The 144,179-nt window shown below is 39.9% G+C and overlaps 1 protein-coding gene across 1 annotated transcript; it reads left to right on the top strand.

The window, feature by feature from the left end:
• The first annotated feature begins 27,176 nt into the window (after nucleotides 1-27,176).
• Nucleotides 27,177-135,717, top strand: VDR (vitamin D receptor). The gene is given in 10 exon segments (XM_075199269.1): nucleotides 27,177-27,310; nucleotides 81,488-81,638; nucleotides 101,781-101,911; nucleotides 113,854-113,886; nucleotides 113,889-114,037; nucleotides 116,788-116,887; nucleotides 123,566-123,725; nucleotides 125,985-126,136; nucleotides 127,918-128,034; nucleotides 128,165-135,717. Coding segments are annotated over 9 exon segments (1,251 nt in total). The 5' UTR covers nucleotides 27,177-27,310; nucleotides 81,488-81,489; the 3' UTR covers nucleotides 128,425-135,717.
• Nucleotides 135,718-144,179: the final 8,462 nt, after the last annotated feature.

Below are 144,179 nucleotides of genomic sequence, written 5' to 3'. Positions count from 1 at the left end.
TTATTTAGACATAGCTGTTTGGAGAAACAGTGTGTGTGAGCTGACTGCAGTTTTGGACTAGGGGACTAGCTTCCATTCAGCTGCAGAGAACCAGACTTCCAGGACCGGCACCTGTGACTTTGATATCGCATGTGCTTGCTAAAACTAGGAGACGCGGGTCTAGTCACCACTTTGCTGTGGTAAGGCATCCGAGAATATAGCATTGGAGGAAATTTCTACATCCATAATTCCTGAAAATTCCTGAAACTCAGATCTGCAACAGAAACTCGAACCAGGTCTCTAGTTATGGTAAGGGACCCTCCCTGTTATAATACTGGAAATGCTCAGAAAATTTGGGGTGCGTTGAAAAAAATCTGCTCTTTATTATGTGATGTAGATAAATGTCAAATGACTAGATGCATTGTATATCCCATTAATAAAATAGTATTTGCTTTCTGGTATAACTGTCTAGTGAATCTGAATAGTGCAACAGGATGGTACTAATAGGGGTGCTTGCACATTTTGATTGCAATCCTGTAATGTGGAAGCCTTGCACTTGAGGTGACCTGGGGACACTCCAGGGCCCTCCGAGCTTGTGCATATATGACGAGACACCCCTGAGTGGTGACAACATGTAATGTTTTTGTATCTAAAAGAACAAGTTGTCAGCTCACATTGCACATGAAACTGCAGTTCATTCCACTTATCTTGCAAATACTGCTGCTTCTGCCTCAAAAATTTGGATCACAGTGATGTTGAGTCAACACAGCACACACATTTCAATATCCTTTATGACACCTGGTCAGGCTTAAAATAGATATTCAAATATCTTGCTGCCACTGCAATATCTCAAACTCTGTGGCTCATTTCATATTATATAAATGTAATGATAATAAAGAAATTAATATTAGAGACAGTTCTTTTTGCATGCTGGCAGGAATACTCTCAATGGACCCGTTTATACAAACTGGCTATGGGTACCGAAACTGCTCAGCCTCCAGTGTGTATTCTGGATGATTGTTTACAGCTTGATCCACTCCAATCTGGCATTTGCCCCCTCCACTCCACAGAAACTGCATTGACCAAAGTTACCAATGAACTTGTCTCAGCCAAATCCCGGGGCCATTTCTTCCTGCTTATCCTCCTGGACTTTTCTGTGGCCTTTGACACCGTCAATCACCCTCTCCTAATCCACACCATTCACACCACTGTCCTTTTGTGGTTCACCTTTTGCCTCACCAACCGCTCCTTCTCTATTTCTAGCTCTAGTTCTTCCCCATCCCCATTGATCCTTCCCGTAAGAGCCCACAGGGTTCTATCCTTGGCCCTCTGCTCTTTTCTTTTTACATGTTATTTTAAAGAGGGTGTGTTTGAGCAGGGCCTGATCAACCATTAGGCTGATCAGGCTGCAGCCTGGGGTGCTGGGTCCCTGGGGGGTTCAGCGCTGGCACAATTAACAAGCTTTTTTTTAAAAAAAAAATAAAAAAATGCCTACCTAAAATGTCCAGCACTGCCCCCTCAGTAATTGAGCCGCCCCTGGTCTCAAGGGGGCGGTCCCGACTGTCAGCTGCCTACATCAGTTTAACTGGATACGCTAACAGCAAATCCGATGCTGTTAGCTGCCCTGTCAGCGCAGCTGCAATGCTAAGCTTAGTGTGGTCATGTGAGATGATCACATGACCACACTAGTCACAGAGCCTGCAATGCACTGACAGGGCAGCTAACAGCATGGGATGTGCTGTTAGCTGCCCGTCAAGAAGATAGAAGTGCCGGAGAAAAGGGGAGCAGAAGACTTCAAGGTAAGTTCTATTTGTTAAATATAGGGGGGGTGACTGGGGGAAGGGGGAGTGATTAACTGGAAACTGCTTGATGGTTGGGGGGAGGGGGTTAAAGAAGTGGCTAGGGGGTGTTAATAAATTGACTGGGGAGTAATGAAGTGACTGAGGGGGAGTTAATGAAGTGACTGGACGGGTTAATGATTTGACTGTGAGGGGTTAATGAAGTGACTGGAAGGGGTTAATGAAGTGACTGGAATGGGTTAATGAAGTGACTGAGGAGGGGTTAATGAAGTGACTGAGGAGGGGTTAATGAAGTGACTGGGAGGGGTTAATGAAGTGACGGGAATTAATTATTTGACTGGGAGGGGTTAATGAACTGACTGCAAGGGGAGGGTTAATGAAGTCGGTGGTAGTCAGTTTCACGGTACCAATAATGTAATATATCAGGTTCTGAGCGCTAGAAGATATGACATGTGTGGCAGAGTAAGTGGTTAATGTAATTTAATACAACATAATGTGCACAGAAGGATTTCCGGCCAGAAACAGAATAAACTGTCATGTGCACTGAATATACAGTATATAAAACAAACAAAAAAACAGCTAAAAACCAATGATGAAATTGAACCTTATGAGTTCATACACATCAATTGTCCACTGGGTTATGTAGCCCGTGTTGTGGATTGTCCGATATGGCAATATGAACAAATGCCCTTTCAACTTCGTTGGCTAGTAGCAAATCAAATTGAATCGGATGTCCCATATGAGTACTGACACATTAATAGGTGCACTAAGTGGACCTAAAAGCCACGTACGATGTGGCAATGGTAAAGTATTGTCCAATATAGAAAGAATGTCCCAAATAGTCTGTGAAAAATCTGAAAGTGACTTACTTGGCAGCGCTTGATAGTAAATGTCCGTAGAGCGGGGATCCCTCCTACAGTGTGGCGGCGTCTCTTGCCCCTTGTTTATATGATGGTACAGGAAGCAGACACACAGCCTGTGTGTGGCGGAGGTAGCGTATGCACGCTCTTAGTATCCCTCGCGGTCAGCGATTGCGTACTCAGTAGGCCGAAGGTGGCAGTCTAGCATGCTAGAAAGGAGGTGTAAGATGTTTGACAGTGCTAAATCAGTTTGGTGGTAGTGTTATCATCGAACACGTTTCGCTCGTGGCCAGAAAGGCAATGAGCTTCCTCAGGGATTGTTATGATGGAACTGGTCTTCCTTCCAGTTTATATAAAGTCCGGATATTTTCAATTAGGCGGAAACAATTTCACTTTATTGGCCGGAGGCTCAGCTGGTAACAATGAAGTGTGAACATCTGGTAATTGGATTGTGTACGGACAATGAATAGCTGTCTGTTGTTTACAAGAATAAAGTACACCGCAGATTAAGGGTTGTCTGATATTAACATTATATCTGGTGCCATGCATGCAATTGCCTTTGATGGTAAATATTACAGATATGTTCATAAACCACTTACAGCCACTAAACCAATATAAATATGAATTTCTGGGTAGTTCTAAATGATATCAGAAGTAAGCAATGTGGTGTACATGAAAATTGCATACTGATTCATGCTGGGGATACAGTATGGATATACTCATAAACAGATTATATGCTGATCTTGGGACAATGAGCCCTAGATGGTTGCTGTACAAACCCGGTGATGGGAGTGGGTGGAAAAATGGGATAAACGAGAGGTGGGGAAAAAAAAAGGGAGTCTTATGATTTCAAAAAATACCCCAAATCAAAATCTATATTAAGTCCCTTTGGAGTCAGGGTTTTTAGATAAAAAATCCACCAGGCTTCTTCCTTCGAAATGAGTGATACATAGTCTCCACCTCTCCAAGGTTTTGTGACTTTGCAGATCCCTGTGTATTTAAGAACGGTATGGTCATGGTTATGGTATTTAAGAAAGTGGGCAGATACGGTGTGGTTCTCTGACTTGTTTTTAATATTCCGTATGTGCTCAGAGATGCGGACATGTAATTTCCAAATGGTGCGTCCAACATACTAGAGGCCGCAAGGGCACTCCAGTAGGTAGACCACACCTATGGTATCACATGTTATCTTGGTTTTGATTTGAAACGACTCCCCTGTAGTGTGGGATCTAAAGGTGGTAATGGGTTTCATTCCCCTCTGATTGGTCATAGTGCAAGCCTGACACCTGTAGCAGAAATAGAAACCCCCGCTATTCTCTTTGAGCCAGCTTTGTTTTTGTTCTCCTTTTGTGGTGGGGATACAGCATTTCACTAGCTTTGTATTAAGGGAGTCAGATTTCCTATAAATGATCTTTGGGTGTTCTGGAAGGATGCCCTTCAGATGGTCATCCATCTGCAATATGTGCCAATGTCTCCGTACAATCTTTTCAAGTTCCCTATGATTGGAACTGTACTTGGTAATGAGTGCTGGTGGTAATGAGTCATCTACATCTGTGGTGGACGTTTTGGATAGAAGGAGGATCTCCCTATCTAACCCTTTGACTTCCTCAAATGCCACGTTAATGGTGTCCCTGTCATAGTTTCGTTCAAGGAATCTCTCTTTTAGAATTTTAGATTGATCCTCATATGATGCTAGGTTAGAACAATTCTGTCTAATGCGGGTGAACTGGCCTTTCGGTATGTTGGTAAGCCATCTTTTCAGGTGGCCACTCGTTGCTGGAATGTAAGAATTACAGTCCACCGGTTTCAGGAAAGTCTTGGTCTGGATATGGTTGTCTAAGATGGCTATGTCTAGATATAAGAACTTTCACGGTACCTACTACGCCGAAACAGAAGACAACGACATGAAGATTCCGAATGAATAGTACACCGACCTGAAAAGAAACCTACTTACCGGAATGCAGATTACGACTCCCTATGTTGCCGGCTGGAGAAAAATTACATCATCGGCAACCGCCACTTGCCTTAAAGTGGCGATGGACGGACCCGCCTGTCATTTATGTCATGTAAGTACTGTTTTAGGGGTTAGGGGTGTTAGGGATATTAGGGTTAGGAGTTAGGGTTAACATTAATCCTAGCCATAACCCTAACCTCAACCCCTACACGAATGGAAAGCAATGGCGTGCAGGAATCAAGATACTGATAGGAAATCAATTATTTGGTAACCATGAGTTGCAAGTTCCGAATCTTTATAGCAGTACCTGTGTTGCTGAAGACATCACTCATTCTAATGATTACAAATATGGCGACCATGCCTCAAAGTTGAAAAGTTAGGGGATCTATACTTTGCAGATACAGACTTGGGCAGGGCCCTCTTAACAACTTCTTGGGCCCCCGGGCACAGCAGTGCACCGGGGCCCCTATATACACATATATATATATATATATTAAAAAAAAAATTATTATATATAATACCGGGGCCTGTCGGAGGCAGCAAAAAAAAAAGACAATACTTACCTTGCGGTCAGCTGGCGATCCGGCTCCCTCAATGGTCTCCTCCTCCGTCACGCTCCACAATAGATGTCGGGCAGGCGTGATGATGTAACGCCCGACATGCACTGCGAGCGCGACGGAGGAGGAGACCATGGAGGGTGCCGGGTTGCCAGCTGACCGCAAGGTAAGTATTGTCTTTTTTTTTTCCCAGGTTTTTTTTTTTTTGCTGCCTCCGATGGGCCCCCCTGGGTTGCAGGGCCCCCGGGCACCTGCCCATTGTGCCCAATGGGAAAGACGGCCCTGGACTTGGGGCATATTTACTAAACTGCGGGTTTGAAAGACTGGAGATGTTGCCTATAGCAACCAATCAGATTCCAGTTATTATTTTGTAGAATGTACTAAATAATTGATAGCTAAAATCTGATTGGTTGCTAAAGCCAACATCTCTACTCTTTCAAACCCACAGTTTAGTAAATATACCCCTTGCTCTGAGAGTATAGGATGCTTTGATCTGTCCAAGGCTTCTCAGTGCTATAGTTTGTGACACTTATTGCTATTGGTAGTGAGCTAGAAATGTTTTTTCATTTTGCGGGGTCCCAAACAAACCAAGCACTACAGCCATATAACTAACATTACTGGGCTGAAGTGCCTGGTTTGTTACACCATGCATGTACTGTTAAATTAACAACTAAAGGGTGGATGGGAGGACCCATTAGCCAAAATTCTCGCTGCGCACGCACTATTACCGTCATTACGGTAATAGTGCGTGTAAATACCGGTATTACGGTACTTTTCTTGCTAGATGTCAGCTCGCGGCTCAGGGAGCTGCGAGCTGAAATCCAGCTTACTATTACCGTAATAACGATAATAGTTTTAACGCCGCAGGGAATTCAAACAATTGAATATGCCCCTAAGAATAAAACATGCTGATGGTTTTGGAGAAACTTGGGGTGGAGAATTCATCTATGAACTTAACAAAAAGACAAAACATATAAGGTAGTTGTTGCAATAAATATATCGAAATTATCGTCTGCTTGCATCAATGCTTGATTGTTACCAGTAACCACATCCTCAACCTGATACTTCATTTGCATGACCTTCCCACTACGGTATATACATTTTCTGTTAGGACATGTGCATAGGCCTTGCTTTCAAATATGCTAATATGCCACAGCTTAGAATTCTTCTCTGTTCCAGTGTTCCACATGAAGTTTTCCCTGTAGCATTACTGGGAAAACAATTTTGAAGTTAACAACATGTCATAGTTGCTTCATCACTATATGCCAATAACATATTTACGTGAAAGAACATACATTATCTACTTTTACAAAGAGTACTTTTTTTCTCTGTATTGTACCTTTATGTTCAGGTATAGTTCTGTGACCTGGAACAAATCTTGGTTTTTTTCAAGATGCCTTGTGTCCTGCCACTTGTGTATTCATTCCAAATATCCTGCCAAACCTCTTACTTATTTAAGCAAGCTATTCTTCAAGTTTTCTCCGGTACTTCATCCTTGCTCTGAAAAAAGTAGACTATTGTGTAGTTTGAATGATCATTGATGAATAAAGTGCAGAGGATGCTCAGCTCAATATTTCCTTTTCATTTTCCCATGCATTTCATCATCTGGGTGCAATTAGCAATCTTGATATCGTAAGTGAATTGCTATTTAGCTAGATTCCTTATTGCTTTAGTGTTCCTATGTCTAAAACATATGTTATACAGTCATGGTCAGAAGTTTTGAGAATGACACAAATATTATTTTTCACAAAGTCTGCTGCATCATTTTTTATGATGGCAATTTGCATATACTCCAGAATGTCACAAAGAGTGATCAGATGAATTGCAATTAATTTCAAAGTCCCTCTTTGCCATAAATATATGAACTTTATCCCAAAAACAACATTTCCACTGCATTTCAGCCCTGCCACAAAAGGACTAGCTGACATCAGGTCAGTGACTCTCGTTAACACAGGTGAGAGTGTTGACGAGGACAAGGGTGGAGATCACTCTGTCATGCTGATTGAGTTAGAGTAACAAACTCAAAGCTTTAAAAGTAGGGGGGGTGCTTGAAATCATTGTTCTTCCTCTGTTAACAATGGTTACCTGCAAGGAAATACGTGCAGTCATCATTGCTTTGCACAAAAAGGACTTCACAGGCAAGGATACTGCTGCTAGTAAGATTGCAACTAAATCAACCATTTATCGGATCATCAAGAACCTCAAGGAGAGAGGTTCAATATTTGTGAAGAAGGCTTCAGGGCACCCAAGAGCATCCAGCAAGCACCAGGACCGTCACCTAAAGTTGATTCAGGTGCAGGATCAGGGCACCACCAGTGCAGAGCTTGCTCAGGAATGGCAGCAGGCAGGTGTGAGTGCATCTGTATGCACAGTGAGGCAAAGACTTTTGGGGGATGGCCTGGTGTCAAGAAGGCCAGCAATTAAGCCACTTCTCTCCAGGAAAAACATCAGGGACAGACTGATATTCTGCAAAAGGTACAGGGATTGGACTGCTGTGGACTTGGGTAAAGTAATTTTCTCAGATGAATCCCCTTTCAGATTGTATGGGGGATCTGGAAAAACGCTTATCAGGAGAAGGAAAGGTAAGTGCTACCATCAGTTCTGTGTCATGCCAACAGTAAAGCATCCTGAGACCATTCATGTGTGGGGTTGCTTCTCAGCCAAGGGAGTGGACTCGCTCACAATTTTGCCTAAGAACACAGCCATGAATAAAGAATGGTACCAAAACATCCTCCAAGAGCAAATTCTCCCAACCATACAATAACAGTTTTATGACAAACAATGCAATTTCCAGCATGATGGAGCACCTTGCCATAAGACAAAAGTGATAACCAAGTGGCTCGGCGATCAAACCATCAAAATTTTGGGTCCATGGCCAGGGAACTCCCCAGACCTTAACCCCATTGAGAACTTGTGGTCAATCCTCAAGAGGGGAGTGGACAAACAAAACCCACAAATTCTGACAAACTTCAAGCATTGGTTAGACAATAATGGGCGGCCATCAGTCAGTATGTGGCCCAGAAGTTGATTGACAACATGCCAGGGTGAATTGTAGAGGTCTTAATAAAGAAGGGGCAACACTGCAAATATTGCCTCTTTGCGTAAACTTAATATAATTGTCAATAAAAGCATTTGACACTTATGAAATGCTTGCAATTTTACTTCAGTATACCATAGCAACATCTGACAAAAGTCTAAAAACACTGAAGCAGCAAACTTTGTAAAAACCAATACTTAGTTCATTCTCAAAATTTTTGATCATGACTGTACACACCTGGCACCACTCATCTCATCAAATAACATTATGGTAGATAGACACCATTTTGTCATGTTGATTAAAAATAGAGAGCTAAATAAAAGACACTGCTGACTGTTTACTGAAAAGAGGTAGGTGAAATTGGGGCTCCATGGGTGCAAGATGTCAAGGTTCCTGGCCAGGAGGAAGATGACATCGATCCTAGTCCTCCAGATTCACAAGATTATTCACCCTTCAAGACAAATGGGATTTCATCTTACTTCACATGTAAGTACCTTGGTTTAAATGTAATGCTTACAGTAAATGGACAAATAACTAAGGAAACAGGTGTTTTTTTGTTTTGTTTTTAAAAAAGATTATCTATTAAGTGAAACAAACAAGCAAAAATAGTAACACACAAAACCACACATGAGAAGAAAGAAAACTATTTTGACTTGCCCAACATTCACTATGCTGCTGGATCTCAGCTTGCTATGGGTCACCCGGGCAGTACATTCCACCGGTAAGGAGGTAATTGCAATAGTCGATGCGGGAGATAAGAGCATGAATTAAGGTTTTTGCAATGTGTGTATTCTGGAAATGTTTTTAGATGTAACATTATTTAGATATAGAGTCGATGTGGGGAACAAAGGATGGTTGTTAGTCAAGGATTACAACTAGGCAGCAAGCTTGCGGGGTGGGATTTATGGTCATGTTATCAACAGAAATAGCAATGCCAGACAGGAGGTTTCTATTTTTGGGTGGGAATATTATTAATTCAGTTTTTGAAAGACTGAGTTTGAGTTGGCGAGAAGACATCCAAGATGAAATGACAGAAAGACAGTCGGTAATACGAGATAGCACAGATGATGAGAGATCAGGAGAGGATAGACATATTTGTGTATTATCCACATAGAGATGATACTGAAATCCAAAGGTGCTTATTAGTTTTCCAAGAGAAGCGGTGTAGATAGAGAATAGCAGAGGACCTAGGACTGAGCCTTGTGGTACTCCAACTGATAAAGGAAGTAGAACAAAGAAAGATCCAGAGAAATTAACACTGAAAGAGCGATTAGATAGGTAGGATGAGAACCAAGATAGGACACTGCCTTCAAGACCAAGGGATTGTAACGCTTGTATAAGGAGTGAGTGGTCAACAATATCAAATGCAGCAGAGAGATCCAGGAGAATTCGAAGAGAGTAATAGCCTTCAGGTTTTGTGATCAAATCATTGACAACCTTGGTCAGTGCAGACTCTGTGGAGTGTTGAGAGTGAAAGCCTAACTTAAGAGAATCCAGTAGGTTGTTTGCTGTAAGAAAGTGTGTAGGCATTTTCTCTAGAAGCTTGGAGGTGCATGGGAGCTGAGAGACAGGGAGGTAATTTGATAGAGTTTGGGGCAGAATTTAGTTTTTTCAAAATAGGAGTAATCACTGCATACTTGAATAGTGATGGAAAAATACCAATAGAGAGAGAGAGACTACAGAGTTTAGTTAGAGGTGGAATACGCAATGGAGACAGGGACCTACCAATTTGTGAGGGTATGGGATGAAGAGGACAGGAGGTAGAGTAGGAAGATAAGAAGATAGCAGAAACTTCCTCTTCATTTGTGGGATCAAATGAAGAGAGAGTGTCAGAGGGTGCTACAAAGGAATTGAGCTGATTGCTTGTCGAGGGAGATGATACCATTTCATGTCTGATCGTATCAATTTTGTCCTTGAAATAGGAAGCAAGATCCTGGGCACTGATGGTAGTCAGAGGGTTTGGGGTGGTGGTGGTGGGGGTTTTAGAAGAGATTTAAATATTTTTAAAAGACATTTGGGGTTAATAGCCTGAGCATAGATGAGAGGTTGGAAGTATGTTTGTTTTGCAGGGTCCAAAGCATTTCAATAGGAGTGGTAGAGAGCAGTATATGTGATGAAATCATTAGAGGTACAATATTTACGCCAGTGACGTTCTGCTTTACAAGAAAGTTTTTGGAGAGTTCATGTTACTTCAGTGTGCCACGGTTGCCAACGAAGTCTACGTAGAGTGTGAAAAGTCGCTGGAGCCACTTGATCAAGGGCAGTTGCCAGGGTTTGGTGAAAATTAGGTACTGCCCTACTTTTCTCCCCAATGTAGAAATTGGGGAGTGAAGGTGTTGAAGAGAGGTGGAAAACTGTTTAAAATCAATAGCGTTAATATCCATGCGGGTTTGAGGAGGCTTGGAGGTGTTTGACAGCGGGGGGGGGGGGTAAAGAACTGGGAGTGAGCGAGTAGCTAATAAGGTGATGATCCGAGAGGGGGAAAGAAGTGTTAAGGAAATGAGAAACTGAGCATAGTCTAGAGAAAACAAGATCAACACAGTGGCCATCCTGATGGGTAGCGGATTCAATCCACTGGGAGAGGTCAAGTGAGGATGTTAGAGAGAGTAATTTGGAAGCAGCATTGGAACATGGATTAGCAATAGGGATGTTGAAATCACCCATGATGATGGTGGGGATGTCAAAGGATAAGAAGTGAGGGAGCTATGCAGAGAAGTGTTCAAGAAATTATTGGTGTGGTCCAAGGGCGGGCAATAGATGACAGCAACACGCATAGAGAATGAGTTAAAAATCCTAACAGCATGTACATCAAAAGATGTGAACGTGAGTGATGGGACATTTGGTAGAACTGTGAACGTGCACTGTGGGGAGAGAAGTAGTCTAACCCCACCTCATTGTCTGCCTTCAGGTCTGGTGGTGTGCGTGAACAGGAGACCACCATGTGAAAGGACTACAGGTGAGGCAGTATCTGATTGATTGAGCCATGTTTCTGTTATTGCCAGAAGGTTGAGGTTGTTTGATGTATAAATAAATGTTGATGATGATGATTGATAGGAAGAGATTGTGTACAGAGGTAAGTTTGTTACAAACAGAGAGTGCATTCCAAAGGGCACATTTAAAGGACTTTGGAAGAGAGGGGAGACAGGTGATGTATTTGAGGTTTGACAGAATTCTGTAGCGTTCAGCTATATTTGTGTGCGAGGGTTGAGGGGGACCTGGATTAGGTGATATATCACCAGCTAATAGAAACAGGAAGGAAGAAAGGTAGGAAAAATTATTGTAACATGTGTGCCCTTTTAGTTTCTGGCGACAGGGTGAGGCTGTTAAAGTTATTGAATTGAAAAAGGAAAAGAGTTCATGAGTGTTAACTAGAGGTGAGTGAAGTAATGAAGGTGCAATGTGGACAGAGGTGTGTGTTGCAGGACGGGTGAAGGATGGTTTAGTCCTAAAGATAATGCCATGAAAGGAGATGAGGAAAAACAATATGGCAAACATTGGGATTTATGAGTAAAATAGCAAAAAATTAAATTAGGGAATTAAAAGAATTACCTTGTTGCAATGTCCTGTGTAATCAGAGAAGTAATGCAGTGCGAGGCTGCAGTAGATGTAGTTATTCCTGGATGTCTGAATAGCATGGAGTAATGATGCGGGAGCCATGTGGGGGAGTGGGTGGAAATTTTGTATGGAGAGTAATAAGGCACAGGTGGTGAAGTAACTGAGTTATTGTAGAGTCATGAGAGAGAGGAGAGTGGTTCAAACTCAGTTTCATTTCTGCATACTTGTGATGGCAGACAACTCTTTGAGTAGAATTGAAAAATATCCATCTTTGTTTGCTGCCCACTACCCCCTGCTTCTTCATCTTGAAGCTGCTGCTCATCAACTCTGTCATGGGTGTCGTCACCTGTGGCTTCCTCCTCCAGCTCACTCTCAGCATCTCCAGTTAACAAAGTTGAAGAAAAGAATAACATCATAAACATGTATGTTTGTGACCATAACATCCACGTTTTTGCATCATATCAGTACATTTCATTACACACATTAGCCTGTTCTCATGTGAAATGTATTTTTTCCATGTGTGTATATGTGGGGTCATGCAAAAAAAAAATATCACACCAAATGATTGGACATTAGGCATAAAGTGAAAACTGTTTATCTTTGGCTTGACAATTATAACTGTGCATCCTTTTAACTTTATCTTCAAGGAATCATCACAAAAAAAACAGTAATCTTGAAGACACGACCAGATTATTCAATAGGCTGTCTAGGTGCAGTCTGGGGCTCTAGGATTTGGCGAGTTTTTTTATTATGACAAATTGTTGTGGGGGGGGGTGCTCTTCCGGTGTCAATACGCCCCATGCCCTTCACCAGTTGATCATCGATGCAGGCCAATGCCATGCACTCCAGAGGACTGATGTCCAAGGAAGCCATGGGACCACAGACTGTCCCTCTAGCATGGCTGCGGTGGTCTCTCAGTTTGTGTCTGAGGTGACGCCATCTGTGGGAAATGTTGAAGTGCTGGGTTAATATTACAATTATGTCATGAAACATGAGTATTTATAAGTAATAAGGTGAATGAAGGAGATGGCAGAACTGCACGCCTGTGTGTTCTGCTTTAATTAGGAAAGATACATGGAGTCCAAATGGGTAGATCTGCTCATGAGTTATATGGCAGAGCAAATAAATGCAATGCTATGTGCGGCAGGTTTTACATCACGTAAGGGAGTTACTCCTGTGGTCATCAAGGAATATATTAACTGCATATGCTCGACATTGAATACGGACGTGCGTATGCACGATGTATGTGCATTTTTAAAAAAACGAACACTATGCTAGTTTTGTGTTCCTAAATGAATCAGGGCCACAATGCGTTTTTATAGTCTATCTCACTTGCATACACATGTTATGTGCTAGTTAGTGGCACGCATATGTGTAGTTTCTAAACCAAAGACTATGCCTTGTAAGTCATTTCTATACGTTGGCACTTACACCTGCCCTGTAGCTGATGAAAATGATAGGGTGGAAACCATGTGCACTTACGATAAAACTAGGACTTGAACTGACGCTTCAGCATGCCCTTACTGTACATTGCCTACCGTAGTGTGTCTGTAGTGAACAGAGGGGACTTACCCTGGATATGGATTAACCAATAACATAATTGTAGAGAATAAGACGAATCATAACTGCAGTGTAAATATTGCATATCAAATGAATCCATTGATAATTTGAACAACTAATGTGTAAAATTTTAAGTCAGAGGTTCTGGTGTGTGTTTACTTGGTGGTTCTGTCCACCTCTGTTTTAGAAGATAACAGTGTCACATTTAGGAGAAGCTTAGCAGCTTCAAAGACCTCCTGGGGTGAGTTACATCCTGATATAGGAGAGACATGAACTGCAATATTGTATATAGACAAATATAATTCAGTTTTCAAAAATGCCACTTAAAATCAATATAATCAGTGAACAACCACATATTCATAAATAACATGATGAAGGGCAGCCCATGGGGGGAACTCAATTGCCAGCGAGACATTTTTTAACGCCGCATTAATCCATTTTAACGCTGTTTTTTTGTCATTTTTGAGTGGGTTAACTTTACCCGCAATTCAATTACCTTTTTTAATGCAGCGGGTTTTTTTCATGAAACTGTCCTCTTGCGTTCCAGGGTCTATTGAAAGTATAGGGTGTTTAAGAACCCGCCGCATTAAAAGCTATTCAATTCTTTTTTTAACGTGGCGGGTTAAATAGGCCCATATGCTATTTTATCTCGCACCTCTTTGGGGTGTGCTAAAAATTAAAAATTGGTTTAAAGTACATAAAAACAGGTAAATAAATCTAAAAAAATGGTACACAGTTATTTAATTACATTTCAAAATAAAAAAAGGATGAAATATATTTTAAAAAAGCATGTAAAAAAAATATTTAAAGTTTACTTATTTCCCCTTTAAAAAATAAGCTAGTGGTGCAGTCCTTTATTTTAAATTCAACTGACACACTTTTTTTTTTTTCAAAATCACTTGAGTGGACAGTGATGAAGGACAGCTTTGTGGAGAAAGAACTGTTGGCTGAGTGATTTTTTTTTGTGCACACAACCTTCTCCTGCATTTTACTGAAGTGTTTTCTCCTGGATTTCCAAGGACATGTATCGTATTGTTTGTTTGGTGTTATTTGTCCTAAAAAGTAGCTAAATTTACATATAAATTTATCACTTCAACCAAAGCAATATCCTTGTAAACTAGTGCTTCTCACAGGCCCATTCTTCCCCTGCACAAACAAGCCTGACTCCCTACATTTATTGTTAAAAAGAGTTAATAGTTTAGTTTAAAATGATCCTTTTTAATAATAGTTTAGTGTCTCTTTTTCAATGGAGCCATTCCTGGACACAGTGTGGATGTACATATATGCTGCAGGTATGGAGGAGACTGCTTTGGATGCAATGCAAGGCGATGCAAATGTGGGAGTAGATGGAGAGAATGTTGGTGCATGTGGTGTGAATGTGAGTATGGAAGAGGGAGAGCCTGAGGGTATAAATATCCTCCACATAATGTAGGGTTTCTGCTATTTAAAGAAGAACTATACTGTCTTCTTAAAAACAGCCCCACCTATTAGCATAACTAATACAATATATTCAACTGTCAGTTCTCCAGGGCAAACAAGCAAAAAACAAATCAAAACTAAAAAAGATCTTAAAATCAAATCTTCCTATCGGTTATAAATAGATTTCCATCTGAAATCTAAAATATAAATAAACAATTTGCATATCACAGCAAGAACTGAAAAATATAATAGTGATAAAATGCAGGCAAGATTAAATAAATTCACAGAAACCAGAGTTTGGCAAATAAGAGTTCGGTTTTATTAATCTTAGAAAAACATATGCTGAAAGAGAATGCATAAGCAGGTTAGTTAGAACCAATTCCAATCATATGACAGTGAGCTTCAATTGCAACAATTGTTTTATTTTTAAGGTGGATACAAAGTTTAGGTTGTTTAGGAGTTAAGTTAACCAAAGTCTGGATAGGCCCATCTTTTCTTGCTAAGCTTAATGCATGTTGGGCAGAATTATCTGCTTTCAGAAAACTTCAGTTGGCAAACCTTCAAACCTAACTGGCTTAAAACTGACCTATGTTTTTCCCATCTTGAAGGTGCCACGTTGACAGCAACGTCCATTATTCTTTGTATGTCTCAAGTTCTGGTTCTTTCTGCCTGATGGACAGGATTTTTAAGATACACAAATCTCTACAAAATATAAGTTAAAGAACGTTTTCTAAATTTAATTTAAAGAGAATCAGCTACCAAAAATAGATGACAAATATACTTCTATATGTAGCATTCTGATGGTTTTGTTAACAATCATATCAAATATAAAACATTGTTCTTACTAAATATTTTGGTCCAGGTTCATCATACTGAAACAATGTGCAAGTTTTAAAACGCACGAAATTCTGGCATACGCATGCCCGAATTTAACAAAGCACTATCAAAATGAAGATAGCTGTTGGTGTCAACTGGTTTAATGTAGTTCTTAGTTCTAACCACATCGGCTTTTCCCATTAATACCAAATCCAACAATTATATTTCGACAGGATCATGTTTTGCCGTGAACTTCAAAATAAAATCATTGGGGGGTATTCAATTGTTTATTTTAACGCGCTAAAACAAAAAAAAACGAGCGCTCTAAAAATATTACCGTTAATACGGTAATTACTCGCTAAATTTCATATCGCAGCTCTCTGAGCAGCGAGCTGAAATTCAGCCCGCTGGCAGCGAGTAAGTACCGTATTAACTGTTTACGCGCGCAAAATTACCGTATAATATGAAGTTTTTTTCGAGCGCTCGGTTTTTTTTGTTTTAGCGCGTTAAAAGAAACAATTGAATACCCCCCCATTAACTTCAATATACTTTAAGGGGCATATTCAATTGTTGTTTTTCCACAGTTAATACGGTAATTTGTAGCTCAGGGAGCTGCGAGCTGAATTCCAGCGAGTAAATTACCGTATTAACTGTTTTTCCGCGCACGATTACCGTAATAACGGTAATCGTGCGCGGACCGCGAGATTTTCTGCGTTTCCGCCGAGAATTGAATATGCCCCTTAGGGGCGTATTCAATTGTTCCTCCGGCCGCCGGAAAAACGAGCGCTCTAAAACTATTACCGTTAATACGGTAATTACCCGCCGAATTTCATCTCGCAGCTCCATGAGCTTCAGCGAGTAAACTACCGTATTAACGGTTTTTACACGCAATATTACCGTATAAACGGTAATAGTTTTAACGCGCTAGTTTTTCCGGCGGCCGGAGGAACAATTGAATACGCCCATAAGAATCCTTTAAAAGTTTCCACATCACCCTTCCAGACCATGATGATATCATCAATGTATCTTTTATCTATCACCTACATCTTGCAAATAATTTAATTTGCAAGATAGAATACCTTATAACAGCCTCATGTATTTGCACACCCTCTAATTGTAGGATCTGGTTCACACTGCTTGATAACCTTCATGCAGGCATGCATGAAAAAAGTAGCAAATTTACAGCTATAATAAACAATACATTTGCAAAGGTAAACTTCCCCAGGGATAAAAAAAATATTTTATAGCTTTATATAAATATGTAACAAACTTCTAATTGCTGTTATTATTGTATTTACTGGAAGAGTTCAGACTATACCCTTATGTACAGCAAAACATTTTTACAGTAATATAAAACAATTATACTAGAATGGTTTGTGGTGGAAGTGGGGGTGTATACATTGGTATGTCATACTACTACTTCTACTGCCTTCATTGTGAAACTTTCAATTTCCATTCACTTAAATTCCCATTACATTTTCATACCGTCACTTCTATATTACTATTTCAACCACTGAGTACAGCTGAATCATCTAAAAATAGCTGTTTGCTGGTGCTGCACACACCCTTTCCTACAATCCTTGACACTAACGCACAACACAGCGAGTGGTTTAACCTCACTCCTACATAGTCTGCATAAAAACCCAATAACTTAAGCAAGATATTTGGCAATTATGCATAAAATGTGATATCCAAGATGTTTTGTTTTAAAATAAATCCCTTTTGTTTGAGCAATTCTGTATGCAAGGAAGTAATTGATTTTTGGCATTGACTGTGCTTCTAAAGCAAATACAACATCAATTGTAACCTCTTATATTCCCTATGTGTTGTAAATGCCATATGCAGTCCTGATTCCTTTTCACACTGTAGGCCTGATTCACTAAGTAAAGTAAATGCTGATACGAGCTGCATATGCCCAGAAATGGACTATACGTACACCAGTGAATGGTAGAGCACCCAAATTCATCTTTGAACACAAAGGATACTTCCTACAGCTTATGATTTCATGGGTGGAATGGGGTGGGGAAGGGGCGTTTGCACGTAATCCCTACATAGTAAGGGCATGACAAAGTCCAGCGCTCGCAGCTGATTCAATCTTTGGCCATATCTAAGGTACGTATTTTTCAGGCGTATCATTTGCACCATCTACAGGTCAGGTGTAAGTGCCGAGTGACAGTGTTGAAGGTCGCGTATGCATGCTAGAACATGTGTTTGCATTTTATGTATATTAAAAACCTGCTGATAAATGTATTTCATTGGGGGGGAAAAAGAGACTTTTTTTTATTTTTTATATTTTTCCATTAATGACTATTATATTAACAGGAGACGTTTTTCTGTGAGTTCTGCTGGCAATTTATATTCCACATATGTATTGTACATATCCTGCAATGTATTGTGTCTGTCTCAATACGACAAGTGCCATATACTGTATGTACCTAGACCCATACTCAACAAGACATCTCTTCAGAATCACTTCTAGTTTAAATACAGACGTTTATATGCCCGAATCACGTGAGTTTTTAAAAAAGTTCACAATATGATTATATTGTGTGCCTTAATGAATCAGGGCCTGTGACATTTCCCCTTTAATAGTTCATAGTGGTATTTTTTTCATTCAAGTGGATTGGAGACAATCTGCGTTTAAAACCGGTAACGTGAGTGGATGGCAGCAGTTTTCTGGCTCTCTGTTGTACTGCCTCCAAATCCTAATTACACTAGGTCACCCCTACCCTACCCAGCTGCAGAGGGTACGCAGGTTGCGGTTCTCCAAGACAGTCAACGGTGTAGCGACAGTAGTAGACAGACGTATTCAGGCAGTCCAGGTCAAGCCAATTGATTGATATGGTACACGGGAAGGATCCAGAGAGTAGTCAGGTCAAGCCAAATAGTCAAACCAGCCGAGCAGCGAAGTACAAAACGTAACACAGGAGAATAGTAACAGGAAGCCCAGTCAGAACCGAAGAACACAGGATCAGAATTTCCGGAAGCGCTGGAGTAGGAGTGAACAAATACTCTGGCACCTGACAGGTGTCAGAGGGCGCTATATAAACCATAAGGTGAACCCTGATTGGGTGATGGAGATTCGGTGGTCAGACACGCTGACTGCCGCCAGGTGTGTGGAGAAAGCATCCTGTTGCCTAGCAATGGGACACAACTGAAGGGGGCATGCGCACGCACAGTGTGCAGGAGAACCAGGAAACATCCCGTTGCTAGGTATCTTGACACAGCTGCAGAGAGAGTGCAGGCGTCCATCTCCTGCACCAAATGTCAGTGTGGAGACAGCGCCTGACACAGGGACTGTAATGATATTGTATTCAAATATATATATACTTTCATATGGAGTTGGTCCCCCTTTTGCATTGATAACAGCTTCCACTCTCGTTGGAAGGCTTTCCAGAAGATGTTGGAGTGTTTCTGTGGGAATTTGCCCCCATTCATTCTGTAGAGCATTTATGTTCTTCCACACTGAACTCATCAAACCATGTCTTTGCAGTCCTTACTTTGTGCACTGAGGCACAGTCATGTTGGAATAGAAATGGGCCTTCCCCAAACTGTTGCCACAACATTGGAAGCATAGCATTGTCCAGAATGACTTGGTATGCTGAAGCATTAGGATTGCCCATCACTGGTGATAAGGGGTCTAGCTGAAACCTTGAAAAACAACCCCATATTATTCTCTCCTCCAACAAACTTCACAGTTTTCATAATGCAGTCAGGCAGGTAATGTTCTCCCTGCATCCGCCAAACCCAGACTCGCCCATCTTATTGCCAAACAGAGAAGCTTCATTTATCACTCCACAGAACACGTTTCCACTGCTCCACAGTTCAGTGTCTGTGTACTTTACGCCACTTCATCCGATGCATGGCATTGGCCTTGGTGATGTGAGGCTTGTATGCAACTGTTTGACCATGGGAACCCATTTCATTCAGCTCCTGTCACACAGTGTTTGTGCTTACATTAATGCCAGTGGAAGTTTGGAACTCTTCAACTATGGAATCAGCAGAGCGTTAGCGACTTTTGCGCACCTTGCGTTGCTATTGTTCCTAAACTCTTTCACTTTAATATCACTTACAGTTGACCGTGGAATATCCAGCAGGGATGTCGATTCACGCGCCGTCTTATTGCAAAGTTGGCATCCTATCACAATGCTATGCTTGAAGTCACTGAGATCTTGAAAATGACCATTTTGTATCACAAATGTTTGCAAATAGAGACTGCATGGCTAGGTGCTTGATTTTAAACACCTCTGGCAATGGGACTGATTGAAACACCTCAATTCAATAATTAACAGATGTGACCAAATACTTTTGTCCATATAGTGTATTTTTATGAAATCGGATCTGTTTCATACCAATAGATATGTACTTTGCTTATTAGGGTAGCTGTTTTTCGTTAAAGCTATTTATCCAGCAATCTACAACTCAATTTACGTGTTAATTTTTTACTAATTATTTCATTACATTTCAGCGAAAAACAGTGTTTCTATGTATACAAATTGATTTCTCATTTTATTGAATGGTGTTTTACCTAATAAATATTATAGCAGTTTAATTTGGAGATTGTGGGCCGGAGTCCTTAAGTAGAGAAAAGAAAAAAAAATTAGTAAGTTTTATCCTAGACAAACCATGTTACAATGCACGGGGTGCAAATTAGTTTATTATTGTGCACATAAGGAAAATACTGGCTGTTTTTTATCTAGTACACAAATTCTTAATAGTTTTATTTTTACACTTTACAGTTGATCTAGGACATTTTTTGTCTGTGTAATGCTAATACACCAGTTTAAACTAGTTCTTGGCGGGAAGATTAGTATACATCTTCTGGATAGCTGACCCCCACCCTTGGAAAGCTAACCCCCACCCTTGGAGAGTGTCGTTTGAACTGACCTATGAATTGCATTACACTGGACCTTCCTGAAGCCTGAACCTATGGAAACTTGCCAAGTCATCTGTATTGTATTTACTGTAACACCAAATGTATATATATCGCTCCCTGGAACCAGCTTGCAGCCACTCTGACCACAGTCTTCAGGACTGAAGGACTGTATATCTGAAACCAGCAGAGCGCAGCACCGTGCAGCGTATGTATTGGCTGTACTTATTTATTGAACTGTTATTCTTTTTGATTTTGCTAAATAAGTTGCTTGTGCTTTGGAACCACACAAATCGCATAGACAATGGTTATTGGAAAACAATGAAATTACTTTAATAGTCCCCTATCCACACCATTTAGTATTAAAACCTGTGCTAGGCAGGGATGTCCTCTTTCCCATTGATTTTCATCCTCTGTATGGAAGCTCTTTCATTGACAAGTAGTAGCAATATAAACTTGCTCTTTTTGCAGATGATACAAAGAAAATCGCTAAAGCGGTGATCCCCACTCATTGGATATTCTTTTCTCCTCCAAATATATCACATTGGTTCTCCAAAATTGATTTTTTATGGATATGGACAATAACAATTCTGCGGCAGGCGACAGTTATGAGGATTTTCCTGATATCTGGTTTCAACAGTTAGATTCTCCACTCTACAGTTCATACCTTTCTCCTCCCACCAAGTGAACTGCATATACCTCATTGATGGATTGGGATGTGAGATATGATACTAGTTAACCCTACAGCTGATAGCGAGCAATGTACACCCCTCTTCTCAGCTCTCTTCCCGGGGTTAAATAGATTAAAACCTGTGCGGCTCGTACGTCATATAGCCAATTGAAAAAACAATAAAGAAAGTTTACACACAAAAAAAGGTAAACAGAAAACACATTAATTCTACATTAACAGTAAATAAAAGGCTGTTTTTTTTAATTCAGTATTAATTAAACATCTACATTTATATAATAAATGAAGACAATAGAATTTGCATAGTATATAACGATCCTAAATCATTGTACTTAGAAAATAAAAACTCATAAATAAGCAAAAACTTCAGTTAGAGGATATTCCAAGGATATCTTACCTTTGAGTCTTCAATCTGGATCAGATCAGAAGGCAGTAAACCCACTGTTATGCTTACCTTGCATTGGACATCAGTTCTTTGTGAATTTAAATTCTTTGGATCAGTACTAATCTGTTACTCCAGACAATCATTGTATCTACATCCCACTGTGTATCAGTCCCAGAGGCGTAGCATCAATTCATGACGCCCAGAGCAAGCACATGAAGTGCACTAGAGGAGTGGGCAGCACCAGCAAATGGGGGCAAATGATAAAACCCCAAGCAGAAGCTGTTTTGGACTGGAGCTGGAAAGATCCAATGGAGGAATGCAAAGTAGGGGCCCATAAAATAGTGTGTGTGCCGCGCCGCAGTGAAGCAGTGGTGGCCATAAAGTGTAATTGATTGAAGGCTCACTTACCATGCAGCATGCATTCTGGCCTGTCTGCTTCCCCCCGTTAGCTTCTCCGGAGCAATGCAGGGGAGCAGAACCACGTGGGAAGCTTGCTTTGCCATTCACAGTAATTATACTATGCAATTGCAAGTCTGATGTTTAAAGGAATTTCAGAATACTTAATGTGACATGTCTATACTATAGACATGGCACATTTAAAAAATAATATTTTGAGAGATTTTTTTTTTAAAAAAAAATGTAAATAGATAACAAATTAAAAAAATTCTAAATATTTAAAAACATTTATATGGAACAAAAATACTTTATTCAAGAAATAACCATTTTTCAAAACATTAAATGATTTTAATTGGTTGTTTGTTAACAGAATAGATTTTTCGCGGGTACAAGTACCACCATAATACTAGTGCAGATTGCATGGCGAAGTCTTCGCTGGTGAAAGCCGTCACTTCCCATCAGCAGCAAGCAGGACTCCATTAACTTCAGTAGAAGAGGAGATGGAAGATAAGGCGTGAAGAGGGCAGAAGTGGGTCAAGTAGGGGGTGGTGGGAGAAGGTGCAGAGAAAAAGGAAAGTGGGTTGTGAGAAGCACAGGGGAATGTAGAGTGATGGGACAAATGGCAGAAGAGTAAAAAAGGCACAGACAAAACAGGTACACATATAAAGGGGGGCAGAGGCGCACAGTCAAAATTGGAGACATAGAGGCAGATTCATTTCCCCATGTTGTCCTTTAGAACAACATGGGCTGCACATTATTACCGTTACAACGGTAATTTCTATGTGTATTTTTGCTCGCGGCTCAGAGAGTTGTAAGGAAAAATTAGCGGATAAATTGCTATAGTAACGGTAATAATAGGGCCTGATTTATTAGGGCACTCATTTTAAAAGCAACCCACACTCTTTATTATACGCATGTATTTAGGCATTGCGTACGCCCTAATTTAGCAAGGCATGGATTCAAGGATCCGTGTCCTGTTGAATTTGACAGCAGGGCTGCTCTACTACACAGGATGCTGCAGCGCCTGCAGAGTCAATTGACCCGCTGGCTCTAATACAGTGTAAAAAAAGAAAGATTTAAAAAAAATAATAAAATAAATGTGAGGGGATCCTCCCTCCTAATGCTATTAACCCTAGTGCTGCCAGCCTAGTGCTGGTTGCCACGAAATCAGGGGAAAATGCGTGGGGTCCTATCAATTTCACAAAAACCAGCACTAGGCAAACTAGTCGGGGATGGTGGCACTGTAGCAAGGGGACACGCAGCAGGGGAATCCCCTGCCATAACGACAAACAGGTTGTTCATCACAGGGCTGAATTTCCTAGGGAATGGGGACCGTCAAAAACCTGTGTGGCCCACCCTTCTAGGAAGCACTAGGACTCTTCCTACATCCCTGGGGCAGTGGATGAAGGATAATAAAGTGAAAAAGAATAAAAAACACTATTTTACTTTGTGGAACTACAAGCCCCAGCCAGCCCGGACTGCCATTAACAGTCTTGGCATGTTGGTGCTTGTAGAACTACAAGCACCAGCAGACCCTGACACCCAGGACCAATCTCAGAGTTTCCCTGCTCACTCTACAGGAAGTTCCCACCCTGGTGTATGTCAGCAGCACCAGAAACGTAGATATGTACAGTGGGCTGGGGGTGTCATAAAGTGCCTGAGGGGATGGCGTGATGTGGCTGGGAGGGCATGATAAATGTAATGTTTTATTATAATATATGTATCAATGCCCCATGTTGGCCACACCCACAACACAATGTGGTCACGCCGTTTTCGGCGGTACATGGTTTCTTTCCTGCTGGAACTGAGGTGGGCCTGTGTACTTCAGATGCCAGGGCTGATTTTTAGTCCCAGTCCGGCCCTGATATGCACAGTCAAACTAAAGTACAATGTGACAATATCACTAACACTATCCAAACAACATCACTTAAGCAAACATTCTAATCTTCAAAGTCACTATCCAGCACTTACAAACAATGTACTTATAGTGTAACAATAGCTCTTAAACAAACATTCTAATCTTCCAAGTCAGAAACTATCTACAATGCCTAATAATAAACTTTATCACTAAACACTGAAAATATTAAACAAATGTAACCATTATATAATATATCTTAAACAAACATTACCACAGCCAAGATTGGCTTATGAAATAGTCCTCTTGTTCTGTGCATGGTGTCCAGACAGTGAAAAGAATGTATATTTTACTGCAAAGGTGTCCCACTAAAGGCTATTTAATTCCCGAGGGGAGGGAAATATGTATATTTTAATTGTGTAAGTACATTTATCCACTGAATTGAATTAAATGAATGTATTGTTGAATAAGAGGCAATAAGGCAAATTTATGTATGATCCTAAACTGATAATACTTAAGAATTATTTCGTTTTTATAAGTTAGCTATATAATATATAGAAACAGGATTTAATAGTCATTTAAGATTTATTGTAGGTAGATAGAAGTACTATTAATTGACATAGGTAATAATCCATATTGTGTATTCAGAGGGAGTCATTGAGGTTTAGGGTTCAGCAGTGACGCATTATAGAATTAGCAGTTTAACTGATCTATGGTTAGAGGTTAATTAATGATAGATTAATTAATTAATTAATGATTAGTGGGATTAAGGAATTGACCTAAAGAAACTAGAATATAAATCTATTATACTATTTCTGAGAATATAATCATTTTGTGGTGTTGGGTTAAGGTATAAGAGAACTGGAGAATTTGTGAATAGAAATTTGCCAATCAATTGGCAAGATAAAAATAAACAATTATATTGTCATCCAACTGCCTCTATTGCTAATACAACGTGTACTGTTGGGGACAACCCTTCTCTCTCCACTTTGGTGAGTTGAATACTGAACTTAGAGCATAGTTATAGGACTAAGAACTGAGTGTTACAGCATCACTTATAGTAGAGGAGAACAAAAATAAAAAAATAAGGAGAATTCCGTGCACCACCCCAAACAAACTTCTTTTTTTCTCCTCTAATATTACTGAATCTAGTTTAGTGCTTGCAAAGCATATCCAAAATAGGAATATAGAGTGGATTAACTCTCAACAATTGGTTCCACAGAAACACCTCCTTTTTTCTTTTGTTACAGCACCACTGTCAGGTAATACATATCCCTTCCAGCAGTGGCTGAACTAACATTGGTGCAGAAGGTGCGGTGCACCGAGGCCCATAGAGATAATGGGGCCCACTGCACATGGAACTAGGGAGCTGTGGGCCCCATTTCCCTACTTCCCGCTTCCCTGCACCAGGACCTGCTCGCTTGTTCCGCCTCTGCATTCTGTATTCCGGTCCTCTGCATCCACTGGTACCACACATGACATCACAAATCATTTGTAAGATGAAAGAGACTCATTGAGAGAGACTCATTGCAGTAAGAAGCTGCTTGGTGCTATCAAAATAATCACTGTTCCACTAAATGTCTGCAGATGTGGATGCAAACACAGACTAAGGGTTATATTTACTAAACTGCGGGTTTGAAAAAGTGGAGATGTTGCCTATAGCAACCAATCAGAGTCTAGCTATCATTTATTTAGTGCATTCTACAAAATGACAGCTAGAATCTGATTGGTTGCTATAGGCAACATCTGCAGTTTTTCAAACTTGCAGTTTAGTAAATATATCCCTAACCATTCTAACTTGTCACCTTAGCGCTGTCCTTTTTATTTTTTTTTTAGCTAAAGACTGATGATCGCACAAAAGCCCAGCCTGTCATAGCATGGTATTGGCTGTGGCTTTTGTGGAGGACCCCTGCGCTGAGTGTCCTTCTGCATTAGTGGCAACAACGGTGCTTAAATCACTTTTGTTGGAAGGGGACCATGCTGTATTATACAATTGTTTATTTAATTCTTCTATTTTACACTACAAAGGTCCATGCTGATTATCATCATCATCAGCATGTATCTTTGCACCAGGGGTTGAGCACCCACAACAGATATGCCTGCTGACGGGATATAGATACAAAGGGGTAAAATGGACCAATAGAAACGAAAGTCCACATTATCATAACACCCACAAAAGCTACTGCATCACTTCACAAATGAGAATAATTATATACATATTGGTCCAATTTACCCCTTGATGTTGTATATAGTCTATTTTATTTTGGACAAAGTGATTTGGGATTTATTTTTGTTGAAATTTTGAATTAAAAAAACTCAACCCTTGAAAAACTACAGCTACTTATTGAAAATAATGAAAATGCTATCTGTGCCCACTTTGCCACCTGATTTCATGCCCAAAACAGTGTTGGGCCAGGCAATATACAAGTATTTTACATGTAATTGACCATTCTGTGTTGTTGCCCACTATCAAATTGGTGGCCCCACGGCATTTAACCCTTGCAAAACTACAGCTACTTATTCAAAATGATAAAATATGGTGATTTTGCCCGATTTGCCCCCTGATTTCATGCCCAAAACCTTGTTGTCAGGGGCGGGCTGGACCGGGGGGCAGCGGGCTCCCGGGCCGCTCAGTCTAGCGGCTGTTCGGGCCGGCCACCTCTCCCCGTCCCCCGCCGTGGATGTAATAATTGTTCTAAACGTTACCAGCGGCCGCATCCGATGCGGCCGCGTCAGCGCACAGGCGGCCGCATCGCGTGTCATGTGATGCGGCCGCCTGTGCGCCCCCCGGTCTGATACCTCCCAGCCTGCGCCTGCTTGTTGGGCCAGGCTAAATACTATAGCAGTTTTTTTTTAAAGGACACCTCTTAGTGTTAATCTGATGTGAAATTAGTGATCCAACTTGATTTAATCCTTTAATAATAAGTTTTTCTGAACAAGAAGCTGGAACATGAATAAAAAGTGAATAAGAAGCTGACTGAATAAGAAGCTAACTTCACCATCGTATAAACTGAAGGGTATTTGAGGGAGATGATATAGTCAGCGACAACACAGGTGACCAAAAACCCTTACTCACTGGTTCCCCTAGCGGTCATAAGGTGTACTGGTGAGTTCTGTGTGACGAGCGGCCAGAACACCGGCACATTCTACTACTAGTCACTACTATGTGACTACTATGCAGCCCTTGTGATATAACGAGTTCTCTATTTACCTCGTGCTAAGAAAGTTAACACCACTCAAACCTGTCAGTATTCACAAACACCACTTTGAGAGGTGGGACATATGGCGTTAACTCCTTCCTTGCTGCCGGTGAGCATGCTACTGAAAGGGTTAATGCACCCAGTCTCCACCTCCCCTCTGGTCTGGATGACAGTATAGCCGGTAAATGGGACACTGACACAGGAAGGGCGTACTCAGCTCGTCAGCCGCCCTCTCTCCTCCCAGTGCCGGGGCATTCCCTCCCCCCGGGGAAACTTGTCACGTTCTTAGCTGTGTGTTTTTCCCCGTGTTCCTGTGACTGGAAGCTACTTCTAGAGACCAGAGCTACAGACGTGGTGTCAGGGGACCGATCCACAAGGTAATGTGACAGTGACAGCCTGGGACACACAGCAGGCAGGGGCTGCCTCCCATGTCATGTCACACACTTATATCACAGTACTTCTGGCTGAATACATCTCACTTTATAATTGTTTTAGCTTTTAATTAATTGTATCCCTTACCACTGCCTTTGACTGAAGGTTAAGCTGCTTGGCAGTATGTGTACAGCAGTGCTTTATATCGCAATGCTTTTTATTGTGACTGACTTTTCAATTGGATTTGGGGATTGTAACTTTGAAGGCTGGAATATTGTGTTTGTTGTGTGTACAAATAGCATCATTAACATTCATGTTCCCTGACTTGCATGTTAAAGTCAGCTCGTTTTACCCTTATATACATATGAATATTTGTTCTGCTGTTTTATTTAAATATTCATATACACACATTCTCATATTTTTGGGATTAGGTAAAAGCCACAACTGCCAGAATGCCGGATCACCGGAATGAGTCAACTTACTACAACCTCCACTGCTGCTTGGTGTCTTGAGTTTGTGTTTTCTCTGCCTGTATAGTGCATTGTGCTCTGCTACACAGATATGTTCCCTGTAATATGTGGAACAACTGTTACACATATTATATTGCATATATATTGTATGTATGTATATGTATGTGTATATATATATATATATATATATATATATATATATATATATATCATAGCTATATATTCTAGTTATCCGTTCTACCTGCCTGAATGTATGTTGGAATGGAGCACTGAGTGCATTACCCATCCATTCCGGGTGCTGTAATGGAGCTACGAGGACTTTATTCATCCATTACGGGTGCCCGGAATTGAGCTTTGAGCACCTTAGCCATCCATTCCGTGTGCCGGAATGGGTCTGCCAGTACAATAGCCATCCATTCCGAGTGCCGGAATGGGTCTGCCAGTACCATAGCTATCCATTCTGGGTCCTAAAATGGGGTTCTAAGTATCTTACCCATCCATTCTGGCTGCCAGACTGTTTCTGCCAGAACATTACCCATCCATTCTGGCTGCCGGAATGGAGGTCTGAGTACATTAAGCATCCATTCCGGCAAAATTCTGGCTGCCGGAATGGATAGTTAATGTACTCAGGCCTCCATTCCGGCCGCTGGAATGGATGCTTAAGGTCCTCGGAGCTCCATTCCGGCAGCTGGAATGGATGGGTAAGGTCCTCGGAGCTCCATTCCGGCAGCTGGAATGGATGGGTAAGGTCCTCGGAGCTCCATTCCGTCAGCTTGAATGGATGGGTAATGCACTCAGTGCTCCATTCCGACATACATTCAGGCAGGTAGAACGGATAACTAGAAAATATAGATATGATACACAGAAAAAAAAAAAGTGTGTGTGTGTGTATATATATATATATATATATATATATATATGCACACACATACAATATATATGCAATATAATATGTGTAACAGTTGTTCCACGCAGAGAGCATATCTGTGTCAGTGGCGCACGAAGGGGGGCTTCTGAGTCTCTAGAAACCCCCCCTGCGCTAACTAAGTGGCCACTGTCCTATACAGCAGCCGCGGCGCTGTCAAAGAAGCGTCTGCGGCGGTGCTGTATTGTATACAGCACCGCCGCAGACGCTTCTTTGACAGCGCCGCGGCTGCTGTATAGGACAGTGTTGGCGAAACGGAGCTCTCTCTCGGGGTTTTTTTTTTTTTTTTGGGTCGGCGGGGGGAAACCCCCCCCCCCCCCCCCCCCCGACAATCCTCCGTGCGCCGCTGTGTGTAGCAGAACAGAATTCACTATACATGCAGAGAAAACACACAACAAGCTTCACTCAAGACACCGAGCAGCAGAGGGCGCTGCGGGGAGTCAAATCATTCCGCTGTTTCGGCATTCTGGCAATTCCGATTTTCATCCACACCAGGTTCCAGTTTTTACATTATCTTTATTTGTTGTGTATTTACAATTCAATTACATGTTTATCCATTGATGACCATGAATCAACACTGTGTATAATGATAATAGTATTTTGATTTCATTATTGATCTGCCTGGTTTTATAACTTTCAGAGTTTGCATAACATTTGTGTTTCATACATATTATGCAGATAAAACTATATACTGTGCTCCTAATGTATAAAACATTGTTGTTTTTGTTTGATTGTTTGTTTTTTTGTGCAACATTTGTCTTTCCAATTTCAAACTCAGTATGTAAGTAAAAGCAAAACTGAGTAAGTTGGTAACTATATATGTGATCTCATATATATTTTGATCCACTTATGTTACAGCTTACATAGCCCTTTGATGGCAGTCATTCATTATGCCATAACCATAGATTTTAATTGCCGACTCAGTGCTTCAGGATGCTGGCATGACCAAAACCAGCTAGGGCTGTGCTTACATTATACTACTATATAAATGTATATATTCCTGTATTATCTATATAATAGATTTAATCCATTTCACAATAGAAGGGCCGGTGTATATTTAAAAAAAAACAATGACCTTCTTTCAATACTGTGCTCTAGAAACGTCTGATTAAAATAGTTGCTCTATCGTAACACACCACTTATTTATATTTATATAACTTTAATCACCAAAGTAGCATAATGGGCCATTTCTGGGACCACCATCGTTCCTGATGTTCTTATTCCAGCCCCTGTCAGTAGTGGTGAATTACCCAGGGCTTGACACCCTGAAGAACTTTCAATGACTACAGTGATCAGTGCACATGTATCTCTAACACTGATTAGAGAGACTGCCAACCAATCACAATGTATAAGAAGTAAGAGCGACGGATGGTTAATCTGATATGAGTACTCTGAACTCTCTCATATTTGTGTGTGGATTAGATTATCAGTTTTGGAAAATAGAGATCAATGAATGCTCAGGTCAAATATTATACTTTATCAAACCCGCAGCTTGATAAATGTACTCCTTAGATTTTTTATTTTTAGACTTTTTACAAATCTTTTAACTATAGAAAACGGCTAACTAAATAATACTTAACATCTGTAAATTATGCAATGTGTTTATAAAAAACAGAAAGTGTAGTTACAATTGTTCAGCTGTGATTGCCTCATTGGTTAATGCTTGTAGTATATGCAGTTTAAAGGAAAAAAAATTAGTTGAACATAGCATATTTTTAACTTATTTTAGGTTGGCCAGTACATTAACTCCAATGTTAGGGAAATAAAAAAAAAGACATTGTAACAGAGCAGGGGAAAGATCCATCTCTCCCATGATTCCTATTTATGTGGTGCTAACATTTATGCAGCACAGTATTATAGGGTTTGAGTGGGCACTGCTGATAAAAACTATGTACTTTGTAGTAAAGAAGTTCATACATTGCTTGGCCTGGAGTGGGGCCAGTCTAAAGCTGGGTACACACTACAGGTTTTTTACCTGATTATCGTGTCCATCACACGATAAACGTCTGTTAGGTCCAATATCGCATTAGTGTGTACACACGCACGATCATGTTTTATCTACCAAAGCACATCGGAACGTTTGATTTTATAAACTGACTAAAAATCACTAGAATGATGGAACGATGTCGGGCAAATTCTGCAGTGTGTATACACCCACGAACTCCATAGAGTTTACAGAGTCACAGTCTTTTCAGGAGATGGTTAAGGTAGGGCCCTGCTCGCCAGCTTACAATCTGTGGGACAGTGGTTTGATACACAAGGGTAAGTGCTACATCATATTGAATATTTGTCCAGCTAGAATGCAAAGGTTACAAAGTATTTAGTGGGCTGTATGCTCAGTCACACAGCTATGTTGGTGAGGGGGTTGTTGTCTTGTGCTAGCTGTGTAGTGGTCCCTTAGGTTTTCTTGTGCACCTTTTCTTTTCTTAGAGCATCCACATCCATTATATTAACATTTATATTTATATATAACTTTTATAGTAGGTTCCAACCTGTAAGCTTGTATTTATAACATATATGCAGCTTATTTCAATTTTAGACAGCACTACCAGTGTCCAAATGAATGTTGAAAAACATTTGCTTAAAACTGTGTTTGTTACTTCATTATTTCAGCTCGGTCATTGTCTTCTGCATATCATGCTCTGTCAGTACTATGTTCTTGTACTTCCATAACATCAGTTACCTGCACTTGAAGAGCGAATAGTAAGAGCTACTGTCAATTCTAGTGGATTTTTGTAGCCTAAGGACTACTAATGCACTTTGCTATTTGTGTCATTTTTATTTCCACTTTGCTGGGAATCTTTTTTTTTTTTTTTTATGCTTTTTTACGTAAAACAATGTTAAAGATTTCTGCTATTGTGACTTCCAGCGTTGCGCATTATTAGTTGTTTTCAGTAGTGTTTACACAGTGTTTTCCAGAACTTGTAGGGATCAATAGATAAATATTACACATCTCCAATACAGGTTTATTGAAAGTAAGAGAATTAAAAAGATAAACAAATTGAAAGAACCATTTTTACAGCAGACATACTGTCAATACTCCTACTCACACTTTACACAAACTGTAAACAGACATTACCTGGCATTAGAGGCATTTACCCAGTGAAGGTGCTGTCCCAAATTATTGCTGACATTTGGAGAATGATGTCACTTACATGTAAATGAAACTTTGTAGAAATGTTTCACTGTTTCCGATGTGTACAAAGATTTTGGTGTTCCTGGTCAATTGGTATGTTTCAGTGACTCTAAATGTACAGGTCCTCCTCACAGCACAAAATAGTTTCTGCAAGTCTTCTTATAGAACTACTACTTGCTGATTTTAACAGATGTAAAATAATAAATTGTCTATGGAAGGGGAAGAGATGTACGACATAATTTCAATAGATTAATTTCTACTTTCGTCAGCCATAAATAAACCTCGATAAGAATTAGTTTTACATTTCCGTTAAGTCATTATTTTGTATCTATATATCCTTTCGCCAAAATAAAGAGTGGGAGATGAAAATGGACACACAGAATAAAAACTTCATTATCCTGTATTTGGCATCATGTGTCTTTGCTTGGTTTAATTAATTCGTAATGGAATATGAAACCAATTACAGAGTAGAGTTTTGGTAGTTGAAGAGGTGTGTGGTTTCCTATCTGCTCTCCTTCTATAAAAACTAGTTTTAGAATCTGGTTGGTTGCTATGGGAACACCAGTTTTCTCAAATGCCCCTTATAGTCGGTTTTATTCTATTGTCCCAGCCCCGATGTTCCCCACCAGAATACATTGGTTGTTTTTTTTTATACATCCTTCCCTCTCTATACTGAGCTGTTCATAAACAAGGTCCTTCAGTTATAAAGAGCACTTCTAATACTGAATAATGATGCATCAAATGAAAAGACAAGTAAGCAATTAAAAGGTGAATGTTCTCGTCAATCCATTAGAGCTGAGATGCTTTTGATTTGGGTGCCACAACATGATATTGATCAAGTCTTACTTAGAACTGTAGCACATGTAGAGTTAGTAAAATGTATTAAACATTTGGTAAACTTTTTGTTAACCCCTTCCAAGTTAATTGAAACACTTGCTGGTGGCTTGTGGCAAATGGAATAGTAACCCACTAAGCTGGTTTGGTTTTCTGGAACAGCAAAACACAGGTTGTTAAGGGGATATATTTTGATATTTATCTTCTTTATATGACAGTCCCAGTAAATAAACCCTTCTTTAGGGATCACAAGAGTAGGTTCAGAATTGGAACAGGAGGTAAAGAGTTAAATCTAAAAAAAAAATACTGTAGCAAATCTCTGTAAAAATGCACAAACCAGACCAAGATACTTGCAAAACACTCACACAGGACTTTAGTATCCAAATAGAAAGCCTCTGAACACAAGGGAGAACACATGAGCATTACTTACATTGAAAGGATGCTTAAAAGACTAATAAATATGGCATTAATAATTTTTTATTCCCCTTTGCCCCTCTCCTCTTGTTATACAGAGCTTCAGTGTGAAGCAGTACTGGGGTAACATTGTAACCCCTTAGCAACAGAAACCCCAAATTTGGCTTGTGAGTTAAGCTTGCAAGTGCACGCTTGGCTTGGAGGTTGAAATATCTGCATCTTTGTAGGTTTTTAAACCAGTAGGTGGGTTACAGGTAGCACGGAACTTCTCTAATGGGATCCTGCAGTAGTATAGTGACAACCACAAGCCACACTTTTAAGTACACTATTGAGACCCTACACAATGGGGGGAGGGGGGGGGGGGGTAATATTGATGGTTCCCTAAATATGGACAGCTGGGAAGTAACTGAAATAGTTGTTGTAAAACAGCACAAAATTCAACATGGGAACTGAAGTCCAGTACAATTAAAGGAGAAATGGAGTTTTGCATTAGTAATTTTGCATGGATAAATTACCCAAGATAATACTTAATACTCACATTTTGTTTACTTGTTACAAAATTTTGGAACAAATATACATCTTTTCCAAAAGTTAATCCTCAAAAGTTAGCCACGAGCATTCATTTTAAGTCACCTGGCCTACATGATTCCTACAGACCTGAGTTAAAGTTAAATTTATCCCAATTTGTTTTACTTTTCTATTTTATATATCTATTGTATTGGCAAAGATAAACATTTGTGCGCACACACCTTTTCTATATATTCTGCTATTGTTATTTAAAACCCCACCATTGTTCTTGGTGTCTTTTCAGATAAGACCTAATGGTTACAACTGTGTACTCACAAGCTGAATTCTATAAAAACCTCAACATTTGCCTTTGATTCCATACCCTCCCAAATTTTCCGCCTCCCCCTAATGCTTTCCTGCACCAACCATCAACCATTTCTTGTCCACTGGCACTTGTCTTCAAACATGTTATTATTTTTCCTATCCTCAAGAAGCCATCTGCAAACCCTACCTCTCTCTTCAGATGCTACAATATTTCTCTTCTCCACTTTCTTTCCAAACTGCTCAAGCGCCTTTTGTATAACCACTTAACCTGTTTTCTGTCCACTTAATGCATCCTCAACCACTTGTAGTCTGGCTTCTCACATCTACAATCCACTGAGACTGTCCTCACTAAAGTGGCCAACAATCTACTCTCAACTAATCGGAACAGTCATTTCTCCTTACTCATTCTGGACCCTCTTTACCCTCTGTCTCGTGTCTTCACCACCTTCATTATCCTCATTTGTTCATGTTCTGTTTTTATGTATGATTTCTGTTTTGTATGTTTGTTATATCAATTATCCGCTGCTGCTGACTTTCGTGGCATCTTACAAATTAATTATAATTAATTATAATCATTTCTTAGAACAGGGTATATAGAGCTTTCAAGGAAGCTGTGGGCTACAAAATCCCCCACATCTGGTACTGTGGTGGAAACATTAAACATATACATCCTATTACCATATTGGGACCACTGCATTTCCTTTGTTCTCTTTAAATATTGCTTAGTTTAGCTTTTTCTTGTGATTTTTTTTTTAATAAGAGTAAGGGGATATTGGACTTTATTACATGTGGCACTTTTTTGAGTGTTTGTGGATATTTATTACATTGGTTTGTTAATACCCAGTGTTTTATTACTGTAGTAGTTCATAAGTATAGCACAGAGATTGAGGTCTGCCACCTCTTGCCAGCCAGAGAATTCTAGTTCTTTTACGGACTTGAAACCTCTGGCTGTGGCACACCTACCGAAATCTAATCAAAATCTCATTTTCTCACTGTAGTGCCAATATATTCCAAAATTTGTAGTGATTACTATGCACATTTTGAGAACTCTTGTTGATGATTGTCTTTTCATTACATTATAAAATACCCTTGTAAACTCACTAATGGCATATTGAGCATTCATTATTCACATAAACTGTTATGATCAAGTTTGTTCACTGAAGATTTGTATTCCAAGATAAGAAAACCTTTTTCATAATGCTAATTTGTTATTGCATCTTGCTTGATGTAAACCTTTTAGCCTGTATTTTAGAGAAGCTTTCAGAACAAAAAAACAAGTGCATTTTGACATTTTTGATAACTGTTTTAATGTCATTTATGCCCAGTTGTTTACTTCTTATAACATATGCGTTAAAAACTCTGTAGCAGTGCTTTAACATCTTGTAAGGCATACGTTATTTCTTATACAACAGTAACTGGATCTTGGCTTGCCATAGCTCAGTGCTTTATATACAGCTATTTTGAATGCGTACCTTGTGTTATTTACTGGAATTTTAGCAACCAATCAGACACTAGCTTTCACTGTCTAATTTGCTCTAGTCAGGGAAAAAAAAGCTAATTGCTGATTGGTTACTTCAGCTCCACCCCGTTTGGTTGTTGAGATTTACACAGTTTACTTTCTGCTTTGGGGCCGTTCGGTCTACTGTAGCTTTGTATACCTGTTTTTCAGTAAAGTAATTATTTTTGTTTCAGATATGGTGGTAGATATAACTCTTTTATATGCTTTTCTGGTTTTGTGACTGAAAACATTTAAACAATTTAAACCACAGTGGTGTCAGCTATTTTGTAGGGTGAACCAATATTCATCCGATAAATTCAGTAAGAGGTTGCGTTCTCGTTTAGGTGCATTTGTAGGTAATGAGTCCACTTGAATGAGCGGAGTGTGCTGGAAACAATTAGTAATAAATTGTCATTATCTGTCATTCAAAACAAATGTCCTGAAATTATACGAAAGGGCTATCTCTTTGCTGTCCAAAAAAGCACGTCTTTCAATTGCAGAACCTTGTGTTGTACCTAAGCCCTTAAAGGGGTTAAACAATGTGCCCTTTGCAATCACAAGTGTCACATAACTCTGATCATGTGATTTTGCATGTAGGTATTCTCTGGTAAATAGGCCATGTGTGTGTCTGTCTATAGATTTGGATGTTATATTTAGCATGTTGCTGTATACTTTGTAGACTCGTCTATGCTAGTTTGGAATGTGAAGCAGCAATGTATATATTGAGTCCTGCAAAGCTTTGTCTTGAAACTAAAGTCATGTTATTTAACTTTTACAATAAGCCTATACCATGTTTCTTCCAGGACAGAATCACTTGAGTGAAAATGTCCAACAATAAATATTCTGATTGCTGTTTATTACAACAAAATAGATTGCAAGTATCTACTTATAACTAATAGGGCATTATCATTTAATCATTGTTCACTATGTGATTACCTACACGTTTTTAAACCTATGACTGTATATACAACCGTTATAGTTCTGGTATTTGGTCCAAAATAGAAAATAATACTACAGTACATCTGAGCGGAAATACTTTGTGATTCTTTAGTTGTCCCTCATCCGCTTTCTTAATTAGAGATAACGTATCTTCTTATTTGTGCTGTTGTCAACAAACACCAGAAAGGGAGAATAAGAGGCATTGTATTATTGCTGGGAAAAACAATCCCATATAATATAGGTTCTACCACGGGACACACACAGCAGGAGAAATTTACCTCTGGTGTACTTGGCAGAACACATTCATAGATATGTTGGCAAAAGAGACCGGTTGTTGCCAAGTATCAATAAACTTCAAGTTGTTTTGAATATTTTGCAATGTTGGGATGTGGATGCATGTAAGTGTTACAAGTGGTATCATTGGGCAGATTTTTTGTATGTGTGTGTACACGAACATATCCTCTTTTCCTCCATCTTTTGGGCTGAAAATATCACTTTCCAAACTGTACCTTTTTTGTGAAATTGGGGGGGAGAATGGGTGTTTCAATTGACGGCGATGTGGTGCGCAGACATCGTGCTGGGCGCGTTGCTGGCAGTTATGGTAGAAATCTTCACTCATTTTTCCTCACACCTCTATGGGGTGCTAGGAACAATGAGCAGAGATTTCTGTCAAATCTCCGGAACGTCCGTGAGACACTTCGCGGCTAATTGAATTCCCCCCTTGGACTGCATGAGTAAGTTGTACAGAAAATGTGATGTGTTTTCACCCACACACTTCTGCAGTGTAATACACTGTGCGATCAGAGGCAGAGATCTTCATCAAAGTAATTAACAACACCCAGTTGGAGGCAGAGTTTATTGTGACAGGTATTGAATCATTCAATACTTGTCATTATAATCTCTGACTCCCACAGGGTACTGTTAATTAGTTTCTATTGGCCAATGTTCTTAATACACTGCAAAAACCTCTCCGTGAGATGCTTCCACCTATGTTTGTTAAACAGGTCTGTCGAGATTTTGTGAATACAACAAATGTGTTTTTATGTTTTTATTTAGTTATTTACAAATCTTGTCTCCATGTTTATCCTTTTGAATGTTGCCTGGTATGTGGTACAAAATGAGATTCTATATTGTTTTTGTATTTATGTGCAGTCTGTGTACAGTAAGGTTGTATTTGTGGAAGTGTAGCATGCCCAGGGCCGGATTAAGCCAATGTGGGCCTCTGGGCTAAGAGGCCCCCAGTAATTTGTAAAGGCCTCCGTCAGCCCCAGTGTATTGCCTCCGCACCCTCCATACATAGCAATTTACCTGGTACTCTAAGCCGCAGCCTTCAGGCTCCAGACGGCACCTCTTCGTTCTTCTTGCCCTGCTGTCAGTGTGGACGAGGTGCGCAGCGCGCTGGTCAGTGATGAAGTCTCGTGAAACAATGTCATAGCCTCACGAGACCTCTTCGCTAAGCAACGCGCTACACACAGCGTCCGCACTGGCAGCAAAGCAGCTAACAGCATCAGAGTTGCTGTTAGCTGCGCCTGCCTAACTTGAATGAATGGGACCCGATTGCCAGCATTAACTTAAAATTTTTGTTAGTGCACCCCGGCTGCCAGAGGCCCCTGAGCTATAGAAAGAACAATATGTTAATCCGTCTCTGAGCATGCCCTCTGAAGATGCAGCGTAGATTTGCATGTTTGTATTTTTATGCATATATTCTTAGCGCTCAGTGCGTTAAATTCTAATGGTAGTCCTATGTATTTTGATTTGCCTCTTTCTTCCTTAATTTCTTGCACATTTTCAAAGTGTTCTTCGTAAAATCCAAACCAGAATCAGTACTGCAAAAACATGACTAAACATAAAGTGTGACTTGATTACCCGTTTGTTAATTCATGTGGTGAGATGCATGATTATAACATAGTGACCTAAGTGTTTGGCACACAATGCTATATTGTTTTCTATAAAATGTGTCTATATTAGACGAGGGCTACACAGGCAGTTTACAGCGATTATATGTGATTAAATACTTGTGATTAGTTACTTAGGAAACTGTGCTGCGTTATGCTACATTTCATGTTTAAAAATCAGAGATTACTCTCTGAAATCTCATTATACAGGTCCAAGTAGCATTTCAAGCCCTGAATTTCTTAAAAAAAAACAAAACTTGCCTGAATAGGTGATTAATCGCTCAGTAAAAGCAATTTGTTTTCTCTAGCATGGTACATTTATCTACAATAGCATAAGCACTTGTATAGCTGAGATCACTTGTGCATTCACTACTGCCTGCATCCTGGGTTGTCACACTCATGCTGGGGGAAGTGGGGTGATGCAGACAGAAGCAGGAGGTGGTATCCAGGGAGTTAGAGAGGATGGAGGCTCATACCATCTGAGTACCTGCAATCTATAGGAGTTCCACCACTAGCAAATACAGTTCTGTGCTTTCTCTGTAGCAAGTGTTAAAACATCATTTAATGTAAATCTATTTATTGCATAGCTCATGCATTACACAAGCATTTGATAACCTAAAAACTCTTTAATATTTTGCAATACCATGACAGGCCATGTGGTGGACACTAATTGTACAATATATTGCAAAATTACATAGCAGGTAGATTTATCACTTTACTCTGCCCATCCCCTGATCCAGATACTTAAAATGGATGGACATGCGTTGCAGCTTTTCCAGCAAACTATTCATCCTATTTGTCTGTTCATGCATTGGTGTTCACACTAATTAGCATTGCAGTATATAATAGAGTGTAAGCTTTGTTGTGCAATTTGTTCATACAGTAAGTTTCAAACCTTACATTGTTCTATACCTTGTCCACATCAGTTAGATACAGAAAAACATTTGCACTCTTTCCTAGTTTTACTAATTTGTTCAACTTTTCCCCCTTCGCTTCTATTGTCAACTATATCGTAATTTTGAGTAAGATAACATTATCTTTGAATGTGAAACAGTCACAGTATTTAATAATCACACATAATTACAGTAAATGTCAAAATAATGAATGCATGCTATCAGCTTTTATTGATAAAATAATTCTTGGAAGGACTGTTGACAACAATGAAAACTTTTTTTCTATTTTTAAACATTTTATTAAAAACTATTTAAAGAAGTGTTCACGCCCCCCCATGTTTCATCACCCCACATGTGTCATGTGTAAGTTGTATAATGTACAGTATCGGCACAATGTAGCAGTTCATCAACATAGGAATCCTAAAATACTGTAGGGGAAACTAAATGTATTGAATACATGCACTGCTTTACTGAACAACTAAATTATGGGCTTGATTCATTAACAAACGCAAAACGAATGTAATGTGAAAAACACACTACGTCGGGTGTATGTGCGTCTGTCTTCAACATGAGGCGGATATGTCTGTTGATGAATACAGGTCTAGGTCCGCTCTACTCTTAACAGACAAGACATGCAGGATACGTACAATACATATGTGGAATATTAAGTAACAAAAGAACGCACAGAAATACAAAAAAAAAAAAAAGCTTATTGTCACCTGATGATGATGATGATGCACTTGAGCTTGTCACACCCTTACTGTACATTCATAAGCCCAGTCCTCTCCCTGTTCTGCCAATGAAATCTTAAGTGTCCTTTGCACTCGAAGATGGAACGGAAGCTGCTGCGTTCTGTGACCTATAGTCTGGTTCTGGGCACGCGCAGACTAATTGTGTGCATTATACGCAACGTTTCGCTATTTACGCTCCTTGATGAATCAGGTCCTGTATATTTATCTAACTAAATGAACACTTTTTTTTTTCCTTAATTTGAACAAACATTTTCCTTAATTTCCTAAATAAAAGTATAAATTCTGCTCATAAAGTGCGACTCATATACTTTTTAAAAAAGATACGGTACAGGATAATATATTGACCAGATTTAAAAAAATAAAATAAAAAAAAATGAACTTTCAATATTGCATTAATATTGTATACATTATTCACCAAGGAAACAAATGAACAAACAAGAATGTAATTAACTGTGTGGCATGCTGTGCAATTCTTTCATACCCAACGAGAGCCTCCGCATCCTGCGCATTCCGTTTGATGACCTTAATCTTTTTGGTCAACAAAGGTATAAACTGCTTGCTTATTGTTCACTGGCAGTGGCCACACATCAAATGAGGGCAATTTAGTGCGCTTCCTTATGAGTGCTGTATTATTGGAAAAATAAACAACAACGATGTTTCCATTATTAAACATGTGAAGTGGGCTGTCAGTGAGTGAGTCCTCAGTAGCAATGGCTTGGTTCTGGCTTCTGTTCCTATGTTATCTGTGCAGCTCAGTCAGTGCTGCTGTTGGTTCCTGGAACATAAGTGTGCTACAAATGTAGTTGGTAGCTGCTGCATTGTGGATCGTATATGTAGTGGATACCTATCTTTCCAATAACATTGATGCTTCACATCTGCATGTGTCACGGCAGAGTTACTTTGGGCACTGCCCACAGGGCCTATATCCACTTTCCAGCTCCAGCAGTTTGTGCGACAGATATTTAAAGACTGTGCACATCATTGCGTTCTCAACTCTCTGGCGCCAGTATTTGTTCCTAATAATCTGGTTTTGATCCTGGTATTTACATAGAAGTTAGTGCCAACAATCTAAGTTTTGTTTCTTACATCTTCTACACTGTGTCCACAAGTTCTGGGTGCTCCTCAGATCCACTCAAATGTATCAGCCTGTGGAGTATGCTTGCCCTACATAATTGTTGATGATAATTCTCCAGCTGGTTGTCATTTAATTTGCACTGACTTTGTTTCATGTGCTTTTCCAACACAGCATTTTGGAAGCTTTGCTGCAAGTTCTGTTTCTTGTTCCTGAATACTTTATATTCTCCAGCTGTTTGACTCTATAGTAACTTTTACTTCAGTGCTCCTTTACAGCCCAGTATTGAGGAAGAGTTGTTATAAGGTTTTATTTCTATTACCTGTAGAACTTCAATGGTTATTCTGCCAAGTGGTTCTTTTGCCTCCGCCTGATGCCTCTTAATTTATTTATATCCCTACTACTAATCTCCTTAGCATAACCTTAACAACGTGCACTAAAAGGGAGTGCTGGTCTCATAGTAGGAGGTTATGTGAAGTCTGGGAGACAGGTACTGGCAAAGAGAGTAGACCACACATTTTCCCCAGACAAAAGCAAATCCTCCCACATTGTCCCCTAAAATGTCGGACCGCACACACGCTACTAAATCTCTGCTATCCCTCAGCAGATTTCCTGTGTCCATTCCTGGAACATTAGCGGTAACAGGTTACTGCTTTATCAGATGATGCAGCCATTGCAATGTTTTTGGTTTGACATTATAAAGGTCACTAAAATTAGACTTCTGCAACTTCTCTGTTGTCTTGCTGGAGATTTTGGCGTATTTGGAGTATTTGTATTAATATGTAGTAGATATTAACTTCATATTTATTAACATTTATTCTTCCTGCATACTCTATGGCACTTTACAATTGGGATATACAATAGCTCAATATCAGGAAAGTCAGACTGCCTCTAGGTCTAATTCACGACACAGCAAAAGGACAGAGGATATGTTTGCAATGACAAATGAGGACCATCAATGACCAGGTATCATGGCAACAATTTGAGGTCCTAGTTTATGAAAAACCACTCTAAGTACAGCAGAAGCAGCAATGATATCTGCAAGAGCTTCAGCTTATTTATTGGTATTTCTTCTGGATAAACATTGCCTTTATTGGTGATTAGTATTGTACAGTGTCTTATACTGTACAATAAATTGCTGTGACTGTATGTGGGACAATGTTCACTATAGGGAAAATACTGTATGAACACACTGCACAAATATATCACATTTTAGTGGGTGAAAGGGCAGACACACTGTGGGACATACAAAGTGGTGTTTAAGCAGATTAAGGCGCGTTCATGGACCCTCAGAGAAACCGTACAGTCTGCTGCTCTCATGTTGTATCCATTGCAAGTTGGTGTCTGTATGGGGTCCTATTGAAAAAGCATAAAATAACTTCCTCTGCCAGGAAAAGGCGCACAAAGTAATAAGGATATTACTTACAGTTCAGTCATATTCTTACAGTTCATACATCAATGATACTAGATTAAAAGTAGTCTTTATCTTTGAGTGCTGCAAGCTCTTGATCTGAATAAATACATTGACATTTGCTATGAGCTATCTTAAATTAATATTTCCCATCTAATTATTTTAAAGTTTGAATTAGTCAGAAAAATTCATCACTTACTCTTTTTTCTTTGAGATATGTCATTCCATCAATGGCTGGAAATCCTTTCCCATCCTCGATACCTCACTGATTGGTTACTCAGAAATTCTCTTTATTGGACCTAAATAAGAATGATGAGGCTTGGTTACAGCAACAATATTAGAATGAAATGAATGAATCAATCAAGGTTTCCTTGTATTGTTCAAAGCTAAATCAATGTCATTTTATTTTACAGGGGTCATGGTTTCTATTAGGGATAATGGCACAAGGCTTGATTGGTCCTTTCCTTCAAAGTAGACAAAACCCTCACACACTCTCAATGGCCTATAAGATATTTCCACTTAAGGATATGTCCTCATAAAACCTCTTTCTACTCCACCCCATGCCTATTAAAATCATGGCACTTGTCCATTTTATCCCCTTTCTTACCTCTTTTAGACCCCCGATGTCTGGTCCTTTATATGGCTGAAAGACCATAAAATGACTTGGTCCCAGCTACCCTGCTGTGTGTCAGCCCCATCTGCCAGAGTACAGTGGGGCAGTGGAGGAACTTGTTTTTACCAAACAGGCCTCGGCCCTACAGCTTGACTCTTAAATTATGGTCAAGTCAGCATGTAGCATTACATAAGCAATAATGTGTGCTTTTGTGTTATGGTAATAATCCAGTAATACAGCTATTTAAAAATGTTAACTTGGTATTAGTCATAACAACTTTCCGGTAACTTGTTATTTCAATTTATATTGTGATTGCAACAACTCTAGTTACGTCATTCATTAACCTTCCTGTTAGCCCTCTGTAGGCTGTATTCATTGTACACTTCTCATATTTACTGAACACAATATTCCAAACATTCCATTGTTATTATGTATCACGCAAAATTATTTAGTCACATTTGATTGCAATCTGTTATCCAACATATGCTTTTATTACCATCACAAGTGCAATAAATAGTTTTGTAATCCATTTAAAGCAGCATTCCCAGTTAATTGGGCAATTTTCAGTGATTGCAGTTTCTTATTTGTCCACGCAGCCACACCTCCCTCTGCACCCTCACATGGACTCTGCATTAGGAGTAATGGATTTGGTGATAACCTCTCACCTTACCTGAGAGTGCATCTTTTAAGTTTCAGGAACATGTTGGTATTAAACGTTTGTGGAAAGCCTATCTTTTATTACACTCATTTACATTAGACTACAAAGAAGAAAATCATGTTGAAATTGTAACAAATGACATCACTATTAGTCACTTTGTTTCATATGTAAGACACTTTTATTACATTAACTAGCACAAATAACTATAAAATACTATTGAACAAACACAGGTCAACTTCAGCCTTGCATCTTTCATACATTTTAATGTGTTGACCCATGTGAAGACACTTCTCCAAGGTAAGCATATCTCATTTTTGAAACCTATCTTTTTAACTTAAGCCTCCCATTCCCGTTTATTGAAGAACTAAACCTAAAACATTACATTTAGTTTTGTGTGGAATACAAAAAGTTAAAATACACGCAAACATTTAATGAACTGCTACACACTGTTTGCTGGTGCCACACCAGTTTTCCCCAACGGATCGAACAGTCCCGTTGTGCACTGCACTCTTCTCTTACCGATGGGCCTGTTTGAAACAAGTTGAGTGGGTGACGATTACCCTTCACTGTGAATTACCCATTTATGTGCTTAGAAAGTCTACTGGGTCATCAATACCACACCAGCTTGTTTCAAACAGTAGGGAGATGTGAGTGGAGCTGCCAGGTCCAGGCAGATGGGCACATAGCAGGTGAGTAACTTAAATAGAAGAAAATTATTCTTATTGGGTGGAGTTATCCTTTTAAAAATGTTGCCCACCTCTGAATTTAGCCATGTTTTCTTTTTGTCCTTGTAGTGAGGTGCCCAAAAAAGTACCTTTTATATACAATGCAGTGTAACTAGTGACTTATAAAATGGTAGAAATGTGCATTTATCACAATGATCTTACTACCAGGGACAGGCTGGGCAGAGGGACAGGGGGGCATCTGCCCCCCCGGGCTGGTCCCATAATGGGCTACCTTGTGCTGGGTCACTTGGCAACCTCCTTTTAAAATGTTCCTAATAGGCTGCTGAGTCGAGTCTTGCCCCCGGGCTAAAATTTGCCAGCCCTCCCCTGCTTATTACCCTGTGCACAGCTGCTTGGTGTGTGGGCTGCTAATCCACTTTCTGTTAACAAGTTTTCCAGACCCTTTTTCCCATTTACCCAATTGTATCCTCTTTTATTGTGTAAGTAGTATAGATGTTAAATGTTTTTACATATTATAGACATATGTCAGTAATAGTGAATTTGGTATTTAACAATGATTGCTATTAATATGTTTACCTTGGTTCATTTAAATAAGTGCACTATGCCGTTCTTTTGTCACACTGGGTGCACAGATCAGTAAACGTGTAGAGAATCTCCTGATTAAGAGACCTATGTGGCATGTCTTTGCTAACATCTCCAGTTACCCTCACAATGTTGTGTGTGCTGGTGCAAATATAGGCACAGACCAGTGCAAAGGGGTAAGGAAAAGCATGTGCCCAACAGAGAGAAAATAGCTTGCACAAAGCCATTGTAAGTGGCTTCAACTGCAAATGACTCCTTGTATGCATAGAATTTACCAGACTGGAAAATATTGTATCTAGCTTGTTGGAGATTTTTGAAAGATATGAGAAGGTTAATTTTCACTATTGTCGGTCACAATTTCCTCAGTTAAGCTTTTTAACAAGGCTGTTGAGTTTTGTTGTGCTGCATAGTGGCTCATGCATTATATAGCTAGAAAAAAAGAAGGTCGTCCTCTGGAAACGGTTCACCCAGGAGAGATTATTTTCGGTTTACAACAGAGTAGGGATGAGCGAACCATCGCATGCAATACTTTTTTGTTTTTGTTTTCCATGCTTGTGTTCTGGTGTTTGGAAATTTAGTCTGATGTAATGTTTTTAGGTTTTGGATTTAACCCCCCAAAAATATATTTGTTCGAAAAAGTTTTTTTTTTGTCCCTTCCTCACAATTGGCAAAATTGGCCAAAAGTTGCAGCTCGCTGAGCGGCTATAAATGCTTATTATATACAGGGGAGTATTCAATTGTTGCCGTTAACGCTCTCAAACGAGCGCTCTAAAAATATTGGCGTTAATACGGTAATTACTCGCTAAATTTCGCTGCGAGATGAAATTCAGCGAGTAAACTACCGTGTTAACGGTATTTACGCGCATATTACCGTATAAACTGTAATATTTTTTGAGCGCTCGTTTTTTTTTTGTTTTAGCGCGTTAAAAGCAACAATTGAATACCCCCCACAGTATTAAATAGATTTATAACGAGTTGATGGAAAAAGAAGCCTGCTCTCTCTATCACCACACATTGACCTGATATTTTATCTTTTCCTCTTGCTTATTTAACAGACCAAGTATGTAGACTTGAGGCAGTCTAGCAGGAGATAGAATTGGCCACAAAATGGGCAGGAAGAGCAGCCTCAGTTAGTACAGTAGGTTTTGAGTTTCAGAAAAGCACAGCATCTCGCTCATCATCTTCTTCCTGGTTAGCGTCAGCACTAATGACAAGTTCATCACCCAATAAAACTGGAATCAACAATTACAGATTATTTTTGCTGCCAACTGTATTTATCAAACAAGTCGTAGTAAAATTTGGTAAATACGAGTTTTCAACATTTTTAGTAGCCTCCTGCAACAATTACTTACAGTGTTACCCGTTGTACTAAAGGCTCTTTCAGAGCCCTCACTAGAGGGTGGGCAGCGTATCCGAACAATAGGCAATGTGTACAAGGTGCTCCAAAGAAACTTCGTTTCTTCTCATTATTTAATGGGACTGTCTGTGAGGTGGCAAAATATTTGGCCATTTTTTTAAGCCTCATCAGATGTAATAATCTTTAAATAGATGTGGTTTATTATTATTATTACTCATGTTTTTTCAGGGAGAAGTAGGAGCAGTGTCTGAAGAAGCTAAAAGATTGGCCATTTTGTGTCACAGTAGCTGACGCATGTTTTACATTGTTTTTTTTTTTTTTACATCTGTGTGTGTTGGAAAAAAAGACATAAACATTTGCCTTAAACTTTGGTCCCGGTGAAGCGAATAAATAACTTTTTCAACAATCCTAAGACACTTGGCAGTTTCATATAGTACTTTAGTTTCTATAGCTGCATTTCACCTAGTTTAATGACTGGTATGACTTGCATGGCACTGGTCTCGCTTCCCTTGTTACTATTTCAAAGGATTTTGAATAGGTTGCATAAAGCCAAAAGAATTGGTGTACTAGAGAAAGGTAACACGTCCCTTCTCTTCCTATCGCTCTTGATGACTTGTTGCAGTTCCACAAGTCTGTGAATCATATATAGGGTTGAATTCCTCCACGTTCCCACATCATCCTTCAGGTGATGACATGGCAGATTATATTTGTTTTGCAGCTGTTGCAGTCGTCTTCATGCAGTTGCCTACAGACGAAAATATGTATGTGTGTGCATGTATGTGTGCGTATCTATGTGTGTATGTATGTGTGTATGTATGTATGTGTGCGTGTGTATATATATGTGTGTGTGTGTATGTATGTATGTGTGTATGTATGTGTGCGTATCTATGTGTGTGTGTATGTATGTATGTATGTATGTGTGCGTGTGTATATATGTGTGTGTATGTATATATGTATATGTGTGTATATATATATATATATATATATATATATATATATATTCTTTTTGTAAAGGACACTTTGTCTGTACCCTCCCTGTACAGCTGAGGAATTGCTATTTGAGAGAAATAGAGTAATTATGGAATTTGATGGCATGGGCACATGACCTCAACTAATCTACACAAATATGAAAAATTGATGGCACATATTGGGTATAGATGAACACTAATATAGCAGCTATATCCCTCTAGTAATCTACTGTGCAGTCAAATCTACTGTGCAGTCAAATGCTGGCTGTCATGCTTGGCTCATCTTCTAAAGAATTTGTTAATTGTTTGTAGGTTGCAAATGACCCCTTGTAGACAATGCTTAATCTCAAATGTCCCTCTCTGTAATGGAGCATTAGATTCAGCAACATCAGCCAAAGTGCCCATGGATTCTTCTTATGAAAACATAGTTGCATTAAGGAAGTCTGTTTGCAATCACAGCTTTGCATACTTGATAATGATGAGGATGGTTGTGTTGCTGGTGGGTTTCTAGCAATGCTGTCTCTCACTAATGCTGGATGCGCTATTGTCAGATGTACACCTCAAGACTGTAGAAGGTGATGCATGATCTTGGTGGTATTTTTTCTTTTTCAATAGGCATTCTTGTACGAGCAGTAACAGGACCAGTACTAGTAAAAAGTGGCCATGGTTTGAGCCTTTCCTAGGTATTATATAGGGCATAGGGGAATTGGTTATCTTCTTTTTTTTCATGGCAAGGAGCAATCATTGTGTTTTCCCTTATTGCATGAAATTGCAGTTGAAAGTTCTATTTCCAGCACTAATTCTGGGATGATTCTGTTCAACACGCTGATTCGTGATAACAATAATGCACTCTAGTGTCAGCACAAATGACAATATAATTTTTTTTAAGTTGCCAGCCCACAAGGTGAACGTAAAATAAAGTCTATTGATGACAAATGGGCATGAGTAATTGGATATACTAGCTGAATTTTGTTCAAGACTTGGTGACTAGCTGGCATGGTGTAATTTGCTTTCGCAAGCTATTGGTATGAAGAAGTTTCACAACTCAGCTGTGTGCTACTTATGTAATGCCCCAGCACCTTGACTTGCTTTGCTCCAGCTGAAGATGTGGTGTCTCCAAGTCATTGATAGACTGGGAGTAGACCCCAAGGTTATCCCTACGTGTCACGTGGTCAGTCCAGCTCTCCCATCGGCCGGAGGAGGATTAGACAGCGTATTGTGTAGTGTAGCTAGGGTAAGTGAAGAGGAGAGGCATCTTTCCTAGGGGTAGCTGGTAAAGGCTTGATGGCAGGAGTGACCCTTTGAGACTTAACCATTGCAGTGCCCTAACCGCCTGTGATTACTTCATATGAAGCGTTGGAGCTTCATAGATAGGGCAAGAGAGTCCCACGATCCAACAGTCATAAAAGTTCCCCTCTTTTGCCAGTTACAGATTTATGCATCATTCCTCCTTGAATGCAACCGGCAACATTTTCTACATTATAGCCCTTTCTATTTTAATACACACAGAGTTGTGAGCTAACTAGCTGTCATCAGCTACCCCTGGCAAATGCAGCACTGTGTAGCAGCAGAAGGCCAGATACCGGAATCCTGTGCCCAAGAGACTGACAAACTAACATAGCCTGGCACTAGCATACCAGCTCATTACAAGGTACTAAAAAACTATATTGCTCCCTCATTCCACAGACATGATTACAATTAAGAGTTATCAGATCTTCATTTTAGATAAGAGATCTTCCAGTTTTACTCTTGTCGAGAGAGGCGAAGGGAGGAGGATAAGACAGTGTGGCTCTTCCAAGCCTGTGTGGTTAAGGTAACAGAAGAAGGAGGGGGAGATGAAGAGAGTACAGATGGTATCACTGTTCCTAGAGATACCCAGTGGCCCAGAGAGTTAAATCAAAAACAATTGCTAAACTGTGTTACTATGAAGTAATATGATGGTGAATCATATGAATAAATGATATGAATAAAGTATGATGATAAATCAAGGTAAAATAAATGCTTTTGGGGAAAATGTTGACTGTATCTGTATTTAACCGTAATGTGCCTTTGTCTCCACTTGAGAATGGATTCCTGTACGATGGGTACGTACATGCCATTGAGCCATGCCACTAAGCCATGCCACGCACAGATGGGATGTGGCCACTCCCCATGTAGTGTAACCACGACCCCTTGTGCACTATTTCTGTCCCATACAAAAATGTTGGGAGTTATGCATATGTCAAGGGAAGGTGGTGGAAAGCCAACTGATTTGTTAAAATGTTATATACCATATTTCAGTAGCCAAAGCTTGCTAGATTTATATGTTGTGAGGAAATTACAGTTTGTCAGAGTAGAGGGGCAGGTCTGAGTCAACCAAACCTTAAAGTATAAAACTTGTACGTGTCAGGTTTACCAGCATCTGAGTCTCTACTAAGAATTATACAAGGCACTATGCAGTAAGCAGAAAAATAACGCCGTAGGACATACTGAAAGGTCCGCTTTTGAATATCAACTACTGAAAAACAGATGCAGCTTTGTACCTTGAACTTGGCCAATTGGTTAGTCATCAGAGGTCGACTTTCTGAAAGATAACAGCAAAAAATGATAAGCATGAAACCAACTAAAAGACTACAGAGTATATAGTGCAAAGCATCAGTCCTGTACATTGTCCTAATGTATATTTCCTTAACATAATGATGGAATGATAACACGTTGCAGTTAATTTTATTTTTCTTGTTTAAGCTTACTATAGGATATCTCTACTCTTAAAAGTAAATCAGACCCCCTCTTCCCAAGTATTTTATATTTAATTAAATCGGTTCTGCAGAAACAAACACTTGATAGCTTATTTGTACACTGAAATTTAAAGTTGATATTTGTGTGCTACATGAAAAAACAGTCAGTATTAAGCTTATGTGCAAAACAGAATACTAATTTGCACCCCTTGCATTGTAACATGGTTTTGTCCAGGAGACTTAAATAAGAAGTTTCTTAAGTTAAGATCCTTAATGAATCAGGCCCAATGTCTCTAAAAGTTTTTAGTTGTGTTGGTTTTTCATCTAGATAAGTATTTATATTACTGAACTGAGAAGTACCGGTTTGTACTGACCATAATGAACACTACATAGAAATGGAAATGCTTTACTCTGATTTTTATTTTTATTTTTCAAGTTTAAAAACATACCTACATTCCAACAAAGTCTAAGGATGTAGGATGACTCGCAGATATAACTCAGCGCTCAGCATCATTTAGTGAGCATATTCTGATTAATTTTACTGCCCTCCATTACAGGATAGCAAAACATTTTTAAGAGTTTGGTTCCACTTTTAATAAATAAGTCTTTTTTTTCAATAGACTAATTTAACAGACTGTGGTAAATAAAACAGACCACACAATGTTCTGAAATCTGGAGAATAGGAAAAACGCTTCTCAGGGCTGAAATAAAATCTAAAAGACAATTTATTTGAAACAGATTTTAGCAGCATCAGAGTTAACCCACTGTTGTTAGGAAAACGCCAGTGACCCCCAAGGTTGACTGCTATGATTATACCCGTTTACATGCTTTTACTCGTGTTAAACGCTAGTAGAGTTATGGTTTTTAACGCCAGTGGGTAAGAGGTCGTTGGGTGCCATGATTAAATATTTTGCATAAAGCGATTACTCAGCAAATGTACATCTATTGTCCAATATCTTAAGTTGCTTCAGGGCATAGTAACTTATATGTATACTAGATGCAGTATATACAAGTCTTCCTCCTCACTGATTAGTGTTTGGCTAAGGAGTTGGTGAGCATCAGCATGGTACAGTGTCGGACTGGGGCATGAAGGGCCCACCGGGGGACTGCAGTGCTAGGTGCCCACCAGAGGGGGTGTGGCCAGCCATCATAGAGGCGAGACCAGACACTAAAGGGAGAGTGGTCAGCCCACGAAGGACAGCTAGCACCATAGTGTAGTATATAAAGAATGTAGTGTGATCATCCTTCTCTTTTAAAATGACAGGCTGACTGCGCACTTAGTTACTAACCTGCTCATGCTCCTCTGGGCGGTTGGATATCCGGAACTCCTACTCTCATCTGCCCTGCTCAAAGTGAAAAACACACTACCGCAGAGGTTCAGAGAGCCCAGACGCGACTCTCTGCACCTGTGTGGTAGTGTGTTTAACGGGAGTATTTGGCAAAAACGGGAAGGGGGGGGGGAGTTGCGCTCTACTCCTACTGTTGAAAGAGCAGCATTAACACAGGTTATCCCTCTCTACGAACTAATAATATACTGAAATTTAATCGCTCATTGACATATGTATTATTCCAAGTGTAATGCTAATAATAAAATTTGTATTCTTTTATCTTGAATACAATTCGTATTTTTCTATATCTTGTATTAGGCTGTGAGCAAGAGGCTCGGTTCAATTAGTGGGATAACATTTAATGTTAGTTTTATCACAATTTATTGAATCCTGGTTAAAATACATAAAAATACATTAATATAGACAAATAAAATACTCCCATTAAACCACAGTATCTTTATTATGAGGCATTGATTTCTATATACATACATATGGTATGGCATCAATTGAACATACATAAAAAATCAGACAACCCTAGGTATATAGACCTGGACTAGTCTAGCTACTGGGAGGCAAATGGCAGTGGGTATAAATGCTGCATTGATCCAGATATAACACAGTAACTGATATCTCAATAAAATAATGTTCATAGCATACAAGTCCAGTAGATGGGAATTGGTATTTCTTTTAGTCTCTGCTAGTGCAATATAAATATTCAGATCACTGTCCACATATATCACATGGTTATTGCTGCGATGCTTTCAAATTTAACTTTGTTTACTTGCAGTTTCGATGTATATAGAGATGGTGGCCGGGTACCCAGTGTGCTGAAATCAGAGGATGTTTCTCGTGGTCCGTGCTTGTTACTGTTGGAGAGGAAGGCGCCTGCGTTCCACTGTGGAACGCATCTGTTCCTTCCTGTTCTCGCGTATGTCCAAAAGATGAATTCGGGAGTCAGCTGTTTTCTTAGCTCCTCCCTAACAACGGAGGGGGCGTGGCTATAATGTGGCGGGGCCTAACGGTGGATAGTCCTGCTGCCCTGCAGGCCAGTCCGAACCTGGCATGGTACTTGTGTTTGATGTAAGATGCTGGCACTTTGAAATACATTAGTGATGATAGGATAAAGTGTAAGCTTTGTTTCTAGGTAATGTATGACTGCGTTATTCACTCCATTGCATTACCTCTCTCAAGCCCTCTGTAGTCCTTATTGCTTCATATTGGCAAATATGTAGTTACAAGAATGCCAAGTTGTACGAAGTTATATGCTAGTTTTGAAACTGTTAATATTGTACTTTTAAGGATTAGATGATTTGAGGATACCGGTCTATCAAAACTTTCTTTTTTATATGCTTAAACTCTTTTTATTATTTTGGAACTTTAAAAATATGCACCTGTGTTCTGTTATTTTGTGGCACCTGTGTTCTGTTATTTTGTGGCACCTGTGTTCTGTTATTTTGTGAACCAGAAGGTAAGGTGTTCATATTTTCTTTTTACATAAAAAAATGTTTATGGCTTATTTTGCACTGACCTAAACTTTGTACATTGACTTGTTTTTTTTCTTATATGGAATGTTTATCTGGAGCCTTTGCATGCTTGAAACATCTGTAGGTGTGACACTGCAATCATTTCATAAAAATAGCTATTGAGGTTGATGTTCTATAGACTATAAATCCTAATGCTCCCTGTCTCTTTTCTTTAATTTTTTTGTTGAATGTGAACTAAGAATTGATGATTAGTCCTTCTGCAAAATGTGGTTGTGTAGTTGGTATGCTTCAGCCCTGGTTTTTAAAGGTGTAGTAAATGGGTTGTATGGAAAGCACAATATTTTCACATTGCAGATAAAGTGATAGTAAATAAAGGCTGAAGCAAATCCATTGCATAGGGGGTCATTTTTGTAAAGCTACCACAAAAACTATGTCTTATAATGAGGACTAAAGTCTCTGGAGCTCACTATGAATCATACTGGAGGCCAAGTGTATTTCACAAACACACCAGAGCCACAGATCTCTCAAGATAAACTTACTGTAATGCCACAACTGATAGTTCTGTCCTCCTGAGTAATCACGCTGCGTCAGGCTGCTAGCACAATTATCTTTTAAAAGTCCCAGCACAATAACGAATTATACTGGGTTGTCAGTGGTGTGAATTGGCTTTATAACACTGCAGAAGATAGGATGGGGGACTACTTTTTATAAAATGAAAGAAGTGGTGTGACAGGATGGACCTCCTATTCCACCCTGTCCGTGTTGCTAGGGACTAGCTGGGCTTGTCTTGCCAATGTCCCCTTTCTTTAACCCAAATGCTCCCCTCTACCCGCAGTAGGACAGGCCTGATGTCACCACTAGGCTCTTTTGCCGGCACCTAGGACCGGTTACTTCTGGGTAACTCTCGCTTCTAGTGTACCCCCTTGCTGCGAATCTGGGCTGGTACACCTGACCACTTCCTTTAACTCAGGATTGCTCTAGATGGTTCCTCCTGGCCTAGCACACTGTCCATAGCTGCAGGGTAGCGGGCAGAGCGTTGGTACTAGATGCTTGGTCCCAATCTCAGAACAGCTGGATAATGGATTTGAATGGTCTAATCTGTAGGTCACAGGAATTTACAGCAGGTAATTGGGTGTCAAAGCAGGATCTTGAAGCAGTGATGTTCTATTAGCTCTAGTAGTCCTAATAAGGACAGTTACATGCCAGTTTATGGAACTAGCAATCCTTTCAGTTACAGATGGAATGATACATTACATAGTCAAACAGTGCTCCTTTTATACAGATTCTGATATTCATGTTGGCAGGGGGTAACCCAGCCCTTGACCCAGCTGGCACCGCAATGCCTGATATATCACATTCAATATTTTCCATTACCCCCTCCTGAGGTTTCCGGCTATAGGTTGTGTTGGGCACTTGCATATCAAAAGGCCCAATTAGCATGGGGGACTTTCTTTAGATAAGTTACAAAAACAAGCTTCCTCCAACAAATTGCTATTGCATCAGAAACCAATACATGAATATGAAAACAAATACATTTACATTCCCAGTGCATGGACTTGGCCCTTTCTGGCGCTGTGCGCGGGTTACTAACTGGCACCACAGCACCCATACATTAAATATTTACATTTAAATAAATAAATATACCCTTTAATGCACCTTTAATCCCTAAGTGCTGTGGTTTAACCCTTTCGGCACAGCAACATCAGGTATTAACCCATTCGATGCTGCAGCAGTCATCTTGGTCAGGTGGGACGTGAGGGGGACCCAGCCACAGGTGGAGTTACCTAGTGCTGGTAAAATGACTCCATCCTAAAAAAAAAAAAAGAATGACCAGGTGATCTCAGTCTGTGCTATGTGTACTTGGATATGTTGGTGTACATACGCCTTTAAAATGTAACTCATGTTATTAACAGTTCACATTAATAAGGAATACAGTAAACAAACATATACATTCACAGGTGTAGACACGTTCAAGGGGTGGTATAAGGTGCCTCGAATCCCACTCCGGGCTATTTATAACACTGCACTCACTTCTATTTCCATGGCAGTGCAATATATACATTATATTTAAGTGAGTAACAACAATGGACTACCCCAAGAAGAATTATACTTCAGCCCTGTGAGGGTGTATGTGTTGAACATTTACATACATGAGGTATTATTTGCTATACTTTTACAGCTAACAGGGGCTGTGTACCAAAATATTATATCCAGTTACAAACAATTGACACACAAAGCAGCACTTCATGGTATGGAGGTTTTGAAACTCTAGAGTAGATGGAGCAGTTTGTTCTTTTGTGCTGTCCAATCATATGGTTTACATACTGCTCTTTTAGAAGCTCTTAAACCTACATTTAAGCTCTAGAACAAGAACAGAATATGAGGTGTAACTAGCAAAGACAGGGCCCCATAGCAGCAATTTTGAGGCACCAACTCATTTCTTCTGAGCATGTGCAGGGGCTGTTGAACGTGTAGTGGGGCCATTTGGGTTTTCACTTCCACTGTCACAATTCATATCTTAGTAGAAACCAAATGGGGATCCACTGTGTATGCGCCACAGCAGTAAGTAATTAACATGTCAGTAGCTATGTCTCCGACGTAAATCCAACATTTGATACTAGCTTCATATTGCTAATTTTATACAAACTCTAAAATGAATATTTTTAAATTAAAACAATTCTTCTTTTGAGTTCTGCCAAATCATGACATAGGTTACACAAATGTTAGTATACTTTGTTATGTAGCATGAATATGCTTAATCTAGGATTTGATTCAGGATCTGCCAAATCCAAAGGTTTTGTTGTTTTTGTCTCTCTTGTTTTTTGTTTTTTTATAGCAAGGTTCCACTCCATACAAAATATAGATTTAGTACATCTTTTGTGAATAGAGGGACACATTTATGAAAGCTGTTCCTTTTTTTTCTTTTTTTATGAATATTGACGGAATAGGACAACCATTTTAACCTCATTGGTTTTATAGATTGAATGTATTTCTTTAGTCTGTTAGGTAAGTAGCATAGCATTTCCATTAATGTCTGTTGTGGCTGTTGGATGTTTGGGAGAAAAGCACAACATTAGTTGCCATGTGAACATCCCCTGGCAGAATCTTTATACTTCATTTTATATTTGAAATAAAAACATTCCGATTATTCAGGTCATAGTGCACTTTTCTAAACAGAAAACATTTAAGAAGTTCTCCTGATATTGTTCAATAAATACATTGCTTGCATTAGTCATCAGCTTAGGGAGTGGTTCATATTTAGCAATTTGTTAAAAATAAAGACATGATAAGTTTTGTACTTGCAGTTCTTCTTTTGTGTATTTGATTACGTCAGTGGGTTTGCTTTGTTGTCCCAATCTTGTTGGTGCACATATTTCAATTCTACATAATTAAAGTTGGCCTTGGCACAGTCATCCAGATACTCATCCTGAGCACCACGTGACTTGGTCTTTCTTCAGTTTATTTATATGGGTGACCAAATTGGATAGACCCACTCGTGCTCAGTTAACATAATCTGCTGATGACTACACACTTGCTGATCTGGATTGGATTTGCTGCAATCCCATTGGTCATCAGATTGATGTCAATCAGTTATTGATTTGAATTACTTTAGACCAGTGATGGCTGACCTGTGACACTCCAGGTGTTGTGAAACTACAAGCCCCAGCATGCTTTGCCAGTAGATAACTAGCTGATAGCTGGCAAAGCATGCTGGGGCTTGTAGTTTAACAACACCTGGAGTGTCACAGGTTAGCCATCACTGCTTTAGACTCATGCAAGTAGTGATAACTAGGTCTGAATTTATGAAACTGAACATCAAAATCACTGCATGTGTGAGCCACTAAAGTAAGGAGGTCTGCAGTGCACATCTCAATATAGAGTGATGTATGCTCCATGCAAGTGCATGTACAATTAAAAGGTTTTTTTTGTACATTTAGCAGAATCTATGAAAGTGCTGAATCTTGTCCTTGTATGGTTCGTGGACACCCTGGTTAAAATGATATGGAATACACCAGTGGTTCCCAAACTTTTGCAGTTTGCGGCACCCTTAGAGTCTCCAAATTTTTTCACGGCACCCCTCCAAAATGATTTAGGTCAGGACAGAAATACTTATTTAGTTGTATGCAAATCATCCAGACACTCTGCCCTCAGGCACTCTGCCCCCTCTACATCCAGACACACTGCCCCCTCTGCATCCAGACACACTGCCCCCTCTCACACTGCCCCCTCTGCCCTCTGTCACGCTGTCCCCCCTCCTCTACCCTCTGTCACGCTGTCCCCCCTCCTCTGCTCGCTGTCACGCTGTCCCCCCTCCTCTTTCCTCTCACGATGTCCCCCCTCCTCTGCCCTCTTTCACGATGTCCCCCCTCCTCTGCCCTCTTTCACGATGTCCCCCCTCCTCTGCCCCCTCTCACGATGTCCCCCCTTCTCTGCCCCCTCTCACGATGTCCCCCCTCCTCTGCCCCCTCTCACGATGTCCCCCCTCCTCTGCCCCCTCTCACGATGTGCCCCCTCCTCTGCCCCCTCTCACGATGTGCCCCCTTCCTCTGCCCCCTCTCAAGATGTCCCCCCTCCTCTGCCCCCTCTCAAGATGTCCCCCCTCCTCTGCCCCCTCTCACGATGCCCCCTCTCACGATGTCCCCCCTCTCATGATGTCCCCCCTCCTCTGCCCCCTCTCACGATGTCCCCCCTCCTCTGCCCCCTCTCACGATGTCCCCCCTCCTCCTCTGCCCCCTCTCACGATGTCCCGCCTCCTCTGCCCCCTCTCACGATGTCCCCCCTCCTCTGCCCCCTCTCACGATGTCCCCCCTCCTCTGCCCCCTCTCACGATGTCCCCCCTCCTCTGCCCCCTCTCACGATGTCCCCCCTCCTCTGCCCCCTCTCACGATGTCCCCCCTCCTCTGCCCTCTCTCACGATGTCCCCCCTCCTCTGCCCTCTCTCACACGATGTCCCCCCTCCTCTGCCCTCTCTCACACGCTGTCCCCCTCCTCTGCCCTCTCTCACACGCTGTCCCCCTCCTCTGCCCTCTCTCACACGCTGTCCCCCTCCTCTGCCCTCTCTCACGCTGTGTCTCCCTCCACTGCCCCTCTCACGCTGTGTCTCCCTCCACTGCCCCCCTCCACTGCCCCGCTGTCACTCTCCTCTGCCCCGCTGTCACTCTCCTCTGCCCCGCTGTCACTCTCCTCTGCCCTCTCTCACGCTGTGTCCCCCTCCTCTGCCCCTCTCACGCTGTGTCCCCCTCCTCTGCCCCTCTCACGCTGTGTCCCCCTCCTCTGCCCCTCTCACGCTGTGTCCCCCTCCTCTGCCCCTCTCACGCTGTGTCCCCCTCCTCTGCCCCTCTCACGCTGTGTCCCCCTCCTCTGCCCCTCTCACGCTGTGTCCCCCTCCTCTGCCCCTCTCACGCTGTGTCCCCCTCCACTGCCCCTCTCACGCTGTGTCCCCCTCCACTGCCCCTCTCACGCTGTGTCCCCCTCCACTGCCCCTCTCACGCTGTGTCCCCCTCCACTGCCCCTCTCACGCTGTGTCCCCCTCCACTGCCCCTCTCACGCTGTGTCCGCCTCCACTGCCCCTCTCACGCGCTGTCCCTCTCACTCTGCCCCGCTGTCACCCTCACTCCTCTCCCGCGCCCCAGACATAGAAAAAAAAAAAAAGAACACAAACTTACCAATCCGCCGGGCGCCGGGACCCAGCAGCCTCCTCTCTCCCGCAGCAGCTTGTCACTGACGTCGATATTCAGTGACAGCTGCGGGAAAGAGGAGTCTGCTGGGTCCTGGCGCCCGGCGGATTGGTAAGTTTATGTGTTCTTTTTTTTTTTTTTTCTATGCCTGGCCCGCGGCAACCCAGTGATAGCGCCACGGCACCCCTGGGAGCCGCGGCGCACACTTTGGGAACCGCTGGAATACACAATTGAATGACTCACAAAGCAAATGTTTCATAAGGACTTTGCAGCAGAAGTATAGTGCAGAAAACTGTTATATAATTAGGATTTTTGCTCTGTGTCGGTTCTACAATTTCTCACATGATATCTATATATTTTTCAGGCACCCAACATTGTGTTTGACTACTGCATATTACAGCCTGTGCCTTGTGTGCAATGCTGTACATTTATTTTCCTCTGGCCTTGTACCAAATTCCGTACTGATAATGTCTGTGCCGTAACCTGGAAGTCACTGGCAGTGCAGATCTATGCTGCTTTAAAGAAACACATAGAAATTAAATGTACACATTCATTCATTCATGACAGGGCTATTGATAAATATTTTTTGTTTTACTCCAACAGTGTTAGACTACAAGTTATCTGTAACGGTGACTGGGATGAATAGTGGGCTTTGCTGTTAGGTACATTCAAGGTGGATTGGCTTTTAACGCACATTTGTTTGGCACTTGTCCTATTATGTCACGTTTTACATTATAGTGGTGGCCATTATACATAACATGAAGGAAAAATAAATATATTTACATATTTTCAACTTTAGGCCCTGTGAAGATACGTGGTTCCCAAATCACTCAGACATGGTATTAGAGGAAATATAGAAGGATGATTTATTCTGCAGAATAGAATTAAACACAGCATGGCCCCTTAGCGATAGCAGGTCCAACAAGTGAGGAAATCACTTCAAATAAATCCAGTGAGATAGGTTCCACAGCATATCTCTGGCAGAGCATCAACTCTTGGCCAGAGTCAGTTACATACATGTCCAGCACCCAGGGTGCCTCTTTTCTCACTTCATAATCCCACCTTGGGAATTGCCTTCCCAGGTGACTTGCAAAAGGTCTCAATTGGTGGCAGAGCTGGATTAAGGTTCTGGGGGGCCCGGGGCACTTAAGACAGGGGGGCCCCATATTGTCGAATATGATATTCATTTTAAACAAATAAACAGGCAATGCTATGTGCACTACTGTTAGATGCACACAACTCTGCCTTCACAAGAATAACAGTGTGAAGTAGGACATACCTCCCAACTGTCCTTGTAGTAAGACCAAATCCTAACTAAGTGAGACAGTCACCCAAATTCTGGACAGTCCCACCATATTGAGAACAGTTGGTAGACTGTCCTGCTCTCTCCTACCTGCTGTTGTCACTTTCACCACCTGTGGCTGCTGGTGTCTTAAGCTCAGTTGCTGCTTGTGTAGATTCTGGGATGTCGCCGGGGCCCTATTTTGAAACAAAAACAGGTACATAAAGTTTAGGAGTCCCCAAAGAGTCCTGTTAATAAATCAATAGCACCACCTTTAATAATTAGGCCTCCCTCCCTGCAACCAGCCCCAAATTTGGAATTAAATTACATTTATACTATTCACTTTTAATAATAGAACTATTTTCCCCAAGCAGCCCCGACATTAAATTAATAGCGTACACATTTAATAAACTTATTTCCCTCCCCACCAAACAGCCTGGTATAAATGAATAGCATTTACATGTAATAAATAAACCTATTTTTCAAAACCATTGCCAACATTTTATAATTCATATTCACATTTAATAAATAGCACTCCTTCTCCCCAAACTCAGACACACATTAAATACCTCACCATCACTCCACAAATAATTAACAAAATAACCTTACTATATATAAGTATATATTGGTTATCCCTAACGGCCTAGTCCAGCTAAGCACTAGCAGGCCTGATTTGTTGCAAGGCAACAGAGCTAGCATGGAGGAATATTACATTTTGTACATTATACGTTTCCATATAAAGTAAGTGTATGTCCACTTTAGGAGAGCTAACAGAATGAGTGGCCATAGTGTTGTAATTTTTCCCATAATGCCCACTTTTAGAAATGCTACTTCCCTGGGGCATGGAGAGAGGGTCCACAATAAATAGACAATCTAGGTCTGAGCACATCGTACTTCTCTGTTCTCCATTTATATCCCCAACATCCCACTCCTCAATCCTCTTCTTCATCTTAATCCTCTATCTTCCCTCTCACTCCTCATTTCTCACCTACTTAGCATCTTCAACCCCCTTCTCATCAGCGTTGGTTTCCCTTCCTGGGTTGTCACTCTGCAACCCCCTCTATTTGTATAATCACATCCTCCTTGTCCATAATATCCCCCTCTCCTTTTCCATAATCACCCCCTCTCCTTGTCCATAAATCACCCCTCTCCTTGTCCATAAATCACACCCTCTCCTTGTCCATAAATCACCCCCTCTCCTTGTCCATAAATCACCCCCTCTCCTTGTCCACAATTATCCCCTTCATTTTCATAATTACCTCCTCCTCTGGCTGAAACACACACAGAAAGTCTCAAACACACACAGACACAGACACAGACACACACACACACAGTCACACAAACACACAGTCACACACACACACACACACACACACACACACACAGAAAGTCTCACACACACACACACACACACACAAAGTCACACACACAGCAGATCTTAACTTACCTTATCCCCCACAGACAGGGCAGCTCTTCTCTGCTCCTCCTCACACTGTCATCTGCACGCAGCTAAGGAAGCCCAGAACTCTCAAAAAAAAAAAAAAGCAAAAGCTTACCTGTGCTTATAGTGCCGGCAGAGCACTTAAAAACGGAACCCTGTGCTGCCCCCTGTAGACTGACATTTGGGGGCAGCAAAAAGAGCCACAGCTGGTCCGGGGGGCCCCCTAAGAGAGGGGGGCCCGGGGCACATGCCCCCTGTGCCCCCCCCCTTAATCCGGCCCTGATTGGTGGGCTTCTCACACTATCCAGGCCCCTCCCTACCTCCCCAGGTGTCCTCCCTCAGGTGACCCCTGCTGGGTTCGGCTCCTGGCTGTCTGTAGAGCTCACTAGTGGACAATAGGGAGCAAACAGAAATAATAATGGTAGCTTAATTCCCTCAACTCCTGAGTGTTCCCTGTGGAGGTGGAATTTAACCCCTGGAGTACTTTTCCAAAGAGATCTAAGCCACACCTCATAACAATGGACATTTGAGACAAATGGTAATTACCTTAGGTAATACAAGCAAAATTACTTCTGCTGTCCTGTTATTTTACACAATATGGCAATATTCTTTATATTTCCAATACATACAATATTGCAGATAATGGCAACGCCAAAATGTACCTAATAACACCAAATAATACACATAATACACCGATGCTCTGGTGTATACACTTAGACTGGGTCAAGGATTAAAAAGTACATTAAACTGTAGGAAACGGGTGATGAATTAAAAGTCCTCAGTCCAGTAGCACCATGTTTCTTGACAGGCCCTTTAATACAGGGTTTTGTTTTCATTTTTTTTTTAACTTAAAGTGGGCTTAATAGAAGTCAACATAGGTAGGCTGCTTTTATTTGCAAAATTTACTTTGTGTTTTTATTTCTGGACCTGAAGGCTTGTCCCTTTAGTGGGAACGTGATTGCAGAGAACTGTGTACATATACTCAGCCCCATCTCATGCACCATCTGTCTGACTTTTCTTGCTGTGGATTTCTAAACTTCCGTTAGAAAAAAAATATTTCAGCAATTAACATACAATGCAATATGCTTGAAGGTATATTGTATCTTTGCAATAAGAAACATACTTGTATTTGCAAAAAAATTGTTCTTTTAAAGGTCTATCAAATGCAAACTGTGTGGTTACGCCATACGTTTCTATTTGCTCACATATGCCTAACAAAGAGCATTGCAACACTCTTTCATTCCAGTTTTGTGAATAGCCTGTAAAAAAAATATTCTGCACAATCTTTTGTTGGTTTGGTCTTTCACTTGCTTTTCAGAATATTTGGAAATGGAACCCCTTTCTTCATTGTTGTATGAAAAACAATGACTATACATTTTTCTTTAAGTTTTGCAAGTTTTATAATACCAATCAGGCCTGGCCCCCTATGTTAAGTTACATCGTCTAATTCTGCAAAGCTGCAGCTACTGCTTTGTAAGACTTGTAAAAAGGACTGTTGTGTTCTACAAGAAGGGCAACATTAGTCTGTGTTCTGTAGCTTTCTCCTTTATGCAATCCTTTAAATTAAGCAGAGTAACAACATAGGATTCTTCAGTGACTGTATGTTTTATGTATTCCAACCTCAAATCACAATCGCAGAATAAAGAGGACTTTATTTGACATGCATGGTTTGCTTTTGTGCTAGCACCCTTGTGCACTTGTACCCTTGTACCCAGTGCACTTTTCTTTGTGTCAAGGAGGAAGACTCTGAAGGGCGCAGAAGTATAAATGTCTCATCTTGCCTCCTTCGACCCACCTCTGACATTGAATTAAACCTTTTTTCAGGTTTTATTCAGTTTGTTGCAATGATCCTATAGATGTGCATTCCTGAGAGCTGTAACAGATGTTTTATCGATGTATATGCTGAGGCCTAATCACCTCCAAGAACATGTGAAAGATCAATTACTTTTGTAGGGTGAAATTTTTTTTTTCCTCTCATTTTAATCATACTTGCCTATGTTTTTTAAACTTCCTACCTTGCTTTTTGGAGATCTGGAGACTAGGTAAAACAAAAACATGAGCTGTGTAGATATTGGTGCAGTTTGTGTGAAGCAATCTTTGATAAAGAAATTGCCCCACTTTTTACTACAGAGTTTAGGTGCTGGTTGTTGATGTGAACCACCTTGTGGCAGCTATGTGCCCACGGGAGAATTGCCTACTGTCTTGGGACTGCAGGAGAGTGGGCAACATTTTTCCCCTTCCTGGTCTCTTGAGAAAAAACTAAGCATGGCTTTGTAATGGAATAAATGTTACTGGACAACTACTGTTTATATCTTAGCACAACATTTGAAAGCTTGTTTGATTTATAGTTTTGCTTTTTTGGTGAATCGGAATATTGAGCATCACTGCGAACCCAAAAATTGTTGCAGGATTCAGGGAGGTGGTGTTAATTGGGTATAATAAAGTACATATGTACTTTATCTTTATAGTGAATAGCATACACAATCATAAAGGCACAATATATGTCTTCACTCCCTTCTGGTCTTTCCATGCCCTCTTCAGGGATTCCCTTATCTCTCGAGAGGTTTTTTTTGTATTAATCTATACTTTTTTTGTAGAAAAGTAAACTAATATTTTGATTAGGAATGGAAAGTTTGAATTGCTGTAATCTACACAATAAGCCAATAAATAGGATTTTTTATTGTGTATCTAGTCTACTACTATTAGAAGCACTGAATTGTAACTGGAGTTTGTTCCCCTGGAAGGTGTTGACTATCTCAATCACCCTGGACATATCTCTGTCATAAGAAACTGGTCCTCCTCGTCTGACACAAACAACCGTGTAAATCCGCAAAGAAAAACACTTCATATTCAGGATTTTCTTGAAGGCAGGAATTAAGTGCTAGCCAATTCTCTGCCTACCGTGAAGGTCCATTGTTTTACATTTTGATTTTGCTAATATATATGAAGTATATAATAATACTTATGCAGTGTTTATATAGTCCTAATTGGTCTATTACCCCAGTGTGCTTAATCTCCATTATTATAGACTTCTTTCCATTGATGAATTTTAGATCTACATCTCTTCTTGTGAATTACTTACTGAAGAAGAAAGCCATGCAGAATATTTGCTCCTGACTCTTGGCTTCTGGCCTAAGTGTCTTCTCCAGTGAGTGGCTTAAAGCAGAAAACTGATATAAACACTACTCTGAACTGGAGCTCTGAACTGTTTATTCTTGACTGTGTTTAAGAATTGCAAGAGAGCAACAGATGTTGTGACAGGTTCACTTTAAGCAAACTGCACTTAAAAGTTGTTTGCCAATTTAATACAAATTGGCATTGAGAACTTGAAATGAAGCCGATAACCTCATAAAAGAAAAAGCAATAATACAGCTAATTACTATGTGCAATACCACATTGTGTATTTATAGGCTTCAAGCAGATGTGAACCAAAGTTTTTTTCAACAATATTAAACTATATGATTAATACAATATATACATTATTTAAATCCTTCATTAAAGATCCATAAATTAGTCTACAGACTTAAAAGTAGTGCAAGTTAAATTACTACCTTAAGGTTGTTTGTTTGCTTTTCTTTCTAAGCTGGGGTAATGCAGGAATTTCTAAATGAACAAGATATTTAAATTTAATGATATTTTTCAGATGAAGTATCTTAGTGGTTAGCACTTCTGCCTCACAGAACTGGGGTCATGAGTTTGATTCCCGACCATGGCCTTATCTGTGTGGAGTTTGTATGTTCTTCCCGTGTTTGCGTGGGTTTCCTACGGGTGCTCCGGTTTCCTCCCACACTCCAAAAGACATACTGGTAGGTTAATTGGCTGCTATCAAAATTGACCCTAGTCTGTCTGTATCTGTATGTTAGGGAATTTAGACTGTAAGCTCCAATGGGGCAGGGAATGATGTGAATGAGTTCTCTGTACAGCGCTGCGGAATCGGTGGCGCTATATAAATAAATGGTGATGATGATGAAATGTAATATACAATGGCACCTCAGCAGCCTATTGTTACATAATACCTGAGAGTAGCATAACCCCAAACCGTTTTATAGAACGATTCTGATTTTTGGCAGCTAATCCTGATGTGGCCGCCCCCCTGCAAATAAGAAACATACAGGTTGTTATGGAGGAGCATGAAGCCTGCCAAAGAGGGATCAGAAGATTCCGCTCCTTAGTTTCTCTCCCCATGAGATAGAACGGCTAACACCCTCTTCAGATGATGTTTCAGAGCTCGATAAATAGGGTATCTTCACAGTCCCAATAGATGCATTTGCCATTGAAGAGGCTGAGCCTGCAACAGATATCTCCAATAATAATAAATAGCATTTTAGGGGATTTAAACATCTTCAGAGGCTTATAAATAGCTCCCATATAACTTTTGTAGTCCTAGAAATTCTTTATAGTATTGCAGTTTGTGCCTGAGGCTATTTACTGTTTTAATTGAATTTATCTATTGACTCTGGCTTCAGTTTAATTATCTCTCAGGGAAGAGCTTGTCCAAGATCATTTCACACTCTGTACGTACTGAGATCAATTGAATCTATTAGAATAGTTTTACTATGAGTGAGAGCATTCACGTAAGTTTGAGGAACGTCATGCAGGCATATGTTTATATTCTTCGCTTGCTTCTGGTAAAACCCAAAACAAGCAATTCCAGAACAGTAACATTCTTTCACTACGTTCTCATGTACTTCCTCTCTTAGAGAAAAAAAAAAGTTAAAGAATCGATGTGTATTTTTTTATTCAGTCCACAGAAAGTAATGTGGTTCTCAGTGCATACATATTTGGAATTTAAATGAGAAGTTTGTAAATATTTAATAGACAAGTAAAATGAATATATATATTAATTTGCCGTCTGATTTATTAAGTTGCCATATCCAGATTACACTTCTCCAGAAATGGAACTGAAAAGTAGTTTAATGTTAGAACTATACATACATGACGGTTATAATGTATTTTCTAAACTGAAGGCCAAGTTAATGATTACATGCATGAAAGTTTTACTGCTGACCTCCAGTGTCATGCGCACCTTTGCAAAGGCAAAAAAGCTGTAGTTAAAGGGTAGTACACTGATCTTGCTTTGGATGTGGTACCAGCACTAAGTGTGTAAACCAGCAATTGGACCGGTGCCAGACACTCTTCTCAGCCAACTTGTGCTTTGGAGGGCTGAACAACAATAGTGCAAACAGCTGGCAAAACATCAAGAGCTGTTTGAACACTTTGGAGTTGCTGTATTGAACACCTTTGTGCTGGCAGCACTGTCTGGTATATTTGAATTAAGACATAAACACAACTAAGATCAGTGTATAACTGTACAAGTCATTTGTGTATAACTGTACAAGTCATTTGTATTCTGTCTATTTCTATTGAGAAAGTTGTAAGATGTAAGAATACCTAAAAACCCACCAGATTTATAATTCAATATGTACAAAGATGCTGTCAACCCTGGCAGTGAATACGTAAAGCACTCTATTGTGCTGCTGTTAATGAGAAATTGATTTAGTTTAGTTTTACACTAAACATTGTATCAGAACACGCTATTGCCACTTACATTTTTTTTAGCAGTTCTATTTATTAAAATCTATAACATAAATATTATATAGTGTATATTGGATTAATTTTCCTTCGCTCATACAGGCACAGAATTGGGATTGTTCAATTGAACACACTGCAGGAGTTCATTGGAGCCCGTGGACCAGATACATAATACTTTACATTAATGTTGATGTAGTGATAGAGTAAACCTATATCGACTATGAAGAATATTCGTCCTGAACCCCTTGCTCCCTGCTTTAGTATCATCTGTAAAATGGGCACTTTCTAACTTTTGCATCCAGACCTGCTGTAATGTACTAGAAGCTGATTACAGATGTCCATTTTCCACCCAGCTATTAAGGAGACACTAAAGTTGGAAAAATTTTACCCTTGTCAGGTATATCGAATGTAGGGATATTTCTTAGACTAGAAATTATTGAAGCGACCCCTTTATTTCATTATGTCAATGATGTGGGTTGTGTCTGGCATTTTGTAGCTGGTGTTGACATGCCCACAATTGTACTGCAATATCGCCTTCTTTATCACCTGACTGGTACTTACTTCCATTGCGAATACCTTTGGCTTAAGCCAGCCACACATGGCCTGATACTGCAGCCAGGTCACTTCCAGCATCCTTGGTGTCTGCTAGTGATGTCAGACTGCATGCATGAAGATGCCCAATGATGATCCTTTTGAGTGCCGTATGGTCATTGTTGGGCTTGGGGCCATACACGTTGCAATTTTGTGCCCTGTTTATAAACTGTGATGGAGAGTGGTTGGGGTAGTATCCCAGGGCCTGCTTACCATTCTCCTATGGTGCAGGTATGTACTTGCAGAAAGCTTGTCCCTTAAGAAATCTACCGAGGTGCCTGGTGTGTGTGTGTGTGGTTCAACCATAATTTGATCTGCCTGATTATCTTTGTTACAGTGTGTGGTTTATGATTGTATAATTCAGAAGTATATTCTACCCATGCTAATTTCTGTCTGTTACCATGTGATCTAGATAGTTTCTAAGTTGACATATATAAAATCTAGCTGGATGAAGGATTTGCAGGGCTGACCAGCATGCTGTATATGAGCTGGAAGTGCACAGACATTGAAGGCTAATCTCCTTGCATGGACTTTGTCAGCTCCCTGAATGCTTAACTGACTTGTTGGTTGATTGAAGGGTGGGGCGATTGCTGACGTTATACAATTGCTATAAAGAGCACAGTTCATATATAAAGATAAACATAACAAGGCTTTTGTGACTAAGTGGAAAGTGTTTTTGTGATTTACATTTTTTCACAACACTGGTACAAAATTACACAACATTGTTACATTGTATCCTGATCTGTATTTTATTTCCGCTCTGACTCTTTAAGAAATAAATAAGGCTAAACCAAACAAGCAAAAACAAACAATGGAAAAGTTTACTTATTTGAAAGGGTGGTACTCAATGGGTAGGAGGTTGGACAGAGTGTTAATCCTTTCCAAGCACCATGGAGCACTTTTAGTTTGTGGAGGCTGCTCTAGAGTGCAGAGCAGGGATTTGCACCTTGATGGGCCTGAGTCATTAAGGAGAGCAAGGCAAAAAAAGGAGTAAATTTGATCCTGGACAAAAACAATGTTACAATGCAAGAAGTGCAAATTAGTTTATTTAGCACATAAGGAAATATTGACATATAGCACACAAATCATTGATAACTTTATTTTTACACTGACATTTAAAGTTAATCTAGAACATGCTCTACCCCAACTAATAAATCTTTCCTCACGTTTTAAATTTACGTGGCATGCAACATGGTTTTGCCGAGGTACAAAGTTACTCCTTTTTGTTTTGCTTTGCTTTCCTTAATAACTCTGTAAAAGCCCGATGTGTGCTGGGTGAACCATCGAGGCTTACCAGTGCAAAACCAGAACCATTCTTTTACTGTACACCTCAGGTGCATTACATAAACCTCTCTATAACATTCTATATTAATTGCTTAGTCCCAACGACTGAAAATGTGTCCTCTCCATGCACAATAAAATAAAAAATAGTTTTTGCACAGGTCTGCAAAACGAAGCACACTGCTGTACCTACTTTGTACTTGACAAATAACACCTTTTGTTCTGCTCAACTTTTCCCATTGGTTGTGGCTAGAACGTCTGATCCTCTGCAAATGCTGATCTCTTGGTCAGCAAACCCATACACATTTGCGGTAACCTAAGCTTACCTGGCCATATCCGGTGCACTGCACCACCAATGAGGATTTTACCCTACACCCAGATAAGTTTCATTTATCATAAATGAGAAGCATTATCTAGACAAAGGAACTGAAGCAGTTGGCTTGCGGAGATCCTTCTCGTGTATGACTGACTGATTTAATTTACTTTTTTTGGTAATTTAAAAAAAATGGTTTGATATCACGTTTAATTTTTAGGATTACAGTAAGTGTATCATAAATGTTTGTAAATATTGTGAGAAACAGGTTGCCTAAAATGTAATAAAGGAAAAAGGGTAGTGTAAAACATTAAAAACAATGTTGCTTTTTTGGTGCAGATATAGGTTGACTAGAGATAAGTCGCATATTTTGATTCCTAGTGCTATGGGTTTTCTGACTGGATTGGGAAATAGTGAATGGCTATCATTCATTACTATGAGAGTTGTGAAAGGACAAGTTTAATATCTGTGTATGAGGCAAGTGTTCTGGTAGTTATAGTTGAAAGCACATTTAGAAACCATAAGGTCTGTAAGTAGCATACAATGAAGAATTAATTATGCTGGGATGATAGGAGAGCGTGAAACAGGGTTTATTCTGCCTTGTTCTGGCAATAAATGTTCTGTTCACTTAATTGCATAAAATTTAGATACGTTAGAGAAACTTGTCATATGATTTGGGTCATTATGCAATACATTTTTTGTTAATCTTTGCACAAATTGATACACTTAGAAAATTGGCATTTGCAGACACACTGCTGAAACTGAACTACATAACCTTCTGTGGAAGCAAACCGGCAAAGTTTTAAGGAGTTTTAGAAAAACATGTCTAGAATTTAATGGAATGTTCTGTATTGGGAAACTTGAATCTTTTGAGCATTTATGCAGTATTTTAATAAATGTCACATAGCATCAAGGACGTCAGCTTATAGGATCATTGTAATTTTACTTAGAAGGTTAAAACCAGTTAATCAAAAAGTGGTAACTTACTATCGAAGACAATTCAGTATTTCAACATCCCATTTCCACTACTCAGAATATTGTTTTGTGCTTTGAAAATAGCATCAACAATAATAATAATAATAATATAAAGCAGAGGCTATCTATCATTCTGTAATAATCAGAGAATGACAGCTGATGAACAACAAAGGTGCCATGGAAGCTCAGGCAGTGTCTAATGGAACTAGCTTTAACAGACAGAGCAGGTATGTAGGAATCTCCTGAGTAATCTAATGAAGAGACAGCGACATATCAAAAACAGTGGAGTAACCAGACATGTTGGAAGTAAAGAAGGGATTAATGAAATAGAAAGTTAGTAGACAAGTGAAAGGACACAATCCAGAGCGGGCACTCAGGCACGGGTTAAAACCAGAACGTGATCAACTACAATCGGCTTACAGTGGTCTACTTCTAGACTTGTGTCTTGAACATCAAATCTTAAAACTGGATAGTAGATGGGCTTAATGTGTCACAAAGAGGAGAAAGGAGTCGAAAAATATAAAAAACTAGGGGACTGTTGATTAAAGAACCAATTCCTGGCCAGGTGAGTTTTGTTTTAATCTTGTTTAGACATGTCTAACTCAGGAGAACGTACAGATAAGTAACTTCTAGTTGTGTGCATTGTTTAATAATATACACATACTTTCCCAGCACTTTTCCTCCTTTGTGAACAATGTTAAAAAGAAAAATATTCAAGAGGTTAGGTCTCTTTATCGACCCCAACTTAGTCCCCTTGTATATGTTTCAGTGACCTAATATAATGCTATTTTCATTTATAGGCTTTGTACTTTCCCTGTATTTGCTTATTGCATTGGTCTCCAAGCATTCTAAGCACCTCCTTATTGCATTTTTCTGATCCTACCCCCACTTTTTTCCCTATTCCCTTTGAGAAAGTCCTGTTTACTAGCCACACTGTCTTGTCTGCTGTTTCTATCTTCATCCCCAGCCTACACCCCCCATTTCCTACTGTAAAATCTTTGTCCATTTAACCACCCTTACTGTAGAGCTTATAGACGATAGAAATCAACACTGTTCACCAAGCACCACAAGCCCTCCTTCCTATAGCAACTCACAGCCACTTATTAACCTCTTTAAGCTTGTGTTACCTTTCATGTGCTGCATGTGGCACATCTAGAGTTTAGAAATATAAGCTACCTTGAAGATCATTGGGTAAAGTTTAAAGCATAAATCCTCAAACTTGTTCTTTTGGGACCTTAAAACTACATCTAATTTCATTATTAGTACTGTTATATCATAACCAGGCCCTAACAGTCTGTAGATTTAATTGGGTGCCAAAGTCCACTGAGCCTAACCAATATATGATCAATATCTATCGGAGATGAGTCATGATGGACTGTAAACGCAGTGATAGCATAATACCATGTATGTAGTCATTATCTGACCATGCTAATAGGACCCTGTGGGCTTTTCCAAATTTTACCACACACATGTATGGCCAAATCATCATCATCATCATCATCATTTATTTATATAGCGCCACTAATTCCGCAGCGCTGTACAGAGAACTCATTCACATCAGTCCCTGCCCCATTGGAGCTTACAGTCTTAATTCCCTAATTAACACACTCACACAGACAGAGAGAGGGAGAGACTAGGGTAATTTTTGAAAGCAGCTAATTAACCTACCAGTATGTTTTTGGAGTGTGGGAGGAAACCGGAGCACCCGGAGGAAACCAATGCAAACACAGGGAGAACATACAAACTCCACACAGATAAGGCCATGGTCGGGAATCGAACTCATGACCCCAGCGCTGTGAGGCAGAAGTGCTAACCACTAGGCCACTGTGCTGCCAAATCTGACAGACTGGCCACCTTTGAACTCTGTTTTACTTGCTATTGGATATAGCACATTTTTTAAGCTATCTTTGTTCCAGTTTTCATTAATTCCCCCTATCTCCTGTATTCTTGTGTGAATGTTATTCAATTCAACTATCACATTGATAAGCTGACTTTCTGGACATGTGTAAAGCTGAAATGCTAACACAATTAAATCACATTTTGATTAGTCTGATTAGACAATTAGCACATTGGCACATATACTCCCCAACAGTCTCTATGCAGAAAGTTGACGTGACCTATTAGACTCTAGTGTGGCCATTACTTATCTGGGAATAGCAGGATGCATATGGTTAACTGAGGACATGATATATGTTGTACTAGTTTTCCTTTTGGAATGTTGTGCGGTATGGGCATGCATTTGTTCATTATTTGTGACATTGGCTTAAGGGCATTCAAGTTGTATTCTAAAATCTACCAGATAAAAAAAATCTACCATTGTAAAAAGAAAAAAGTACATGTAGATTTCCAGAAAACATCAACAAAAATCACTCAGTGGCCACTTTATTATGTACACTTTTTATGATGTACCCTGTGCCTCCAGAGGAGTCTAAATTCATCATGGCATGGAGTCAACAGGATACTGGAAATGTTCCTTAGAAATCCTATTCCATGTTGACATGATAGCATCATGCAGTTGCTGCAGATTTGTTGGCTGCACATTTATGCTGCAAATCTCCCGTTTCACCACAACCCAAAGATGGGTAGACCGTGGCCATAAATGAATGCACATGGTCAGAAAGAATACTCAGGTAGGTTGTGGCATTTAAACAATGCTCAATTGGTATTAAAGGGCCTTGTGTGCCAAGAAAACATTCCACACCCCATTACATTACCACCACCAGCCTGCACCATTGACACAAGGCAGAGGATGGATCTATAGATTCATGATGATAATGTCAAATTCTGACCATACCATCTGCATATCACAGCAGAAATCAAGATTTGTCAATGTTTTTCCACTCCTCAACTGTCCAGTTTCGGGGAGCCTGTGCCCACACTGGCCTCAGTTCTTAGCTGACAATAATAGAACTTGGGGGTAAATGTATCAATCTGCGGGTTCTTCAACACCCGCGTGTTCAGCCTCTTCCGCGATTAAATTTCAAGCGACACTGCATTGTAAAGGGAAGTTAACCCTTTACAATGCAGCGCCGCTTGAAATTTAATCGCAGAAGACGCTGAACACGCGGGTGTTGAAGAACCCGCAGATTGATACATTTACCCCTTGGTGTGGTCTGCTGCAGTAGCCCATCCACTTCAAGATTTGACGTACTGTGCATTTAGTTACTCTTCTGCATACCACTGTTGTAACACATGGCTATTTGATTTACTGTCTCCTTCCTCTCTGCTTGAACCAGTTTGGATACTCTGTATCGGCAACGCAGGGAGACCATTTGTTAAATTTGACAGGTATCCTATACCATCTTTCTAGTGAGACCCACAATCAGAGATTCATGACTGATCTAAATTACCAAAGTAACTAGGGTATTGTATTTATTTATTTATTTTTACACTGAATACATTTTTTATTGAGGCTTTACAACAAAAATAAAACAAAATACAATGGGTTACAACAATGATGGTATTACCAATAGCTTATAAAAACATAATCCAATATCCAGAAAAAATATACATCTATTAACCAGAAAGCAGCATTGTATTTTAACGTAGTCATGGATTATGTCGAAGTCAGCAAATTGGATGAAGTCATTTCAATTAATATCGAGCAAACTTGGTTGTCTTTGTCTGAAAAGATACGTAGAGCACGCTACGGCGTGGAAGGGCGTAGCCAGCCGCAACACGTGGCAATAAGTTTTTTTACACTTTTACACACATTCGCATAAACACACACATTTGTAATTAGTACACATTAATTGTAGTTGCAACACATAGTTATTTATGTTGAAATATAGTAGTATTTATGCTTAATATTATAAGTTATATGCATGTTCGTAAAACATATGGTTCAGGTTATAGGAAATGTGTCATGTCTGGTATCATTTTAATCCCCTATTTATCAGCAGTGATCTGCAACATCCTGGACCTTCCTGAAAACTGGACCAATAGAAGCAAGCCACATCATCTGCATTATTTTACTGTATTTCTGACTGCATATAAGCAGGGGCTCTTTATCTAGTGAGCAGTCACCTTTGCCCACAGACTTCAGACCTGAAAGACTGTTCACTGGATCCAAAGCGCCTGCGATAAGTAACGGCTATACTTATTATTATTTCGCTTGAATTATTCTGCTACTTTTTGAGAATAAATATTTGTGCGTTGGAAACACAAATCGAGATTCGAAATTCGGTATTGGATAGCGACAAAACGTGCATAACAATTAACAGTATATAAAAAAGAAAATTTTATTCAAGCTGACCTGCATCTAAAAAATGAAAAGGGGGGCTAGCTTAATATTGAAGATGTCTCCTCAAAGAGGAAGGAATGGGGGTACTAGCATTGGAAATTGGAAAAGGTGTTGGAAGGACATTCATTTACGTTTGATTATTTCTGTGTTTTATAACCATGTGATATGTAGAAGTTCCAGGGCTCCAGATTCTCTCTGATTCTCTGATTATATATAATTGTATCATATAATGATAGAAACCAAGTCCCTGGTATGAGAAACAGAACTATTTTATTTATAGTGACACTGTAACACCCTCACCAAACTAGGGAGGCAGGAATATATTTAGGCTTAATTTAGAGTAATTAATTTTAAAATCAGAAAGGTGATGATAATATAATAGAATTTAATCTACAAAGTACTAAGGATCCTGGTGCTGTCCTCCAATTTAGATGCCATGAATATTAAGATTTCCTCATAAAGAGAACATGGTCTCCAGACAAATGATAAAGATTAGTGGAGAGAGTGGGCAGTCCTGCCTTCTGCTTGCGGTAAAGCCTGTTACCCTTTATCCGAGTGTAGGGAGAGAAGTAAAGAACTTCAGTTTTGTCGATCATGTTACTCAGAAGGCTCCTGAATCCACCTTCTGAAAAGCCTTCTTTCTGTATGGAACATGGAGAAAAAGCCAAATCCAACTTTCTGACCAGGTGATCATGGATAAGGCTCTTACTGAATTATTTCTGGCTTCATTCTGTGAGCCAAGTTTTCACTTCACTCATACTTGCTTGGGAGAATCTCTTAAGAATTTGGCAAGAATTTTATTTATATTTCGTTATCCATGTTGAATAGCAGGGGTTAATAAGAGCAGCAAAGCTGGAGTTAAGGTCGCCCTCTAGAACGGAGGTCACCTCCTTCATACTCTGTTGGCAATAGAGGGTATCTCTTTGCTATATTTTCCAATCAATTGGGATATCTCTTTAGTATATTGGGAGGGTGTGCAGCTTAAGCCTGGCAATTGATGCATCTCTGTCCATTTAAAATGAGTGCACCACATGACTTCTACCTTTAGGTTTTCAGAGAAATCTTTCTGTATTCTACATGCAGGTTTTTGTGTTGTGTTTGTGTTGCATCATTTTATATTTTGATGTATTACATTTCAGATTTATTCCTCTATATTCTCTATCTCCTTATGCATTTGATTTACCCATTCTGTGGTATCAACACTGTACATCTAAATAATTGTGTGATAAAGTTGTAACAAAGTATTGAGAATGGTCAGTAGGAGGTTCCATATTCTTGTATTGTTTCTCCTGTTGCTATATTCTGCACCCTCCATTTTTATTGCATTTGGAGTCGCCGGGCCGAGTGATGGGATGATATACTTTGCAGAGATGAAATTGGATCATGGAGGGTGTCTCTGTCTTGTAACTAGACACTCTCTATTTGTCAGAAATGGTGTCTGGTTCAATGAACAATTTGGAGAGTTAGTTTTATTGGGTGTTGGATAGTGGTTTTATGCTCTTCCTTGTTCAAGAGTGTCTGAGAAAGGAAATCCATCTGGTTAGGAGAATCTGCAAAATCTGCTGGTTATAATGCCAGAAGAATATTTTGACTGATCTAGGTAGAGAAGGAGGCTTCCTGTTAGAGTCTTGATGCTTCAAGTGGGGTTCTCTTATCTGGAATTAGGCCCACAGATGAAGACCAGTACTCTCCCCTGACCTAAGAGTCTCTTACATCCCCAGATTCTGTGGCAATTACTGCTTTCAAATGAAGGTGTTGGCAGCTGCAGTTATTGTGACCAGGATTTACGTGTTGCAAATCTTAACTTCTGAACTCGCAGAGGTTTTCAGAAGAACGTTGTCACCCACAAGATCCTGTAGTAGATATTGCAAAGTATCAGCAACCTCTGATGTCCTAGCTGCTCACCAACAGGGGATTCATCCTGCATACAGTTTGTCAAAGCTTGAGAGCATGTTGTCATCACATACGATAGTGACTGGTTATACCCAGGGAAGAAGCGGTTTTGTAAGGTACAGAGCCTTTAACTTTTTTTTTTTTCCCCCACAGGGGATGATTGGGTCTATTCATGCAAGCACATCTGACATCCCAGAATGTGCAGATAAGGCTGAATGGGTCTCTAATCGATAAATATGTGATTCCTCTGAAATTAGAAGTGAGATATGAGATGATTGTGGCTATAACTTGGTCCAAGTGGGTTTTATCCGCCTGTTTCATTGTTTCTGGAGATGCCCATTTGTAATTTGTAGATGGTCATCTTAATAATTTGGAGTGCATGTGCCAAATGGCCAGTTTACAATTTCTACATGTATCTTTCACTGAGCATGGTACTGTGTATGCAGGTGCTCGGCTCAGTGTCCTCTCAAGCCACGAGCCCCCCCCCCCCCCTCCCCCTTCATCCCGGCCAGTTTATAAATTATACATATATGTCTCACTGAGCTTGTCACTGCTGGTATCATTTTTTTCTTGTTTCCTTTGACATAACATCCTTCATTGGATTTTCCACTATGATGTGTTATCTTTCCATTTTGCCTTGACATACAGTAGGTCTTTATTCCAATACTATAGGCATGAATCACTCTCCACCCCCTTAAGTAGTCTTTACAAAACAACATTCTGTCTTTTACTAGATGGTGCGGGTACAAACTGATATTACCCTTTTGACTGGCTATTTTTAACAATTGAAAACCTTAGTATGCAGTAAATAACAATGTAAATGCATTGTACAGTCTGTTCTTAAATTGTACAGTTGGATAATTAGGGGAATGTTGATGATAATAGAACATAAATCTACAATGTGTATAATTGTCCTAAATGTACATTTTTTTCACTATTTCTGCCGTTATTGTTATAAAAAGACAGGGTTGTATAGATGTAAAACTGGAACTGTAGTTGTTTCCAGTGTCATAACTGTGACCTTCAACTTCTAACAGAATCTTTATATCCGTATTGCGTGACCTAATCCTCCCCTGTAACATGTATTTAGAACTTAAAGCAGTATGCTCTGATTGGCTTTGTGAATTCTCGTGAACCTCTAAAGCATTGATCATGCATATATTATAGGACTTTGGGAGTATTTTAAAAATATTTTTTATGCCACTTTCATTCATACACGAGAAGGAGTATTATATCTGCTGTATTATTATAAAGCCTAACAGCAATTACTATTAAAGCAAATTTTGGCAAAGTTTGGATCTCCCCCATAGACTATATTCCTAAAAGAATATGTTAAAGCGCATACTACCTTCTAATTAAGTGATTTGTTTATTGACTAAAGAAAACTGAGAGAGTATCAAAATAAATTAGTATCATCTTCTATAGTTCTATGACTGGATTGTTGACTCAAAAAAAATTAAGGTATTATAAAAATATTTTGGGAAAAAAACAAATAAAAGTCAAATGAAATCACACTCATGGAATTGTGACAATAACATTTTATTGTACATGTTCACAAGTATAAGATAAAGAAACTGGTGGAAACTGAATTAAAAGAAAAATAGATAAACATTTGATCAGAATACAAGTTGTATGGTCGTATAATTCTATGTTGGTTCTGAAAACCAGTGGTTCATTTGCATCGTGACATTTCTGACCTGATACATTTGGGACCTGATCACTGCTGGTGACTTTAGTTAGTTAGACAAAACACAGCTTTAATAAAGAGAAAATTGACCTAGATGGACTTATGCCTCTTATCAGCCATAATTATGTAATTATAAAGAAATTTCTCATGAATGAATACAGTTTAAACCCTCCAATGGCACACTAGTAAGTATGTCAAGGTGCACTGAAGTTTTATGGGTAGCTCACTGCAGCCAATATGCTATTAAGACATTTTATTCCTGAGCCATTAAGGAGAGCAAGGGAAAAAAAAGGAGTACATTTGATCCTGGACAATACAAGGGGTGCAAATTAGTTTAATTATTTTGCACATAAGTTAATACTGGCTGCTTTTTCATGTAGCAAACAAATACTTGATAACTTTATTTGTACACTGAAAATTAAAGCTGATATCGGACATGTCCTTCCCCAACTATAAATCTGTCCACACATTTGAAATTTACCTCCCCCTCCAATGCAATATGGTTTTGCCAAAGTGCAAAGTTACTCTTTTTTTGGGGGGGGTCTTTGCTCTCCTTAATGACTCAGGCCCTTTATGTCTCTCTGTTTCGTTTATATTAACAGATACTCATGACTGTATTTGGTAAGTGTCACTAGAATAAATATAGAAACTTTTCTTCTTAAAAGGAAAATATATTGTGATAATACAATATTTGAAAATGATTAACTATAAATTACCTTTTGAAATTGATTATTTATATACTTTTTTGGTTTTGTAGCTTTAGGTTGTGGTCAGTACATAACGTTTGTCAAAGATCAGTATAAAATTTTAATATTTGTGCACCATAATTTAAGAGCAAAAAAACCCAAAACAACCAGCAAGTCATCTGCCAACAAAAATAGTTCATGAATCTTACATGGCAACCAGATAAATACCCTGTATGAATCTTCTTATCTGTGTAAATTGTTGACTAGAACTATTGAAAACATTTCCTGTAAAAATAAATAAAGCACATAAATAATTGTTAAACTAAGGATCAATAAAACCATTCTCAACAGTGTATTCTAAAACTGTATTGCTCTTTTAACATCTAGAATGTGGCACAACCTATCACACGGCTTACAGGCTCTACCAGCACAATAGATCGTATTGGTTAAAAGGTTGCACGTGAAAATGTGTTAAAAACTTCTAAAGCATGTAAAGATTTTTTTTAATGCATTTTATCTATTTAACCAGCCCTCGGTCTATCAACCCATACAGTGACAAACTTTCTATGTTGATGATGAAACTGCCTTTAATCCTGTTGAAGTAAATGTCACCTTGTCAAGTGGGTATGAAAGGTTTATCAGTAAAATCTGTGTATTAACCTTAAATATAGTTGTAGCGGAGCAGCTGTCAGTGGTGTGAGCTTTCCCCTACTAGGCTGGGGATTTAGAACACAGAAGGGAAGAGAAACTCGCTGCTGCCAGGATAAATCATTGGCAGGGTCCCTGGGGACTCTGGGCCCCTTACACCAGTACCCCGTGCTACCACACTGATGGTGTTCCTACAGGCAGTTAACCAGAATTTTACTTGATGAGGTCTTTTCCCTCGACCATGATACCTTTTCCTTCATCACCTTCTCCACGGTGGTGAAGTTAAATTAAGCGTCTGGGCCTGCCCAGCATTTTTACATTATCGCAAACATAATCAAATGTCCGTTGCTTAAGTAACAAACCACACTTATGTGGACTACTTGATTATATCACGTCTTGCTAAATACAATATATCCCTCATTAACTAGTGTTTTATTTTGATAGTAATGAAAGTACTGTAGCGATCACATTGTCTGATCTTCTCTAAAGGAATAAAACACACAAGGGCTCAAATAGAGGCGTACACACACCTGCCCTGAACGTGAAAGGTAACAGAAAGCATGAAGTCTATTTATGTGCTTATTTTCAGTTGGTTGCATCTCAAGATAAGTCCAGCTCAAAAACAGTATAATTTCACTGGGTGTACATTAGGCGTAAAAATGTATATACTTATGCCCCACTTTAGTGTAGAGGTTGCCCTGTAAACAATAATATAATGATGTAAGACTCGAGAGTATAGTGTCTTGATGGTAATTAATAAATGCAAAAGTTGCACGTGCCATATAAAATGTAATTATCATCATCAACATTTATTTATATAGCGCCAGCAGATTCCGTAGCGCATTTCAATTGAGAACAAACAGTAATAAAACAATACTGGGTAATACATACAGACAGAGAGGCAAGAGTGCTCTGCTCGCAAGCTTACAATCTATGGGACAATTGTAAGTGCTACATCATATTGAATATTTGTCCAGCTACAATGCAAAGGTTACAAAGTATTTAGTGGGCTATATGCTCAGTCACACAACTATGTTGGTCAGAGGGTACCTGTGTTTTGTTAGCTGTGTAGAGGGTGGTGATAGGGTAACCTAGGGAGATTAAGAGAGTGATAGAGGAATACTATAAGTTTGTCATAAGAGGTGAGTTTTCAGACAACGCTTTAAGGTTTGAAGACTAGAGCAATGTCTTGTGGTGCGAGGGAGTGAATTCCATAAAGAGGGTGCAGCCCGAAAAAAGTCCTATAACCGTAATGTGAGGAAGTGATGAGAGTGGAAGAGAGACAAAGATATTGTGCAGAACTGCGTTGCGGATTTGGGAGATATTTTGAGGAGATGTATGTCAGTGCAATTTTGTTGATGGCCTTGTATGTTAGTAGGAGAATTTTATATTGGATTTGTTGAAAAACAGGCAACCAATGTAGACTGACAATGACTCAGCAGACGAAAAAACGATTTGCAAGGAAAATCAATCTAGCCGCTGCTTGCAAAATAGATTGTAGGGGTTCAAGTCTGATTTTGGGAAAACCAGTAAGGGGGGAATTACAATACAAACACTAATGCAAAGTACAAATAAAATTAAATACAAACATCTGCAGTTTTCCCATTTAAAATCAAAAGGGAACCTTCCTTCCTGCAGTAGACCAAATGGAAATTCAGTAATGTAAATAAATGGCTGTGACTTCATATAATACAGCTGCAGCATTAATGACTAAAGTACTATCAGCAGGAGGGGTGAGAAGCAGCTCGTTGGTGCATCATTATTGCACTAGCCCTCAAGCACCTGCAAGAGAGATGCCTCCTAAAAGGGATGTGTCTCAATTGTGTGAACATGTGAGAAGAGATGCCCAAGGAGAATTGATACACAAAAAACTATATACAGATGTATACGGATACATTTTTGGTGTACATGTGCAGCCCCATAAACGTTTAATTTCTATCCAGCAATCTGAGTTGTTGTTGTGTTTTTGCCTTCTAGTGTAATTTTTGTAAAAATATTGCCTTTGATACTGTATTCCATCAAAACTTTAAATCTTTAATTGTTTATATTGAAGCTGTAAGTCTCTGGAACTTGTTTCTCCATACGCTGAATCTGACATCAGAATCCATACATCTGCTCAACTTTTTTCATGCGATGTCACAGTATTATTATATGACCGAAAACTATTCTGAAAAATGTCAATACAGATGTTTAAATATTTCTTTCAATTACCAGTTAGAATGTTTTCTGTACATATAACTTATGATGCCTTCAAGTTCTTTTTGTTTCGTCCACTAAATCCTTGTGATACACACGCGTCCTGGCACAAAGATCCTCTTGGAGGCCTCCATTAAGAACATTACTGTCTAGCACATTACATGTGCAGAATGTAGATATGTTTGGGATTGTATAGTCTTCCTTTTGACAGTGATTTTTAGGTTGGGTTGTTGTTGTACACAGTGGGTGACATATTGCTTCTGTCTGTTACAGTCATGGACTACATGGCAGCAAGCACATCCATTCCGGATTCTGACATGGAATTTGATAAGAACGTCCCCAGGATATGTGGAGTCTGTGGGGATAAAGCGACTGGCTTCCACTTTAATGCAATGACATGCGAGGGCTGCAAGGGTTTCTTCAGGTGAGTTATGCATTATTTTTTTTTAAGCATGCAATAATGTGTCCATAAATAATTATTCATAGAATTAGGCAGATATGAACATCACATTGTTAAAACAGGATTCTTTTGCAAAACAAATTCTATTTTTCTGCCCTGAGTTTTTAATGTGTCTATTATTCATGTTAGCCATATGTAACATAAATTGGTTATTAACGAGCAAACACACAATAACTACTTTAATAACAGCTTAAGGACCACAGACCGGTTGATATTTTCTTGCAAAATATTCATCAGTCTGCTTATGGTGTATAGAAGGTTCTTCTTTATAGTGACTTCACACCATCAGACACAACCCACTCCTCTGTTAAAGCTTCAGATGCATGGTCCATTTGTTAATAAATGGGATCTACGTTTTTCTCTTTAGCCAGGTAAATGGATTTAGGTGGTTAAGGGGGTACTCTTTCCGAATGCTGCTCTCAGTGGCTTCACTCCATCTGACACTGTCCACTCCATGCATTTGATTGTCGAATGCATGATGTTGATTGCTAGTGACCTCGATGGCTTGTAAAGGCAAGTTTCCGGAGACTTGCAGAAATCAACGTTTCATACAGTTACCCCCTGATCTTTCTTCATCACCAACATCATCATCATCTATTTATATAGCGGCACTAATTCCGCAGCGCTGTACAGAGAACTCATTCACATCAGTCCCTGCCTCGTTGGAGCTTACAGTCTACATTCCCTAACATACACACACAGACAGACAGAGAGAGACTGAGGTCAATTTTGTTAGCAGCCAATTAACCTACTAGTATGTTTTTGGAGTGTGGGAGGAAACCAGAGCACCCGGAGGAAACCCACGCAAACACGGGGAGAACATACAAACGCCATACAGATAAGGCTATGGTCGGGAACTGAACTCATGACCCCAGCGCTATGAGGCAGAAGTGCTAACCACTAGGCCACCGAGCTCCTTCTTGAATTGAGTTCATAGAATCTAAAAATGTATAACATGTATTTATCCAAGATACTATAATCTGTGACAGCTATGTGTGCTTGTGTGCTAAAGGGACCCAAACTGCTCTCACCACAAATGCTTGCTCTCCACTGGTGTGTTGTGCTGCACATAACTCTTCCAGTTTAGCCCCGGTGCTCCATTCACTACTGCTACTCTCAGACTACACACTGAGCAGCGTTATAGATCACAGCCAGTTGAGGCTTCCGTGCCCAAATCCAGAAGCATTGCAGGCAGAGCTGCCTCACACAACATGTGTCCCTGGTCCCTTTCTAAGCAAAAGGCTGTGAACTCTGCTGAGAAACCTTTGGAGGACCGTAGAGGAGGGTGGACTGCATCGAAGGCCGTGAAGGTGGTGTGTAGTGGAGGACTGTTTAAATTTGCTAAACAGCGATGTAGAAATAAGACTTATGCATAGTGCTGTAGAGTGATGAACAGCAATGCAAGCATTGCTTAAGACTTGTGTATGGACTGTTTCTTTTGTTATTCATGCTACAGGACAAAACTGTATTCTGTTTCTGATGGATCATGGAACCAGGAGAGTTACTACAAATTGTTGAAGGTCGTTATCTATCACAGCCAATTAATTATTGCTTAATTGTTAACTGACTCTTTTAAGCATAATGCATTTCCACATATAGCCATGGAAAATGCACGCTTATAATGAGTAATACCCCACCCTCCTGTCTGTCTCTATGCAACCTACATAGTAAATGTTGTTTACTTGGAAATGATGGGTGGATAAAGAATTTTCAAAAAAGGTCGTGTCTAAGTGACATCTGTTATTTTTAGAGCTTCTAGCCTCCACTTGACTTTGTTTACTACAAATGATTGTGTGTTGTCTGTACATGCTGCAGAATATTGTTTTGGTAAAATCTTAGATTTTTTATGCTGGTGCGGGTATAAAGTGTAAAAGTAATTCAGTAATGTCATGGCGTGCTTATTGGTCCTTGCTTTAGAAAAAGAATAAGAAGGAATTGGCTCTTACAAGAATAATAGCACATATAGCATTTTGTTCACAGTGCTCAGAATTCTGTTTCAATAAAGGGTCTGTCATCTAGATATAAAATATAAATGATGTACTTGGAAGGATTGTACTGTTTCACAGTTGGCTCTTTTTTTATTTACAGCACAAATGCCAAACATATTTTCTTTCACCGACAAAGACAAATGAACTACGGGAATGAGCAAAAATAATATAGTAGTCAATTCTGTGTATTAGGAAGCACTATATAATTCTATTAACTCCATTGGTGTAGCTACAGAATGTTCTGTGTAAAATGTGTGCCTAGTGGATGCATAGGGTTTAGACTGCCAAAGGATGTGTGTTCCCAGCCTTCAATTATGTAAATCCTGTATATTATATATTTACTGCCAGGCCCATTGGCACCAGTATATAAATACGACAGAGGAGATTTAAGTTTTAAAGATATGTGGTTATGTGAAGGTTACAGGTCGACTTCAAGATAGTCCGGAAACAAAGTCCAAAAGGAAAAGTATTTTACAAACCCATGCTAACCAACTTTTTATAGAGTAGATCAGGTATATAAAATGATGTTTGCAGGCCAGATCTAGTTAAACATTAAACCCTATCAATTCTGGAGAGTAGTACATGGAGCACTAGTGCAATATGTCTTTCAATTAGTACGTTTATTTATAAGAAAAACTTTGAGATACTCTTGCAAACAAGGGTACTTGACTGCCCTTGGATAGGGAGATTGAATGAAACTAGCTGTCAGGGAAAACAATAATGTATCTGTAAATCTGCACTGCTTTATTTATAATTCCACATATAGTGCTGTTCAAGGGCCGAGCAATTCCTGCTGTAGAGAAAAGTTTGTTGAAGACTCTTCTAATTGTCCAGAAACTAGCAAAGTACTGATCATTAAGTTAATGCAGCATGTGGGATTTCTTTGGCAAGCTTGGTGTCATACTTAATTATTGGTCCTAATTCCTATATTTGCATAGCATTTAGGAAATAATTTTAAACAGTCTTATTGTAATCTGGGGTTAATCAAAATAAGGTTCAATGTAAACTCGAGTCCATAACCCCCTTCACGTCATCAAAGTATTCTCCTATATTGTGTTGTAACAATGTAGGAAGGAGAATTATACATGTTAGTCATGGAAGGAAAAAAGGCTCTAAGGAAGTAGCTAAATAGACAGTCGTTAACTCTCATCTTCATCAACATTTATATAGCACCAGCAAATTCTGTAGCGCTTTACAATTGGGGACAAACGCAGTAATAAACAATGCTGGGTGATACAGACAGAGGTGTGAAGCCCCTGCGCACAAGCTTACAATCCATGGGAGGATCTGGAAGAATTATGTAGAAGTAAAATTTTAGACAATCCAAAAGCACCACTTGAGACTTATTGGTATCTATGCTACAGTTGTGCTGACTGCATGCGCCAGCATTCATCAGGTTTAGATGCAATGACAAAGATTATTGTCAATTTACAGTACACACTGTTGCAAGTACCACAAATGGGACACACATAGTTAGGGTTGGCCCTTGCAAATATGGGGCCATGTGCGATACTCACTGTAGTTCCCACCCATCCCATGGGAGGAAACATGACTAATGGTACTCTCATTGTCCCCCATCAAGTCCCCTCTCCCTTCCCACCCAGAGGTTTTTTGTTTTATTTAAAATCCCCTCTCCCAACTTTTCCATGTTTTTCATAGTAGATGAGTCTTCTGCCTCCACCCTTTTCCACATTTTTTTTTTCTTATTACCATAATACTGGCAGAACCCTAGGACACTGTCCGGTAGCAACCTCAAAGCCAGCTCCCTGAAGTGTTCATCGAGAGGTTACCACTTGCAAAAGTGTTGGCATTTACTGTCTACCACTGGGATCAATGGTCTCTATGATTATATCTGTCCACCCTGTAACCCTATGTGGAGAATGTAGTTACGTGAGGCCAGGAGAACAGAAGCCAATGTGTACACATTGTACAGATAGTAGATATCGTCTGTTATATGAATAATAAGCATCTTCCGACAATTTTTACCTGAAATATGTGTATGCATCTGATATAAAGAGTTTCATACATTGATGTATCATTGTAACATAGTGACCCCAGCAGTGCTTGTTCACAGCAAGCACCGTGATACCTTGAAGACACTTTTTGGTGATAATTCCCAGTTTTCCATAAGGGAAGACAATAATAGCTCAAAATGGGGAATTCTACATTGTGACCAGTACTCCTCTGGGGATCCCTTCCTTGTGATACAGCCATTTCCCATACCTGCTTGTATTGGGGACTTCTGTCGAAGAAGAAGGATCCAATATACTAGCTGAAATGATGGTGAGTTCCTCTGCTGATAAGTGTGTCACGTCTTAAATGAAGAACTAGTAGTCATTTCAGTTCCTGTATCAGGTATTAGTGTATTGTACCCTCCAACAAGTCCCATGCTACCTGATACACAATTGTTTTCCCACTTATTTCCCATTCTGGTGAATACCTCCTCAGCATGTTCTGTTATAGGACAGTGATCAGCTGTGTTTTCATCCCCACTACAATCCATGTCAAGATCTAATCATGCCATTGATTAAAAGAACTATTGATGAAAAAGTTCTTGCAGACATTACTATTTTGTTTTATTTATAAAGCACTAACACACTGTGCAGCAAACACAAATATAACAACAAGATCACAGAAACATCACTAGTGTGTTTGGTAAAAACTGAATGCCTGAAATCTGATTGCCGATCCAGGCCCCGAAACAGCATTTGGGGGACTTCTACATTATAAAACAACATTTAGCGAGTGCCTCTCTTAATAGCAGCGCTCCTTTGTTACATATAAACCAGATGTCCTCCTTCCTTATAGGAGAAGCAAATCCATGTCCTGTTTCATCATCACTACTATAAGGAGATGCCGCTCGCCATATGCATATAACCACAATCTCTTCACAGGGCTATATAAGATGCATGAATGTAAATGTTGGTGGAAGCACATGCCTGCTGTCACGAAACCATCCCACAGATATGTATGCAGTGTAATTTAATTATCTAAACGTGCATCCGCTTCTCTCCTTTATCTCATTTCAATAATCTCGCTCCACAAACTAAAATCTTGTTTTTGCACTGCTCCAAAAACTAGGCACAGTGGTTGCTCCATAATACATCAATCTTGGTTCAATAACCTATGCCCTTTGGCAGAAATCTAGGAGCAAGTGTGCAGACGAGCCACACAATGTCTCCAAAGAGGCATCGTGAGGCTCGTCAATGCATATCACTGTCCGTGCATTGTTTTTTTTTCTTGTGTCTTTTTAAATGAGGCCTATTGTAAAATCACTTGAACAGAATTGGCATATGTCAACTTGTCATTCAAAGGATTTGACTGTTAATTACACTTGCCAGAGTAGGGATTATTATCATATGTAATTACAGCAATCTGCATTCACTTCCAGCAGTGGAGGGAGGCTATAACTAATGTAGACTTTATGATATGGGGATAGGTATTGCATGTTTTTTAGGCTACATGAAATTAACCAAAGTCACATACAAGTGATTGTGGGTCAAAATTGCCCAGACCTTGCTAAAAGATGTGCAATTATCAAACACCTGCCTTTTTATATCAAGTTGCAATATCAGCTTGGAATAACGGTTTTAGAATATTTTCCTTCATAAGGTTTGTAATGTGCTGGTGAGTAATACAAACATTCCATCTGTTCAAACAGGGCCAGAACTGGCATTACCAGCACCCCCCTGCCGACAATGATCAGTGAAGCCACCTTAGTGCACCTATTCTGATCCCTGCTCTGCTCAGAGCGGGGACTCTGAAGTTAAGGGTGAATGCACCCATGACAAAAAATATATATATTTTTGCTGGCCCTGCATTCAGACTTGTTGTTTCTGTGGAATTACACTGTTTTGTGAAAGTTGTATATTCCATTTTTTTGCAGCATATTACTGTCCAAAGGTACATATTCTATACAGATAGGATGGATTAGATAGATTAAATACATCAATGGATAGATAGCGAGTTTTAGCCATTTTTATTCACTATGATCTACCTCCACACATGGCTACAAAATGCTAGAGAAAATAAATTAATCTCTGCATTTCCCTTCCAGTATAATCTATGTATATCTATGGGATCATGACACAAGGAATTTCCAAATGTGCTTTCAACACCTTATATAGATATAAAATACAGATATTTTTTTAATAAAATGCAGCACTGTGTGTTATAGACTTTTGGCTGCCTCCAACTGGACCAGAGGCAGAACACTTGGGGGCCCGATAGCACCTCCAGACACATAGCAGCCAAACTCTCTGCAGTGGCAGTAGTTTTTTTTTCAGATAAGGGCTTATGTTTGCATAATTTGCTTATGTTCCTTCATGTTGCGGTGCTCATACACTCCCAAAAACAGGTCTGTGTGGACATAGCCTTCGGATCCTTGCACACAGGTGGTGCTGGTAAAAATCACTCCATTGGGAAAAATTTGCGGCCGTGGAAGATCACAGTAAAAAGCACAGAATACTATCAAGGAAATCATTTCAACAATTTTCCTCTAACTCCTGGATGTGGCTACATTAAAAAAAAGTCTCCATAAAACACAAGTAATACTTCAAGAAATATTTGATTAGGTAATAATAATTTAAAAGATTATGCAAATTTTAGGTGAAAAATATCAGGATTTGGTTGTTCTTGACATTTTGTGAATCTGCTACCAAGTCCTGCTACTAGAGACCCTGTGTTGCTCTTCTAAATATAGTTTCCACGTTACATTAAATTGTTCTTCTTTTCAAGTTGTTGACTGGAAAATATTTAATTTTAAACTGGTGGAACAGGGGAATTTTGCCAGGTTGTATGTGTCAAATGGATTAAAATATTTTGTGTTAAGGTCTGTAACTTACGTCAATACTTTGAGCCTCATTCATACAGGCTTATTTTCTGTAAATGTATATGGGTGCATATTCTGCCTAATTCATACATACTTTACACGCCTAATATAGCGGTTTTCCCAAACAAAACACCATGCTAGGAGTATCATGGACTCACTGGGGCTTGTGCTGTTAGTTGGGCAGTTGATTGATCTGATTGGACACTTGCTGTAATCATCCCAATCAGTCATGCTACTTCCTAACTTGGCCAGGTCTTATTAGTAGAAAATACAGGTAGCTGAGGGTGAAACATTTTTAAACTGGTACTCTAATTGTGGTATGACGGTAGTGGTAATCCTAACGTTTATTCCTCTGCAGAAGTTGCGACATTAGAGACGAAAGGAATGTTCATGAGACACAAAATATTTGGTAAATTGAGCAGTCTACATTGCTGCTGATTTATACTGTGAAGATACCGGGTTTATCTGGCCCAATGCTACCCACTTCACGCTGGCTGGCCGCCCACGGGTGCCTTCCTATGCCAGGGAAGTCTACCCATTACCTTCTAGGATTCGTATGGTCACTCAGGCAAATGCAGTTATAAAAATACAACAGAATATTTATTGTCATACAAACAACACTAGAATATTATGTACACACAGTAAATAAATGCCAGGCAGGATTCCCACATCATCTGTCCCTCACCCCAATAGCTTAAGGAGCAATAGTCACCTGGCTGTCCAGACTTCACGACCCATGGATCTCTCTCAGCTGCATATATAGACTCTAGTTAGAGAACGACAACTCAAAAGCTAGATCTTGCAGTCTTCATGGATGAAATCCCAGAATGAATGCCCCCTTCCCCCTTGGAGTGGATCCTTATATCTAGGGTCTAATTTCCACAGCGTTTTCCCCTCCCTGGGCAAACCCCTGGGTCTTTTCTTCTTAACCATTAGTCAGTGCTGGAATAGGGGGGTTGGACAGGGGAGTGAAGATGAGCTGTCCTTCCAGAGAACCTCCCCTGTTAGATGGCCTGTCTGGACTAGCCTGGTGAGAACAATGGAAACTAATTAGTTTTCCTACTCCAGCACCTGGCAACCTGATCCCTACCCACAATCTATCTGGCTTCACTTTGAAAACAATGAATAACCTTACTGCAAGTCATCAATATACAATACACAATATACATATGTACACTGAACTACAATGTCCCCTTAGCCACATGTTATTGGACAATGCAGTTGTAGTCTGCTGAGCTGGGGAACAAAAGCATGGGCTATAAAAAGTACTTGCTATAATCCACATAATGTGAGAAATGAGAAACCGAATGCTCACAGGGTTATCACACTCATTTTGTCACATATACTAAAGGGAACAATGGACTGAGATTGTGAGGACATCCTTCATCTGCAAGTATACACTTTGCTAAAAGTCTTCATATGTCCGGATTGACCTTTTTCAAAAGTGCACCTTAAAGATACACCGATCAGCCACAACATTAAAACCATCTGCCTATTATTGTGTAGGTCCCCCCTCATGTTGCCAAAACAGCTCTGACCCGTTGAGACATGGACTCCACAAGTCTCTGAAGGTGTCCTATAATATCTGGCGCCAAGACTTTGGCAGCAGATCCTTTAAGTCCTGTAAGTTGCAAGGTGGGTCCTCCATGGCTCTGACTTGTTTTTCCAGCACATCTCACAGATGCTCGTTCGGATTGAGATCTGGGGAATTTGTAGGCCAAGTCAACACCTTGAACTTTGTCATATTCCTCAAACCATTCTTGAACAGTTTTTGCATTGTAGCAGGGAACATTATCCTGCTGAAAGAGACCACTGCCATCAGGGAATACTGTTGGTATGAAGGGATGTACTTGGTCTGGAGCAATGTTTAGGTAGGTGGTATGTGTCAAAGTAAGATCCAGATGAATGCGAGAGCCGAAGGTTTCCCAGCAGAACATTGTCCAGAGCATCACATTGCCACCACTGGATTGCCCTTTTCTCCTCCTAGTGCCATCTCTTCCCCAGGTAACCGACGCCCCCAGCCATCCACATGATGTATAAGAAAATGTGATTAATCAAACCTGGCCACCTTATTCCATTGCTCCATGGTCTATTTCTGGTGCTCACGTGCCCATTGTAGGCGTTTCTAGCAGTGGACGGGGGGTAAGCATGGACAATATGACCGGACTACACAGCAAGCTTCCACATGCTGTGTTCTGACAACTTTCTATCATAGTCATTAACTCTTTGAGCAATTTATTCTACAGTACCTGTTCTGTGGGATTGGACTGGACGGACTAGCCTTCACTCCCCACATACATCAATGAGCCTTGGGCTCCCATGTCCCTGACACCGGTTTACCAAACTATTGGATGCTTAGTACCTGTAACTTGAGAAGGAACGGAGGTAGTTGGGAGATTCTGGTTTAGTTTGTTTTGTTTAGGGTTAATACTACAGTAAAAGTAAATGGTGAAAGTATTATTTAAGTACTCAGGATTATATGAACTCTTATCAGTTTACTATTCATGGAATGTAGAAATGAAGGGGCTATGTAAAAACAGAAAATCTTTCAGATAAGCAAGTAAAATGCTGCACAAATGATTTGGCTACAGATCTTAGGGAGTGAATAAGACAGATTTGACACGTATGCAGTAATTGATTTTTATTTTCATTGTATTTAAAAGATTTTGTGATATTGGTATATGGTTTTGCAAAAGTCAATGGTCCTTAAATAATCTGTTAGCCATAACCATAGTGACTTATTTTTCTATGTGTTGCTGGCAACTGTAAAGTGTGATTGTCTTCCGTCACACGCAGTGCAGAAAACCCATTAACCTGCCTAAATCAGCCAGGTAACCTCTCGCAAAGGTTCACACAGGTTCTGGTTGTTATAGAGATTTTGAGACTTTCTATAGGTTTTGAAACTTGTTAACTTAATAACCTTACAAAGCTATCAGCAACAAGTGTTTGTTCAGGCTGTGAAAGGCTTGCATTAGGTAAAACAAATTTTTAAGAGACAAAACTGAGAAGTTACGTGATCGTCCTTAGATGTAAAAAACCTATCTGACTGAAGGTAGGAATGATTGGCTTGATGTTAAAAGGTCCAAACAGACACTGACTGTATAAGGCATTTTCATTAGGACAGACTGTGGTATATGGATTAATGTATTGCATCCTGTGAATTATTGTGATATTAACTGATTGGGGTGGCGTTGTGGTACAGTGGTCCCTATTAGGACTAGGGCATCTGTGTGGCGTTTGTATGTTCTCTTGGTGTTTAAATTGATTTCTTCCAGGTTCTTCAGTTCCTCCAACATTCCAAAAACATAATTGTAGGTTAATGTTAATGTGGTAAAAAACTAAGGGGCAGGGACTAATGTGATTAAACATTCTCTGTAAATCATTGCATAATACGTTGCATAAATAAAGGTTGATAGAAATTGACATGCGATGTGAGCCACACAGGCATCAGAAATCGCATGTAAATTGTAATATTCATAACATTGGGGCATTATTCCTACTGAACACCGAAGTGATGATCATAAGCAGTGGCATCGGAACTCCTCATTTATGCATATTTTATTTACAGAACTTTATACATATAGTATAATGTATATGATAGGATTACAGTGCACCTGTGCCAGCAATGCAAACTTCTTTAGAAAAGTGTGGTGAAATAGTAGCTATCATCTGGCAGGAAATTCGACAAGAAACTGCAAACTAGAAATAAAATGCCACATGTTCCCTGTTCTACAAGATTTTATGGGAAACCACAGCTTTTTGGTTGGGTCATATTCTAATATAATATTAAATAACTTGTGAAAGTGTCAGCCACGTGTGTGTCAGAACAATACTTAGGTTTTCTATATGCACTCATAAAATAATTATCTTAACAACACCTTTCAGACCGATCAGAAGAAATAACCTTATGCTCTATGCAAGTTGAAAAACAAAGAAAACAGGAAAGAAACACCACCAAGTTTGCTCAATCACTAATACTTCTTTAGTGAAGTATAAGACAGGGTCATCTGCACTGTTGGATTCACATGTTTGTGCTGCACCATGCACAGAGCTTCGGGAGTATGTGACTACCCAACACTTACTATGTTTAGCCTGTTTCTTATACAACTGCAAATATATATGTAACAGACATCACATTAATGATGTCAGTCATGGCCATTTCCACAAAGATTACAAAAAAAATATTCTATACCGTAAACAAGACGCATCCAATGCTGTCCAATAAGGTTTCAGCTTTATTCCAAAATATACACCTGAATTGGGATCTTATTTATGTATAGTAGTGCACTATAGCATCCACCTTTTTAATAAATTCATGATTCATATAGAAGTATTAAATAACTTCTTTACTTCAATGTAGCAGTATTTAGGTAGTAATAAGCAAGTAATAACTAAATGCTTCCATCAGTCCTGCAGTCTGATATGTGGCTGCTGGAAGTTGCCATTTTGATCTCTAGTAAATCAGGGTGTGCGAAGAGGAAAGACCACTTAACAAATTTATTTTTGCAAGGATGTGCCTATTTTACACCGTGCACATATATAAGTGTACACTTAAATTTTCGCTGGAAGGTTAGACTTCGCTTATTTTTGCAGGATTGTGAGACCAGCTGAGGACTGGGTTTGGGAAACCCTGGTGTATGGTGTAACTGGTGTATATATGCTTATTTTATGTATCAAAATAATCATGAATGAAAGGAGAATTCAGGAATGTCTTCAATTGTAAGTCCTGTGCCGTTGTACAGTATCCGTGAGCATTAAAAAACACTTGTTAAACGCGTAGACAAAACCTTGTACTTTGTCCTCACTTTATCAGGGAGTTAGAAGCTCATTCATTAACGCGTCTCTAAGCTTTACTGCAGCGTAGTGTACTTTGTAATTAATAAGCATTCCCCTAGAACAGAATTGTATATTACCAAGCATTATCACTTCTCTATGCGGCTGCCAATGTTGAAAACATCAAAGTTCATTTAATAGGCTTTAAAAAGGTGCTTTAAAAATAACTGCTCGTGTGCAGGAGGCCTTAGCGGAGAGACCAAAGGCTTCCCAAACCTCTACTAAATAAGGAATCCCTCTATGTGTTCACTCCATTCTTTGAATCTCATCGAAATATCTTCTTATGCAAAATCTTATGAGAAGCCCAAGTGCTCCTATACCACATTTAGCAACTGAGAGGAAGCTACCTTGGTGATCCTGCCAGTAGTATATGCTTGTCTCAAAGATTAAGCTACGGCTGTACAATGAAACTGCAAATGGCTCATTAAATCAGCCACTCTGCTACCCCCATCTTTAACATTCTAGTTCCATTGGTATCCATTCCTATTCTTGTCCTAAGCATATGTCTTGTTGGGTGTAGTGTTATATAATGCTGCTTTTATGATTTCAATCATTGTCACTACTCCAACCCTACTCACAAGTTGTCAGCATGAAGCCATTATGTAGAGAATGTGTATAAATGTTGATTAGGAGAACTAGGATACTGAAAATATTGTAATAAGTAAATGTGTTGCAGAATCAGTTAGGAGGTGGGCAGTTGCTGGTTGAGGTTAAAACTGCACTGTTACCTACTGACAAAACTTACTAACATGCCCCCCCCCCCCCCCCCCCCCCCCTTAGTCGGAGGCTGGGAACTGTTACATGCAGCAGCTTTTTCAGGGTTTTCCAGTCAAAGAGGCCCAGAATATCCAGTAAATGGCTTGCGGGAGGTAAATAAGCACACGGACCGAAGCAGACTTGGACCCAAATAGGATTAAATCACTGACTCCCGCCCATAGGCAAAGTTATATCTCAAGATGTGTCCACCTCTGCATCAGCGGCACATGTACTGGATTACTATAAATCCAGGGCCAGTGCAAGGTTTCTCGGCATCCTAGGCAAAAGATCAACCTACTCCCCCAATACCCACACCCTTACACAGTTCACTTCTGTAAAATATAAAACGCTTGTCTCCTCCTGGCTGGCAAGTAAGGCTGCAATCCAGGTGCACTGATGTTTGATGCAAAACATTGTCCCAGGGGTAACCGCAGGGGGTGTTTCCAAAGTAAAAACAATAAACTTGTGACAATACCTCCACTCCTCTCCACACACATTACGCCAATACCACCTCAACCCCTCTCCCTACACATGACACCAATAGCACTCGCACCCCTCTCCCTACACATGGCACCAATACCACTCACACCCCTCTCCCTACACATGGCACCAATACCACTCACACCCCTCTTTCTACACATGGCACCAATACCGCTAACACATGGCACCAATACCACTCACACACCTCTTCCTACACATGGCACCAATACCACTCACACACCTCTCCCTACACATGGCACCAATACCACTCACACCCCTCTCTCTACACATGGCACCAATACCACTCACACATGGCACCAATACCACCTCAACCCCTCTCCCTACACATGACACCAATACCACTCACACCCCGCTCCCTACACATGGCACCAATACCACTCACACCCCTCTTTCTACACATGGCATCAATACCACTCACACATGGCACCAATACCACTCACACCCCTCTCCCTACATATGGCACCAATACCACTCACACCCCTCTCTCTACACATGGCACCAATACCACTCACACATAGCACCAATACCACCTCAACCCCTCTCCCTACACATGACACCAATACCACTCACACCCCGCTCCCTACACATGGCACCAATACCACTCACACCCCTCTCCCTACACATGGCACCAATACCACTCACACCCCTCTCTCTACACATGGCACCATTACCACTCACACATGGCACCAATACCACTCACACCCCTCTCCCTACACATGGCACCAATACCACTCACACCCCTCTCCCTACACATGGCACCAATACCACTCACACCCCTCTCCCTACACATGGCACCAATACCACTCACACCCCTCTCTCTACACATGGCACCAATACCACTCACACATGGCACCAATACCACTCACACCCATCTCCCTACATATGGCACCAATACCACTCACACCCCTCTCCCTACACATGGCACCAATACAACTCTCACCCCTCTCCCTACACATAGCACCAATACCACTCACACCCCTCTCTCTACACATGGCACCAACACCACTCACACATGGCACCAATATCACTCACACCCCTCTCCCTACATATGGCACCAATACCACTCACACCCCTCTCCCTACACATGGCACCAATACCACTCACACCCCTCTCTCTACACATGGCACCAATACAACTCACACATGGCACCAATACCACACACCCCTCTCTCTACACATGGCACCAATACCACTCACACATGGCACCAATACCACTCACACACCTCTCCCTACACATGGCACCAATACCACTCACACATGGCACCAATACCACCTCAACCCCTCTCCCTACACATGACACCAATACCACTCACACCCCTCTCCCTACACATGGCACCAATACAACTCTCACCCCTCTCCCTACACATGGCACCAATACCACTCACACCCCTCTCTCTACACATGGCACCAACACCACTCACACATGGCACCAATACCACTCACACCCCTCTCCCTACATATGGCACCAATACCACTCACACCCCTCTCCCTACACATGGCACCAATACCACTCACATCCCTCTCTCTACACATGGCACCAATACAACTCACACATGGCACCAATACCACCTCAACCCCTCTCCCTACACATGACACCAATACCACTTACACCCCGCTCCCTACACATGGCACCAATACCACTCACACCCCTCTCCCTACACATGGCACCAATACCACTCTCACCCCTCTCCCTACACATGGCACCAATACCACACACCCCTCTCTCTACACATGGCACCAATACCACTCACACATGGCACCAATACCACTCACACACCTCTCCCTACACATGGCACCAATACCACTCACACCCCACTACACACATTACATTCAGATGCTGGCTGGAAAATTTGAATCTGGAGGGCAAGCACTCAGCAGCTGCACATCATAGTATCCCCCAAATCCTCAAAAATAACCCATCATGATAATGAACCCCCTTATAATAATCCTTAACTCCCTTGTCAATCAATCCCTTCATTCTGTTATTAACCTCCTCAAAATCATTAAATCTTTCATCATAATAACAATCTCTTTATCAACATTAACCTCACTATTATGGATTAATCACCAACATTACAAATTAACACCCTTAAAAGCATTAACTCCCACATAGTCCCCCTTATAATTAATGACACTCCCATCTTAGTCATTAAATCCTTTATCCTCTTCATAACCTCTTCAACACCATTAACCCCTTAACATCATTAACACCTTCATGCCTATAATAAACCTTAACATCATTAAATAACCTTTTATATTTATTAACCATTACTTCCCTGATCTTCATTATAAGTGCCCCATTTAGAGTATTAACCCCCTCACCTCATAAATAACGCCCAATCATTATGTCTCACCCTTGAACATCAGCGTCCCATCAATTATATTATATTTTATTATATTCTCCTTCCATCCTCACTTACCTATTGCTGCTCCGTCATTAATCACAGGGGAACCAACCACGTGTCCGCTTCCCTGTGTGTGCTTTCTGTCCCACAGTGCCCCCTGCAGTCTGGAGGTTATACAGGTGCCTATCAGTGTGAGGAACCAGCTGGCGACAGGTAGGGGCTGTGTACTCTGTGCCCAATGCGCTCCATCACCCGTGAGCACCATGTGGATCACCTATCCAGGAGCATTTTATTCTTTCTGGGCGGCAGCAGACCACAAAAACACTTGGCACCGGCCTTTAGTGGCGGCACCAAAAGCCTGGCGCCCATGTAGCTGTCTAATTCTAGCACTGGGCCTGTATAAGTCATAATCAACGTGTAGTTACATCTTCCCTACAGCAGGTGCAAAACATAAACCTCCTAACAGGCGTATATGCGCTTTGCTGCAGGTCTGCATGTGACGCGTTTAGTGTACCCAGCCTGCGTGTGCTCTCCAGACGCAGACAGGTGTAAGTGCCAGAATCACGCACATCTGCATAGGAGCATATGCGTGTGCCCACTCTCTAAGCACACGCAGAGCAATTTCACACAAGATACTTTATTCTTTTTACTCCTCCCCAAACTACTGAAATTTTTTAAATAAGACTAAATTAAGTTTAAAAAAAAATTAAAGTAAATTTTCCATAGGATAATGTACAATTTACACAATTCTTGTTTACAATCTTATGGTTCAGCAAAACAAAATGCAACAGCAGAGTGGAAAATGTAATAACATTTACTTTAAATAACCAATATTTTTCCCTACATTGCGGTATTTCTTCTCTTCCAAGTACACTGGTGGTTATTATGAATAACATGATTTCCAGCACTGAGGCATTTTTAGACATTCATGTGGCACCATCACAGCAGTTGGTGTAACAGTCCTTGTCCTCTCATTACTGGTTTGAACTCTTTAATTTTTTTTTTCTTTCAAAATTCATGGCAGACATCTCCATGTATCTCATGGCCAGAAATAGAATGTCCCAAACCGACACATTTTTGTTTGTCCATGGTTGCACATTTATTTGTGTGTCTGTTATAAAATATGTATGTATGTATGTATGTATGTATGTGTGTATGTGTGTGTCATATATATATATATTTATATATATATATACACCTTTTTCCATTCTCTCAACTGATGCCAGAATTGTATACATTTCAATGTTAGACTGTGTGTTCTTGGTGGTTTATTTATAGCTGTAAAGAAAATATAAAATGTATACAACGGCCTGCCCACTAACATGTCCTGATCTACCCCTCTCTTAGTTGTAATATTCGTTCAGCCAGAGAGCAGAGCCAAACAGGAAAATAACTCTTGTTACTAAAATGCCATAGTGTGACGTGTGTGTTCTGCAAATTGTGTATAAAATTAGAACTGAAAACTGCTTCGGTCCTGGTAGTAGTGCCCATTTTACGATCTTAATTGGCCAACTTATTTTACAGCCTTGTTATGGGGAAGGGTGAAACTCCGATGCACAAGGCCTTCCTGTAAATTAAAAATTAGTAGAAGATAACCTGGCATATAAATCAGGGCTGTTTCTTCTCTCTGTATATAGTAGTATACTGTCATGGGAAAAAAAAAGTACACTTGATTTCAAGACTGCCCTTTTATGTCGAGACATAAACAGTTAGTCTACTCTATACTGAGTAATGTAATTAGCCAAATATAAACAGATTTGACAGAACTCTGTAAATTGTCCTTTGTCATTATTTAGTTAACCAAAATTCAGCCTACACCATACCTCCCAACATATGTGTAGGCGGCAATGGGACAGGGAACTGGCCACACCAAGATGGGGGCTTGCCCTGCGCTTTTGAAGCACTTGGCTGCCCCATTCTTCCCTCCCCTCCTCTCCAAACATCTCTGCCATGCAGAGCAGCAGTGAAAAGAATCCTTCCCATCTTTCCCACCCGTGGAACAAAGCTGTTCCAATCAGGATGACTGGACAGAACCCTTAAATCGGGACGATTGGGAGGTGTGCAACATATAGAAGCCACATGTGAAAAAGTATACACACCTCATGACTGAGCAGATGGTAGAACCGCCTGTTAGCAGACAAAACTTGAATAAATTCAATCAAAATCAATTACTTCGTCTCTCACATTGACCCACATTCATTCACGCAGCGTGAGTCTCCTACAGAGAGCAATATATATATTTCTTTGAGGTACATTGGAGGATTTTAAGATCTTAAGGGAGCTAAAAAAAAAAAAAAAGCCAATGCTAGATTTAATCAAGGTAGATTCACACAGAGACTTGAAAAGAATAACTTTTGATTTGGACATTTTCGCCTTGAAGTGAGTGTCTATATACATAAATAAATATAATTTTTGTCACTTGGCTTGTTTTCCCATATGTAATATCTTTTATTGTACGGGTCCATCTGCACTGGATCAGTTCAAGTGCAGAGTTTATGTTTCAAAGTTGTTTTGGGAGCTGCTTCTTTATCCTCCGCAGCATTTGAAGATCCAACATCTACTACACAAACGAAAGTCCTGAGTTATTAATTGGTATAAGAGGGCTGGGCGGTACTTACTGGTCGCTGTGCTTTAGATCAGCTCTGTGCCCTACCTCCCACATAATCTGTGAAGGCAGTGGGAAATGTCATGGTAGTACCATCATCACCCCAAGGACATGGTTTAGAATATCTGCCTATTACCATTTCAGTTCAGCTGCTAGGTCCCATGGCGTTCACATGTCATTGCTATTGCCATGTCTGTTCATGGCACAGGTCCTTTGATCTTTGTTGCCTCCGGAACATGGGGAATATGTGTCCTGGCTGTGTCCCTGTGCACTGTGAAAGTGACAGCCTCCTCTAGAACCAGAAGATGTTTAGTTAAGAAGAGACCGTGCGAGGTGGAGACATGAAAAAAGAACTAGTCACTGTGGAAATCTTTAGACAGTCACCTGCTGTACATAAAGAAGAGTTTTGGTTGACAGCAGCTGACTTTTTTTTGTTGTTGTTATATTTTCACAGTCAGCTGCTCTCTACCAAAACTTTTCTTTATGTACAGCAGGTGACTGTCTAAAGATTTCCACAGTGACTAGTTCTTTTTTCATGTCTCCACCTCGCACTGTCTCTTCTTAACTTAACCTCTTCGGACACTCCTGTAGTTAAAGGCCAGTCGCCAATAGCTGCTTTATTATTGGCGGCTGATAAACGTGCATTTTCCCCACCCGCAACTACAATTGTTATTCCACCACCTTATGTATCCAGTGTTCTACACACCTCTTAAATTGTAAACTCCTTTGGCCACAGACATCTTTTCCTTTTGTTTCATGTCATTGTATGGCATTTCATTTTATCATGATCTCCGCAATGCACAGTGCTGAATAATATGTAAACACTTTATATAAATAAACAATAATGGTGGAAGCAATGTTTGTGAGGTACCCAGGTCCTGTGGCTGAAAACCAACTCCCAAATCATCACCCCTCTACCACTGTACTTGATTGGTGGGGAGGACATTATTCTACAAGTTTTGTGTGTTATTGATGTATAACCTTGCAAACTTAAGCCATACTGCAATCGTTTTTGTATTTTTTTTTTCTTTAAAAAAAAAAAAGAGAATGTTCTTTCTGTAGACACTAACTTAAGCACTTACCTTGGTAACAGATGCCTGGATGTAGCTTTTCAGATCTTTGTGATTTCTTGGAGTATCGTAGGGCCTGTTGTACTGTTGTAGGCTTGGGATTTGAATATCTTCCAGATAGGAATACTCTTTTCTCTTATTCCTTTTGATATAAAAGCATTGCTCAGTTCAGGAAAATTATTCACATTTCGTCATCACAAAATGAAAGTCATAGTGTAAAGCTGAAAATTGTCATCCAGAGGGGAAGGCCAAAAGACAAGCACAAAGGGGCGTGATAACACAACTTTCGTCATCACGGCACAGCATTATTACACAGCTGGGGGCAAGGCCATTATAATGCAGTTTGCATTGAATTGTGTCATCAAGGCCCCATCCACTTCCGAAGGAAGTGATGCAAGATGGCATACTCTCCCAGAGGTCCTAGACAACATCCAGACACTTCGGGAGACTAGGCATGTATGCACTGGGCTCTTGCTACAGGTTCTCTGTCTGGTCCGGAGAATGTCATCATCACCATCATCATCACCATTTATTTATATAGCGCCACTGATTACTCAGCGCTGTACAGAGAACTCACTCACATCAGTCCCTGCCCCATTGGAGCTTACAGTCTAAATTCCCTAACATACACAGAGAGAGAGAGAGAGAGAGAGAGAGAGAGAGAGAGAGAGAGAGAGAGAGAGACTAGGGTAAAATTTGATAGCAGCCAATTAGCATGTTTTTGGAGTGTGGGAGGAAACCGGAGCACCCAGAGGAAACCGACGCAAATATGGGGAGAACATACAAACTCCACACAGATAAGGCCATGGTCGGGAATTGAACTCATGACCCCAGTGCTGTGAGGTAGAAGTGCTAACCACTTAGCCACCATGCTGCCCAGATGTCAAGCTCTAGAGCCCAGGAGATCACCCACTATATCAGCAGTCTGAGGGCATTTCAGGAGAGTCTGCAAGTATTATAATTTTCTTCCTAACCTACTGATTATCACAATGACTGCTTTAAAAAGTTTTATATGTCCCGATCCTCAATTTTTATTTCTTATCCAATGATTTAGCAATTTGTCTCCATTTGGACAAAAAATAAATAAAATCTATCATATGTTTAAATCACACACTCACACACACATATAAAATATTTTCTCAGTGGTTTTATTTTTCGCACCTTCTTTTTTTTACTAGGAGAAGCATGAAGAGGAAGGCAGTTTTCACATGTCCTTTTACTGGAGACTGCAGGATAACCAAAGATAACAGGCGACATTGCCAGTCCTGTCGGCTGAAGCGTTGTGTTGATATTGGCATGATGAAGGAATGTAAGTAATCACATGCAATTTAAAATATTATATATTTATGTAGTGTTTGTTTAGTACTGTATCATAACAAAAAGATGGATCTTGACCACAATGAGCACCACTTTGAATTGTCCTGAAAACACTGTGTGTGTGTGTGTGTGTGTGTGTGTGTGTGTGCTTCATCATCCCGCTCTGGGATCTTTTCATCAGTGTACATTTGGTCTTATGCCTTATTGATGTCACTAGTTTACTAGTTGGTGACTTTCGTCCATTCTCATGGGTGTTTATTGCCCACTTTAAGAGGGAGTTTTATTTAATTAAATAATTTCTTAATGGAACTCTGTTTCAGCTTGCTTAAATCACTGGTTGTGTTGAATTTAATATGTTGGTGGATTTTTCCTTTAAAAATAATTCTGCATTCTATCCTGAAATACTTCTTTTTTGAGTGATGTCACACAAGTCGGCAGATCAGATGAGCACAACAGATGGTTCTTGCTTTTGCATAATACATGTATCGTTTGCAATTTTATCAAATTACATTAAAAAAATAATAATCCACAAACATCAGTTTTAGCCAGTTTATCTGATATACATATCAAGTACATGGATGTGTTTTAATACACTCAGTGTAATTATAGACATGACTGCCTCAGACAATCTTCCTGGAGTTAACTGGTAAAAGAAACACTAATTTATTAAAGAATACTAGTTTAACCAAGCTAAAAATAGATATAAGGTAGCATGGAATATTTCCGTTTGCCAAACAGTCACATTCAGATGGCACTCTAGTGATTGCAGAGATCGGTTCTGGTCAATTATTAATTTACATTAAACTGCAATTTAAGCTAGTAAGACTTAACGGTTTTATTAAGTATTTACTTACATTACCTACTTAGTATTTACCTATTTAAAAGAATACATATATAAACTTAAATTCATACTTCACTGTAGTAATTTTAACAAAATTAATTTTGTTACGTTTGCCCACAAGTGGTCATGCTTGTTACCCCCAACTCACATTGAAAAGCAGAATGCATCTCTGTTGGTGATTTAAAAAGGATCATTGACCACGATGGCAAGAGCCATTCTCATGGCAGAACGAAGCATGGATGCATTTTTTTGAATGTGTGCTATGTTCTGCTTTCCCTCTTAAGATTAATATAGGAATCACTGACCCTTTTCTTAAAGGCATGTCGTATCGCATCGTGTTCCGTTTAGCTATAGTACAAGAGAACACAGCTAATGTAAATATGTAGTGTATCTGGACTTCTTCATAGAAATTGCAATTGCTCAAAACTATAGTAATGATTTGTGCTAAAATCAGGTCTAGGCTAGGGTGCAGCTAAAAAGCCTGTGTGTGTATGTATATATGTATGTATGTGTGTGTGTGTGTGTGTGTGTGTGTGTGTGTGTGTTTTTATATATCTCATGTACATCTCTTGTAGAAGAAAAAAAGTATGCTAGCCCACCCTCCCCATGGCAAGTCTTCATTGAGCTAGTCCTTTACTATTTGTAATATTTTTCATAGTATATTGAGATTTAGGGCTAGATTTACTAAATGGCGGGTTTGAAAAAGTGGAGATGTTGCTTATAGCAACCAATCAAATTCTAGCTATCATTTTGTAGAAAGTACTAAATAAATGAAAGCTAGAATCTGATTGGTTGCTATAGGCAACATCCCCACTTTTTCAAACCCGCAGTTTAGTAAATATACCCCTTAGTGTACCTCACCTGCTTTTCATTTAGCGGGAATCTTTCCCACCTACTGCAAATTTTCAGAGTGATGTAAATTAAAAGCCCAAGACTCCAGAGTGGGTTTACGTGGAAAGCAATCACCAAACGGATTGTGATGATACGCAAAAGGGGAAAGGACTGTCCCAGGAATATACATGCTGATTGTCCTCTCAGCTTTCACTGAATGATCACCCAACCAAGGCAGACTACTAATCATGTACCAAAGGAATCCCATCACTGAGTTCAATAGGGTCTGTAGGCTATCTCAAAAAGATTCTATTTTTGGACATGTCCATCAAATCTGTAGGAAAGTACCCTTAGAGCCAACATTTCTCTAATCAAAATTATCTGTACATCCCTGACTGGTTCCATTCCCTATGGTGAATAAATCTGAGAGGGTATCGTTGAGCATGATGCTTGCAGATGGTTGTGTGCAGACATGATTGTACGTAGACATACCAAAATGTTGCAATGTCTTGGAGCATGAACTGCCAGGAGATTGTGTTGAATGCTTTTTCAGCAAAAAGAGAAATTATTATGTCCGTGCTCTTTCTAGTATTAATTACATGAATCAAGTCAATGGCCTTCTTTGTGATATCTGTTTCCCTCTCAGGGATGCATCCTACTTGATCGTAGTGCATCAGGGGTAAGAAGCACATTGGTACTCCTTTTCTTAATATGCAAATACTTCATGCAATACAAATTTGAGGTTGAACTTGTAAAACATATAATTCATATATGATTGAAGCTTCTAATGAAGAGTGAGCCTTGTCTGATTTCACATATATTCTAATGCACTGAATTTCTGAAGTATGTGGATATAAATATATAATACTTTTTCTTTTTGAAACTACCCTCTGAACTGCTTTTCAATTCAAGCTTTAAATTATTTGCTTGTGGTAAAATACCACAGTACTACACTTGTGAAGGTTATTGCTCTTGGAACCATATAATGTTAAAACTGTTTCCCCCAAAATAACCTATATTCAGGGTCATCCAGTTCTCTTGTTAGCTTTCAGTAAGCAACAGTTATTATTATTATCATTTATAAGGTGCCAAAATGCTCTGCAACGCTGTACAGTAGGGAAAAGGGACATATATAGAACAAGAACATACATTAAGCAAGGACATATAAGGCAGACAAAATAAATGCAGGCATGAAAACAAAGGGTAGAGGAACCTGCTCATTAGAAAGCTTACATTCTAAGTGGAAGAGGCACAACTGAAATAAGAGGAGCAAGTGTGGCTTAGAATCGAAATTAGGACAGCTGTGAGGGTATATTAGTGTGAATAGTATCATCAGGGATAAGGTATGCTTTAAATAAAGAGATGGGTTTTTAGACAACGTCTACAGATTTGAAGGCTGTGGGAAAGTCTGATTGGGCGTAGCAGGAAATTCCATAAGTGGGGTTCAGCACAGGAGAAGTCTTGTAGCTGGGAGATGTGGTTACCAGAGACTAGACAAGGTGCAGGTCAGAGGTAGATCCAAGAGGGTGGGAGGGAGAGTATTTTGATATGAGACTTGAGATGTGGGAAGGGGTGGTGGTGTTGAAGGCTTTGTAGGTAAGGGTGAGTAATTTGAATTGGATTCTGGAGGACACAGGGAGCTAGTATAAGGATTTTCAAAGTTTTGCAGTAGATGTGGAGCGGTGAGAGAAGATCAGTCTGGCAGCAGCACTTAGGATGGATTGAAGTGTGGCTATGTGGATGTCAGGAATGCCAGATAGCAGGAGGTTGCAATGGTCAAGACAGGAGGTAATGAGAGAATGGATAAGTGTTTTGGTAGCATGTTGAGTAAGAAAAGGGTGTATTCTGGCAATGGTTATTAAGATGTAACAGGACTGGGAGAGAATGTGGATGTGAGGAATAAAGCAGAGGACAGAGTTAAGCATGACACCAAGGCAGCGGGCTTGGAAGACTGAAAAAAATTGTGGTGGTGTTAACATTTTAGGGTGGGTGGTGATTCTGGCATGTGGAAGATAATATGCTCTGATTTGGATATATTGAGCTTTAGATAGGATTGGGACATCTATGTGGAGATAGCTGAAAAACAGTTGGTTACACAATATAGTGTAGAAGGGGAGAGGGCAGGGGAAGAGATATTGATTTGGGTGTCATCAGCGTAGAGGTGGTACTGGAGGCCGAATAAGCAAATTAGTGCCCCAAGAAAAGAGGTGTACAATAAAAATGTAAAGGGCCAAGAACAGAGCCTTGTGGGATCCCAATAGATAATCGCATTGGAGAGGAGGATGTGCCAGAGGTTGAAACATTAAAGGAATGGTTCGATAGGTACAAAGTAAGCCAGGAAAGAACTGTGTCACTAAGGCCAATGGAGTATGGAAAAATGACCCTTTGACAATCTACTTACTGCAAAGTCTATCACTTTTGTGAGAATAGTATGAGTAAATGTTGGGGACAGAAGCCTGATTGCAGAGAGCCGAGAATGAAGTGCGAGGCGAGAAAGTGAGACAGGCGTTTGTACACTAATTGCTAAAGTAGTTTGGAGGCAAAGGGGAGGAGAGAAATAGGGCGGTAGGAGAGAGAGGCTGCATTGAGAGATGCTTCTTTAGAATTGGTGAGATGAGCTTATGTTTAAAGGAGGATGGAAATGTACCAGTGGAGAGAGACAGGTTGCAAAGTTGTGTTAGAGGTAGGCATGCAGTGGAGGAGAGGGAATAGGGTAGAGGGACAGGTTGTAGGGTGAGATTATGAGATGAATATAGAGACTTTGTCTTCAGTTACAGGAGAGAATGTGGATTTGGGAGTATAGGTGGAGGTGGGTGGAGTGTGGAATTTGGAATGAGGAAATATCTTGTTGAATGGTGTTGATTTTTTCTTTTGAAGTAGGTGGCAAAATCAAGGGCTGTGAGGGAGGAAGGGGGAGGAGTTGCAGGTGGGTAGAGAAGTGAGTTGAAGGTAGCAAAGAGGCGACGTGGGTTAGAAGACTGGGTGGATATTAAAGATTTGAAGAATGTTTGTTTGTTTGGCAATTGAAAGGGCCATGCTGTAAGATAAAAGGATGAATTTGTAGTGGAGGAAATCGGGATAGGAACAAGATTTCCCCAGTGGCACACAGCAGTGCAGGAGCACTTTTGCAGGTAGCGGGTCTGCTTGGTGTGCAATGGTTGAGGCTTGGAGATTGTATGTGGTAGCTGGAGCTGCATTGTCTAGGACTGAAGTGTGATAAAATACAATTTATTTTACATACTGCACTCACTTGCACATATTTGCATATACTCACATAAATATACTTATTTTTAACTAGAGAAAATAGTAGATGTAGTAAAATATCTGTAGGAAACATGGACTCCACTTCCTCTGGTGGGGGGGGGGGGGGACACAATTCTGGGCAGTAGTATGCATTTTATTGTAAAACTGTAAAGCTGCACTACCACCTAAGGTGGCTCCTCCTCCTAGCATAAGCAGCCATTTTTCCTGGTGTGTTACTGGTAATACGGAAATAGATTGACTTGATTTTGTTAACCAACATAAAATAGCTGCAGAGGGGGCTATTTAATTACTGAACTAAAATCATATGAAATTAATTTCAAACTTTAATTTTCTGGTAATATTGGTTCTGATGTGATTTCCAAATCAGTTGAATATTATTTTTGTTATTATAAAAGTAACTTGAGCTCTCAAAAACCCTCCAAAGCATCGTGTCCCAATGGATACACAATCCGCTACTATAAAACCTTTGCTCCTGTCCTTCTACCAAAAATGGTGCAGCTATTCAACCGTATACTCAGTGGGAAAACCTTCCACCCGGACACTACCTCTTCAAGAATCATTGTCATTTCCAAGGCCGACAAAGATCATACACTGTGTTATAATTATAGGCCGATCTCGCTATTAAACACGAACTCTAACATTTATGCAAAAGTCCTCGCTAATAGACTGTCTGTTGATCGACCCTGATCAGGTGGGTTTATACCAAACAGACATGCATCCGACAATACCCATAGGGTTATCAATCTCATTCATCATATTAACACCCAAAAATCACAAGCAGTAGTTTCAGCATTAGATGTCGAAAAGGCATTTGATAGTCTCTTGGCTCTTCCTATTCTCAACCCTTAAAACTTTTGGTTTAAAGAGCAAATTCCTTACAGCTATTAAGGCGCTATATGCTAACCCCACCTCTAGGGTCGTGACGACAGGCTAGGTCTCAGTTCCTCTAAACCTCCACAATGGTACCCAACAGGGCTGCCCCCTCTCGCCATAAATGTTTGCACTCTGTATTGAACCACTTGCCGCAGCAATTGGGAACAACACAAATATCTTGGGAATCCAACTGGGACCTAAGTAATACAAAATAACTTTGTTTGCAGATGACGTGCCTTTTACCCTGTCCAACCTCTGGATATCTCTCCCCAACCTTCTCTCCGAACTAGCATGCTACGGTCGGCTGTCCGGTTACAAGATCAACGATACTAAATCTGAGGCCATGACGTTCTTTATCCCTGCCAAACGTAGAGCGCACGTGGAGGAGTCATTCAAATTTCAGTGGGCGTCCCCAAGTAATCCACTATCTGGGTGTGGTAATCACAAGACATTACTCCGATCTGTATCGATTCAATTACTCCTGTGTGGTTGATCGCATTGGTTGAGAGTTACATAAAGATTGCCATTGCCATTTATTTATTTCTGGGGCAGGTCGGATTAATGCAGTAAAGATGAACATCTTACCACGTCTGCTGTATTTATTCCAGACATTACCAGTCCAGGTTCCCCCTTCCGTCCTGGCAGCACTGCAGACGGCATGTGACAAATTTATATGGGGAGATAAGAGTCCCAGACTCAAGCGCACTGACCTGGCGAAGCCTGCTGACGAGGGAGGACTTGCTTTCTCTCTACTCTCTTACTACCATGATGCTACCCAATTACACCATATGATTTCATGGCACATTAACCCGTGTTTGAAAAAATGGGTGGATATTGAGAACACCATGACCCCACAGGCCCGGGTGCACTATCTACCCTTTTCTGTTCGGGTCGCACAGACTTGCCTTGGCATATAAATGCCCCACGATCTGATTTACTCTCTTGATTTCAAATTTAGTAAATACCCTCTTCAAATTGGCCCCATATCCCTCTCCTCTCACTCCAGTATGGAAACACTCCCAGTGCAGATTCCATTATTATACCCTGGAAATCAAGAAAAATAGATTGGTTTCTTCACATATAATGGGTGCATTTGGCACTCCCACATTCGCAGATCTCTCAGCAAGACACAGCCTTCCAACATTCCTGCATTTTTCGCACCTACAGATCTGTAACTTTATCTACTCGCAAACACATACTAAAAAACTCAGACAATTACTACACTTCGAATGTAATTGTATTTATTCGTTGCGGCTTAGAGGAAATATCTCAATGCTATACTGATTCCTCCTCAAGCTAAACTTACCTCCTTTGAACCCCCCATGAGGAGGCTTGGGAGGGGGATCTTGGGCTGCCCCTGGATAGCGAGGGAAGGTCAACAATTTGGAAATGAGTGGCCAAGGCATCCATCAATGCGAGTGTCAGAGAAATGACCTATAAAGTATTTTCTAGATGGTACCTAGTCCTGACTAAACTTCATCACATTTTCCCAACAATACCAGACAGATGCTGGCGAGGCTGTGTCGGACAGGGTACTCAACTACACATCTGGTAGGACTGTCCCATTATCCAACCATTGTGAAATACAGCACTGACCCTTCCCCACCAACTCACAGCTATTCATATCACCAGAGACCTCGCAACTCATTTGCTCAACAAAGCTGCCCCATCTATAAGCAAACTAACAGACCGTCTGACTCTCCAGGTTAACCAAGCTTGTAAACTACTGCCGAGCTTGGAAAAAGACACTCCCCCCCCCCCCCCCTACCAAACCAGAATTGATAAATAGATTATGGCACATTTTGTTCATGGAATACATCACAGCCCTCAACGACACTATTCCCAAATTTTACGAGACATGTACCCCATGGTACAGACTACACGGCTCCCCAGTTCCAGGTAGCATGGAAGTGGGAATTTCTAGCCTTCCCCATCACTATCCCCACTCGCTCTTGTACCTCTTCCTTTCCCTTTCTTCTAGTCTCTCCCTCTAATCTCTCCTCCTTTACAATATTATTAGAAAAAACGCTTTTTTATATTTAAACCTCTGTTAAGATATAACTTGGAACCACTATTTATGTCATACTGTTTTCTCTCATTGTTCATCAGACAACATTGTAGAACAAGTACAAAGTGTGAAAATAAAGAGAATTAATAAAAAAAAAACCGAAGTGGTTGCCTGATGCAGTCTTATTTAAATGACTGTCGTTATTGGGTTCCTACGCACCCCTTGCAGTAGATGCCGACTTCTGCTTCTTCTTTTTCTACTTGTCAGGTGCATGTAAGCACGTCATGTGTGATGCTACCAGTGCCTATATTGGCATACTACAGTCTCCATCATAGTTTGTTTACCGAATAGGGTTATAATGTAGTTGTATCATGTTTTGTATACTTACCTTTTATGAATATTAATTCATAATGCCAAAAATAAGACTAGATAGCAAGAGCTGCCTCTGATACACAGAATGACAAATTATAGTGTGCAATTATCTTCAAAACCTGGTACTGTCCCTGGAAATTAGGGACAGATGGCTACAATGTAAATAATAAATAAATTGTATTCCAGCTGAGTGACCTGCTGCAGTGCGACCGCATGTGTTTACATGACCTGTACATACAGCTTCATGCTGTCACATGTACACCGCATTACACCTGAAGAACTGTGGACAGGGAGAGGGTACGGACACCTGGAGCTGGCAGTCCATTTCCCCTCTGATCTGTGTGGGTTCCGAGCGGGGTTTTCTTGTTCTGGGGCTGACAGTGTCCAGCTCCACCTGAGGTTGCACTCTGCTCTCCTCTTCACTCTACTGGACAAACTCTGCTGTGACCTCAGGAGAAGAGTGCCGCCTTGCCCCAGCCTGGCTTCTCCAAGGGCCTTTTGAAGCTGGCAGAGTAACCTGAGAACAATTTGGACATGATGGCAACGACAGCTGTGTAGTCCTCAAACTGACTGAATGTGGTGCGCTTTCCTCCTCAGTGTCAGGGCAACACCCCACTCACTCCCGCAATTAGAATGACAACCTCCTGTCATTAATACTGGAGCTGGAAAAGCTAGCCCGCTTTGCTATTATTTTTTTCCCCCTAATGATCAATCAAATAGAAATAGTAATGATACTGATCTTGATGTGACCACGTCTGGCGTAGGTATGTCTCCTAAGCACTTGAGACAGACAGATTTCAGAGAAGCAGGAGCGTTTGACTGCCTTTTAGCTTGCTACTCATGATGCCTATATGGCTGAACAAATGTCACTAGACCTGTATAGGTTGTCAAGGTGGGAGATGACAGCCAAACTGTAAGACGTAATGCAGAGAGCAGAGTCCACACACTAGCGTTCCATGAAAAATAATGGTTTACAATCGCAGATAAAACATTTCCAACATTAAAGTGATCTAAAAGGCAGAGGAAATGTAAAACCACTTTTTAATTATGCTGAGTATGGGCAAAGTATATCTGATGAACGATGTCCAGTGAGCATTGCTTGTATAACACAGATTTGAAAGGCTATATCTGTTTCTATGGCTCCTTTAGTAAGGTTGTAAACATTTTTGTATCCCTATACTCCAGAGAATTAGATGAGAAAATGATAGATTATTAACAGGGGCTGCTCTAAGTTTACAAATAGCCATGGAAAATTATTATTGTTTTATTTTTTTAGCTAATGGCCATAAAACAATATCAAAAGAAACATCTAAGTTTTCGGGAAAAATACATATTAATTGCTTGGTTAGAATTAGAAATTAAAAACATAATTCCAGCAAAATAAAGCTGCAATTTATAACCTCTGGTCCAGACTTGAATTAGATGATTCGGTAGGTGCTCTGCAGCGCCGTACAGTAGATAAAACAGCACATACATAAAACAGCACATACATAAAACAGTGACATACAAGGTAGACAAAATAAATAGACATGAAAACAAAGGGTAAGGAGGTCCCTGCTCTTTAGAGAGCTTACATTCTAAGTGGAAGAGGGCACAGCTGAAACAAGAGAAGCAAATGTGGTTCAGAGTGGAGATTGGAACAGTTGTGAGGGTGCATTAGTGTAAATAGTGTTATTGGGGATAAGGTCACCTCTAAAAAAAGAGATGGGTTTTCAAAAAGCATCTAAAGATTTGAAGGCTGTGGGAAAGTCTGATTGAGGGTTTTAGGAAATTCCATAAGTGGGGAGTAATATGGGAGAAGTCTTGTAGCTGGGAGTGAGATGTGGTTACCAGAGACTAGACAAGGTGCAAGTCAGAGGTAGATCCAAGAGGGCGAGAGAGAGAATATTTTGATATGAGACTTGAGATGTATGAAGGGGTGGTGGTGGTGAGGGCTTTATAGCTAAGGGTGAGTAATTTGATTCTGAGGAGCCAGTACAAGGATTTACAAAGTGGTGCATCAGATGTGGAGCAGTGAGAGAGGATGACCAGTCTTGCAGCAGCATTTAGAATGGATTGAAGTGTGGCTATATGGGTGTCAGGGATGCCAGATAGCAGGAGGTTGCAATGGTCAAGACGGGAGATGATGAGAGAATGGATAAGAGTAGCATGTGGAGTAAGAAAAGGGCGTATTCTGGCAATATTTTTAAGGTGGAATCGACAGGACTGGGAGAGAGTCTGGATGTGAGGAATAAAGCAGAGGGCGTACTCAAGTGTGACACCTAGACAGTGGGCTTGGGGGACTGAGGAAATTGTGGTGTTATTGTCAGTGAGGGAGATTTGAGGGCAGGTGGTGGTGACTCTGGCAGGAGGGAAGATAATAAGCCTTGGGATATCCATGTGGAGATAGCAGAACGACGGTTACACGAGATAGTACAGAATTTTTAGTTCCTGAAATAACATCAGTTATCCTGGTCCCTTAGTCGTAGAATTTATGGCATACATGGAATAAATCTCTTCTTCATGTCATTGTGTTGTAGCTGAAGAATTGAAAGTTAAGTTGTTGCTGCCATATACAGACATGAGAGATCAATGGAGATAGACATGAGGAACTATTGCTAACACAGGAAAATTAATTTATTGTACATATAAAGGTACCTGCCTGATTTACTGTGTTATTCACACAGTTAGGTCATTATAAGTAATATTTGCCTAGGGTGAGATCACAATCTCACTGGAGGTTATATATTGCATGATGTCGATCTACAAATATAAGTATTGTGTATAAATGTTAATGAGCAAGCCATGTGTCTTATTGTATTATTATTTATCAAATGTGTTTTGATCATAAACCTGCATCTTTTTCATATTATGCTAAATTTTAAAGCTGCAAAACTGTGAGCTATAATATTCTCCAGCCAAGAAACCTTTTAAATGCTTTTAGTAGCAGCAGGAACATAGCTGGGCTTTAGCTGTACTGTAGGCTTAAAGTCATGGTAGTGAGTAATTTGGAGGCTAATGTTCTACACCCGTCTACCAACATTTTGATAATGAGTTCTTCTCATCCTCCCAATCTGTACTTTCAGTTAGCTGTGGGAGTGCTGTTTTGTTTACCAGTCTATAAAAACACCAGATTCAACCTTGACAAGCACTAGACTCAGACTTCGAAACTTTTCAGGTGACAAGTGCGAGAGGGGAGGTGGTGAAGCGTTCCTGTCACTGTGGCCTTGTACCCTGCTATTTAATGCCAAGATCTTTGCATCTCACAGCAGGGTGCAGGGCCTGATTAAATGAGTCACGTTATTAAGCTCTACCTCCACTGGGATCTGGGAGGGTCTCTGCTCATCCAGGAGGACTACCCAAAATTCAGGAACGTCCCTGACTTTCCGGGAGAGTAGGCAAACATGGCTAGAGTAGTATATAATCGATGCTGTTCCCATGGGAAACTGCTGAGGTCTTGAAGGAGGAATTTTTATAAATACTCTAAAATGACACTTGAAAGGGGGTGTGGCTGCACGGACCAATAGGATGTTGCAGGCATGGCATTTCTGGCTTCCTATTGATCTGCATGGACATACCCCTTTCTGCAGTGTGACACATCCATGGCTTTCAGCTGGTGCTGTAAGACGAACAATGGAGTCCCCAGAAAAAATGATTGAACGGAACAGTCCACAGGGCTCCAATATGGGGAGTGGTATGTTTCAGGAATGCAACGTAAGCATAGTGTTTTTTCAGATTATATTATCATGTGATTTTTTTCTTGTAGTTATCTTAACAGATGAAGAGGTCCGGAGGAAGAGGATATGATAATGAAACGTAAAGAAGAGGAAGCACTGAAAGAGTCTCAAAGACCCAAATTAACAGATGAGCAACAAAAAATGATTGACACTCTACTGGAAGCACATCGTAAGACTTTTGACACCACCTACTCTGATTTTTCTCAATTCAGGGTAATTATCTTGTGGTTTATCTATTCATTCTACATTTGTGTTGTGTAGTATATGTTTGGGAACATGAAAATGAATTATCACCTTGATTGATGACCCAGAATCCCAAGTCACCAAAATCGTTAATAATTATGATTTGCGGATCATCTTACAATCAAGTGGGATATGAATTTTCAAACAAACAAGGTTGGGCGGCATTCCAATTTACGGGAAATAAGGCATTTGTTTTCATCCCTGATTACTATTATTTTGTTCTGACTCATTCCAATTTACGAGCATAGGCCGTCCTATCGGTGAGTCACAAACATGTGCAGACACTGACGTTGTGCCAACTCTGTTGCCTTCTTTCTTAACAAATATTTTGACATTTGAACACAAATTACATTTCCTTATCAGTTAGAGAATTTAATGGAGGATACAACCACATTTAACTTTTCAGATGATTAAAAAGATTCATTCTTGTGGTATTAAAGCTTAGTTTTCTAGCAAATGGTCTGTAAATTGGACCTATGAAATACCCCACATTGTACCCAAGGAACTCTTCCTGCAGCCGTACATAAATTGATGTCATGGCAGTCAACAACAGTCACTTTTCTGTACATAATACTTCATCATCATCATCATCACCATTTATTTATATAGCGCCATTAATTCCGCAGCACTTTACAGAGAACTCGCTCACATCAGTCCCTGCCCCATTGGGGCTTACAGTCTAAATTCCCTAACACACACACACAGACACAGACTAGGGTCAATTTGTTAGCAGCCAATTAGCCTGCTAGTATGTTTTTGGAGTGTGGGAGGAAACCAGAGCACCTGGAGGAAACCCACGCAAACACGGGGAGAACATACAAACTCCTCACAGATAAGGCCATGTTCGGGAATTGAACTCATGACCCGAGTGCTGTAAGGCAGAAGTGCTAACCACTATGCCACCGTGCTGCCCGTACACCAGCCAGAGTCTCTAGCCTTTTTAAGATCTAGACAATGCAATTACAAATTCCACCATATCATTGTACTTCTCTATTGCAGTAGCCGAGACCAGAGCAAGGTGTAATACTTGCCTAAATTGTGTATTGATGCCAGAACGTGCAGGTATATAAGCAAACCCCATCACACCTTGCTCTGGTCTCGGCTACTGCGATAGGCAAGTACAGTGATATGGTGGAATTTGTAATTGCATTGTCTAGATCTTAAAAAGGCTAGAGACTCCGGCTGATGTACAGCTGCGGCTAAAGTCTATGTCAGTGTGTGTCTGACTGTGTGTTTATGTATGCCATTTATTATCCATGTGTGTATGTGTTACCTAGTATTTCATTTTTTAAATAACAATTTGTATATTATAAGCAAATAACGCACTAAAAATTATACGCAAGAAGTCACCTTGGAGTTCCATGGTCATCCCTATATAGATCACAGAATCCCTCTGTGAATTCTAATATCCTTCTAATCTGCAATAATATGTACCTGATCTCACATTATATTCTTTGGAACACATTTATAAAGTAGAGCTAAATTAAAACCAGCTTTAATAATTTAACTATTTAATGAAAATGCCTTTACTCTTTATTCACAGTCAAAACAAATGTTAGTTTAAAACTGGGAGTTGCTAAAAGTTAGCTCTAGAATTTGTGAGTATAGTCTTAGGTACAGGCCTGGATTTGTGTATCGGCACATAGGCCCAACCTCAGGGCAGCAGAATTGCAGGGTCATTAGGTTGCTCCTTGTTTCCTTATCTTGCCACAGTTTGTATTATCTATACCTACCAGCAAAATTATATTATGCATTTTTATTTATAATAAATAATACCAATTTTGGTACTTGTAACTATATAAATGCCACAGTAATTCGCCAGTGTCGCTTCTTCCTCTTGAATTTCACCGCTGCCTGGGTGATCATTTATTCAGTTACTTGAGTCTGGCATCTGTAGATGTGATTAGCAGTCCAAGTGAAAGAAGCAACACAGATGAGTTATCACAGCGGCAAATATATGGTTAACATGAACCCTATTTTTTTATTATGTTAGATTTTGACCTATATAAAATTCATATAATTTGTCAATTGGGTTATAACAGTCATTTATAAGTTAAAACTTTTTTTAAACATTTTTGTGAGTTTGATGATAGAAGATTTTTTTTATAAAAATGAGATACAGAATAAATGTAAATTGTTAATTGTATTTATGCAAGTTTGTTCAACAAGTGAACATGTAAAACGATGTTTATTTTCATTAGTCATTGTAGGATCCCTGGCAGCAGCATCAGCTGTTAGGGTTATTCAAGCTATTTTATAATGATTAAACAGGCTGTAAACCAGCGGTGGGCAGCCGATGGCCTGCGGCCCACCGAGCTTTCTCTCGCTGCCGCCATCTGGCTGCTCCCAATCTTATTAATAAAGGGGCAGCCGATGTTCGCGTCATGTGACCTCCTCTGCACAGTGCAGACATACCCAGAGTGCACTGTGCACTCCCGCCTTCTCTTTGAAGGTGGCTCTCCTGCTCCTTCATGTTGCTCCTCACTGCTGTAAACTGTGCAATAAGACTTTGTGGTTCTGTATACATTAACTTAATTTTCTTTCTGATGTAGGGATGGGTTTATCATTACAGCACATTGGGTTTTTTTCATTGTTAGTTTCTTTTATATTATGCATGCAATGTGCCAAGTAATTTATACTTTCTTATGCTTTAATACAAGTTGTAGAACATTTTGTTTTTCTGTGGAGCAGGGTTACATTTGAATTCTTGTTTTGCACAGCCACCAGTCAGAGAAACTGAGAGCAGAAGAATTACAAGGTCCTCGTCTGTTCAAACACAGAGCTATTCCTCAGACTCGGATACTTTTAACTCCTCTCCAGGTATAATAAACTGTAAATATCAAAAGAGTTTAAGAAAGTTAATAGTGGTTATTGCTTGGTATGCTAGACACATAGAGAGGAGCACTGCTAACATTGTATTGAGGATCAGAAAGCCATGGGCCCTGTTTAAAAGACAGAGTGAATTTTTAAATATAATTTATGTTTTAAGCATGATTTCAGAAAACTCAGTTTGACAAAATATCACACAATAAAAATTTGCATTTATTTCATTAGAAAATAATGTACGCTTTTGACTGTATTTATTTTTTACCCCTTTGTATGCTTTGACTTATTCTTGTCTAGTGATGGGCAATAAACTGATCCTATGGTAATGCCATGCATAAGGCGACTAAATGCATATTAAGGTTCATATTCTGCAAAATCAGTTTGAAAACTTATGTATTAGGATTCATAAGTGTCCATAAATATATGAACCAGTGGAAAAAGAGGAGTTGAGCCTGTGGTGTCATAGGCGACAGGAAAGCCCCTTTTGTTAGACCTACCATAGCCCCTCGCGTTTTAATAAAGCATATTATACAGTAAAATCACAAAGTACCATTGGTTAAGAAATCCTGGCCTATGAAAAGAAAGCATCAGTTGTAATTTCTGTGTTTTTAATAATGTGTATTTTCTATTTTGATTCACTTCCTGAATATATTTATAATGTTAGCCACTATAATTATCATTAACAGTATATTGAGTAGTTTATTGACTTTGTTTATTGATACAATATGTAAATTACACTTCTGCCACACTTTGCACTTTGTGTCAAAAATGGCTTGTTAACAGCTTACAGTACATTGGTAAATGTTATGTCCTGCGTGATCATGTATAGTCTTGTTTTGTTTCTGTTTACGGTGTCTGAGAAACTAAAAAATCAGACTGTGCATTACCCACCATCTAATAATCAAACTTTGGTCGTAATTTGTAATACTTTATTATTTAATGTGCATAGTTCTGTTTTGTTTCATCGCCATGTTTTATTTACAATATCAGTACTTGCAATTAACATTTACAGTATATGGAATAATATACTACATTTGTTAATTGATATAGTCTCTAATTTACACTTCTGACACACCATATGTTGAAAGGTACACAGTAGCTTAAAATTTATCAGTGGGATTTTATGATAGTGTAATGGCAACTTACAGTACATTGCCAGAACTCCATAAGTCTATATGTTGTGTCCTGCTTTATCAAGAACAGTCTGTTTGCGGTGTCTGAGAAATAGTAAAGGACCAGCCTGTACGTTTCCCACACTGAATCATGGAATAGGAGTAACTACAAGCAAAGTAGAAAAAAAGGCTGTGAATATATGCATAGCTTTTGGGAGGGGAGGGGGGGGGGGTTCAAAACAATTTTCTGAAAATTCCATTATTCTGCTTATACACCCTGTCATGGCAAAATAGTGGGGTTATATTGAAATTGTAAGAAAGTGAACTAAAAAACAAACACCATCAAGAAATACTTAGGGGTATATTTACTAAACGGCAGGTTTGAAGAAGTGGAGATGTTGCCTATAGCAACCAATCAGATTCTAGCTGTCATTGTGTATAATGTACTAAATAAGTGACAACTAGAATCTGATTGGTTGCTATAGGCAACATCTCCACTTCTTCAAACCCGCAGTTTAGTAAATCTAGCCCTTAGTGTTTCTTGCTTAGGCATCAATCCACCTTTCCAAAACAGCATAAAGTAGGAGTTGGTTGCTGGTGGATTGCAATAAAAGGAGCACAATCTACATGATTTCTTAGTAGGATTGGCCATCTACAGGCTCAGTAGAGGACAAATCAAATTTGTGATTGCGTAGTTTGAATATGTGAAAGAAGGGACAAAGGGCTAGATTTACTAAGCTGCGAGTTTGAAAAAGTGGGGATATTGCCTATAGCAACCAATCAGATTCTTGCCTTCATTTATTTAGTACCTTCTACAAAATGACAGCTAGAATCTGATTGGTTGCTATAGGCAACATCCCCACTTTTTCAAACCCACAGCTTAGTAAATCTAGCCCAAAGGGTCTGATTCATTAAGGAAAGGAAAGCGAAAAAAAAGAGGTATCTTTGCACCTTGGCAAAACCATGCTGCATTGGAGGGGGAGGCAAATGTGATGGCAGATTTATAATTGAGGAAAGGCATGTCCTAGATCAACTTTAAATTTCAGTGTACAATTGCTGGCTGAGCCTGAACTGACCTTAGAGTGGGCATTGTCTAAAGCTATTTCAATGGAGACTGCAACCAGGAATGCATCAGAATTGCACAGAAAGGGGCAAGAATGTACTACACATTCAATCCACATAGGTCATAATAACATATGCACTTAAAGATGGTTTAAAAATAAATAAAAAAAATGTTTACTAGTTTTCACTGTCTTTAATGAAATTCATGATATGTGTAGGAACAATATGAGTATCTCATTTTTAAAAATAGACAACCTACCACATAAAATGAGGGTACCTCTGTGTTTATTGAAAACAGGATGGGGGGATCTGGTCATTAGAACTCTCCATCTCAGACAATAACTACTAATGGGGTAACTTAATTTGAAAGATAGGGCTATCCTCTTTATAAATGTGGATTCACCATAGTTTTTTGGTGCCAGGATGGGGTAGATCCTCTCATTACTTATTTGCAAACTAGCTACAAAGTATGCAAGTAGTAGAGGTGTACTATAATTCCTAGGTCCTATAGAATATAAGGACAATTTAAACCAATTTAGCAGTTCAAAGCAAGGAAGAAGAAAAAGGCACAGTTATATATAGTGGGCAGCACAGTGGCCTAGTGGTTAGCACGTCTGCCTCACAGCACTGGGGTCATGAGTTCGATTCCCGACCATGGCCTTATCTGTGTGGAGTTTGTATGTTCTCCCTGTGTTTGCGTGGGTTTCCTCCGGGTGCTCCGGTTTCCTCCCACACTCCAAAAACATACTGGTAGGTTAATTGGCTGCAATCAAAAATTGACCCTAGTCTCTGTCTGTCTCCCTCTCTGTCTGTCTTTGTGTGAGTGTGTGTATATATTAGGGAATTTAGACTGTAAGCTCCAATGGGGCAGGGACTGATGTGAATGAGTTCTCTGTACAGCGCTGCGGAATTAGTGGCGCTATATAAATAAATGATGATGATGATGATGATGATGATATAGTAATAGAGAAAGTGTGTCTTCCATGTTTATTAATGCCACCCAGTTTAGATTTTGTCCCATGTAGCATTTCTGAAACAACTGTTTAAATGCTGCTTTGCAGAATATGAGTGAGTTGTCCTTTTGGAACCCAGATTCTAGATCTAAATAAGTAACTAAAAGTCCATAGTCAACACTTGGAAGAGTTTTTTTGATTGGTGTAAGAGAAGTTAAGGATGGAGGATCCTGTGGTTGATGCCTAGGTAACTGTAAAAAAGGGGGACCATGAAAACTGTTAAATAGGCTAGTCCTGATTTAATACACCACAATTAATATGCCAATTTAGCTGATATTGGTGGTGTCCTTTCAGGAGCAACATTACTGGAGCAGAATACTTCCACTAGCAGTCAAGGAAAGGTGGTTTCAGTAAGGAAGGGAATAGTGCTGCAGACCAGGGCTGGTTTAAGGCTTTGGGGGGCCCTGGGCACTTACAACAAGGTGGGGGCACAATGATTTAAAATTAAGGGCACGGTGTCATCATTTGCAAAATAAAAGAGAGAGAAAACTCTGTTATTCTTACCCTCCATGTCTCTTCCATTGCACCCAAAACAACCCACGCTCCCTATAGTTGTCTATACAGCCTCCTTACTTACCCTTTAGTCGCGATCGCCGGTGCCGTTCTGCAGCAATTGCTCCTTGCACCGTGCTGCTCAGACAGGCTGCCTGATGACTCCTTGGAATGCTCACACAGTGCTCTGAGGAGTATGTGAAACCTGTTAGCCTCATGCATTGAAAAATGTATGAGGCAAATAACTGACTATGATGCTAGCTACCAGGGGCCCCCTTACAAAGGGGGGCCCCAGGGTCACGTACCCCCCCCCCCCCCCCCCCCCGTGACATCCCCCTTAATCCTGCTTTGCTGCAGACAGATATATTGGTGCAGGGAACTGTTTTATTAGGAGGGCAGTGTGGGTAATCTCTTGTCAAGACTGATTGTGGAAGAGTTTGCTTTACCTCTGGCTGATATGGAAGGTTAGGCGTGTTTAGAAAGAATGCTTGTTTATATGTAATCAGCCTATCTCGTGAGAACATTTTGCTGAGTAATGTGACAGTGTAGATGACTTATACATAGAAATATACATGACAACAAAGGCACTGATAGAGTACTGGTGTTTGTTAGAAGCCACCATGCATAATAGATTGTACTGAATTTCAATAATAATGCAAATAGAAAGGCAGCAATTCCAGTCTTCATTGGGAATTTACCTACCCAGGGGATTACTCAAATGGCTGATTCTGACAGAAAAATATATTATTATTTTTTATCAACTATAGAAGACAATTACTTTTCCCAAGTAGTACAAAAGCCCAAGTACAGGTGAAGATATATTGGACTTTATTCCATCTGATATACAATGAGGAGATTTCTTCTTCTCAAGCACGGAATAGTGCTTTCAATACCCAAGTTTTCCAAAACAAAATGCATAAACAGCAAAATAGTGCACAGTGGTACAGAACATCAGGCCCTCCTCAAAAGAGGAAGGTCCCTTTTATCACTGACCTCTGAAACCACAACGTCCCCTTGCCACAAAGCTAGGAGTGGTCCTTTTTGCTATGGGGTCTGGTGAGGCTTTCCCCAAAGCACCGGTCAAACCCAGGAAACTACAGAGCAGTGAACCTGACATTAGTGGCTGGTAAAATATTTGAAGGAATTCCAGGAATATATTGCAGAAAATAAGCTAATAACAGAGAATCCATTTTGATGAGGAAGGAGGTTGTGTAGTTGATATGAATTTATATTTTGCTCAAACATTTGACGCACTTCCACATAGTAGGCTGATTCATAAAATAAAAGTATATCAATAGTCATATAGTTTTTTAACATTTTCGTCTTTTGTTTGTAGGGCAAGTGGGTGTCGGAGCGGAGGTAATTGTTAATACGATTACCACCTGGGCAGAATATGTACTTGGGTAGATAACTGGTCAAGGACACAGAGGGGTGGTTTAATTGAAACATGTATAGTTTGGGTGAATGTGATTAGTGGGGTGCCTCACTTTTAGTCCTGGCACCTGTCCTTTTTTATTATTTATAATAATCATCATCATCACCATTTATTTATATAGCGCCACTGATTCAGCAGGGGCTGTACGGAAAACTCACTCACATCAGTCTCTGCCCCATTGGAGCTAATTTCCCTAACACACACACACACACACACACACACACACAGACTAGGGTAAATTTGTTAGCAGCCAATTAACCTACTAGTATGTTTTTGGATTGTAAGAGGAAACCGGAGCACCCGGAGGAAACCCACGCAAACACAGGGAGAACATACAAACTCCACACAGATAAGGCCACGGTCGGGAATTCAGCTCATGACCCGAGCGCTGTGAGGCAGAAGTGCTAACCACTTAACCATGGTGCTCTTTTAGAATGTCTGTATATGCAGACAACACTCAGCTTTGTAAGGTTAGCACAAAGCTGGACATTAAGTCCTCGCAGAAGGACTTGTTCCAAACAGGACCAGTGCTACAATTATACAAACTGACGATGTTACATAGGTTTGCCTAATGGTAGCAACACTCCTACGGCAGATCGTATCTTCATGGTACAGTTAAGAGTTCTGTCTTTAGAGTAAAGGAGGATCATTTGCACTGCGCACCAAACGACACCTTCATTACCACTACATTATCTGCCAATGAAGGTGGTTTTGAAATAAATGTAGTGCAAAAAGCTATTAAAAGCCACTGAAGTCACGGAGATGACACAGTGACACGAGTTGGACTTATGTAGGAGACTGCATATGAACCTCCCTTCACATCTGCATACTACTAGAGAGTGTTATCTCTCTATCTACCCTCAAATTATCAAATTTAATAAATGGATCATAAACTAATAAACCAGTACATTATACTGATACATGCCAAATACAGGATTGTTTTATTCCAGTTCAGTTGTTGCAGGTGTAAGTAATAAGACAGAGCTTGTGCTAATCTACATAGTGGTGATAAGGTTGCACTTTGTTGCATTGCAACACCTTTATATCTGTTTGACTTTGTTTTTTTCCAATATATCTCTCTTTCGAAATACTTGTTTACTTGGAAATCATGAGGATATAGGTTAATGGGGCATGCAGCGTAGTGCTGTAAATATATTTGCTATCTGTACACCAACCAGTCAGGAGAACACTGCATGGCACCCACGGATGTTACATAAACTCGCATAGCCAGGGCTACTGATATTGATACTGATCTGCAGATGCAAAATAATGTTTATTAACACTAACTTGAATGACTTTTAATTGCCTCTCCTGAAAGAGTTAATTACCAGAATGATGTTGTAAACTACATTATCTTTCCATAGCCAGGCTAGCCTCATTAGTCAGAGCCAGCTTGCAAAACACCTGTATTCAGCTTCAGTGTGTCTGGTCTAGAACAACTCCCTCAAATTATGTTGGGGATTGCAACATTCACGATAAGAAAGTGATGAATGATATCGCCCACGTGTGTATTTTATCTCTGTGTTGTGTGAATAAATGTGTTCTATTCCCTTTGCAGATCTGTCTGATGCTTTTTTCTCTCGCTCGCTGTTTGGTGACTATAGCAGTATGTCACCTACGGGTTCCCCGGATCTTGTAATGCTGCCTCACCTTGCAGACCTGGTTAGTTATAGTATACAGAAAGTCATCGGATTTGCAAAGATGATACCTGGATTTCGGTAAGAATTTTTAGACTTTATAGCAATGTATCTCACACATATATGCAGAGCAGTTGGTATTACCTTTTGTAATGGACATTTCACCCACATATTGTCCCTTCAAGAAGACCCATATACTCCATACTGCTCCATGGCTGTGTTTCATCAGCATATTTTCTCCCACTCACAAGATTTGCAAAATTTCAATTTAAAGTCGCGTGAAAGGAAATTAAACTATACATGTCTGTTCTTTTCTACTGTCATCTGTGCTCTATTCCACAGTGTCTCTTGTCCCCATGTCTCTCTCTGTTTTTTTCTTGTACAATCTCCCTGTGTGTGTGTCGTAGTTACTCTACCATAGCACCCATGTAACATTAAATACCACAAGTATTGCTCCTCCTTTTACTTTAATCTGCAGCCCCCCTCACATGATTCTTCATGGTTGTCATCAGATTACACTTCATTAACCTGTTTGATTGGCTGCAATAGTTCTTTCCTGCCACTTTTTTTTAATAATGGCAACCACTGTCCTAGTTTGTCAAATCGTCACTTCTGAGATTCTAGCTGATGGATGAAGCAGTGTTCTGACAAGTAGCCCAGCACAAATTGATGAGAACCATATACGGGATTCTGCACCTTATATATGAGAGGTGGTAGAAGTCTGATTTGCAGTTTATGGCACTGGTGAGCCAAACCCTTGTTGTCATCGAGTACCACAGCTGCTCTATGCTCTATGCCTATTGTTATATGCCAATCTGTGTCCCTCCCAGTTACTGGCAAGCTCTGTGCCAGGCCTGAGCAACATGTGACTCTCTAGATGTTGGGAAAATACAAGTCCCAGTATACCCTGCCAGCTATCATCTGACAAAGCATGCTGGGGCTTGTAGTTTCACTACACCTGGAAGGCCACAAGTTGTTCAGGCCCGCTGTATGCACACAGTGGATCTTTCTGGCGTACATCTGATTCGCGCCACAAAGCACCTTGGTTTTCCACCGGTGCATTTGGATGGTCTGCCAAGAGCAAAACATGGTGCATGCCTAGACTCCCTCTCTAGAAACTGCTGCAAAATCTAGAAGTGTGCCTAGGTTTATGGAAGAGCACACTTATGTGTAGTATATAACATGAATTAATTTGACTTATATTGATCATGAAATAAAAAAACGTAAATTAACAATATATTTATAAATATTAAAATAACGACAAAATCCCCCAAATTTTTATATGAAAAAATAAATCAAATACATTTTACTTAGCTATGAACTAATAAATATAGCACACACAGACAATATACCTGTCTTTTTGTGTTCTAATAAGGCAGTTGGAGGTGTCAGATTATATATAACGGATTAGCCATAGTTCTAATGCCAGGTATACTGTGGGTGCAGAGTATAATAGTTTACAGTGAAGTCTGATCTATGTGTAATATTAAATGTCATTTATATATTTATTATTTTGCTATAATCGATCATATTTTCAATTTTATGTTAGTTCTCTTTATAACTATAGATCAGTATTGATTAGTTTCCATCTTGCCTCCTTTTTTCACCTCTGATGTAAATAAAAATGTTATTGTATGCTATCATTTGACAATAGATAGCCCTTACTTAAATGTGAAATAAAGAGATTACTCATACTAACTCGTATCCGCTATGATTTTGTGTGAAGTGAAAGTAGACATGACTTAGTCAATCAAGTTATTAGGAACGTTTAGAAGTATCCACATGCGCAGACTAAAAAGGATTCTCAATGGAGTATTAAGTGGCCAAGAAAGGAAGATATTTACATAATATATTATCCATACTATGGATAAAAATATGTACAATGAATAGATGTTTTTTTTTTATTTTTCATTAGAAATTTTGAATAGATTTGGGGGTCTGTGTATTAAGGGAAGTATGGAGGAAAGAACAGTGCATTCCCAGTGTGTCCTCCATGTTTGCTTCCTCACGGCAGCTTTGCGACTGTCCGCCAGGTGTAGTTCCAGAGTTCATATGGAGTTAATCATTATCATGTAGCATATTACCCAACCCTCTACACTCCTCCGAACACCAAAATCCTTTATCTCTTCTCCGTTTTTTAGAAGTACTCTTTTATAGGTTATAACCAGATATTACGTATGGAGCCGCTCTACTCCAAAAATAGAGCCCTTAATCTTGAAAGTGCTGTGTATTATCTGTTTATCTGATTATTGATTTATTGCCTGTAATCTGTTTACTTTGGATTATATCATAGGTTCAAATCAGATCAATGTAACTGTTCATTTTCATTTTGAAATCTAGTGACCTTATTGCAGAGGATCAGATTGCCTTGTTGAAATCATCTGTAATTGAAGTGATAATGCTACGATCTAACCAGTCATTTTCCCTGGACGATATGTCTTGGACATGCGGCAGTGAAGACTTCAAGTATAAAGTTGACGATGTGACTCAAGGTTCGTTGAGATTCATTTCACCTTTTGTTAAAAAAAAATGAGAGATCGAGATTCACACTCAGCAATTTTAATCACATTTCATTTTAATTGTCACTTACATATGTTGCTGCTTTTAAATTAAATTTTATTGATGTAATTAATAAAAGTTATTTTTTAATGCGATAGGCAATGGTTTACATCAGGCCTGTCCAACCTACAAGCCCCAGCATGCTTTGCCAGTAGACAACCTGTTGATAGCTGGAAGGGCATGCTGGGACTTGTAGTTTCACAACATCTGGAGGGCCGCAGGTTGGACAGGCCTGGTTTACATGATAAAACACATAAATACACTTTGTAAGACTGTGGAGTGCACCAACGGAGTTCCAGCATTCTTCCCATTTTTTCTTGTGTCCTTAATTGAACTTTCAAGAAAAGCAGGTTGTAAGGAATATATTATTTTTTCCAAAAGCTTTGGTTTATCTATATTAAAAAAAGAAGGATAAATAGATACATAAACCTACCTAAATCTGCCTTACAATCTGATAAAACCTATGCTTTTCCCATTAAAGGAATGGTCTTTATTTTTACACTAAACTAAGAGTGACTGTGTAATCTGTTACCTTTTTGGAGGAGTAAAAACTGAACTCATTCGTAAAAAAAGGAACTAGAATGTGACTAAAGATACGAGATATCAAGGGTAGGCCTATGAAACAGATGTGGGTAGAACGCAGTGTAAATACTCCTGTATCTAGTATTACTTGTGTACTACACAATAGCCTCAAACACACATAGCCTTAATAGTGCTGACCAGACACTTTCATTGTTAGCGGGACCGTTTACTCTATTTCTGTTGCTTGTCTGCCCTAATGATAAAACAGGGCTCACAGTCTACTGATAAGTGGCACAGACATATGCTAGTCACTCAGCTAATGTTTATACAGCTACACATGTAGATATTATTTGTTCAGTGCTTCAGTTAATGCAGATGTTCCCACTGACCTACTGGATCATCATTAATAACTCCTATTGATTGTCCTACTAATTATACAGTACAACATTTTGACATTTGAAGCTATGTTTGGAAACCAAACTAACAGTATAGTGACATCTGCAAAAGTCAAGTCTGAAACAACCAGCAATAGAAACAAAAAAAATGATCCTTATGTCTGTTATGTTACTGAGAGATTTCATGTTTCCTCCTGCTAATCCCAAATTACTTTGTTGCACATTTTAAAGTTATTTTTCTATGCACATTTTGATATTATTTATAATTCAGTAGCATTAATTGTACATTCCCTAATACCTTCTACACCAGAATTGTATAACATATAAATACAGTACCGTACTTATGTATATGTACCACATTTTTTCCCTTACTGTTTTGGTATAATGGGAATGGGTCTGTGGACCCCCTGTCGATTTTACTGGGTCCATTGGGGTGGCAAATTTGCGACTTTAGGAGGGATCAACTTGTACTATACCTTGACCACCACAGATCTGGGTGGTCAGGATGAGCCACAGCGCTTTCCAGCTGGTTATCTTCATTGATGAATTACCAATCCAGCACTGATCAGCCTGGGCTGGTTTCACTACAACAGGACAACAGCATGATCTTGGTCTTCTGTTAGTACTAGCCAGCCCACATTGTCTAGGGCTAGGGGTGCCTGGGGCAGATGGGGGTGCCTGGGGCAGATGGGTGTGACTGAGGCAGACATATTACTTATGTGTGATATAGCTTAGATCTTACTACACCTATGTTTCTGCAATTTATGTAATGTTCTGGGCGTTGTTTTCACTTTCAGCTGGTCATAACATGGAGCTTCTGGAACCTTTGGTGAAATTCCAGGTGGGACTAAAGAAACTGAGCCTTTATGAAGAAGAACATGTGCTCTTAATGGCCATCTGTATTCTTTCACCAGGTCAGTGTCAAAGTTGTGTGTGATCCGCACTAAAGGTTTCCTTAACTGTATTCACTTATTCAACAAATTATGGAAAGTGTTCGCTTAGCATTTGCGTTCGTTAATGTGGTTTTATTTTGTTTTTTTGTAGACCGTCCAGGGGTGCAAGACAAAGCACTTGTTGAAGCAATTCAAGATCGTCTCTCCTCTACTTTGGAAACGTACATCCTCTGCAAACACCCGCTCCCGGGGAGTCGTCTCTTATACCCCAAGATGATCCAGAAACTGGCTGACCTCCGCAGCTTAAACGAGGAGCATTCCAAGCAGTATCGCTCCCTCTCGTTTCAGCCGGAGCACAGCATGCTGCTCACTCCACTGGTGCTGGAGGTTTTTGGCAATGAAATCTCTTAAGTTGACATTTAAGCCTTTTCATTCAAATGGAAGTGTGGATAATTTAACATATGGGCAAGTTGGGTCATAATTCGGTTTTCTGCTATGGGAAATGACTGGGAGTCTTTTTTTTAATTAACAGACAGTTAATTAGTTGTAGCTGTACATATTGCATACTATTTAAGACTATCCATCTAGAGAAGCTAAATGGGTGGTTACTGTACTTTCTTTACATATGCTACAAAAGTGGATAAATTCCCTTGCCATGCTGTTGATGTAATGTTTCACTTTAAGAAGCTTTGCCAATTTATGTGCCTTTCAGACAACAAATGTCAAATCTTGTAAACTTCATATATTTAGCCTCTGTAGGATTTTTCCTGTACAAAAGCCATTGTTCACTAAAGTTGAAACTTGAGAAACTCATGTGCCAAAATTTGAATAACTCTAAAAGCCTTAATGTCTTTTTTAAATTATATAATAGAATGTAAATATATTAAACAATCACAGTTTAACCAAAGTATATATGTGGCTCATATATAACGGATTTTTATTATTGCTCAGAAGTGTAAAGTAAGCCATAGATGGACAGATCCAGCCACTTAATATGAGAGAAGAGCAGCTATGTTCAGTTTGGCCAAGCATGGACACACTTGGCTGTTTATTGCTCGGGCTACCTGGACAGATCTCATGGGGTGCAGATAATAATCAGGATAGGTACCCGTTTTGTGCCAACACACAGGAAGTTTCTAGCTACTTGTATTGTGTATGGGCACTGTAGGTTATTACACTCGCAACAGAAATACCCACAATTCACCCTTTGTCAAAGAGAATTCCGTTAATAATATTGTGCCGGATCAGTCAGTGGTAGAGCTTTTACGGAGTATTTTTTTAAATGAGAAAAGAATGTGTTTGAAAAATTTATATATTTGTATGTATACAAAATTATATTTTAAAGACTAACAGATCACTTCTTTGCTTTTAAAAATTGATATACCCATATTTTTGTTTGATACCTAACTATAAAACATTTAAATTTAAAATATCATACACATAGTTACTGATAAGTGAGAGGCCTCTAGTGTTGATCAGAAGAATTGTTTCTCACGGCGACTTTGTTTAATAAGTTGTAGCTACAGCTTGTGAAAAACATGATTCATTCCCAGGAATATTTTGTACTTTATTGCCATCAGTTTTAGATGTCGAATGGGATCTTACATAGAACTGATAAACAAGATGATTCCATAGCTTGTTCCATGTATGCTTGTACTCAATACTGGGTAGTAACTAAATGAGAGTTTTTTAAATATTGTTACTTTGGTATCATTTATCAACCTCCCCCCTCTCCTTTCTGAGAAGTGGTTCAGTGAAATTCTAGCTTGGGGCCATCAACACTTCCTTGTAATTTGCGCTGCTCCATGTTCGTGAAGAGACCTTCCAGCACTGTACCTCTTAAAGCAGTAGGTAATTCCAGACCGTCTAGCTGGGAGGTTTGCACTGAAAGCACTACCTGATTGGATAAATGCCTCAGCCAACCCAGTAAGGTGCCACATTCACACTCACTTTTCCATAGCATATTGAATTTTATGGACAGCCAAAGGTCCTCTAATGCTGGAAGCTCTTTTCAATGCCAACAGGGATTAGTACTATGGTAAGAGAGGTACTCTCACCGATTTAGGTACTGATGAGGAAGGATGGAAACTAACATTGAGGGGACGTCCTGAACTACACAAGCCCTATAAAGGACCACTAATCTTAAATTGTAGATTGTTTTTTAAAAGCTTGCTGGTAAACATTCATAAATATATATGTAAGCTTCAGTAGTCACTGCACATGAGTAATTTTAACAAGGTATATAATCAGGTTCATAAACTGTCAAATATACTCATTGCACGGTATGGGAAACTTTGCATATACATTTGTGAATATGATACCTTATCCTTTTGGATCAGGCTGTATTTAAGATTAATTGCTGGTTATGTGTGTTACTTGTCTATTACTGAATGTTTCCAGTGCTGCTCATCCTGCAATCACTTTCTCTGGTAACGTAGAGGTTCCCTCATCTTGATTTTCTTTTTCTTATTAAAGTGCTTCTTGTGCCAGGATATGAAGATTCAGTTTTCTCACATTGAGATAAAATTGATTGAAATTACATTGCAACAACAAATGTTTTAGCAGATTTTAACACCACATACAAATAGAAAAAAGATAATAGGGCAAATATTTTCTAACTGTATTCATTTTACTAATATTTGTTAGGTAATTAAAGGTGTGCTCTGTTTTTATATTTTAACATCAATACTTCTAAATTCTCAAAATTAAGAAGAAAAGGTAATAGAACGAAGAATAATGTTGACTATTTCTGGACAGACTAAGATCAGATTATTAGCTAGCAAGCCTATGCTAAGCACATTTAAATGTGTTGAGTGCTTTGATTTTGGGGCGCTTGCTCAGTTTTTAGAATAGACTTATTGTGGCCATTTTTTTGGAATGCTGTAACAATATTCAGTTCATTGTTCACTAGGAACTACTGACTCACTGAGACACGGTGTTCCAAGTGCCTCATTCAGTAGAGATGGCAGAGATGTCTCTAGTTCCTAATGAATTTAAAAGCTGTATTCTCATTAATATCTGTTCAGTCCACAAGGATATCTCCACAGCCTGTAGGTGATAGTTGCACATTAAGATTACCCAATTGTAAAGGGACTGAAAATCAAAAACATAGCTTGTGTGTGTAGTAGATCTAGGTTTGCAATCTTGTGATAATAGTCTTTGCAGTCACACTTTAGTGGCGCTTTATCAGTCACTCTGAATAGATCGCCCTTGCACTTTGATCTGTTTGTGATTAATCGTTGTAAAGGTGTTTTTCTGAGTGGATTGTCAACATAATTGTCTATAATGGCCAAAGTTAACATGTTAGACGTCCTCCCCATGAGAAAACAAACCACATCATTGCCTAGATGCATTCAAAATGCTTTTTTGAGGTTTATATTATTAATATTCTGATACATTTAACCATATTCTGCTTTTATTAATATCCTGATACATTTCAGTATTCTGCTTTTGTGTTTTATATTTGTTGTGGTGTCCTAAATCGTTGTTATACCTCTGTCACAATTCATATAAGAAAGATTGGTAATGAGATTGATGAGCATGCACAGAATGCAAAAAAGCCAACTCAATCAAAACAATCCTTTTATTATTATTATAAGAGGGAGTTATTGACCACAAGATATTTTGGGTGCTAATCCAGATAAAGATGTAAAATAAGTAAAATAAAAGGGGAAATGGATTTCTAACATTTAGGTTAAACTGCTATAGTTATAATTACATTATTAAATTAAATTATTACAAATATAATAAAGTATGTACACACTAGTGTCATCAGCGGAGAACCAACAGTGTGGGAGCACTGCTGCTCTGACAATCCAAACCGTGAGCTGCCCATTGATGTAAAATATATATATAGAGAGAGAGACAGACAGACAGAGAGCTCTCATAGTGCAATAATCATTAATACCAATTAAATACTTAAGCATCTAATAAAAACTGCGTACAATGTAAAAATAAAATGTTTGCTTACCTGTAATCCTCATCTCATGTACAGCGTTGTCACAGGTCCGGAACAAGTGGCAACACAGAAAGACGTAGTATGATTTTACTGCATACTATATCTTTCGGTGTTGCCACTTGTTCCGGACTTTTATTTTTACACCGTGCGCAGTTGTTATTAGATGCTTAAACATCTAATTGGTGTTAAATGATTACTGCACTATGAGCACTCTCTGGCTCTATTTGCGTTCTCACTTTTTGATTTGCTCTTTTGCTGGTTGAGTAGTGTTTGAGCTGGAGTAGCTGCTACCAAGTTTTAAGAAAGAAAGAAATATATATATATATATATATAATGTAAAGGAAAGTAAGATCAAAAGTTAAATGAACAACCCGGGACCTTTGATTTTAGGGTTTCTTCGGTTCTTAAAGTGGACCTGTTTGTGGGTCAATATGCAGGAGAAGTAGTGCATGTAATACAGTACTCTTATAAATCTGCTATGTGTGAAGTATTCCTGAAGAATTATTGATGTTTCCATTTTCATTTTATTAAATATTACTTTTTTTTGTACAAGTGGTTTTAACTAACTGTATTGCTTTATCTTTGAGGCTTCCCTCTGTCATTTTTTTTTTCCAATATACTTTACATCATCTTGGTAACCTTGTTTGTTCCACATGTCTACTGCATGAAACTTGTTTTGTGTTTATATGATTGTATACAGTGCACAGAACAGGTATAAGCGGTGTCATATCCAAGGTCAACAAAACTACTCTACTGTATGATATAAAAACACTAATGAAAAACAGACGGGAAGCACTAAAGTAAAACAATGTTTTTTAGTGAACATTTAGGCGGGCATGTAAAGCTAATAAATTAAAAATATATCTGAAGGTGGAAAGACCTTTTAAACTGCAAACAAATGTCATATTTTAGTGGTAAACAACTAGTCTGTCAAAATGCCTCTAGTATGCTCACTGGTGGTTTAATGTCATAGTGTTGTGGGTAAAATAGTCAGAGACTTTGCAATGGATGGTAGTATTCTGACTTCAACCAGGTAAGCTGAATAATCATGTTTCAATCCAGATGTTCGGCCTAAATGCCAAACCTGTGGTTTTGTGTCCATTTGATCGACCCATCTGTGTGGTCAGCAGATAACCGCACATATGTGACAGTCACATATATAGGACGACTGCATTTTTGGCCAGAGATGTTGGGTCATGTACAATCAAAATGGATTTGCGTCTATCTGGACCGCCTTTGGTGGTGGGTGGAGACCCCCTCATGTGTCGATTTAGTGTAAATAGACAGAATTATTATGTGACTGGGCAGCTTACGTTAACTCTAAAAAAACAAAAATAAAGACTTCTTCTAAGCGCTACCTATGGACTGCTGCCGAAGGGTATAAATAGGTTCTACAAAAAGCTATATAAATATCAGAAAAAGTCAAAATATACCAATAGGCACAAACCCACACTAATAGGCAAAGTATATGTTCTTATATCAAAAAGTCATCAAATTCTTTTATAACGGAAGGATCGCAAAACTGGTGAGATGTATTGAAAAAAAACAGTATATCTAAAAGGACATATTTTAGATATACTAAACTACAGTGGGAATGAAATATATCCCTTTAGATATACTACATATATATTTGTCTTTTTTTTTTTCTTATATGATGATCGCATGGCTATGTGGAAGTACAACAGAATTGTGAATGAGTATTGAAATATCGGCACCCTACAAGAGCCATCAATAACTTTGGTGTCTCCTAATCCATCTGGTTTTTATCAATACATCTCACCAGTTTTGCGATCCTTCCGTTATATTAGTCTATTAGTGTGGGTTTGCGCCTATTGGTATATTTTGACTGTCTCTGAGCTTACATTAATTACTTAGATAGATGTGATTTGTAACAAGCCCAGTCTTTGCCATCTTGGAGTCCAGTCCTAATATTTAGCAGTCAGGTGACTTCCTGTGTTAGCACATCAGGCCATTCTTTTATTTACGGTCTGCATGTAACTCAAGTGAATGGAAAAGTATATTGACAACACCATATACATTCCCCTTGAAACTGCAATATTGTAATATGTTTCACCATTGCTGCTATCCCCTCATAAACAAGTCAAGTATGCTGTATACCTGCTGAGACCAATAACACCGACCTTTATTTATTTTACTAATGTCTTGAAGATCTCTTAATTGAACGATGTGCCTCATGCCTCAGTGATGTCACTAGTTTCTAGTGAATGAATAGGCTACATTTTATTACTGTAAGTTCATTCCACAAAATGGCTGCCTCCACAGTGAGTAGGAGGCCGCTCTGCTGCATAGAGTCAGTGACATACACTTTAGCTGCCTATTGCACTATATGCTCCAGAAATACACAGAACAATAGCAACACTAACTCAACTGAGGTTTGATACACGAGCTACACAGGAGTTGCCGTTGAGAGGACACTAAGTAAAACTTAGGACTGGACTTAATGAAAGGTAATACAATTACATATTTTCTCCTCTTTTCTTAATAGCCCCCCCTGCCCACATGTTCTTAATGCTGCTTGCCATTTTCATTTTTCTACCACTTACCTCTTTCATTATTATGCCTGTTTCTTTTTAGTTGGACAGCACTATCTTAGTATAAAAAGCAAGATAAGTTGATTAGTATAGCATAGAAGAGAAATGGATTCTCTACTTCCAAATGGATTTGGAAGTTAGAACACTGATTCACCTACTTAATGCTGTGAAAGTCATCACATCTGTCCATTTGCAGCCATATCTATGGTGCAATTGTTGTTGTCACCAGCCCCATCTACTGGTTGCCAGGCTCAGAGGCTCTTACAGTGGAAGATAACCAAGACAGCACTAAATACGCTTGTTTTTGTTTATAGAAACACTCTAATACAGAGGGTGCTGTGATAAGTGTTTCTATAGACCCCATTAAGAATAAAAAAAATTGTATAGGTAAACAAATTTGAATTTTGAGATCACTCCAGATATAAAAAATATGATATTCTGCAAAATGGGTGATAGTGACTAGTCGTAACATGGTAATTTTTAGATTGGTAAATTAATCCTCTAAATGTTATTTGTAGCATAGTGACATACATGTTTATATTTTGGTTTATTTAGTCCTGTGCTGACTCCGTTGACCCATTCCTAACATTTTTAGCTGCCCTCTGTCTACATACTGCAACAAACTCTATACAAATCTTATCAGTCACTATTACATACAACATATCGTTCAAAAATAAAATCCCTTAAACATGACATGATTAGGTAATCATCAGTCTGACGGGATAGCTGTTCTTTCCTGAATCATTGTAAGTAGAATGTGTTTTGGGGGGTGAAAGTGATCTGTTAAAAATAAATTAAAATTATATATTTTCAAATAAAGCAAGCATTAATAGCTTGTTACAATCCTTGAATAATTTACTATTCTAATATATAAGTACAACATGTATTTAAATGTATTTTTGTTAAGTTACTGTGACAAAAAGAAAAAAAATATCTATTTTGGTGTTTTAATTGTATACATTGGAAGGTTATGCACTTTATATATGAAATATTAAAGATATATATAAATGTTTTAATTATGGTCAGGAAGATAGCATTTTATTTTCTCTTTTCAGCTTCGATCTCTTGTAATAGTTAAAGCAAAAATGTAAATGTGAAATGTTCTTGAAAGCCTAAAAAACCAAAAGGGAATCTCATGTTGTTTTGTATATTGATGTTTATAATAAACTGTTTAGCTTTGTGGCTTTATTGTAATGTTTGCTTGTTTTTTTTTATTATAAGTTACGTATGCTGAGTTTTGTATGTACGTATACGCGATCCAGATATCCGTTGATTGACCGTCATTGACACTGTTTCGACCCTGGCAAACTGCTGCATGTGTGAGCGTTTTAAGTGGCCCTATATAAATTTTCTTATGTAACATGAAGAAAATGGTATAGGGAAATTGTAGCATACAGATGGGGCTATGCTGTCCACAAGAACGATAATGATATACACTGATAGGAAATTTAATGTACAGCTTTTTTACTGTGTTCTGAGTGGACAGCATAGGTGACATGGCATAAGTCAATCAATGTATTATCACCTATTTATTTATATAACGCCACTAATTCCGCAGCGCTGTAAAGAGAACTCATTCACATCAGTCCCTGCCCCATTAGAGCTTACAATCTAAATCCCCTAACTTACACACACAAACCGAGATAGACTAAGAGCGATTTAATAGCATCCAGTTAACCTACCAGTGTGTTTTTGGAGCGTGGGAGGAAACCGGAGCACCCGGAGGAAACTCGCGCAAACACGGGGAGAACATACAAACTCCACACAGATAAAGCCAAGGTGGCAAATCGAACTCCTAACTGCAGTGCTGTGAGGCAGAAGTGCCATGGTATTTTCTCTGATAGTTTTTCTCTGTGTGTCATCTTTGACAACATAGTCCTACAGCATAGATGTGCAAAAAACTACTGAAATATTGCTATAATAATTAATTTATTTATTTGTATGTCACCGTATTACACAGTGCTTTACAGTCGTGGCCAAAAGATTTGAAAATGACACAAGTATTGGTTTTCACAAAATTTGCTGCTTCAGTGGTTTTAGACCTTTTTGTCAGATGTTGCTATGGTATACTAAAGTAAAATTACAAGCATTTCATAAGTGTCAAAGGCTTTTATTGACAATTACATTAAATTTATGCAAAGAGTCCATATGTGCGGTTGCGACCCTTCTTTTTGAAGACCTCTGCAATTCGCCCTGGAATGCTGTCAATCAACTTCTGGGCCACATACTAACTGATGGCCACCCATTCATGCCTAATCAATGCTTGGAGTTTGGAATTTGTGGTGTTTTGTTCATCCACCCGCCTCTTGAGGAGAGTGGGGTACGGTTTTTCGGTGTCGAAAAATCCGACACCCACTTAACCTACAAAAATACACCAAAGTTTTAAAAAGCGATGTTAATATTTATAGACTTACCTTTAAAGCGACTCTGCATATCACCGATGGACCCGAATGCTGACCGCAAGTGATTTGATTGAAGAGGTGTCCGGCACTACTGTTTACTGTCATCGAGACTTGTATTCATCTGAATTTAAAGTGGCAATGTCGGGGCCCCCGCAGGTTAAGTGTTTAAACACTTAACCCGACATTGCAGCTTGAGTTTGGAATTCATAGATATGGAGGGAGTTTGAGTTTGTAAGCTACTGGATTGATGACTTGTTCAATGGGAAATGGGCCAATATAGCAAGGGGCAAACTTCATGGAAGGTACCTTAAGCCTCAGGTTGCGAGTCGAAAGCCAGACTTGATCCCCTGGTTTGAGACTGGGTATTGCTCGACATTTGCGATCAGCAAATTTTTGTAATTGGAGGAAGCCTTTAACAGGGAAGAAGAGACTTCCTTATTTTAGTGAACTGACGTAACGTATTAGCAGTAGCAGGTACAATGGCAGAAGGAAGAGGCTGAACTCAGGTATTCTAGGATGAAGACCATAGACCGTAAAAAAGGGTGTAGACCCAGAGGAGGAGTGGTACTGATTATTGTGGGAGAATTCTGCCCAGGGTAAGAGTTCTTTCCAGTTGTCTTGTGAAGATAGATTTCTTAGCCCGTATTCACCCTTTCAATTTGGCCATTTGGGGGTGATAGGCAAACGAAAACTTGAACTTCACTTGGAGATCTGAACACAAAGACCGCCAGAACTTGGCCACAAACGACCCCACGATCTGAGATTTCTGAAGGCAAGCCAGGGAGTCTGAAAATCTCCTGAATAAACAATTGAGCCAGGTTTGGAGCGGAGGGCAGTCCAGTGAGAGAGATAAAATGGGCCATCTTAGAGAACCTGTCAACTACAACCCAGGTGGTGTTGAACCCATTATAAACTGGTAGATGAGTAATAAAGTCCATAGACAGATGAGTCCAGGGTTGGTGAGGAATAGACAATGTTTGAAGTTGGCCAGCAGGTGTCTGATGAGATATTTTATGTTTGGCACACCTGGAACAAGAAGCTATTAACTTTTGGATGTCTTGTGTCATAGTAGGCCACCAATAGGCTCTTTGGACAAATTTGAGAGTTTTCCGGAGTAGCGGGAGGCATGAGCCCATTGAAGCAATTTTTTGCGAAGTGCTGTAGCTATGAAAATGTTCCCCAGAGGAGGAGTAGGAATAATATTGGTGGTAGAAAAGGACACAGGATGGATGATGGGACTTTTTTTGGGTGAGGCAAAATTTTCATCTAGAACCATGGAACAGGAAAGGACACCGGATTTACAATTCTGGGATCCTGGCCGGTAGGTTACTTTGAATTCAAACCTGAAAAAGGCCCATCTAGGTTGGGTATGGTAGTGGGGCTACCAGAAACCCGACAACAATTACCCTGGCATGGATTTTCCAAACATGTCATCCCTGACAGAGCGCTAAATCCGACTGTTTAAAAAGCAGAACTTTATCAATTGCAAAGAATGAACATGGCGGAACGCCTAAATAACGTCACTTTCAAGGTCCACAGTGGTATTTTTGGTGTTAAAGGGGTAATTTTAGGAGGCTCCGCCTGTGTAATGTGTTTAAGTAACACTTCAACACTGTCCAGGCGCCTCCTGCCATTACCCCTTTAACACCAGAAATACTACTGTATCCATTCACCTAAAAGCCCTCTCACAGTCATCGGTCCAGTTCAGTGATCCACTGTACTTTTTGGATGTTAAATGAATCAAGGGTTTGGCAAGGGTGCTTTAGTGAGGGAGGAACTTTTTGTAATATTGGCCAGTGTCCATAAAAGTGTGCACCTGCGTTTGGTTGGTGGGTCTAGGCCGCTACAGCATAGCCTAAGTTTTTGCTGGTTCTGGCCAAATATTCCAGCCACTGACTCTGTGTTCTAAATACAGCACCTCTGCTATACTAATCTGACACTTGTCCGGTCTGATGGTCAACCCAGTCCTTGCAATCCTACAAAGAATCTGCATTGTATGTATCAGATGTTCATCCTATGGTTCACTGAAAGTTGCTTTGTCATCCAAGTAGGCCTGGACGAAGTCTTGACCTCCCCGCAGCAAATTATCCACTGCTTTTTGGAATGTGCCTGGAGCAATCTTTTTCTTTCTGAAGGGCATAGCAGTAAATTCATACAGCTCAAACAGAGTAGTGAATGCGGATCGCTCCAGTACTTCCTTGGTAAAATGTATCTGCTAGTATCACTTACCAAGGTCCAAGGTGGACACAACGAGCCACTCCCAGCCGTTCCCATGCCACTATGTGAGCCATATGATAAGTATTTGTCACTGGAACTTCATTCAACTTCCTATAGTCGACACAAAAGCGAAGTGTTCTGCTGTCTGTAGTGGGCTGTTGGGGGGCAACACTCCGGGACCCACCATATACGAGTGCAGCATAACTTGCCTGGTTTGTCGGGTGTTAACATGATGGGTAACCACATCGGTACATGCAGGCCAATATCTCCTCCTGAAGTTGGGACGCTAGATCGGTTACCACCCCCTGTGGTAAGTCTACACGACTAAAAATATCTGTGAGTGCTTAGGCAACATGTTCAGCATTTATGGAAAACAGTGCTACAGCCCCCTGATAACCCAGTCCCATAATCCACCACCGTTAGTATAAACCGCTTCCCAGTCCTGCTGGGTTTCTTTAATGGGCCAATGATGTCCATTGCTACCCTTTGGAATGGCTCACCAATAGTGTGCATAGGCTGAAAGGGTACGCAGCGAGGTGGACCCCCAAGACGTTGGCACAATTCACATGAGGCTAGGTAATGTCTAACATACTGGTTGATTCCTGGCCAGAAGAAATTACACAGTAGCCTGTCATGAGTCTTACACATTCCTAAGTGCCTTGTTACTGGGATGTTGTGAGCTAACTCTAATAACAGAACCCAATGCTGTCAATGACCTACTAATTGTCTCTTAGTTAACCCTGGTTTTGTTAAATCTGTACCAAATGACAGTCGGTGCAGTCGACCTTCCTTCCACACAAACCTATTCCTTGTGGTTTTCAGTCTCCTCAGCTGCACTATTAACATGTCGTGTTTCTCCGAGACAGTCACCAGCGAAGCGGTACGTGAAGTAGTCAGCAATCCGGGTAGGAACCTGCCGGGATGCGAGGTACAAAGGGATGGCCAGAGAATGATTAAGGTAAGCCAGGAGTCAGAACTAGACAGATCAGTACAAGTCAAAATCGCAATCCAAATGGAAGGTCAGGAGACAAGCCAGGACTGAAGCCAAAATACTTTGGAGCAAGGGAGCAGGATACAGGTGAGTGGATCAAGCAGGAAGAATGCTACATCACTGACCGCAGACATGGGATGCAAAGAATCGTCCTGTTGCCTAGCTTACCAGACACAGCACTTACTATGCATGCCGCCGCAACTCTTTCACCTGCGTCCTGGTCGTTGCTATGGCGACCGGGACGTCACTTCCAGGGCCAGCCCGACCGTTGCCGAAGCAACGGTTGGACGCTGATCAGTTCAGCGCCACGCCCTGGCACTATGGGGCAGCCGGGCATGTGCGCAGTATCCCAGCAAGCCTGCGGGCTAATTAATATAATCAGTAGCCAGTCTGAGCGTAATTAGAGAGCTAGGCTCTCATTAGTTTATTCCTGTATTTAAGGCAGGGAGGGCTTAGCCTTCCTGCCAGTTATAGCTTCCTGTATACCCTTTTTGAATTGTCTTTTCCGTGTATGACCCCTGCCTGTACCTTGGATTTGCCTCTTTGCCTGTGACCCTGATTGATTTTGCCTGTGCCTTGGACCCCGCTATATTGCTCGTGATCCCGACCTTTGGCGTATTTTCTGATTTTTCCTGTTTGCAAGTGACCCCTGACCTTGGCTTTCATTTGACCATTCGCTGCCTTCTACGCTGCCTCCTTGTCTGCCGCTATGGTTTACTATCACAAACTCACACTACATCTGGAGATAAGTCCCGGGGACATCTGAGTACCGATGAGTGTATAATGCTCTATGGGAAAGGCGGCTGCTAAAGGTGAAGACCTCCGCCTACTAGTTCTGTGAGTTTGTATATTGACTGTCAGCGTAACATATATCTCAGGTGCAAAGAAACACATTTGTCTGGACTACTCAGTATGGCAATACCGATTAATAGAGCAATATATTCAACAAAAGTATGACCAGTAAACACAAATGCATATTTCTTAAGAGTCTTAATTCAGGAAAGTTCATAAGTTGTTTCACATGTGGTCAAAATCCTGAAAAAAAGATCCCCTGATGATCTCATATATTAGGGAGAAAAAAGAGAGAGAATGCCATTCAAATATGACTAAGTAAACAATATAGAACCACACACATAGTTATAAATAACAGAGACAGTTTTATCATGTGAAATCAAGCTCCCACGTGTGAATAAAGAAACCACAAACACAGCAATGTGGAACGTGCTTCACTATATAAACACCAATATTGGAGCAGCCACCCCTTTCACTATGCTTACACTGCTCGCATGTACAGAGTTCAATCCCTTTTGCTTTCGGGTCAGTAGCTCTTCCAGCTGATTTCAATCCCACCCTCAATGTAAAATGTTTCATGCATGAAACAAAATAATATCTAAATCTGGCATATTCTCCTTTTAAATGATGATTTAATGCAAACACACTGATATAAACCATGAACTGGTAACATGAAAAACATATCCTCAGATATATAAATAATTCACATGAGACACATTCAGCATATATGCGATGTCATAGCAATCCCAGGTTTTAACCGATATTCCTCTCGATCCTCGGCCAGATGGTGAATATCACAAATCCGCTCAAACACCAAGGCATTTGGACCCGATTCCTTGGGTCCTTTTGAAGGTAGATGATCGTCAGGTGTTGGTATATATGTCCGGAACAGCCGATTACAGAGCGGATTTCAATTAGTTATTATAGATCTTCAAAAACATGATATTTCATAGCAAATATATACTATGTCCATATCAAATACATAAAATATGCAGAATATTCATAATTAATCCATAAATTAATATAAAAAACATCAAACTTCCTACGTGCAAAACGGAAATAAGAGCACGCTTTTCAAACAAGATTAAAAGCTAATACAATATTGAATCACACATCACCTATTCATATATATGCAACACACTTAATACCTTAATTCAATTTGAATTGTAAAAAACACAATATTAAAAGAAAGAGAAAAATTTCTTCTTTTTTCTTCTTCATGTATACCTCCCATCTATAATTCAGAGACATTAAGGATAGAACACTAACCAAAACCTAAAATAGGATGTTAAAGAATTTAAAATACTTTTCTAGTAGTTTTATACTTGTTGCCATGACACCTATCATGACCTCCGTTCCTGGATAGTAACTAAATCTATTGCTAAAACATTTCTTTAGGAAATGAAGTTTCAACACCCCACATATATACATGTACAGTCAGGTCCATAAATATTGGGACATCGACACAATTCTCATATTTTGGGCTCTATACACCACTGCAATGGATCTGACATGAAACAAACAAGAGGTGACATGTGCTGGTTCATTGAATACCTTGCAAAAAGCCTCGATACAGGAGGAAGCAATTTGCAAAAGAGGATCATTGCGCTCTGAAAGGGGCGAGGCCCATGCCAAAGCCTGTGCAGAGAGGAGAGAGATAATCAATGCCACCTTGACATGTTCAGACAGAAATGATCCAGAGTTACATTCAAAATGGTTGAGGCAGTGGTTCAAAAAGCCCCGACATTTCATGAGATCAACGTCGAACTTTTCAGGAGGTGGAAGATGTAAGGAGGAACTGGAGGCTGTTGCAGGAACCGAGGATGGCAGAGTAACCTCACGAGTAGTAACGGCCACCTCTTGAGATGCTGCCACTGCGGTTTGAAGTGATTCCAGTCTAGCGGCGACTCCTTGTATGCTTTGAAGCAGCTGAGCCTGTTTGGTCTCATGTTTCTCAACTCTGTGAGCCAAAGGTTCACCGGTTCCCTCTGTAGACATGGCCAGAGTGTACTGTCACGCTAGCCGTGAGAATCAGACCCACCTGCTGGTATTAACGCAGCTAATCTAAGAGGTGCGGAGTCTAACGTGCCCCAGGTCTTTGCGAGGGACCCCCACAAGGAGGTTTTGACTTTGTGGCAGACACACGCAGGTCGCGACACTCCTACGTAGCCACCAGAGAGGTAGATGTAGCGAGGTCGAGCAACCTGGGTCAGAACCAAGCAGGAGATAGAAACCAAAGGAGCAGGAAAATGCGGAGTCAGGAATGCAGGAGTCAAACCAAGAGATCCAATTCAAGCCAAAGGGGATACCAGGAGAAGAGTCAGACAATCCGGGTCAAAAGCCAAAAGTAAGTCAGGGAGATCGGCGGTCAGAGTCGGCTGACTGCCGTCAGGAAGCTGAAACAAGCTTTCCGTTGCCTAGCAATGGAGACGCCAGGAGTGCGCATGCACCGGCGCCCATCGGGCAGTGACCCAGGTGCTAGGCAACGGGACGCGATTGCTCAGAATAGGTGCCTGACACTTTCTCTATTCTTTTGGTGGGATCACCTCTTAATTGTTTATATGTTTTTCCCTCATTTACTTGGCGATAAATTTCCTCAACATAGTCAGATCGATTCATGACTACAATAGCCCCACCTTTATCGGTGGTCTTAATGACAATATCCTTATTTGATGTCAAGGAATCTGTAGATAATCTCTCCTTTTTTGTAAGGTTACTAGTATACATAATGATATTTCACGTTTCAACTTCATCAAGCACTAGTTTGTGTTGAAGATTGTGTGTGTGTGTGTGTGTGTGGTTTCTGTAATACCGTAAAAAAATAATTTATTTGTAGCCTACACTGCCATGAAACACATGTGACAACTATTATGGTCATTATGGTAGTTTTATACCAAAATGGACAGATATATGTACTCATATGGACCCGAACCAATGTCCAGATCCAATCTTGGACTGTACAGAGTTTATATGGGAACGGGCAGTAAATCTTCTTACTTGATAGATACATTATTACTATTATTATTTGAATTGTAAGCGCCATAGTGCTCCACAGCACCAAAATAGGGGAGAACAGGACATACATAAAACAGGGACATAAAAGCTAGACAATAAATGCAGACATCTAAGCAAAGATTAGGGTCTTGCTCATGAGAAAGCTAGCAATCTAATTGGAAGAGGAACGAGTGTGGCTCAGAGTGGAGTTTTTGGACAGTTGTGAGGGCTAATTAGTGCGAGTGGTATAGGTGGGAGTA

Source organism: Mixophyes fleayi, chromosome 2, assembly GCF_038048845.1.
Source record: "Mixophyes fleayi isolate aMixFle1 chromosome 2, aMixFle1.hap1, whole genome shotgun sequence".
Classification (NCBI taxonomy): domain Eukaryota; kingdom Metazoa; phylum Chordata; class Amphibia; order Anura; family Limnodynastidae; genus Mixophyes; species Mixophyes fleayi.
Note: the sequence above shows the minus strand (reverse complement) of the source record. Positions and strands in the feature narration are given on the sequence as shown.